The sequence below is a fragment of the Camelina sativa genome, chromosome 5 (assembly GCF_030686135.1).
Source record: "Camelina sativa cultivar CO46 ecotype springtype chromosome 5, ASM3068613v1".
NCBI lineage: Eukaryota > Viridiplantae > Streptophyta > Magnoliopsida > Brassicales > Brassicaceae > Camelina > Camelina sativa.
This window is the reverse complement of record NC_141884.1, coordinates 22,111,401-22,255,579: the sequence shown is the minus strand read 5'-3', so window position 1 is coordinate 22,255,579 and position 144,179 is coordinate 22,111,401. Positions and strand designations below refer to the sequence as shown.

The 144,179-nt window shown below is 36.8% G+C and overlaps 7 protein-coding genes, 1 long non-coding RNA gene, 2 other non-coding genes and 2 pseudogenes across 67 annotated transcripts; 7 read left to right on the top strand and 5 right to left on the bottom strand.

Moving 5' to 3' along the window:
- The first annotated feature begins 23,934 nt into the window (after positions 1–23,934).
- LOC104787179 (auxin response factor 1) lies at positions 23,935–29,230 on the top strand. Of its 7 annotated transcripts, none has more exons than XM_087450569.1 (16): positions 23,937–24,168; positions 24,312–24,358; positions 25,125–25,191; positions 25,420–25,535; positions 25,763–25,858; positions 25,965–26,021; positions 26,118–26,270; positions 26,359–26,443; positions 26,598–26,688; positions 26,767–26,931; positions 27,223–27,342; positions 27,437–27,512; positions 27,630–27,801; positions 27,875–28,344; positions 28,500–28,690; positions 28,806–29,230. In XM_087450569.1, the coding sequence occupies exons 3-16, from the start codon at positions 25,155–25,157 to the stop codon at positions 28,972–28,974; spliced, it is 1,998 nt and encodes a 665-aa protein (XP_087306695.1). In that variant the 5' UTR covers positions 23,937–24,168; positions 24,312–24,358; positions 25,125–25,154; the 3' UTR covers positions 28,975–29,230. The 7 variants fall into 7 exon arrangements, with proteins under 7 accessions (XP_087306696.1, XP_087306695.1, XP_087306699.1 ...); XM_087450572.1 differs by having other exon boundaries at positions 23,970–24,168; positions 27,884–28,344; XM_087450570.1 differs by lacking the exon at positions 24,312–24,358 and having other exon boundaries at positions 23,935–24,106.
- On the bottom strand, positions 29,197–35,267 carry LOC104787180 (DExH-box ATP-dependent RNA helicase DExH9). Its single transcript, XM_010512713.3, has 14 exons — positions 34,754–35,267; positions 34,370–34,570; positions 34,058–34,276; positions 33,453–33,782; positions 32,596–32,700; positions 32,063–32,173; positions 31,617–31,867; positions 31,375–31,498; positions 31,003–31,285; positions 30,744–30,895; positions 30,462–30,605; positions 30,143–30,375; positions 29,723–29,987; positions 29,197–29,621 (listed from the first exon to the last, which is right to left on the bottom strand). Exons 1-14 carry the CDS (start codon positions 35,009–35,011, stop codon positions 29,343–29,345), a joined length of 2,955 nt encoding a protein of 984 aa, XP_010511015.2. The 5' UTR covers positions 35,012–35,267; the 3' UTR covers positions 29,197–29,342.
- A 14,116-nt stretch (positions 35,268–49,383) lies between these two features.
- On the top strand, positions 49,384–51,433 carry LOC104787175 (putative cullin-like protein 2; annotated as a pseudogene).
- Positions 51,434–59,266: 7,833 nt separating this feature from the next.
- LOC147944180 (uncharacterized) lies at positions 59,267–62,534 on the top strand. Of its 50 annotated transcripts, none has more exons than XR_015557379.1 (13): positions 59,270–59,639; positions 59,929–59,969; positions 60,064–60,216; positions 60,301–60,389; positions 60,597–60,677; positions 60,840–60,889; positions 61,027–61,149; positions 61,248–61,283; positions 61,370–61,411; positions 61,590–61,664; positions 61,789–61,980; positions 62,062–62,139; positions 62,292–62,320. It is a non-coding gene; the product is annotated as an uncharacterized LOC147944180 (long non-coding RNA). The 50 variants fall into 50 exon arrangements; XR_015557372.1 differs by having other exon boundaries at positions 59,272–59,639; positions 60,064–60,211; positions 60,640–60,677; positions 61,357–61,411; positions 61,603–61,664; XR_015557364.1 differs by having other exon boundaries at positions 59,272–59,639; positions 60,064–60,211; positions 61,357–61,411.
- Positions 62,535–63,196: 662 nt separating this feature from the next.
- On the top strand, positions 63,197–73,617 carry LOC147944179 (uncharacterized). The gene is made up of 4 exons (XM_087450059.1): positions 63,197–63,369; positions 72,884–72,977; positions 73,042–73,212; positions 73,300–73,617. Exons 2-4 carry the CDS (start codon positions 72,903–72,905, stop codon positions 73,369–73,371), a joined length of 318 nt encoding a protein of 105 aa, XP_087306185.1. The 5' UTR covers positions 63,197–63,369; positions 72,884–72,902; the 3' UTR covers positions 73,372–73,617.
- Positions 73,618–78,494: 4,877 nt separating this feature from the next.
- LOC104787174 (glycine-rich RNA-binding protein 3, mitochondrial-like) lies at positions 78,495–80,297 on the bottom strand. 2 transcript variants are annotated; one of them, XM_087450567.1, is made up of 5 exons: positions 79,895–80,285; positions 79,648–79,695; positions 79,388–79,536; positions 79,210–79,278; positions 78,495–79,081 (listed from the first exon to the last, which is right to left on the bottom strand). In XM_087450567.1, the coding sequence occupies exons 3-5, from the start codon at positions 79,521–79,523 to the stop codon at positions 78,678–78,680; spliced, it is 609 nt and encodes a 202-aa protein (XP_087306693.1). In that variant the 5' UTR covers positions 79,524–79,536; positions 79,648–79,695; positions 79,895–80,285; the 3' UTR covers positions 78,495–78,677. The 2 variants fall into 2 exon arrangements, with proteins under 2 accessions (XP_087306693.1, XP_010511009.1); XM_010512707.3 differs by lacking the exon at positions 79,648–79,695 and having other exon boundaries at positions 79,895–80,297.
- A 7,734-nt stretch (positions 80,298–88,031) lies between these two features.
- On the bottom strand, positions 88,032–89,786 carry LOC147944178 (uncharacterized). The gene is made up of 4 exons (XM_087512486.1): positions 89,692–89,786; positions 89,485–89,541; positions 89,134–89,153; positions 88,032–88,909 (listed from the first exon to the last, which is right to left on the bottom strand). The coding sequence occupies exons 1-4, from the start codon at positions 89,784–89,786 to the stop codon at positions 88,032–88,034; spliced, it is 1,050 nt and encodes a 349-aa protein (XP_087368612.1).
- A 2,565-nt stretch (positions 89,787–92,351) lies between these two features.
- Positions 92,352–94,449, top strand: LOC104787173 (putative cullin-like protein 2). Of its 2 annotated transcripts, none has more exons than XM_087452765.1 (8): positions 92,352–92,495; positions 92,739–92,871; positions 92,968–93,064; positions 93,199–93,384; positions 93,475–93,522; positions 93,605–93,808; positions 93,893–93,970; positions 94,184–94,449. In XM_087452765.1, exons 2-8 carry the CDS (start codon positions 92,750–92,752, stop codon positions 94,217–94,219), a joined length of 771 nt encoding a protein of 256 aa, XP_087308891.1. In that variant the 5' UTR covers positions 92,352–92,495; positions 92,739–92,749; the 3' UTR covers positions 94,220–94,449. The 2 variants fall into 2 exon arrangements, with proteins under 2 accessions (XP_087308891.1, XP_087308892.1); XM_087452766.1 differs by having other exon boundaries at positions 92,364–92,495; positions 93,199–93,348.
- Positions 94,450–94,593: 144 nt separating this feature from the next.
- Positions 94,594–105,339, bottom strand: LOC104789365 (uncharacterized; annotated as a pseudogene).
- A 21,527-nt stretch (positions 105,340–126,866) lies between these two features.
- Positions 126,867–126,973, bottom strand: LOC147944177 (small nucleolar RNA R71). Its single transcript, XR_015558702.1, has one exon. It is a non-coding gene; the product is annotated as a small nucleolar RNA R71 (small nucleolar RNA).
- A 1,066-nt stretch (positions 126,974–128,039) lies between these two features.
- Positions 128,040–128,423, top strand: LOC104789364 (uncharacterized). The gene has a single exon (XM_010515075.2). The coding sequence runs from the start codon at positions 128,040–128,042 to the stop codon at positions 128,421–128,423; it is 384 nt and encodes a 127-aa protein (XP_010513377.2).
- A 9,425-nt stretch (positions 128,424–137,848) lies between these two features.
- On the top strand, positions 137,849–137,955 carry LOC147944176 (small nucleolar RNA R71). Its single transcript, XR_015558744.1, has one exon. It is a non-coding gene; the product is annotated as a small nucleolar RNA R71 (small nucleolar RNA).
- Positions 137,956–144,179: the final 6,224 nt, after the last annotated feature.

The following is a 144,179-nucleotide window of genomic DNA, read 5'->3' as shown; positions in this document are numbered from 1 at the left end:
CGTTTGGTGGTTCTTGGTAATCATCAAATTGAGGGACTCGACTATGACGAGACTTTTGCTCTGGTCTGTAAGATGGTTACTGTGAGATCATTTCTTGAGGTCTCGGTTTCTCGTAATTGGGAGGTTCATCAGATGGATGTCCATAATGCATTTTTGCATGGGGATTTGATGGAAGAGGTGTTTATTCGCTTACCTCCGGGTTTTCAGACGAATGACAAGACTCAAGTGTGTCGTTTACATAAGTCTCTCTACGGTCTTAAACAGGCTCCGCGCTGATGGTTTGCGAAGCTCTCGTGTGCTCTTCTTGAATACGGGTTCACGCAATCTATCAAGGATTATTCTTTGTTTACTGTGGTTGATGATACTGGTCTCATTCGTCTTCATGTGCTGGTGTATGTTGACGATTTGATTGTGTCTGGTAGTTCGGTGGCTCTTATCCAAGAATTCAAAGATTACATGAGTTCCTGTTTTCGTATGAAGGATCTCGGGATCTCGAAATATTTTTTGGGGATTGAAGTTGCTAGAAACGCCTCTGGCATGTACTTGTGTCAGCGCAATTATACACTTGACATAATCTCGGAGCTGGGTCTACTTGGAGCTAAGCCGGTTTCTCATCCACTCGAACAGAATCATAAGTTGCAACATGCGGTTGGTAATCTTCTCCCAAATCCTTCTCGTTATCGTTGTTTGGTTGGTCGGTTGATCTATCTTGGTGTCACACGTCCAGAACTTTCTTATGCGATACACATTCTATCCCAATTTATGAATGCACCACGTACGGAGCATTGGGATGCGGCGATACGAACGGTATGTTATCTTAAGGGTCGCCCGGGACAGGGTATTTTCTTGCGTGCGGACTCGGACCTATGTTTGGTTGCTTGGTGTGATGCGGATTATGCTAAGTGACCTCGTACTAGTCGTTCCCTCACGGCCTGGTTTATACAGTTAGGTGGCTCTCCTATCTCTTGGAAGACACGCAAACAGGATACAATATCCAGATCTTCAACTGAGGCGGAGTATCGTGCCATGGCGGATAGCCGGATACAATTAGTGAAGTTCTCTGGTTGCGTGAGTTGCTTAAGTCTCTTGGGGTTGATTGCTCGTATCCTATTCCTCTTCATTGTGACAACCAGTTTGCTATACATTTGAGTCGCAACCCGATTTTTCATGAACGGACGAAGCATGTTCAAAAGGATTGTCATTTTATCAAAGATGAGATAGTTCGTGGTGTTGTGGCTCCTCTGCATGTCCCGACGAAATTGCAGTTGGCGGATATTCTAACTACGGCTCTCGGTGGTACGGAGTTTGAAGCTTTTCTCCGCAAGTTGGGTATTTGTGATCTCCATACTCCAACTTAAAGGGGGGGGGGGGGTATTAAGTGGGATATGTCCTCTTGTGTAATTAGTCTATACTTATGTATTAGTTTGGTAATTACCTTATATGTATTTAGGTCAAGGATGTGTACATGTATATAAGGTTGTGGCCTTACCACGTTATGAATAAGAAAACCTTTACCCCAATACTAGGTTTTTGACAGTTTTAAACTTTAAAAAAAAAAAAGAACAAAATCCAATAGAAAATACCTGAAAATGTACCAAGGCATATTTATAGTAAACAATTAAACTATTTATTATGAAAAACACGTAAATATGAGACAAATAATTTATATAAATTTGCATATATAAAATACATCCGGATTAGATTTGGAAAATTTAATTAAATTCAAATGTTTGGATTTAAAAGTTCAGATTAGATTGGATCGGATTTGGATCACGGATACCCGGATATTATTATTATTTTTTTTTTTTGACGATACCCGGATATTATTATACTCAAGAAGATCAGTTATGTTTTTCTTTACATGACTATAGTTTTTAAAAGATTTCAGAACTAAAAATAAAATTTTCTTCTTATAAGAAAAATGAAAATAAAAAGATTGGTTAGAGACAAAGGAGACAGGTCCTTGCTTACCGAGAAGAGGACACGTCAAGCTGGTGATGGTACTGTCAAAGACAAAACAACTCAATTATTAAGCATACATTAATTATTACTGGTAGCCTAAATCTCTACTTTGTTACCTTAATTTAAAAAATCATTTAACTAATCCAAGTGGGTATTGCTTCTTTTTGTAGAGCGCATGAATCTTAATTGAGTGCCCACCACAGGGGACAAGCAGTGAGCTGTAAGGAACTCTGGTGGGTTTTGCATTATTTTCCATTTACCACATGTCTTGTACAAATAGTATAACTTTGGACCCTCTTTTAGAACTCGCCCGACACTATTTGGACGGTTGGGGTGGATCTAACGTCTAACAAGAAAATTAGAAATTAAACGGGGATTAATTTTAGAGTTATTTTATTAAATTAATAATAAAATAAAATATATAATTCTAAATATATATATATATATTTATATAATTTTATTTATGTTAAAAGAAAAACATCAAATAAAATATAAAACTATAGTATTGTCTCTAAAATATAGTAAACACATAAAAAACATAATTTTAAAATAAAAATTTATAATTTTTATTAAAAGTTTGTACAATAGTTATTGTAAAACATCACACACTCTTAATTTAAATGTCTAAATAACAAAAAAAATATTTAATTTATATTTAGCTTCAAAAATAATCAGTATACAAAAAAGTAAGTGGAAAGAAATTGGATTAGACAAATTAAAATCAAATTAGACAAGCATAATTACATAATCGATGTTAGGCGGGAATTAGTCATTAATTGAGGTGCAGAAGGTAGGCCTAGCGATTTTACGGGGTGTAATCGGTGCTAGATGGAGATTTTTAAAACATGGACTTTGAGTAATTGTATTACTTATCAACAGAATTAATTAATATGGTATTATTGTAGTGTACTGTACTTTTGAGTCCAAATTATTGGTTTTTTGCCCTAAATGAATGAGTAACAAATAGAAATGTCCCATTTCCGCTTTCGCCAATACTAATGCGAAAATTGGGGTAGATTTCGTGATTTGAGAGATCATAATAATATGGTTAACGTCCAAAATTTGAGTGAAAATGTTAGTTCTTCAATTTTTATTATTTTCCTTCCTCCAAATTTTACTAATGGGGATCGCTAGTGGTGTTGGTACAAAACAAAACTGTTGTGGTGACCCTAGTACTTTTTTTTATGAACTAGAAGAATCATCAATGCTAAAAAAATCAACATTAGTACCACATGAAATAAGAAAATATATTTTTTTTGAATGAATGTTAAATTTAGCAGACACCCCCTCAGCTTTCTGACCACATTAGCATACGTCTGTTGACCTAGAATGTTTGCATATGTAATGCCCGTGTCCCAAAGAAAAGTGAAAGAACCAATCAATTTATGTGAAATCATGAAATTATCCGGTTTGGTTTAAGTTAATCCAGTTTAGAGCCGGTTTTGGGAAACCCTAAGTGATGTATTTATAATGATATGGACGCTTCTTCTCTCTGTTTGGTCGTGGATGTTATTCAATACTTGTGTTGAGAGAAAAAAAGAGATAGAGAGAGAGGAGAGAGCCTGTTGTGGTGTGAAGGAGATTAAAGGAGAAGGAGCAGAATCGTTAGGGTTTGGGAAGAAACAGTTTCGATATATCAAATCATTGTCAAAGGTAACGAAATTTGGTCGATTTGTTCTCAAGTCTTTCATCGTCATTCCCTTTTTTACAGAAGTGGATTTAGATTAAAACTCGATGAGTTATTGGCAGTTTGTGAGACACGTTTTCTCATACACGAATTGGGACCATCGGGAATTGTAACTGAGATCGTGGTCTCGTATCGTTTCTGATCGGCACGAAATTTAGTGGAAAGCTTTGTGACGTCTCGGACTAGCTTTTCACCAGAGGGATTTGATAGTTAACGGTTGGTTTTTATTTTAGGGTTTCGTCTTTAAGATTGTTCTTTTCTGATGTTTATGTCCACTTTGCTTTAAAGTTGTTTTTGGTTGTGTTACTTGTTGTAGGACGTTTCTGGACTGTTTCAGACGCAAGGAGAATTTCTCCTGGTTGTATTTGTTGTTAGAATCAGCTTGATAAGGTGATGCGTGACCATGAGCTTATCTGGGTGATTGGGTTGTATGACTTGTTTCGTGTGATGATATGTAGGTGTGGTGAATGTATTATTGGGTGAATTGTGCAATGACTGGTTTGTTATGTTTTATTTGTGGTTTTACTCTCAATTTGCTTGTGTGTATAGCTTGTAGATGGGAGGATCGTCTCACTGGGTATTTCTGGTAATACTCACGTATCTCATTGTGTTTGTGGTATAGGTAATGTGTAGCGTGGAATCATGGCCATGAGGAGGAGGATGATTTAGGGTCTTGTTTGTGTGTTGTTGGTTATATTGTTTATGTTGGAACCTTGGATAGAGTTATGCTAGGTTGTTGGATAGGATGGTTAGGAGTGTTATTGTATTGATGTGTATTGGTTTTGTATTATTGGTATGTTTCCGCTGTGCCTAATGGTTATTGCTGGTTTAATGATGAGTTGTGGTTTGGGTTGGTTAATTAAGTAGTATGGAATGCTTAATTATGTATTGTATTTATTATAAAAAAAACGTGTCGGGTTGTTTCAGTTTGGTATCAGAGCCTTTACTGTTCTTGGATGGTTTAGAGTGGTTTAAGGATATTTAATTGGTTGAATTATTTTCCTATTGTTGGATGCATGATGTTGTGTGATGAAATTGATTATGAGTAGTTAGTCAATTTTCATGTGGTATGCAGTCCTAGTATCATCCTCTTCGAGCCTTCAATGAGATTCCACGGTAAGTTGTTTTATGTGTTGTTAGTTGTGTAGTGTTTTTAGCTTCTGTATGGGAGGTGCAGTTAGCTATTGACAAGTTGTTGGAAATTGGTGGATCACGCCGGTCTCAGGAAATACCGTTGGCAGTAATTTGTGAAAGTGGATGTGTTGGAAAGGGATTTCCGAGAAGTTAAGTTGGACACTTACTTTGTCCAAGGTGGCTGAAGTGCCACTGTTTAACAACATGACATGGTGTTCGGAGTACGAAATTTCCATGAAGCGGTGGTGTTGAGGATAGTTTCCTGAAATAGAACTTTCTATAAGTGGAAAGTTTCCATAAATGGATGGTTTCTAAAAATGGAAATTTTTTTGGGAAGTAGAACTTGTCCATTTTTTGGAAAGGCTGCGGGGGAACATCCAAAGTGGTTGAGATGTTTTGAGTGAGGCCTGGGGGTGGCCATGACTGTGATGATATTCTGGGAGAGATTATGGTGTTGGTAGGACATTGAGATGTTCTACGCGGATCACGGGGGTGGTCCCGGTTAGAGAAATGCTTATAGACGTTATGATCGTTTGCTAAAGGGACGGGGGGTCTTGAACAACTCATGAGGAGATGGGGGTTCTCCTGAGGGAATGGGGGGGGGGGGGGAATTCCCTAGATACCGATAGCTCGAAGGACTACGGTCCTGAGGGTGGTAGAGGAGATGGGGTTCTCCTGAGGAGATGGGGGTTCTCCTGGTACCGAGATCACGAGGGTGAGACCCGAGGGTGAGACAGTACTGCTTGAAGACGGGGGGTCTGAGAGTGAGATCGGTATGGCTTGAAGGTTGCGACCTAAGAGCAGATGAGTTGGGGGCAAAAGGGTCAAGGACGTGGGGATAAGCATTGTAATTGAATGTGGATTAAGGAGATTGATGGAGGTTCAATCTCAGATTTCCTATTGTAACTGGATGTGGATTTAGGAGATTGATGGGGGTTCAATCTCAGGTTTTCGGTTGAGACCGGATACGGATCTCAGGGTTGATGGGGGTTCAATCTCGGGGAAGGAGTTTATGTGTGTTGACTGGGAGGGTCAGGTTTATGTTGGTCAGGTAGGGGTCCGAGGGTGTGGCCGGAGTGCTTACTGGTGTTGCTGGAGGTCCAGCGGGTGCTGTGAGTGTGGCAACAGGTTTTGCTCAGACCGAGATGATCGTATTGCGGATTTACTAACAATGTTGTTGGAGAGGATTTAATAAGATGATTAGTTCTTATTGATTTTTGATGTGAAATGGATTAAGGGACTATGCAATTTTGGAAATGGAGAATTTCTAAAAATAGGAAGTTACTAAATATGGAAAGTGTTTCGGGAGTTAGAGCTTTGCTATTTATGGTAAGTGTCGTTGCAAAAGAAAAATAGAAAGTTCCAGAAAGGAAAGTTTCCTTAAATAGAAAGTTCCAGTAAAGGAAAGTTTCCATAAATAGAAGGTTCTATGAATAGTTAGGACTTATCTATTTTTGGAAAGGGGATGTGAAATGCCTGGAGTGGCGGGAATGTTCAGAGGTTGACCTGAAGAGTGGTCACAGATGAGATGATAAGTTCTCATGGATTTTTGATTGGTGGTGTTACGGTGCTATGAGATATGCGGGGTTTTAAAAATGGGAAGTTTTATGAATAGTTAAGGCTTACCTATTTAAGGAAAGTATGGTTGCAAACAATTAGAAAGTTCTATGAATAGTTAGAACTTGTCTATTTTTGGAAAGGGCGTGTGTAAACACCTGAATGGTTGAGATGTTTTAGAGTTGGCCTGAAGAGTGGTCATGGTGATGGTGATATTCCGGTGAGGGAATATGATGGTTGGTAGGACATTGTGATGTTTTACGTGAACCACGGGAGGTAGTTCCGGTCGAGAGATGCTTATAGACGTTCGGACTTGTTTGCTCATGAGGAGATGATTAGTTCTCCTCGGGAGATGATTAGTTCTCCTGAGGGGATGATTAGTCTCCTGGTGTACCGCGGGCTTGACGGGTTGCGACCCTGAGAGCGGCAGAGGAGATGATTAGTTCTCCTAGGGGATGATTAGTTCCCCGGAGGGGATGAGTAGTTCCCCTGGTACCGAGATCTCGAGGGTGACGATCCGAGAGTGAGACGGTATGGCTCAAGGACGACAGTCTGAGAGTGCAGGCGGTGCAGTTCGAAGGTTGCGACCTAAGAATGTATGAGTGAGAGAGCAAACAATGTCTAGAACGTGGTTATGAGCGTAATGACTGGATGTAGACCTCGGAGGTCGGGATTGATCTCGTGTTTTGGGTTGTCCTGACTAGTGAGGTCAGGGTTTTGTGGACCGTTGGGACATATGGATGTGCGGGGTGCTGCGACAGTTGCACGGAAAACCTTGACTAACGGTGTACAGTCCGGTCGGGGAATGTGCGGGCCGTAGTGACGGTTGCGCGGAGGTCCTTGGTGAAGGGACAGTGTTGTCAGATTCGAGGACGAATCTTTTGTTAGAGGAGGAGAATTGTAACGCCCGTGTCCCAAAGAAAAGTGGAAGAACCGATCAATTTATGTGAAATCATAAAATTGTCCGGTTTGGTTTAAGTTCACCCGGTTTAGAGCCGGTTTTGGGAAACCCTAAGTGATGTATTTATAATGATATGGACGCCTCTTCTCTCTGTTTGGTCGTCGATGTTATTCAATACTTGTGTTGAGAGGAAGAAAGAGATAGAGAGAGAGGAGAGAGCCTGTTGTGGTGTGAAGGAGATTAAAGGAGAAGGAGCAGAATCGTTAGGGTTTGGGAAGAAACAGTTTCGATATATCAAATCGTTATTAAAGGTAACAAAATTTGGTCGATTTATTCTCAAGTCTTTCATCGTCATTCTCCTTTTTACAGAAGTGGATTTGGATTTAAACTCGCTGAGTTATTGGCAATTTCGTGAGACACGTTTTCTCAGACGCGAATAGGGACCATCGGGAATTGTAACTGAGATCGTGGTCTCGTATCGTTTCTGATCGGCACGACATTTTGTGGAAAGCTTTGTGACGTCCCGGAATAGCTTTTCACCAGAGGGATTTGATAGTTAACGGTTGGTTTGTATTTTAGGGTTTCGTCTTTAAGATTGTTCTTTTCTGATGTTTCTGTCCAGTTTGCTTCAAGGTTGTTTTTGGTTGTGTTACTTGTTGTAGGACGTTTCTGGACTGTTTCAGATGCAAGGAGAATTTCTCCTGGTTGTATTTGTTGTTAGAATCAGCTTGATAAGGTGAGTGCGTGACCATGAGCTTATCTGGGCGATTGGGTTGTATGACTTGTTTTGTGTGATGATATGTAGGTGTGGTGAATGTATTATTGGGTGAATTGTGCAATGATTGGTTTGTTATGTTTTATTTTTGGTTGTACTCTCAATTTGCTTGTGTGTATAGCTTGTAGATGGGAGGATCGTCTCACTGGGTATTTCTGGTAATACTCACGCATCTCATTGTGTTTGTGGTGTAGGTAATGTGTAGTGTGAAATCATGGCGATGAGGAGGAGGATGATCTAGGGTCTTGTTTGGAACCTTGGATAGAGTTATGCTAGGTTGTTGGATATGATGGTTAGGAGTGTTATTGTATTAATGTGTATTGGTTTTGTATTATTGGTATGTTTCCGCTGTGCTTAATGGTTATTGCTGGTTTAATGATGAGTTGTGGTTTGGGTTGGCTAATTAAGTAGAATTGAATGCTTAATTATGTATTGTATTTATTATAAAAAAAAAAACGGGTTGGGTTGTTTCTGTTGATACCATATATGACAACCCGTCCCGCGGACCCCACTAGCCCCCGCTAGCTGCCCCAACGGACCGTCCGTGGACCATGCTAGCCCCCCGCTAGCCGTCCCAACGGAGCCCAAGCTGGCCCTGCAGAGCATTGATCCTAACCCCTCACCGTGGCAAATGGAACTATTCATCCAAATCCACAATAGGTTATTGGTGCGCCAGACGTTCCTCGAATCCTGGTCCCCACCCTTTAACAACCTTTCCACAGGACAAGTTGCCACAGGACAAGTTATTACAATTTATATCATGTAAAATAAATAAGAAATTAATAGTTTTGTTAGTGTTTTATATTGTATAATTGAAACAACCTGACCATTTTTTATATAAAATTAAATATACTATAAAATTTAATTAAACTGTCAAACAAACAACCAACATTTAATCGATAATAACCAACTCCAATTAACATAAACCAACAATAAACATTCACATCGGAAACATAACAAACCAACCTAACTCACCCATCAATCTAGCAAGCCTCTAACCATGTCCCAACAATAATAAAAAAAATCCAACAACACACAACCAAGACCCTATATCATCCTGCTCCTCAACGCCATGATTCCACGTTACACTTTACCTTGATATAAGGATAATTCTGACCAACCACGAACAAAAGCAACACCACATCAAGCTTATGAACTTATGTGTTGTAATTTGTTTGGGGATATATTGTAAACTTTAAACTTGGTTGTTGTATTTGTTTGTTAATTTAAAACATTGATATTTTTATTGACAGGAAAAACAATTTTTTTTTTTTTGATGAATTGTACACCCAATCGGGTGCCATATAAACCTTAACATGGACACACAAGATTTCTTGAACACTCAAGATTTCTTAGAGAAATCAGTAAAACATCTTTCGCAAAAACCATGTATACCCGAGGTTGATCCTACACAAAACGCGGGAAAGAATGACGAGGATGTTGTATTGGTTTTTGTATCCGATGATAGATGGAATGCTTTTGAAGCATGACAAAAGAAATTTGAGTAAGTCTTCTAATTGTTTCTGTCCAGTTATAACTGACACGACCACACCCAGATTCTCAATCCTTACACAGGAACCACGGGAAACGATCTCACTGGAACCCCATAATTCCGACAAGACAAGCGGCGTAGAAATCGCTCCTTACAAAAACTCCCACAAATACACCAAACCCCACCTCATCTAGTTACTGAAACGCACAACGAACCACCCCTAGCGACCGAGTAACAAGAGAGGTGGGCTAGAATATTTGATTTCTTCCAGCCACATATAACACTTCCCCACGAATTCTCTGATTCACTATAAACTCTTCCAGTGTCGATCGTCACCCAACAAACCACTTTCGATCCAACACACATGGTCGAACGACACTCTCCTAGTGTCGTTCAACAACGGCGCCCATGACATCATTTCCAGCGATCTCTCCTCATCCAAACCTAATTCCAGCCATTATCCTAAGACCCAAACACACAATAACATGCTGGTGTCCCTCCACACCACAACACTGCCACAATACGTCCATGGAAAATGTCTATGTTAACCTTCGGTTAATTCACAAACTAATCATTCATTCCATAAATTCACAGTTGGATATGAAACCTATAGCATCACGAAGCTCTCCACCAAATTTCAGCCAAATTGGACTTCGTTTCATCCTCCAAACGTTGCTCTAAAGTAACCAGCTTGAACCAGTCCGTGCAGTCCATCTATATGTGTTGGTGTTGACCAACACCACAATGGTCAAACGACACAAACCCATAAATCACGATCTGAGCCTCCCTTCAAGCTTCTTCTCGCTGCAAAACCCTAATCCGCCACAACCATCGATTCTCTAATCTATCTAAAACTAAAACAACACAGGTTACCTGGATAACAGCTAGGAGAGAGCCTGACTGACTCTTCCAATCCACCACCAAGTAATCAGATTATTCCCCACAAACATATAGATGATGCATCCATGCTGAACGACAAAGGAGAAGCTACCTTCCAGCCACTGCTTAATCTCTCCTTCCTTCCCACGCCAAGACCTCCTTCCTTTTCTCGTCCATCACAAACCATCCTCTTTTTCATCCCTTCCAATAGATAACCCACAACTCCCTCCTCTTCTTCTAAGGCATGAGACGGCTCGAGCAGGAATCCCTAAACAGAAAGAGGCGTCTTCCCTTTTATAGGGAACTTAATGGTTTCTCCAAAACCACTAAACCGCATAAAACCGAAGAACAAACCAAACCTACAATATGGTGTGGAGCGACACCCCCTCGGTGTTGTTCGACACCAACCTCCAAAATTAAAAGTCAGTTCACGGGCGTTACAATAACTTTATTGATTTCATAACTGTCCAGTTTTTTATTTTTTTTTAACTTACAAAACACAATTTGTTTCATATTCGAGAGATCCTTAAGTTGGGTCTATCTGTAATTGATGATGTACTACTAGATTGAATCATTACTCACACCAAGTGGCTGCACAATGAAGTAAGTATAAACTTTACTTTTGTCAATATTATGCATTACTTAATTTTTTTTTATCTTTGGTTAAATTTAATTTTAATTTTCACTTGTTTTCCAAGGACATGGATGCAATGATGGATTTATTTCTGGAAAAAAAAACATCTTTAGGCCAGATGAAGTCATACCGTGTGGGTTTTATGAATTGCATATTCACCGAGAGACTCAAAGTCGAATACTCTAAGTATATGAAAACAGCAAACAAGCGGAGCCACAAATTGGATAGTAAACTTCTAGCTTACGCTAACGGTGATTTTCCATCTCACGGAAAGACAAGTAAAAAATGGGGTACAAATTTTGACAGAATCTATGCTCCGATCTTCGTTAATGGCAATCACTAGATTTCTGTTTGTGTTAACTTAGTTTTAAGAACCGTTGAAGTCTTCGATTGTGCTGGACACAAGAATAGAAGGAATGTCGACTCATTCGCAACCAGCATCCCACGAATTTTGAGAGAAATTAATGCAAAGGTGAATGGAAAAGTACTTCTTTTGACACAATATGAAATTATTTACGTGAAGGTGCTATCTGACCTGAATAAGTCGAAGAGTAATTGGGGAGTCTATGCATTGAAGTACATCGAGTGTTATATGCAATCTCTAAGTTTGGATTTGATAACCGATGAGAACATCAAAGAAGCGCGTTTGAATATTGCAATCGATCTATGGGAAGCTGCAAATGATCCCCTCTTAATTGAGCGTACGAAGAATTATCGCCCTTTACAGTTGTCATCCGAAAGTATCGAAATTGACTGAAAATTTTTCATCTTTTTAGTAGGTCTTTGGTTTGAAACATTGTATGGCTTTTGTTTCATTTTTAACTTGATCTATTGTTTCATCTTTTTAGTAGTTTTTTATTTTGACACATTTAGTCCAAGTCCAGCAAAGTCCAAAGTTTGAATCCAATTCAAAACACACACAAGTCCAGCAAAGTCTAGCAAAGAGAATCAAACACACACAAGTCCAACAAAGTCTAGCAAACACACACAAGTCCAGCAAAGTCTAGAGAAGTCTAGCAAACACACACAAGTCCAGCAAAGTCTAGAGAAGTCTAGCAAAGTGTAGCAAAGTCTAGCAAAGTCCAGCAAACACCAAGCAAACCACAAATCATCAGAATTTTAAGAGTCAAAAGGCAAAAAAGAGAATCAAGTTCGACATAACAATACACAGAACAAGACACACTATAAATCAAGAAACGAAACGAAAAAACGAATATCAAGACACTTTGTCACATTGTATGCCATAATGCAAATCAAGAAAGGAAAAAAAAAACTCAAGACCAAACCGACTTTGGATTATTTTGGTTTAAAAGCTAAATCTGAAATAATATCTTAACCGAGTCTGAATCTTGCACCAAACCCGATATGTTATCATGAAACCCATAAATCCCCAAATAAAAAAAAACCTAAAATCATTTTCTAGGTTCCATTATCGAAATCTATTGTTTCTTCTTTATTCTTTGTTAGGTTTCATTAACGAATTTGATTGTGAAGATGAGCAATGTATCAACCAATTCGACCGGATCAACAAATTTCCGTGCAAGAGGAAGAGTGGTTGGTGTCGCAAAGAGATGTTGGTGCGGGAAGGAATTGTAGCACTTATATCCAAGTCTGATCCCAATCCTTAGTGGAGATACTATCGTTGTGGATTTGTTGTAGCAAATAAGGTAAATTATTATGTTTTATAGTTTTTTTTTTCTGGTTTCGATTATAACAGTGGGGGTTTTTATCACATGTTTAAATGGGTTGATGAGGCCTTGGTAAACGAGATAGATACATTAACTGCAAAGAATGCTGGATTTGAGAAGCATCTGAAAGAGTTCAGAACAGAGCGATTGGAGTTTGAGAAAATGGTTTACGAGAATATGGAAAAGGAGATATTTGAGAAGGTTGAAGATGCTTTGTCTGAAGCAAAAGCAAGCAACAAGAAGATGATGATTGTTTTAGTGATAGTGTGTATGATCATGATTGGATGCAGCAAACTAATAGGTTGACGAAGAGAATGATAGTGTTGTTGTTAGTTATCAAAACAAACACCTATTTTAGTATTTTATCATAACTTTTCCCTGGAATCCCTATTTAACTACATACTCGCGAGACTCCCAGACCTGGGAGTAAGTTAATTCACAACCTTACTATGTACAAATAATATTAATGATATCATTCAGTTTAGGCCTTTCCAATACACCCTCATAATTCTGCATAATGAGATGTCCAATTGTTTTTGCTGAAGGTGTCCTACATAATTTTTTTTTCTTTGAAGGAGCACATGTATGGTCCCCCACAAACTTGTTTATTTTGAAATACGTAAACCCCTCTAAAAACTCAGCACGAAAAATCCATTTGCAAACACCATATATGCAGCATATACACCACAATTTTGTATTAGATTTTGTAACGTTGTAGTCACAGTTATACCTCATCACATACAATTCCATAGTTGCCTGTAACACTTCTTTGCTTCTGAAATATTGACTCTTCCTTACACTAACAACTTTCAACGACGTTCCGACACCATCACCGACGTTTACATCGTTTGTTTTTTTGTTTCTTAAACATTCTTCTGTTTGACATCATCACTCACCACAAAGAAAGATAGTTTTTCATCCACTCTACCATCGTCATCTCCATCACTTGAATTCCCTAGTTCTTTATTCAAATCCAGTTTGACTTTGCTCCCACTATCCTCAACTCCACCTTTGAATGGCACATACAAATTTATTGTTTTCTTATTTTTATTGTACGAAAGAAAATTTTTAACCTGACTATTGTTCATCATAACGACTGGAGGATAATCAACAGTAACATCTGTGGGTAAAAAAACTTAGCTCCATATCAACCATACTCAGTTATATTCCATAGGCTTCTGAAACCATAATGTTCAATTCTTCATGTGTTGTACTCGATTCAAAAGTCAGTAATCTCCCACGATTTTCTTCATTAATAATAAATCTCCACTCCTGATTGTCATACAATCTCAACACACCACTCTTAACGTAGATGTGCATTGCCATCCAAAACAGTCGAAAACTAGTGAAAAGAAATCAGAGAAAACGGCTTTAGAGACCATATACTAGGGCACTAATCGATTAGGGTTTGTTTTTACACTTTTTAATTCTTTTCTAAAACAGTTAGACAATGTCTTCTAAAATACGTAGTACGCAATCCTAACAAACAAATACGATCTTAGATAAATATTTAGTTTATGTTTTTAAAGATTTACTTCCTATATTTAGTGAATTCTAAAATTTTCAGAGTATACATTATATACTTCTGTAGTATATATCTACTAATTTACTCAGAGATAGCATAAAAGGAATAAAACATATTCTAACGTTTTTAAAACATAGAATAAATCGTAGAAGGTATATACTAAAAAATTTAGAACATAGAGTAAATCGTAGAATACATACTCTGAATATCGTAGAATTTTGAATTTCGGACTACTAAACTATTTAGAACACACTTTTTTCCTGAAATTAGTATAACATTTACAAAATGTTAGAATACATAATCCGATATTTTTCAGAACAGTAGGAAACATTTTCTAAATATTTTATATAAAATTTTATCTATAAAAATATAACTTATTAACTTGTTTTTCAAATTATATTACCTCTATAATTGTATATCTACATATTCTCCTAGATTTCATTTCTTAAAACTTGTTAAATTCAGGCTATTAGTATGAGTATTTTAGCTAAAAATAACAATTTTGAAATAAAGATTTACATGAAATTTTTTTTTAGTAATCATTGTATTTCTAATTTTCCCTTTCTGTTTATATTATACCCACATAATGATATTATCAACATTCAAACTCCGATTGCAATATTTTTATTCGGTAAAATTAAAGAAATCATATTTTAATTTTAATTATTATCTAAGATATTTTTCCCCAAGATGGGATAGTAACAATCTTTAAGTATCATTTTTTTTTCAAAGTTGAACGATGCTTTGATGAACAATTTTGGATGAAATTATTTTTTTTATAATTTTAACAAAAAAAATAAAAAAGGTTTATAATGAAATTTTCATTGGATGAGTTAACCACACTAAAAATAGTAAAATAATGTTCCATATCTAATGTACCGTTGCTCACACAAAATTTTACGAGGAAAAATAAAGTAAAATCATATTAACTTCATTTATTGCTCTATTAATTTATTTTATTATTTATTATTTTGAATAAAACTATTAAAGTGAGATGTGCGACTATTTATTTTGAATAAAACTGTTTACGTGTGACTATTTGTATTCTCCAAAGTTTATATATATATATATATAAAGTTTGATGTCAAAGTTACTCATTAACAAGATTGTGACACGTGTTAATTGTAAATCTAAGATTTTTACAAGTGTCCAAATTACTACTTAACATGATCACTACATTTGTCAAATTAACGATCTTAGATTTTGATTCATATCTAAGTTAATTGCCAGAAAAAAAAAATTAAAAAAAAATTTACCAAATAAAAAAAACTAATCTAAAAGCAGAAAAGAAAAATTTACCTATCATCGTAAGGAAATTGAGCATATGCATTATTATATAAAGGTGCATATTAAGTAGTATCCCATATCAAATCAAAATCTTAAGTACGCTAGTAAATCATGAACACCAAAGAGACAATTCCAAATTATGAGAGATCGGAAAACCTTGCTAGCAAAAGAAAACAGGGTATCATGAGTGATGATCATATAGCTATGATCGAAAAGACACTTGCCGATGAACCTCATATAAGACTAGAAAAAAAAAGTTAAAAGAAATATTTACCAAACAAAAAAAAAAACTAATCCAAAAGCAAAAAAGAAAAATTTACCTATCACCGTAAGAAAATTGAGCATATGTCTTATTATATAAAGATGTATATAAAGTGGTATCCCATATCAAATAAAAACCTTAAGTACGCTAGCAAATCATGAACACCAAAGAAACAATTCCAAATCATGAGAGATCAGAAAACTTTACTAGTAAAAGAAAACGGGATATCATGAGTGATGATCAGATTGCTATGATCGAAAAGACACTTGCAGATGAACCTCATATAAGGCTGGATTTAACTACGCTTCATATATGGTTAGCCAAACTAAATCAATGTGTAAGTACAATAATTATATAATGCTATACATATATTTTCGACTGTTTCCACCTTTCTAACTATTTTCACATCTATAAATAATAGACATCGTATTATTTTAAATTTTATTTTATTTTCATTGTTTAACATTGTTTACCAAAATACAGGGTTCACAAATTACAAAGGAATTGAGCATATGTCTTATTATATAAAGATGTATATTAAGTGGTATCCCATATCAAATCAAAACTTTAAGTATGCTAGCAAATCATGAACACCAAAGAGACAATAACAAATCATGAGAGATCAAAAAACCTTGCTAGCAAAAGAAACGGGGTATCATGAGTGATGATCATATATTTATGATCGAAAAGCCACTTGTAGATGAACCTCATATAAGGTTGGATTTAACTATGCTTCATATATGGATAGCCAAACTAAATCAATGTATAAATACAATATTTATATAATGCTATACATATATTTTCGACTCTTTCCACCTCTCTAACTATTTTCACATCTATGAATAATAAACATCATATTATTTTTTATCTTTTCTTCATTGTTTAACAAAATATAGGGTTCAAAAACTACAACTTCGCAACTTAAACGATGGCAATGACTTTTATTATTATATAAAGCTTGGTTTCAAAATTACTCATTAACAAGATCGTGACACATGTTGTATCGATAAGATGTCGACAAGTGTCAATTCAATATATTAAAATATTAAATATAATATTTTTAAAAGTTTTAAATCTATCATAAAAAGGAATATATACATAAGTAACAATCCTAAACAACATTCTAAACAACAACCTAACAGAAGCCAGATAACAACCAATTGAGGATGCATGAGAATTTTATAAACATTCAGTGAGGCAATCCTCCCATCTACTGGGCTCTAACCATAAAAAAACAATCAACAAACAAACTAGGAACTGCATCGACCGACACCAACAGAGGTCGCATCGACCGACACAAGCTTGCATTGACCGATGCAAAACTAGCCTGCATCGACCGACACTAACATTGCATCGATCGACACATGCTCGACATTTCACGAAAACCTAGTTGCATCGACCGACACCTCCACATGGCATCGACCGATGCTCCTAGGTCAAATCGCGCCATCCTCGCATTTGCATCAACCGATACAAAAAGTGCCTCGATCGACACACATGCCGAGCATCGTTTTTCCCGAAGCTTCTCGCCGGATCACCGTTCCTACCATCAAAAACTCGATCCCAAGCCACAAGAAAAATTCACAAAGTCCCAAATATCATTCTAACTAGCTAAACAACACATAAACAAGCAGATAAGAGAAATCTCAAGCTTAGATAAGCCATGGTCATGCACTCACCTTTGCCAAAGAAGATTTTGACCCTAAAACGATAGATCCACGCTCTTACCAAGCTCCTACAACGATCCCAGCTATATATCTCGCAAGAACAGCTACCAAAATGCCAAGAGTCTCAAGAACACTCAAAAACCTCTTTCTCTCTTTCTTTTTCTCCAGAAACGGCCAAACTCGGCTAAACCCTCGAGTTTATGTTTTTATAAGCGATCCCAGGGTTTTCCTAACCCCAAAACGCAACGTTTAACTTAAGCTCGTCCGCGAAGACCAACCTTGCATCGACCGATGCACATAGTGCATCGATCGATACATCCCCTAAACCGGGATTCCGGTTTGCGGATGTTACAAGATTATTATGTTGTAGTAATTTTAGTTTCTATTTATATCTATGATTTATCTAAGTCTCATATGTCATTGTGCTTATAATTTTCAAATTTTTATCTTTATTATGTCAAATAGTTTTTTTTTTTCAATTTCTCAATTTTTATTGGGTTGGTTATAAACTAATTGCAATGGTGGAGATACTTTTTCTAGGTTTTCTTTTTGAGTAAAAAAATTTAATGGTTAAAGAAACTATGACATTAAACAATTTTAGTGGTTAAAGGAACTATGTCAAAGTAAAAGAAAATGAAGATAAAATTGGTTCAATTTGTTCATAAACACATTTTATAGGTGGTGATAAAGAGTATACTTTAACAATAAAATATTTTTTAGTGTGTGAACACATTCTTTGTGGTAGAAATTAGAGTTAAATTGTATGTGGATGTTGATAAGATGACGCTTTGACGAGTTGTTTACATGTAAAATATTCTAAAAATAAGTTGTGGAATGTTTTAAAAATTTGTTAATAATGATATTCGTAATGATGAATGTTTGGCAAGACTTTTGGTTGCTGATAATTTAATTTTAGATTATTTTAACAATGTATATAATAAATTTTAAATATCTTATTATATAAAGTATGGTTTCAAAAGTTACTAATTCATAAGATTGCGACATGTATCAAAATCTTATTATGTTATAGATTACTAATATAATAAGATTATTAAAATAATAATAAAATCTTATTATTATGTTGTAAAAGTTACTAATTCATAAGATCCTGACATGTGTCAAAATCATATATGTTGTAGATTATTAAAATAATAATGAAATCTTCTAATTATGTTGTAAATTATACAATTTTGTAATTCTAAAGAAAAAGGAATCGTCCAAACAAAAAAAATCCATAATTCAAAAACATAAAAGAAATTAATCATTATACAGATAATTATACTAATAAAAAGTAGGAGCTATAAGCTCCTAAGACTGTCCACCTAGGATTTAAAACCTCCAATTGTAAAAAGACATGTCACTCATTAGCATTTTTTAAAATTTCCAGAATTTTCTATATTAAAAATTATTTTAAAACAACCTATCAGGATTTGACATGTCATTCATTAACATTTTAAAAAATTTCCCGAATTTTTTAGAAAAAGGAAAATTTTAAAATTTATGGAAATAAAAGAACTATGCACAATATCCCACATCGGCTAGAAAAGTTTTAGACAATTGTTCAGAACCAGTATATATAAGATTAATATGCTTCAAACAACGAATGAGTAGGAAAGCTTGATTTATCAAGCGTCCAAGTTTAAAAATTATTAGTTTTGATCCAGTTTTTTATTTGATCAAATTAAAACTTTAAAAAGTTTCAAAAAAATATTACAATTTTTAAAATTCTTAAAAGTTTAAATATTATAAATATTGAAACTTTTAAAAGTTTTTAAAATTATAATTTTTAAATTTTAAAAGTTTAAAACATTATAAATATTGAAACTTTTTAAAAGGTTCAAATTTTATATTTTGAAACCTTTTAAAAGATTAAAATACTATAAATAGTGATGTAAAACATAAATTATCTTATTTATCTACGTTTGTGCTTTTTATTTCTTATGAGCTACAAAACATATTTTTGTGTATGATTTTATAGATGAGTTGATATTCTTTCATTAATTTTTTATTTTTGGGTCTAGGGAAGAAAGATTGACATCGCAAGACCTTGATTTGATGTTTGAGTCAAGTTTTGGAGTTTAAAGAAGAAAGATAGACAACAAACACACATGTTTTATTAGCTATACATAGACATGACCAGAATTGTCACGGTTATGGTTTATTAATCATCGGTTATGGTTGGAAATATTGTTTAGCCTTAACTATAAACGGTTAAACGGTTACGTTTAAATACGGTTCTAGTTCAAGTGGTTACGGTTATATTGCGGTTACGGTTATTTGAGAATATGATACAACTGATATTATTTGATGTTATAACATAATTGATATTATTTATTTATAATTAATATGTTCTTATAGTGTACTCATATTTCTATATATCATATGATTCATATTAAATAAATTATTATTAGTATATTTTATTATGTTTTTAAAATCTTATAATCCAAGAAAGGATTTTGGTTGGAGAAGATTCTAAATGTGTGGATTTAAAACAAAATAAATATACAGATAAATTACCAATAATTGGATGCATGCGTTAACTATGCTGCTCTTCATAAATTTCACAAATTTTATGAGAAAAGAAATAATTTTGTCCTTGGAGTTTGATGGGTTAACAAGTTGTGATGTAGTCTAAAAAAAAGTTTTTCAGTGGAAGAATGTGAAGAAGTTGATGAGTAAGAAGAAGAAAAAAAAAGTATAACGAAGAACAAGACGGTAAAAGTAACAATAAAAATTACCACAAATTTTGACAATAAAAATGATAATACTAATTTAATTTTTTAATAAAATAATATTTTGTTACCGTAATCAAACATATATAATTTCATCAAAATATAACTAATAAACCCACGCGTAGCGTGGGTTCAAAACCTAGTTTTATAAGAAAGATACATGTAGTTATCCTAAAAAAATCCTAAAAAATTCTACAATTATTAAACTTATACAAAAACAGTTCTACGTTATATTGAATTATTTGGCTTAATCTTATAAGAAAAAATAAATAAATATAAAGATATGTATTCTCTCATATCTTTATCATATATATAGACAGAGGAAGATGTCATTCTAATGTATCAAACTCAATTAGAATTTGAATCATGAGCACTACAGATGAAAACTAAAACTGTGAAAATAACAAAAAGTCAAGATCATACAAATTGTTTGGGATAGAAAAAGTTCCACCCGATACGTGGGTAAAATGAACATAATAGTATATGTTTAGTTATTTTAAAATACATTCAATAATAGTTAACATTAATATTGTAACTAAGATATATTAACTTTTTTTCAACAACTTAAATAGATTAGCTCAAAACAGCCAACTGATAGGAACACTGTTTACATAAGTGATATGAAGCGGTAGGAACTAAGATATATTAACTATAAACTAAAAATCTAATAGATTTTATGAATTATTATCTAAAACTAAATTTTTATATTTATAAAATAGATCAAAAGAAACAAAGTACAATATTGATACACAAAATAAGCATTCTGAACAACATTTACTAATTTCAAAACATGAACAAAAAGTAGAAACAAAAAGTAAAAAAGATACAAAAGACCTTGAGTGTCTTCTAAAAGTGAGAATGTGTTATGTGCCTTAGACCTTCTTCATCTAGCCTTTTTACATATGTTCCATAATTTTGACTCTACTTATTTGTTTCAAAACCTACAAAAGTCACATAAAAGAGAAAATGAAAAAAGACATTTTAGTTAAATAAAAATTGGTATTACTAAATTTAAAAATTTTTGTGAGAGGTAGAATATGATGTTTGATGAAGAGTTTATCTTGCTATTTATAGAGAAATTTGTGGTTGCGCACTAAAAAGACGTCAATTTCCTGTATGAGTTTGCTATGCAATGACTATCAATAAGAGCCAATGTCAAGGCTTTAAAAAAAGTTGGTGTTTAATTGCTAAGTCCAGTCTTTTCTCACGGACAATTATATGTAGCTCTCTTAGAGTCACTACAACTACATGACTTCAGATTCTTAAAAGAGATACAAACACTATGACAATAATGTTCTACAAAATATTGTCTACCAAGAAGTTTTCAACAACATATGATGATTTTCAGAGACAATTTCGACTTTGTTCTATTGCTTCTATTTACCATGATATTGCTTTCAACTTTGTTTTATTGCTGAAACTTTTTTAATGGGAAGGCAAATTTTCTTTATTTTTTTAAACCAAAATATACTCATACTTTCTCCTTTTTCAGTTTGGAATATGTAAGATTAATATGTTGACCCAAAAAATGGAAGATTAATATATGCATCTTCTTTTCCTCATACTGTATTTTAAAATTTATTGTAGTAGTTTTTAGATTGTTTTATTTAATTTATATTTTCATTTTTGAATTATTTGAGATTCATATATTACCGTGCTTATAGTTTTCTATTATTTCTTTAATTATGTTAAATTGTTTTTTTTCTAATTTCTCAACCTTGATTGGTTGGGCATATAATTTTTTTTTTTGTGCAAACATAATGGTTACCAATCGTTCAATCCCAAAAGGAGATAAAGAGGAGAAAGTCATCAACCTAATAGTTGGATAAAATAGGCTAATCAAACACAAGCTTACAACAAACATAGATAGATTGGAAAAACATAAATCGTTGTTGATAGATCCATAGGAGCTCGGATACAGAGGTTACATCATGGTGTGTCAAAGAAACTTCCACGAAGACATTGAGTAATTTAACATTAGTTACTATCAAAAGATTTTGTGACGTTGGAAAAAGGTCTTTAGTTTTATTAGTTGCTGAAGCAAGCCACTTTGAGATAGCTAAAAGACGTGAACATGTTCTCTCTACACATGAGGAGGGCAGAGCCGAGTTTCTCTCTATGGTGGAGGAGGTTGGACGCAAGGTTATCTCCACAAGGGAGGAAGGTGGGGAAGGTTGGACGCAAAGTTATCTCCCCATGGGAGAAAGATGGCGCCAAGGTTCTCTCTATAGTGGAGGAGGTTGGACGAAAGGTTCTCTCCATAAAGAAGGAGGACAGAACCGACGTTCTCTCCATGGTTGGTCATGCGCTATTGTGAAGTAATTTATTTTTTATTCGAAATGTTTTTTGAGCTAATAATTTTAGTGATTAAAGAAACTATGCAAAAGTGAAAGTAAAGAGACATATAATAGTTGGCTTAATTTGTTCCTACGAACATTTTATAGGTAGTGGTAAATAATATATTTGTAACATACAATATACTTAGGTGTAAAAAATATCTTTTTAATGGTAACATACATAAAAAAATTTGTATATGGATATAAATTAGTATATTATAGCAAAAAAAAAATTTATAAATAATGTACAATAAATTTTAATATAATTTTATTAAATTTAATTTTAATTACAAAATTTTAAACCCGCACATTGGGCGGATCCTTATCTAGTAAAAGTATAAATTAGTGTATTAATGTAAAAATGAAGAAAAAACAAATTTTATCTACAGGATTATGATTTTTGTCCTTAACTAAAACTATTTATATATATTTACTTCCAAAAAGTAGTTTGTATTTATAGCAAAATATTAATATATCATTTTATTTATTTATATTGATAATTTAAAACCCGCATATTATGCGTGTGACAACCCGTCCAACGGACCCCAAGTTGGGGTCAATTAGTGACAGCTTGTCCTGTAGGAAGGTTGTTAAAGAGTGGGGACCAGGGTTAGAGGAACGCCTGGCACACCAATAACCTATTGGTAGATTTGGATGTCTATAGTGAGGAGTTATGATCGATGCCCTGTAGGGGCAGCTTGGGATCCGTTGGGGCGGCTAGCGGTGGGCTAGTGGGGTACGCGGGACGGGTTGTTACAATAAAAATCTCCATAGACCCCAAGCTGGCCCTGCAGAGCATCGATCCTAACCCCTCATCGTAGAAAGGAACTATTCATCCAAATCCACCAGTAGGTTATTGGTGCGTCAAGCGTTCCTTGAACCCTGGTCCCCACCCTTTAACAACCTTCCCACATGACAAGCTGTCACCAATTGATCGATGCCCTGCAGGGTCAGCTTAGGGCCTATGAGGGCAAGCTAGCAGGAGACTAGTGGAGTCCACATGACAGATTGTTACAATACGGGTCCTAATATGGTATATATATATATATATATTTGATATTATATTAGAGAAGTAAAAAAATTACACCAATTTATGTAGTTTCTTAATATGGCTACTAAAGATTTATCAGTTATTTTAAAGTAGAGAGAGTACTTTTATATACATACTATGCAAAATTTCTAGAGCTAAATTAAAACAACTAATAATGAATTAATAAAAAACACATTTTCTATTTTATTTCCTATAAATTAAAGTTAAATTAAATTCAACAAATAATAACTAATGATCAAACATGAATATTATTAGGAGTGTAAGTGTTCGTAAAAAAACAAAATAAAACAAAATAAAAATCCGTTAATCATGGCTAGTTTTGGTGAAAATTTACACTTAAAAGAAAACGCACTTTATTATTCAATGTACAATATAGAGAGACGAGACTAGTAGAGAGACTAGAGAGCATGTCATTTGCTTCGTGGTTTGGAAAAAAAACCCAAAAGAGAAGAAAATAAAATAAAATAAAAGAGAAGAACAGAAAAAGAGGCAAGCCATAGCCAAAGGGTTCGTGTCGGCTTCAACCAAACACTGACGGTGTGTGTATACACCTTTACATACACGCCCCCTTTTATCTCTCTCTCTCTCTCACATCTTTGGTACAAATCAATCTACTGTTTCTTTCTTTCTTTCTTTGCAATTATTTTTTGATGGGTTTTTAACAGCAAATTCTCACTGCCTCCTCCTCTCTCTCCCTCCTAAATCAAACATCTCGTATTCTGGGTTTTTGTTTGAACCCTAGTTCTCTCGCTTTGGGTTGTTTGGATCCAGTTGTTTCTTTCAGTAAAGGTTCGATTTTTATTTCTGGGTTTTGCTTTCTTTTGCTTAGTAAATGTTGGAAAAGGAGAAGACTTTTGAGGATCTGTAGTCAGATTTGTGGTTTTTGTTTCTCGATTTTGATTTTTGGGGATAATCTAGATCAAATCGTTGTTTCGTTTCACATCCCAAATTTAAGTCTTTTTCTGGTTCCTGATCTTGTTTCTTTTTCAAGCTTTACCCCTTTTTTGCTTTCTAAATGGGTTTGCTCTTCTGTTGTTTTGGAATTTTTGTCTGTGGCTGTTGTGTGTATACTTGTATTCTTCTCATGGATTTGATTTTGTCACATAATTTTGAGGTTCTGAGTTGAGATCTGTAGACATGGTTGTAGTAATAGGTTTTTTTGTGTTGCACAGTGTGACTGAAATCTGTTCATTTTTGGTATGTTTGTGAGTAGGTTCTTGTCTTGCTTTTGCTTTTTTACCTCTTTGTTTTGAGGTGACTGTTGGATTACTCTTCAAATTGGGTAATAATATTTGAGAATCTGAGTCTTGTGGTGTGCTTTAGACAACAATGTAGAACAAAGCAGTTACATAAATGGCCCACATTTTTGTCAGTCAATTTATGAAAGGGTTTTTTTAAAAATGTTTTCTACATAATGACATCTATGAGAGTTTTTTTTGTTTGTCTAAATTAGAGTGAGGATAGGTCCATCTTCTTCTTCTTCTTCTTCTTCTTCTTCTTCATCAGGTGAAGGCATTTCAATCTTATCGTTTTCTCTTCTTTTGTTTTTGCTCAGGTGAAGTTATCGAAATTAAGTGGATTCCAAATGGCAGCTAGCAATCATTCATCTGAAAAACCTGGAGGTTCGTGGATCATTTTGTGTTTATACCATTCTGTCAAGTGTGTTTGCTGTTTTTTTTCTACTGGGAATTCGCTTTCTAAGCTTGTTTTGGGGATTCTGCATAACTTGGAATGGCTGATTAAAGAAGTGGATGAGGGATTTAAAGCTTTGGAGCAATTTTATTGCAACCATTGCTTTGTTTTTGAGATACAATGTTGCGTCCCATAACCATTTTTTTGTTTCTTTGTAGGGGTTTTAAGTGATGCTCTATGTAGGGAGCTCTGGCATGCCTGTGCTGGACCTCTTGTAACCTTACCTCGTGAAGGGGAACGAGTTTATTATTTCCCTGAAGGCCACATGGAGCAGGTATTCTGGTTATTGGGTTGAATCACTTAACATTGTGATAAAACCGTATCATGCTCATTTGCTAAACCCTTGTTGATGCTCTCGAGCTAAAAATAAAATCACAAAAACGTGTATTGTTGTATAGAGGAGATAAATGTGCTGTCTGTTTTTTTTCACATGATTAATCGTTTTTTTCCATCTGATTTGATTATCACATATATGCATTTAACTGGTCACTGCTTATGCAGCTCGAGGCATCAATGCACCAAGGTTTGGAGCAACAGATGCCTTCCTTCAATCTCCCATCTAAGATTCTCTGTAAAGTGATCAACATCCAGCGCAGGGTAGGCTAAAGACTGTGATGTTTGACAAAATTTCCCTACTTTTTCTTTATGAAATGTGTTGGCTAAATGATTTTATACCTTGTTGTGCTTCACTTTGCAAGCTCAGGCAGAGCCCGAGACTGACGAAGTATATGCACAAATAACCTTACTACCAGAACTGGATGTAAGCAAATTTGATGGTTTAGTGTTGTACAGAATACGGTTTTATGTTTTGTTTTCCTGTTCTTGATTTGGTGAAACTATTGTGTTTGGTTATCAGCAAAGCGAACCAATCAGCCCAGATGCCCCTGTTCAAGAACCTGAAAAGTGCACAGTACATTCATTCTGCAAGACACTAACAGCTTCAGACACAAGCACACATGGTGGATTCTCTGTGCTACGGAGACATGCAGATGATTGTCTTCCACCCTTGGTCAGACTTTCATCCGGTGTTCTTGTTACTTTTTGTGAACACCTCCAACTGTTTTTTTTTTTGTAATACTTTGCTTTCTCTTTTTTAGGATATGTCCCAACAACCACCGTGGCAAGAATTGGTTGCAACTGATTTGCACAATAATGAATGGCATTTTAGGCACATTTTCCGAGGTAATACACTTGGTATCTTATTATGAGGTGATCTTTAAACTGCGGTTCTGTAACCCCAATGCTACTGCTACTGGAAACTTTGTAAAGCTTTACATAATTCTGCAATAATTTTGCTGTTTCACGTTTGTTAAATATCACGAGTTTGTGATTACAGGGCAACCAAGGCGCCATTTGCTAACAACTGGATGGAGTGTTTTTGTTAGCTCGAAGAAACTAGTGGCGGGTGATGCGTTCATATTCTTGAGGCAAGTTCGTCATTTCATTTGTCTGGATATTATTTCTGCCATAAACGGCTGAGCATGTGACATAGTATTGTCTTTCAGAGGTGAGAATGAAGAGCTCCGAGTAGGTGTTAGGAGGCACATGAGACAACAGATGAATATCCCATCATCTGTTATCTCAAGTCATAGCATGCATATCGGGGTCCTTGCGACTGCAGCTCATGCCATTACAACAGGAACAATCTTTTCTGTCTTCTACAAGCCAAGGTCCGGTTATTCTTGCTGTAGTTTAATTGAGTCATTGACTGGGAATAAAATCCTAAAAGCAATTTAATGCCATCAAATGGTCCAGAACACATCAGTTCCTGCATCGGATTGTCAGCTTAATTTAGAAAACTTAACTTTTGCTATGTTAGATGTGTCTAACCAGTCAGGAAAGACACACCAGCTGGTCTTTTAACAAATATGCATCTTATGCATTTGAGTTACTGTTGCTTGCATATGCTTGATGATAATCATTTGGCTGCAAATCCAGGCTGACGTATCTTCTATTATCAGGACAAGTAGGTCAGAGTTTATTGTGAGCGTCAATAGGTATCTCGAAGCTAAAACACAGAAGCTGTCTGTAGGCATGCGTTTCAAGATGAGATTCGAGGGTGAAGAAGCTCCCGAGAAAAGGTATCACATCTAACTATCTTGATTTCTTTTTGCTAGTAAAGCTGAATGCAATATAATTTCTTGTCTTTATTTCTTTTCTGTTTTAACTATGCAGGTTCAGTGGCACGATAGTTGGCGTTCAGGAAAACAATTCTTCGGTTTGGCATGATTCTGAATGGAGATCGCTGAAGGTTAGAATATTCTACTGTTATACTTTGCAGTGGAGCAAGTTATAGATTTGTATTTCTAGTTGAATGAATAGAGTGATGCATCTTAATATGCTCGTTGGCAATCTGATAATGCTTTAGGTTCAATGGGACGAGCCCTCATCTGTATTTCGTCCTGAGAGAGTTTCACCATGGGAACTTGAGCCCCTAGTTGCAAATAATACCCCTTCCTCACAACCTCAGCCTCCACAAAGGAACAAACGACCGAGACCTCCTGGTTTGCCTACACCAATTCCCGGTCCATCTGCTCCAGGTATTCTGTGTTCCTTTCTCTTTTGAAATGGTCGTTGTGGCACTCTGGCTCTATTTATTTATGCTCTCTTCAGTTACTCCAGATGGTGTGTGGAAATCCCCGGCAGATACTCCTTCCTCGGTGCCATTATTCTCTCCTCCTGCCAAAGCTGCTATGTTTAGTCATGGTGGGAACAAATCATTTGGAGTATCCCTTGGATCAGCCTTTTGGCCCATCCATGCATATAGTGCTGCTGAATCCTTTGCTTCAGCGTTTAACAATGAATCTACTGAAAAGAAACAAACCAATGGAAATGTCTGCAGGCTCTTTGGGTTTGAGCTAGTTGAAAATGTTAACGTGGATGAATGTTTTTCTGCTGCTTCTGTGTCTGGTGCTGTCGCTGTAGATCAACCTGTACCATCCAATGAGTTTGACTCTGGTCAGCAATCTGAGCCGTTAAACATCAACCAATCTGATATTCCGTCAGGAAGTGGTGACCCTGAGAAATCCTCTTTGAGGTCTCCTCAAGAATCACAAAGTAGACAGATACGTAGCTGCACAAAGGTGATTATTACCCTCTTGGATCATTCACTCTATCAAAATCTTGTTTTGTTTTTGTTTTAGGTCACGACTCCAATATTTTCAGGATTATCAGAATCTTGACAGTGACTGCGTCTTACTTTGGACTAAAAGAATGTTTTCTTGGCAATTTGATTTAGGTGCACATGCAAGGCAGTGCAGTAGGGAGAGCTGTTGATCTGACAAGGTCAGAGTGCTACGAAGATCTGTTTAAGAAACTGGAAGAGATGTTCGATATCAAGGGTGAACTCTTAGAATCTACCAGAAAATGGCAGGTTGTTTACACCGATGATGAAGATGACATGATGATGGTTGGTGATGATCCATGGAAGTAAGTGCTGGTCTCAAGAAACACAGCAGCGTTTAAACTGTTGAGCATCATCTACTGTAATGTGTCCTTTTTCTTTTCTGTTGATGATCATTTTGGTATTCTTTTTGTGATGCAGTGAGTTCTGTGGAATGGTGAGAAAGATATTCATCTACACACCTGAGGAAGTGAAGAAACTTTCACCCAAGAACAAACTCACAGTCAATGCAAGGACGCAGCCAAAAAATGATGTAGATGAAAATGGGAACATAGAGGGCAGGTCATCGTCTATGGCTGGATCAAGATGAGTATATCACTGTTATGCTCTAAATGCACTTGCCACGTAGGAAAGATGAACGCAGAAGCAAAAGATCGCTAGAAAATTTGATAATTGAGATGTTTGTGTATAGCAATGAAGTTTTATGTCTTCAGATCTTATGAATTCACTTAGAAGTAAACGTTTTGAGGAGTTGTGTAGCTGAAAATGTGGAATTAAGATTCACGTCTAGATCTACGTGAAACAATGGTCATGGTCAAAAATAAAATTATGAAAAATTAACTTTCCTCTTGCTTTTATAGTTAGTACAAATTATGAGGCTTTAAGCATAAATGAAGGTACAAACAAAATTCTTTGCTTTTGGGTCAATCTTGTTGTCAGGATGAAATAAGCACGACATCACAAGTAGAGAGATGCTGCAAATACAATGTCTCTTTTGATCTTAGAAACAGCTTCTTCTAATTTAGCTTCAAGCTGTGTTTCTCCTATAGATTTTGCAGCTACTATGAGCTGTTGCAAAACTTCCTCCATTCTCCTTATCGCTCTGATCAAGCTCCCTTCGAAAACACGAACAATCTTCATGACCTCATAGAATTTAGACCCTTTTGCCCAAGCATACACCGCCTCCATTATATCCGGTCTGAACGATTGCACAAAACTCTCCACATCAATTTCAACCTGTTCACATTGCCATAAAAGACAGAAGGTTATGGACCAAAGCTTCTTCATTGGTCGAGTTTTCTTGGATGAACGCAGGGAGAGAATGTGTTAGTGAATACCTTGCAGTCAAGCTGAAGTTCAGCAACACGCCTGGCTGTGTCTTGTAACTGTATGAAGAGCAAGTCGAGTTCTTCTCTGGGTTTAGCAGCGTCAGGGAGTCTCTCTCGCCACACAAAGCAAGAGAGGAGAGAAACCAACTCCTCCACCTTTGCATCCTTGAAGACACCACTGAACATTAGCTCCGTTAATGTCAATTCTTCTGCACTACTGATTTCACATGCAACCTTCCCCTTCAACTCCACGACATTATCACTATTGGTGTATCTGCATTTCAATGGCAATAATAATAACAATATAAATAAAGCTAATAGAGTTATCAATGGAGTATTACACTTCTGTGACTTTAAAGAGGGCAGAAGAGATTGAGTTGGTTTCATAAGAATATTTCGAAAGTGAATGGTATAATAGTGAATATTTACCCTAGCCTTCGTAAAACACGCTTTCTGGCCTTGAGTTCATCTTTAAACGCCAATGTTGTTGATGATCGGACAGTTTTCTTAAGTGACTTGATCTTGGCTGTTAGCTCTTCCTTCATGTGTAGAACTTTCAGCTTTTCTGTTATGAGCGGAGATTTCGCAATTTTGTGTTTTTCAAATAGGTTTTCCAGAGCCTCCAGGCGACGAACTGTCTTTTTGTAAGAGCTGCTCTTAATCTAATGAAATAAAAGTTGTATTCATATCTTGTGAGAAGTGAAAGATAGCAGAAGCAAAAAAGCATCGGGGGGGGGAAACAAACTACCTTCATATCAACTTCAGGATCTAGGGGTATTCCATCGGGATGTCTAGAGAGTAACTCAGAAACCTTCTTCAGAGCATTCTCTCGAGCTTCCAGTGGTACAAGGTCTTTTGGTATATTCATGATTGCACTGCTTAAACTCTTAATCTGTCCATGATGAAGAAAAACAATACAATAAGATCATCAATCGCAAAATCAAGGAGAATGAGCTGCACAAGAATGTATATAACATTATATAGGACTACGAAGACAAGAAAAGAAAATTAAACAGAGCAGCCATGATACCTGAGATAAAGGAACAGTGACCACAACAGGCTCACCACGTTCCTTAATTGGCACAGCCTTAACTTTCTTTTTGCCAACGCCATCTTTACTAACCATACATCTAGTTAATACATCTACGGTGTAGTTTGCATCCTCTGGTCTTTTATTATCATCTGGATAATTTGGTCATGTCAAGACGGAATCATTACACTGTTTGAAGGGATTCCAAAATAACATTAAACCGGATAAGACGGATAAAATTATTTCTCAGAATTCTAACCTTCAGATACGCTTTTGACTTTGTTGAATTTCATTATTACTCCCCAGGTATCCTGATCTTCAATGCTGAATGATTGTGGCTCTTCATCATCATTTGTGCAATCGAGACAAACAGCTCTGTTTGGCAGCAAAAAGGGTAAGCAGTACTTTGGGGTGAACACAATTTCACATATATCCTTCTTCAGACTCTTATGTTGCAAAATGAGGTTATAGTAGTTTTTTAAACTTTCTTCTTCTTCAATCACCATAGAGTCTCTCTCTTTTCCCAGGGATTTTATTTGCTTCTGCATAAATCAGAGCACAATCAGATCATTTGCATAAAGGGGACATTATTTAACCAAGAAATCTAACATTTAGCATTATGCAACTGCACCTCGAGATCAGGTATAGCACGGTCAGCTTGAAACTGAAAGAACGAATTGCGGAGAAGATTCTCAGGATCACCTTCTTCACATCGCAACTGATTTAGAAGCATGTTATAGCTCAAATGGAAGGCACTGATTAAAAAAAATGAAACAAAACCGTCTAGATCAATAATTATGTCAATAATTATATCAATCAGGTTAATCATTTTCTACCCGGTGGATTTAATATATCTAATACTTAACAATGTACCTGTTCAAAGAATCAGCACTTCCTTTGAGCATTGATTTGGCAACAGCGGGTTCCATCTTCTCATCAACCATGAGGATACAGATACCTCGTTTGTCAATACCTCGACGTCCAGCACGACCACTCATCTGTATATATTCTCCACTTGATAACCACCGGAACTTGTCTCCATCAAACTTACGTACATTTGTAAAAACAACTGTCTTTGCCGGCATGTTCAAACCAATACTAAATGTCTCTGTAGCAAACAAACACTAAAAGAAAATACTTCAAACTTAAGTAGTAATGACAAAGTGAGAAAGAGTAAACACAATTCAAAAGAGGAAAACTTAAGTTAATGATGTATGCCAAACAGAGTTAAAACATCATAAAATTATTTACGGGTAACCAGATCAAGAAGGTAGCAAAAATTGAGACTATGGAAATTTTAACTCTACTGCTTCACCTACCTTAATAAGACCTTCTTGAAACAATATCTCAATTACTTCTTTCAAAATTGGAAGCAGTCCCGAGTGATGAACGCCTATACCTCGTTTTAAGATGGGTAAAATATTTGACACCTGCAGTACATGAAGACACAAAATTATGTCACTTTCCCCACAGAGAAAAATACATTCAACAAGTCAAATCGCATCTGAAACTAGATCAACTAACAATCACCAAAAATGACTATTAGTTCAAGATCAGGAGTATAAGGAATATATGCTTTTACATTGTTAGTAACAAGGCATACAAAATATTAAATAAAAATTGAGATAAAAGAAGCGAGGTCGGTGGGTAATCCACAACTAGTAGCCAACAAAACTAGCCATCACCTACAGAGATGTGCACAGGAACATCCTAGTACACAGAGAACCTCACAGCATTTAAACATAACAATATGTTTCACGAAATTGTGGAAAGTATTCACAAAGGTTATATAGGTTAAGGTGCATTATACAAACTCTCAGGCATCTTAGAAAGAGCTTTAATGAATGCTTGCCTGAGGTAGCTTCTTATCATCATCTGAAAGCATATCAATTGCGCTAGTAAAGATTGTCTCCACAGCGTCTTTGTCATCATCGCTGTTTAAATCCATCTTAGACATCTGTGGAACAAACATATAGGCATTATAATCACGTTATAACAGTAGGTCAGAGCCACATCACGCAGACAATGACTACACATAAAACAAGACAGGCTACAGAGTCACTGCAAGGTTTCAGGTAAACACATTATAATATCATAAAAACAAGCTTTGAACAGTCTATACAAAAGAAATATATGAATAGAGCGTTGTAGCAATGTAATAACAGACTGTCAAGATTATGATTGTAGAAACTTTTTTTAATTTGGTGGACGGTGGTGGGAACAGTATACTATAGACAAGTCTTGTAACAAGTGAGGACTTCTTATGCGAACCAACTCCTATAACTGATCCCAAGATACCCGGAAAATTCACCTTTTCTGTTACGAACTAACTCTAACCTCTATCAGGACTAACAGACTCCAGCAAGAGAGTTTTTCTGAGCTAGCTAAGACAAATACCTTAGTAGTCAACAGACATAACTAGTTTCTGAAAGAATAAAAAAAACACATGGATAAGATTGATCCCAAGAAAAAAGAAGAAAACGAACAAAAGGAACACCTAAGTTTTTGGACAAATTTTCTTATTTTTAGCAGACTCAAATCAGATACCTGTTTTGCCAATAGTTACAAACAAAAGACCATACCCCAAAATGAGATGAAATTCTCATATGACCGGGTTATTCAGGGATTTCGAAAGAGGTCAAATAAAAATATTAGTTGGTAAATGATATATTTACTTGCACCATAAAAACAAAAGAGGAGGAAACTAACCTGCGTAGCAAGTGTCTCACATTCCTTTTTACTGAAACTGAACAAAATCACGGGATCATATTGCCGCTGAATTATCATTTTCACCAGTTTGAAAATGTCACTTTCTTCACCAAATTTTCCAATCACTAATCCCTTATGAGACTTTCCATTCTTGTCACCCTCATTAGTCGGAACCAGTGCGTTCAGAGATTTCTGGAAGCTATCCTCATGAAATTTAGCCTTTTCGTCCACAACCAAGTAAAGTCCATTACCTCCAGCAGGAAAGACATAGTGCTGAAGTGGAGTTGGTCGATAATCAGTGTAAACAATGTGGCATGGTTGTTGGTGAACCTGAAATACCAATTCTATAATCACATCTCCAGAGCAACCACAATAAATAAAAATAAAAACAAAAGTTTCTTTTGAATAGGCTTATACTATGTCTACTCAAAGAAACATCATATTTATATATGAAACCTACATTACATTTCGCCAAGACGTGTTTCTATTTCCTCCAACATAAGTAAACGATATGTACAAGGTGATACGAGAATGTGCATAAAGGGTATATATTGTACTAATCCATTCACACAAGAGAGGTAGCAGGGCTAGAAAGAGTGATATACCTTAGCAACCCAATCCGCAAACTCCTTGGCATTGGGAACAGTTGCAGAAAGAAACACAAAACGAGAATTCTTCGGAGCCATTACAATACTTTCTTCCCAAACCACACCTCTTTCACTATCTCGCATGTAATGCACCTCATCAAAAATAATCCAGGCAACCTCCCGCATAATCTCTGACCCTTTGTACTGCATGCTACGCAAAATCTCCGTGGTCATGACCTAAAACAAAATACAAAAAAAAAAAAAAACTAAGAACCGATAGCAAATAAAACAATCTCTGAGACAGCACAAAAAAACAGTAAAGATACTTACAAGGCAAGAGGCATTAGGATCAATTGTAACATCCCCAGTCATCAAACCAACATCAGCAAACTCTTCTTTAAAATCTCTGTACTTCTGATTACTAAGTGCCTTTATAGGAGAAGTGTAGATAACCCTCTGGTTTTCCTTCAAAGACATGGCAATAGCATATGATGCCACAACAGTTTTACCAGCAGATGTATGAGCTGAAACCTGCACATCAAACCATACACTTAAGTTTTCTTATTTTCTTCTACATTCAATTGAACTACACTATATACCTAGAAAAGTTCATAACTTCTGATTCTAATAATAGAAATCATTGTAAAGTTCACAGCTTGAACCAAAAGATTGAAACTTTACAGCTTGGAGCTTTGAAAACAGATGAAAGCATACCATGACTGACTCGCCATTATCGAGACACTTGATAGCTTCAGATTGGAAGGAGTCAAGGGTAAAGGGGAACTCTTTAGCCGGTGGTTTATTGTCAACGGAGGGAGCAAGAGGAACATAATTTTCAGGGAAGGAAACATCGTGAACGCAACCAACAAGCTCTTCGTTGATGATTTGGGTTGAATCGTCTTCTCTTTGAACCTTCTGCGGCGGAGCACAATCAGAGGATTCCTCCGCTGATTTTCTCTTAACCGAACCCATGGAGAATGGTGTGTGTGAGTTCTCCGCCGCCGAGTAACGTTGCCGGGTGGTTTGCACAAAACGAAGAAGATGAATACTTTCTCTCTCTCTCTCTTTCCACGTGTGTTTTAGGGTTTCCCTCTTAGCCCAGTTAGCCCTTTGTTAGGCCCAATTGTTTTTCGACGTTGGTTCATTTTTTTTGTTTTTTTTTTTCAAATCAGTTGTTTTTTTTTTTAGAACATCATGATTAGGAATGTCAAAATGGGTAAAAACCCATGAGTTTATCCTGTTTGTCTATTATTTTAACGGCTATGGGTTAAATTTTTATATCCATATAAATAAATGGATTTTGATGGGTTCGTCCAGTGGGTTTGTGGATTTATCGGAGTAAACCCATTAGAGTTATGGGTTACCAATGGGTTGATGGAAAAAAACAAAAATAATATATATATATATATATGCATATAATATAATATAGATATATATTAATATGTAAAATATTTTCTTTTTATAACTAATTTATGTAAAATATCTAAAATAAATATTAAGTTTTTCTACTTTGCTAAAAACAAAAAAAGTAAACAATAATATATATGTCAATGATCTAAAATGAATGTGAAATTTTTCTATAATATCTAGAAATTAATTTTTAAGCTTGAAAACTTTGGTTGGTTTTTTAATTCTATTTTATATAAATATATTATGGATTTAATATCAATTATTTTATTTATTTTATTTTTATGTGGATAATCCATATAACCCATTTAGTCATTGGGTTTTATATAGGCTGCAAATGGTTGAATGGTTGAAGAGATTGAACATGTTGAAAAAAATTATTCAACTAATTTTCACTATTTGCATTGTAAAGGTTGAAGAGGTTGGAAAAAACTATTCAGCCCGTTCAACCCAAAAAGTTGAAAAAATAAACTAATCCTACAGCAAAAATCTTCAACTTGTTCAACCACTATTTTGGAGATGAATGAGCTGAATATTATTCAGCTCAATTTTGTTCAATCCATTTTTTCAATTTTGTGCATCCATTTGCAGCCATAATTGGGTTTGAGTATATAAATTCAACCCATTATAATAAATGGGTCGGATTGAACCCGCCCACAAAAGTCTCTAATCTATGTGAGTATGGGTCGGGTCGGGTCGGGTTATCCATTTTGACACCCCTAGATTCAGTTATGTTTTAATCATTCAGTTTACTTATTAATAGACTATATATTCACCCGCGAGACTATTTTTTAAAATATAATTTCTATATATAAAATTAATGTTTAATTTGTATTTTTAAAAATGTACAATCTTACAAATATAGATATATTAAAAGTTTCATTTCAAAAATGGCATTTCTCATAAAATTCCCTATAGCTAATGGTATGCTTGTAAATAGGTTCCAACTCTAAAATTTATTTGCTAAATGTCTCCAAAGTGTATATATAGATCTTTTGGTGAATATAAGAATACAAATTTTTAAAATAAAAAAATAATCAAATCACTAAAACTATATGATGTTTGTTATTCTTCTTATATTTTAATCATGATTCCAATCTTTTATTAATAAATCTTTTTTTGTCAGATATACTTTAAATCTTGGGGCAATTTGCCTAATAACCAAAATCATAAATCAAATTAAGTAAATAGCATATAATTTTTAAAAATCAAGAAATACGTATAAGGGAAAGACAAAATTACTATTTTAATGTTTTGGGGGTAAAGGTGGTAGTGGAGGGTGGAGGTGGTCCGGCGAGCGATGGCGGTAGACCGGCGACCGTTGAAAGTAGTCTGGCGACCGGTGGCAGTGGTCCGGTGACCGCTGGCGGTGGTCTGGCTACCGGTGGCGGTGATCCGACTACCGGTGGCTGTGGTCCGGCGACCAGTGGCGATGTTCCGGTGACCAGCGAGGTGGTGTCGGTGGCCAGAAATCCATCATCTCGACGGCCAGAGGTAGTGGTAAGGAGGTGCGATGGTGGTGGTAAGAAGGTGAGAGTGATAGTGGTGGTATATGGTTTGTATAGTTAGATAATTAATTTTTGTTTTTTTCTTGGTTAGTTTTCCCAAATACTCTTAAATCTTTTATATTTTGGAGGAAATCATGAAATCATTTTGGCGAGAAAACACATTATTTATTAGCGGACAGTATCATAGTAAAGAATAGTCAGATTTTTAACAGGAACTTAGAATCACATCTTTCAAGGCAGCCTCCACAAGGTACAGCTAACATATCTAAAATCCCAACTCATCACTTTTATCGCATGATGAAGCTCAAACCTTGTTAAGATCATCCTTTAAACCGGCTTGATTTGTTTTTTTTTTTATATATTGTTTGAGTTTTTACTCGCACAGTAACTAAAGGCGGATTCACATTGGTTGAGAGTGGTGAAACTGTACCAGATGAAATATAAAGTAGCTTGATTTTGTATTAAAATTGTTGATACAAGTGGTTCAGTGGTAATGAATGTACTACTTAATCCAATAGGGAAAGGGTTCAAGTCCCCTTTAAAACAATTTTTTGCTCTTTTTGCACCTGGGCAAAACAGTCGCTCAAAAGTCAAACATGAAAAACAAGTTAAGCCCTATTGGATTAGTTACTTGGTTTAGTAAGCCTTAATATAAACTAGTCCCTATTTTAGTTTAAGACGGAACTGCTCAAATAGAACCAAAAAAAAAAAAAAACATAACCAACAACTTCTCTTTTTGTACCTGTTTTGTGTGTTTATATAACATCCGCGAACCAAAACTGTGCATTTTGGAGATGGGTGTCGATCGACACCACGAATAGTGTCAATCGACACCATTATTTTCTGGTTCGACCAGATTGACTTAGTTGTCGATTTGGTTTGGTTTGGTTTAAGGAAAACCATTGAACCAAGATATTTGAGGATTTGTAGACAGAAGGGTTTTAGCAAGTTTTGTTTGTCGCCGTTTCATCATTTTGAGAGAAAAAGAGAGAAAATAAGCGTTATTGAGTTTTTGGGAGGATTGGTGAGATTACTTGGTTGTTCTTGAGAGATCTGAAGCTAGGAAGGTGCTAGAAGCTTGCTAGGAGGGTTGGATTCGTTGATGTTGGTCAGAATCTTCCTACAAATAGGTGAGTGAATGACCATGGCTTATCTAAGCTAAGATCTCTACTTTTTCTGTGATTTGGTGCTTATGTGATTGTTTCCTTTTAGTTCTCTATGGTTTATCGTGGCTGGGTTTTGCTTCTGAGGATGCATGGAGCGGATTGGAGAAGCTTGGAGGCGAGATTCGGAGTTCCTGATCGAAGGAAAGGTGTCGATCAACACCAACGCGAGGATGGCTCGATAAATTTGGCGAGTGTCGATCAACACCATGTGGAGGTGTCGGTCGACATAAACTAGGGTTTTGGGAATGTCGAGTATGGTGTCGGTCGACACCCTTCTTCAGTTACGATGGAACGATGCGATGCTTTGTATATTGCCTGGTTTGTTTATTTGTTTGTTGTTTGTGGCATGTAGAGATCTTATTGCTTGTGTGTATAGCCCAGTAAATGGGAGGATTACCTCACTGAGTGTTTATAAAATACTCATGCATCTCAATTTGTGTTTGTGGTGCAAGTAAAGGCAAAGTGTGATCGTGGAATCAAGGCAATGAAGATGAGGATGTTCTAGGGACTCGATTGGTTGTTGTCTGACATTGCTAGGGTAATAGAGTTGGGTAATTAGAACATTGTTAGGTTGCTGGTTATGTGTTTCATGTTGTTTGAGTATTGGATATTTGTTATGTTTCACATATTGGTTATTTATTATTAGATATTTATTGGATAATGTATGGTTTATTTTCCGCTGTTTGGTTTGGTTGTGATTAGGTGGCTAGTGGATATGGGACCACTAGTTTAGAGTATTTATTATTTATTAAAAAAAATGGATCTGGTCGTTTTAGTTTGGTATCAGAGCCCTTACGGGTCTAGGTTTGGGTTCACTAGGCTTGGTGATGTAGATGTTTGGGATTTGCATGCTTTGATTATTTATTACAAAAAAACGGGTCGGGTCGTCTCAGTTTACAATATGGAAAAGGAGATCAGAGCATGGGTGTCGAGTATAGGTCGCTGGAAGGCTTGGATCTTACTGTTTTTCGTCAGTTACAACCAAAACAAGAGATGAGTGCGCGACCATGACTTACCTAAGCGATTAGATGTGTGTTTTATGTGATTGATTGCTTGTGTGCTTGTTTGTGAGTGATTGTCTTGATGGTTGCAGTTTTGGGCGTCACGTACGTTGTGGTGACGGTTGGAGCCGAGAGAGATTGTGTTTGGCAATGTTTGGCGCGACTGTATCGATTGACGCCAGGAGGGCATCGATCGATGCAACGATGATTTTGGTGGATATGTGAGGGAGCATCGATCGATGCTAGGAGGGCATTGATCGACACAAGGGTTCAGCGTCGATCGTGACGACGAGGGGTGTCGGTCGACATATGTGTTCAGAGTTGTCTAGTTTGCTTGTTTTGTGTGTTGTTTGTGTTTGTCTTTTCGCTTGTGTGTATAGCCCAGTAGATGGGAGGATCACATCATTGAGTATTTCTGGTAATACTCACGCATCCCATTGTTTTTGTGGTGCAGGTAAAGCGAAAGTGACTGTGGAATCAAGTCGATGATGAGGAGAATGTTTTAGTGGCTCGTTGATGTGTTGTGTGGTTTCCATTAGGTTACTAGAGTGGGTTATTAGAATGACGTTAGGTTGCTGATTTATTGCTTCTTGATATTATTGAATTAATGGTTGTTAGTATTGTTTATTTGTGCATTCGTTTATTGGTTACTGGATTAATGAGTTTGGTTTAAGTTATATGTTGTTGTTTAATTGGGGTTATGATGTTAGTGAATATATTATCATTGGTTTAATATTATATTAAAACAAAAAAATGGATCCGGTCTTTTCGAAAAGATAATTTAAATAAGGATTTACAAAATTTTGGTGGTAAAAGATAATAACAAAACTACAAAAGAAAACTCTTGATAGATGGAAAAGAAACTCAGGAAACGGAAAAAAAGGAAGTGTTTTCTGGCTTTATAAGAGACTAGTATATGACTTGTGCATACGCACAGTATTATTATTTGTAATAATATAAAGTAACAGAATTATTATTTGTAATAAAATAATATATAGCTAATTATTAATTTAGAATAAAGTAATATAATTTTAAGTAATTTGACAATATAATTTGGTTGAATGTTAGCAAATTTTGATGTTACTGTACTAAAAGGAAATTAATGTGGAAAAAGTAAGATATTTTAAATATTTTACATTATAATTTGGTTGAATATTTGCAATTTTTTATGTTACTATTAAAAGTAAATGTACAAATTAAAGACTAAAATTTGTGTAACTTATTTGCAACACCACATAAGCTCATATAAATTTAATTTCTGAAAGTAGATATTTAAACTGTTATTAATATAAAATCTAATATATATATATATATATATATATATATATATATATATATATATTTTCACAAACCACAAAACGTTTCCTTTTACTCTTAAGAAATAAAAGAAAGGAGATGAGATAAACCCTCTCTGCTCAGTCGGAGATATACTTCGCCGCCGAGTTTCGATGTGCTCCAACGTCGTCCATGCATTCCTCTTTCTCTCACCACCGTTCTTTCATCGTCCTCTTTCTTCTTTATCGAATACATGCTGAACATGTATTCGCCAAACCCTTCATCTCTTCTTCACCACCAAATGAGCCCCAAAACAGATTATTTTAATTGTTGAGGAATAACAGGCTCATGTTCTCTCTGCGACTCTCCTGCACAAACATAACAACACACAACAATTAAAAGATAAACTACACAGTCTACACCTATGCAGAGAAAGAAACAATCTTCAAATAAAACATATGTTAACTGACCATGGCTCAAGCCCGTTTGCTTTGCTAGCATGAGCATATCAGAGTCCTTTGGGTAACTATTCATGTTTACAAAAACAAATCAGCATTTTTTTATGAAGAATGTGCGTGTAGAGAAAGATACATAAGAGACTTACACGGGTGTAGAAAATGCTCATAGAGCCAAGTACGGAGAATTAAAACAGAGGAGGCTGTGGTTGTTCGAACCGAGGGTATGGATCTGGTGGCTTGCCGTGAATACGATGGTGGTGACTGGTAAAGTGGTAATCAAAGATAAAAGTTGTTTTGTCGTGCTATGATTTTTTGTGTTTCAAATTTTGGTTTTTAGAGAAAGTTGAAGAGAGAATAAATTAAAATTGGATTTATATAGAAGATGGATTTGTTGTAAACCACCATGAACACCACGTTAGTGGGAGTAAAATTAGGGATGGTTTAAACTGTTGTGTTTGTCGCAATGGAGAAAACGCTAAAGAACGTGAACAAATAAGCGGTGGGGTTTTCAAGCTTCTAGGTTCACAAAAGGTTGGGCTTATAATACACATACAGCAAATCAAAACCATTAATAAGTCCAGAGGTTTGTTACAGTTTCGTACATGAGATTGGTTAAGTGGTTTTCTGAAAAAATATTCCTATTTTTTTTACACGATCTGGTGTACATTTGTTCTTGTTTTTTTTTTCAAAATAAAAAAGAACACAAAATCTGATGTGGCTTTATTTGATTGGACGTGTGATTTGTGGTTTATAAGATAAAGGATTTAGAATTAGGAAAACAAACAAAAACAAATATGTGAGAGATAAAACTGTAATTCATAGTTGCAAAAAGGAGATAGAGATCATGGGTGAACAGCTAGAGGAAAGTAGGACCGTAAATAAAAATAAATGTTTTGTAATTTTTTTTTTCTCGAATAATAGGTGTAAGAAAGTATAAGGTTTTGGACAGTTTGTTTCTTTGGCATGATTTCAATATATTTTCAATATATTTTTATGAATTATAAATATTAATCTATATACCCAATTGACCAGAAAATTAAATCTGTACCATGCTTTATTTCATAATTAGTTCTCTCTCCTCTCTATATTCTTTTTACCACATTTCTCCTTCTTTTTTTTATGCTAACTACAAAAATGCCATTAAACATTTAAAACATTTAAAAAATATTTAAACTTTAGAATATCAGTGTTAATGTTCATAAACCAATGTTATTGATCGTAATAATGTTCATGTAATCGACATACACTGTTCACTATACAAGATGGTAAAACATTTTGCATTTTAGTGTATACTTATTTGTTTATCATGCTAAATAAAATGATATCGCGATAAATTACTTATTGATATCAATATAAACATCAGAATTTAAATCAAATTTTGATGATATTTGTTTAGGTAAAAACATAATATGAGTTTGATGATTATTTATTGGACTAACACGTTCACAAAAAAATATGTATCAATAAATTTATGAATATATATTTTTAAATTATATTATATCGTAATAAAGTTATGATTTAGGTGATAAATTTATATTTATCATGCTAACTTAATTATTATATCAAAAATATAAAACTACCGGTGAGGTTTTCGATTGTTATTTGAGATAGTTAACTATTTTATTAGCATGATATATACTAATATAGTTTTTAGTAACATGATAGAACATTAACAATGCAAAATATTGTATGTTTAACGACGAAAACACTGTTTATAACTGATGTAAGAACAGGAGCTGAATTACCGGCTGTAGCAGTAGCTGAAGTATTACATGACAGACTTTTTGATGTACAACCTGAAGAACTTCCCGATAAACTGCCTGAAGTACTTTTTGGAGAGAACCAGCTTGTACCAGTTGAGGAGAACTACGATATCCTTCCGATATGTGCAAGAATCAGAAACAAACATACTTTGGAGCTGACCACTGGAACTAGAAGTGATGCGGACCTTCAACGGGCTGAAAGATCATATCGTTGGAATGGAACCGTTGCACTCTTTTTCTCTTATCTAGGGTTTTTCCCAATGGGTTTACCTAGAAAGGTTTTTAATGAGGCAACATACTTCCACATATCTTCCTACACACATTCCAATGTGGAAGATCAAAGAAAGTCACCCTTGTTTTGAGCTAGTTCAAGGCATGGTTCAGGGAGCCCTTCCGCAAGTCAATCATCACTCAAAATGGACCTTTCCATAAATGGCTCAAACCAAAGCATCCCTTGGCGTCCTGGAGAGCTTCTATATCATTTGGAGACTTCACCACACATCTTAGGATGCACCCCACCTCACTTGACAAAGCCAAAGTGCAACTTTCCTTATTTGGATCTGTTTGTCTTTATGACACAGTGGCTTTTTCCTTATTCAGTGTTGCGCCTTTGTGAGACTTTCAAGACCATCCAGAAGCTTCCTAGAATGTATCTAGACGTCCCAAGAAGCCACAACTTCGGCCCCAAGTTACCAAGACTCAAGGTGCATCACAACTTTCCAGATTTGGCCGATATTCTCATTCAATTTTCAACGACCATAATTATCATTAATTGTGGAGATTTCTTTCTTTATTTCAGCATATAGATGTTGTAATTGAGCCTCTATATAAGCTCTATCACGTTTTACCTTTGAAGACACGTTTTTGAATAATAAGAAATTCCAGTTTGCTTCAACACTTTGTGTTTTGAATCAAATCCTTGTTCATGCGAGTTCTAGGTAGTTTGTGGAATCAAACAACTTAGGTTTCGTGTAGAGTCTCTGATCCTTGCGAGGAATAGCCCTTGGATCATATTCTCTAGCCCTCGGTGTTGTGGAATCAGCATCAAACCGGTTACTTTCCACCATATCGCTTCCGCCAAGCTTCTAAGTCTTTGAGTCCGTGAGTCTTGTCTTGGTGGATTCTGAGGCTTGTATCATTGGTATCAGAGCTTAAACGCTCCTATCTTACTAGGTTATTTTGTTTTTGTTTTTTATTTTAATTCAGTTTTAAAATTTCATACAAAAACCATAAAAAAAAAGTCTGTTTTCATTTGTATTATTGCTTGAATTTTATAAAATAAAAAAAATAATCATAAAAATTATTTTCCTTCTGTTTTAGCTTATATAAAGTCTTAAAAAACCCATAAAAAAAATTTGTTGTTAATTTTAAAATTCGTTTGCTATTTCTGATTTGAATTCTGTTCCGATCTGTCTCAGTTTTTGCTGTTTGGCTTAGTTCAGATATCTATTGATCTCTCTTGTTTATCTTTGAATTTTGCAAGGAACTATGGGAGACGAAAATCCTATCACACTAGAGACCATCATGACTGCGCTCACTACTATGAACGTCAACATGACAACCATGTCAACACGGCTCATCCAACTGGAGCAAATGAATCAGAATGCACCACCACTCATCCAAGGAAGGAACCTGCAGCCTGAAGCTCAAGGAGGCAACTATGATCCTCATCAAGAAGAGGAACCACCAGACTTACAACCTCAACAGCAGCACGTGGCCTTTGATCAACCCAATCGAAGAGCTCAAGGAGACCGAAACCGTGTTCGTGAAGATGAGAGAAACCTACCACCTGAAGTGAAGCTCACTGCACCTACCTTTGCGGGAAAAATTGATCCTTCAGCTTACTTGGAATGGGAAAAGAGGATGGAGCACCTCTTTGAGTATTATCACTACACAGAGCCAAAGAAGATAGCCCTAGCTGTTGCAAGTCTCACGGATCATGCACTAGCTTGGTGGGACAGAGAAGTAGCTGAGAAGAGGAGGCTTAGATACCAACAAATCACACGCTGGCCTGACATGAAGTTTGAGCTTCGCAAAAGGTATGTACCACCTCATTATTACCGCGATTTACTAAAACAATTTCGTGCTTTGTTTCAGGGATCTAAGAGTGTAGAAGAGTATTATGAGGAATTTGAACTCATAAGAAGCCGTCTCGAGCTTGAGGAGACCGAGGAGTCTCTCATGTCCCAGTTTGTAGATGGCCTCCAAGATCGTATACAACGCAAAGTGGAGGCGCAGCCCTACCACTCCTTACAGGAAGTTCTACATCTCGCCATGCAACGTGAGCAACAAATAAAAAAAAAGACAAATCCCCGGACTAAAGCCAAAGACACCTCGTGGAGCCAGCCACAACCCACAACGGTTCAAGCACCACCACCGCAAACTATAGACAAAGGAAAATCCATTGTTGTTGATTCTCGTTTCAAATCAAATGTTCACCATGCCGAGCAAGGTAAGTCCTCTAACCCTCAAAGATCACATGAAATAATTTGTTATAAATGCCAAGGCAGGGGACATGTGGCGAAAGAGTGCCCCAACAAGGGAGTCATGGTGATCACCACCGACGGTTATGACTCACAAGATGAAGTCGATCCAGTGCAAGCCGATGCAACCACCATCTATGCCGATGAAGGCGAGCTGCTAGTCATACAAAGAGTACTCTCAGCCCAACAAACAACGAATGAGCCTGAACAAAGAGAAAACTTGTTTCATTCTCGTTGCACCATCAAGGATAAGGTATGTCACTTAATTGTGGATAGTGGTTCCTGCACTAATATTGCTAGTGTTACTCTTATTGAGAAGCTAGGACTCAACACCACTAATCACCCGAGGCCGTATAAGCTCAAATGGCTTAATGACAAAGAGGAGATAAAGGTGTCAAAACAAGTCGAAGTGCCATTCTCTATCGGAAAATACCAAGATCAAGTCTTGTGTGATGTTGCACCCATGCAAGCTGGGCATGTTCTACTTGGTAGACCTTGGCAATATGATCGTGATGTCCAACATAATGGGCGTACCAATCACTATTCGTTTAGCCTCAACAACAGCAAGTTTACTCTTGCTCCATTAGACCAAAAAGAAGTTCGTGCAATGCAAGCAAAATCAAAGGTATGTGCTAATACACGGTTTAGTTGCTATGTTGATAAGTCCTATTTTCCTCCAATCACGGATATGACGCACTTGTCTTTGCCAAAAGACCCACTTTCAGATTTTGGAGCTAAAAAGGAGCAACTTATAACACCCCATGGTGTATCTATCACGGTGAACCACACACCTACACTAGAGTTGAATGCCGTAAAAGGAGTCTACCACTCAATGCTGCTCCAAGATGAACCACCTGATGCACCAATCCGCCATCAAGCAAAGCAATACCACGGTAAGACTTTAGAGTCCCAAAACCGCATGAAAGCTAACTTGCTTTCTCTTGATCCAGATAAAATAGTTTCGAGGTCGAAACTCATTCAAGGGGGAGGGGATGATGTAAGAACGGGAGCTGAATTACTGGCTGTAGCAGTAGCTGAAGTACTACATGACAAACTTCTTGATGTACAACCTGAAGAACTTCCCGATAAACTGCCTGAAGTACTTTTTGGAGAGAACCAGCTTATACCAGTTGAGGAGAACTACGATATCCTTCCGATATGTGCAAGAATCAGAAACAAACATACTTTGGAGCTGATCACTGGAACTAGAAGTGATGCGGACCTTCAACGGGCTGAAAGATCATATCGTTGGAATGGAACCGTTGCACTCTTTTTCCCTTATCTAGGGTTTTTCCCAATGGGTTTACCTAGAAAGGTTTTTAATGAGGCAACCTACTTTCACATATCTTCCTACACATATTCCAATGTGGAAGATCAAAGAAAGTCACCTTTGTTTCGAGCTAGTTCAAGGCATGGTTCAGGGAGCCCTTCCGCAAGTCAATCATCACTCAAAATGGACCTTTCCATAAATGGCTCAAACCAAAGCATCCCTTGGCGTCCTGGAGAGCTTCTATATCATTTGGAGACTTCACCACACATCTTAGGATGCACCCCACCTCACTTGACAAAGCCAAAGTGCAACTTTCCTTATTTGGATCTGTTTGTCTTTATGACACAGCGGCCTTTTTCTTATTCAGTGTTGCGCCTTTGTGAGACTTTCAAGACCATCCAGAAGCTTCCTAAAATGTATCTAGACGTCCCAAGAAGCCACAACTTCGGCCCCAAGTTATCAAGACTCAAGGTGGATCACAACTTTCCAGATTTGGCCGATATTCTCATTCAATTTTCAACGACCATAATTAGCATTAATTGTGGAGATTTCTTTCTTTATTTCAGCATATAGATGTTGTAATTGAGCCTCTATATAAGCTCTATCACGTTTTACCTTTGAAGACACGTTTTTTGAATAATAAGAAATTTCAGTTTGCTTCAACACTTTGTGTTTTGAATCAAATCCTTGTTCATGCGAGTTCTAGGTAGTTTGTGGAATCAAACAACTTAGGTTTCGTGTAGAGTCTCTGATCCTTGCGAGGAATAGCTCTTGGATCATATTCTCTAGCCCTCGGTGTTGTGGAATCAGCATCAAACCGGTTACTTTCCACCATATCGCTTCCGCCAAGCTTCTAAGTCTTTGAGTACGTGAGTCTTGTCTTGGTGGATTCTGAGGCTTGTATCAATAACTAGTAACAAGAAAAACACTTTGTTCAGTTGTGGTTATTTACTTACTTATCATTGTAAATCACATTTTACTGCGATAAGTTTATAAATAATTTGGTAAAAATATATTTATCACGCTAAATTATTTATTATATGATAGTATCTGTTTGTATACTTTTATAACGTAGTTATTGCCTTATTTTATATATTATGATATATTTATTTACAAGATACTTTAATTGTTAGATTAAATTTATATGCTAACATTTTATATATGTTGTTAATTAATTTGTTATCTACACATCAAAACTGAACTCACAAAAATGTGACAATAGTAGCCATCGACGATTCATCTTTTTTGATCGATTAACAGCACTAAAACCTTATTTCACGGCACCTCTGCCGTTTCCATCTCCGTTTCAGCCCACCGATTCGTTTGATCTAAGTTCACAACACTACCTATTTCTCAGCTGTAACTACCGCAACGGAGAGAATCACCACCACCGAGAGAATCACCACCACCACCATCAAACACTCACAACTAATTTTGTCAATAAAACTTAACCATCGCTTTGCCAGAAAACTTAAACATATATTATCATCTTCATCGTCGTCGCATCCGTGTACGACTCTGTTTTGATTTTGTGTTGTTGAAACCTCACTCTGTTTTAATTTTGTCACGATGAAACTTTTGGCCAAAGGGATAAGGCCTTTAAAAAATAAAATAATATAGAAATGCATTTAAGGTTTTTGACCAAAACAAAAAAGAGAGAGAGAGAAAAAAAGTATTTAAGGCTATTATTGTCTCATGCCTCTATACGTATATGTCAAACAGGGTGTAGGAGAGAGAACTAATTATCAAGTCTTCTGTGGGTACAGATTGATAATACTCATTATAAATTATAAAAAAAACGAAAAATACTTAGGTTCACCCCTAGGGGTGAACCTCTCCATTCATCCCTTTTTCTCTCAGCCAATCAGAATCTTCCATCTAATATTTCATTTAAAAAATAAATCAAAATTAAATTAAAAAGCAAATCAAATTAAGGAAACAAATTCTGTATACTTTTAATTAAGAAAATTTAAATATTAGCTTGGTTTAGATTTTTAAAATTAGAATAAAATTATATGTCGGTTTGGGTTTACAAATGAATTGGTTAGGGTTTAGATTTTACAACTAAAACGAAATTATATGTCGGTTTGGTTTTACAAATGAGGTGGTTAGGGTTTAGATTTTACAATTAGAATGAAATTATATGTCGGTTTGGGTATAAATGAGATGGTTAAGGTTTAGATTTTACAAGTAGAACAAAATTATATGTCGGTTTGGATTCACAAATGAGATGTTAGGGTTTAGATTTCACGATTAGAACAAAATTATATGTCGGTTTGGGTTCACAAATGAGATGGTTAGGGTTTAGATTTTACAAGTAGAACGAAATTATATATCGGTTTGGGTTCACAAATGAGATGGTTAGGGTTTAGATTTTATATATGTTGGTTTGGGTTTATTAAAGAGCGGTTTAAATTTTTTTAATTTTATAATAATATATACAGATTTTATTTCCTTATCTTATAAGGGGGTGAATGGAGAGGTTCACCCTAGGGTGAACCCAAGTATTGTTCAAAAAAACCTATGTGGCATATTATAAAATATATTCTTTTTCCTACTGTTAACGAAAAAAGGTTAAAATAGTTCTCTTCCTTAGCTCTATACCTACGTTTCTCTACTACGACGCGCACTTCACAATCAACTGTTCACGATTCTTATAGTTAATCGTGGTGAAATCGGATTCGATACTCCTAAATCTTCAGAATCTTCAGGTACGTGACGTCTTAGTTTTTACCTCCGCTTTTATGTGTTTAAATAATTTTTTTTTTTTTTTTTTGAAAAAATGTCTTTAAATTATAACTCTTGATTAGTTTTAGTTTATGGTTCGCGGTAAGGTTAGTGTCGAACGTTAAGGTGGTTTCTAAAGTACCGATAATGATTATCTTTCAAGAGCTAAACTCTATTGCAGTTATCTTAATTATGTCTATTACTTTATTAAAAAATTTGATTACTCAAGATTGCTTGAAAGAACTTATCAAAAAAGAAAAGATAGCTTGAAACAGATTCAAGAAGGATGGTCCTTAACTTTCAGGAAGGATGGTCTTACATACAGAAAGGTATTACCAAGCTAATAAAAATTATAGAAGGAGAGCCTGAACCACCATTTGAAGTTACGCATTATATGAAATTATACACGTACGTAAGCCTTCATATGTAATGTTTGTTTGTGAACAGCTCTATATATACGTACGGGTACCTACAACAGGAGCTTCTTATGTATGTAACAGGACTATCTACAGTATGTGCATTCAGAGTACCGATGATGATTACTCACAACAGCTTTATGATAAGTTTCGCCAAGTAATTGAAGATTATACTATATATCCAAACAGTGAGTACCAAAGTTTTATGTCTTGGCTTGATTCTTGGATATTGTGCAAATAAGACATGTTAAAAAAATCCCTAATCCAGCAGTTTAATATTTCTTTTATGTGTTGTTTAGGTGTTGCCTTCTTTAAGGGAGAAGCATGATGAATATATGTTAGAAGAGCTTGTAACGAGGTGGAATAAACATAATGTTTTTGTTAGATGGTTAGCCAGATTCTTTAATTATATTGACCGTGACTTCGTTTGTCGGAGAGGCGGCGCCATTCTAACACTGAGAGAAGTTGGTTTGACATGCTTCCACGACCTGGTTTGTCATGAAAATTCCTATATGTTCTAATTTCTCACTGCCTGTGAACCTTTTTTGTAAGCTTCGATATGCAATTATTTACCTCAGGTTTATCGTGAGCTGCACTCCACTGCCAAAGAAGCTGTATTAACACTTGTAAGAATTTGGTATCAGTAATGAAAAAATGTCTGGTTCAGCCTATAATTGTTGTTTCTATCTAACACAAATGGTATTTGCCAGATTCATAAAGAACGGGAGGGCGAAGATATTGATAGGGAACTAGTGAAAAGCTTAGTAGATGTCTATGTGAAGAATGGGATGGGAACTTTGGAAACATATGAAGATGATTTTGAAATATTCTTGCTTCAAGATACTGCTTCTTACTATTCTTCCAAGGCATCAAAGTGGATAGAGGATGATTTTTGTCCTGATTACATGCTAAAGGCATGTCTCCTCCAGTTACCATTCTTGGGACTGTGTTTTTCCTTCGGTTATATTTATTAACGTCAGTAATTTTATAACAGGTTGAGGAGTATCTGACAAGGGAGAGGGAGAGAGTCACTCATTACCTTCATTCAACCACTGAACCCAAAATAGTTGAGGTTGGTTGTAACACATATTCTCTGAATTATAATTGATTAGATGTATATATGCAAAACACTTATAGTGTTTGTTTTGTTTCTGAATGCAGAAAGTACAAAATGAATTGTTGGTAGTGGTTGCAAAACAGCTTCTAGAAAATGAGCACTCAGGATGCCGTGCTTTGCTAAGAGATTACAAGGTATACCACTTTTTATTATTATTATTATTTTATATTCTTAAGCAAATTATCATCTTCAATTAACTCTTAATTTCTATATTACTTTTAGATGGATGATCTCTCTAGGATGTACAGGCTTTATCATCCAATCCCTCAAGGGTTGGAACCTATTGCATACTTATTCAAGCAGGTTTTGTTTTTATATTAAACTCACCTGTAATTTGTTTCCAAATATTGATCTTTAATTGATTCATGACAATATTGGCTTTAATTGAAGATTTATATATATAGCATATCATTGAAGAAGGGACTTCCCTTGTAAAAAAAAACCGACGAGGTATCTACTAATCAGGTTCATATTATTTGTGCTCTGTACGTGGAGTCGAAAATTTTATAATTAGATGTTAGTTTACTCCCTTAGTCCCTTTCTGATTGCTAAGAATTTTCTATTCCCTTTCATGGCTTCAGGTAGTAAATGAGCTACAAGACAAGTACATGGTCTATGTCATTAAGTGTTTTCAGAACCACACCCTCTTCCATAAGGTGTGAATGTTAACCTCTATCTTAATTTTTTTTCCACAGTATCATATAATATTGAATGACCATAATTTCATTTAATGCATTTTGTAGGCATCAAAAGAGGCATTTGAAACCTTAAGAAGAGAGGGAGGAATTGAGAAGCTAGAGTAATTTAGAAAGAATATTTATATTCTTCTTCATATTTTCAAATGTCAATGTATTCAACTCTGTTTGTTAAAATAAATCATTTTGTAATATAACCAAATTTATATTTTATTACTTGCTATATACTACTCAAAATAAACAAACAAAATTAGATATGCATTATATTATTAAACATGGTAAATCATTAATGCCTACTAGATGTAACATCCCAGTTTCAAAAATTATCGTAGGACATGTAGAAAAGTTTAAAATAATTGATTTGGTTACTAAAGTGCACTTATTTTTTAGTAAACCATCCGAGATAATTCCATAGTTAAGGGTGTTCGAACTAGAAAAATTTCACAACGGGTGAAATACTAGAAAATGATTGTTGGTACCGTGTGATTGTGAGGACAAAGCACGGAAAATACATTTGGTGATTTGTAGCACCGGTACACAAGTTTTAAAACTTTCTGGATGTAATATATACCATCCGTCGGATAAAGTTTTGGACTCACATGACGAGAAAGAACGTGTAAGTGTAACCTGTTGGAATAAGCTTGAAGAAGCCTTGAGTGAGAAGATAAGTCCTAATCCTAGAATAATTGTGTTTACTAAGAGATAAGGTCTAATGTACTTAGGAGTTATCTAAGTACTAGTAGGATTAGGAATAAGAAAAGGTTATATAAGGATATGTTGAGATGTGACATAACTTATAAGGTTTTGTGAGAAGAGAGATTGAGAGCTTAAGTTTTGAGAGAGTTTCTTAAGCTAAATAAAAGTGAGTTGTGCTTTTAATTCTTGTGTTCATTACAAAACCTTTGTGTTCTAGATTTGGTATCAGAGCTTGAGTTTTTTACCAAGAAAACATGGCCGAGCTTACCGTAGCAACATCACGACCTAAGGAAGGAGGAGGATCTCCTTCTATTGTTTGTCCTATGCTAACATCGACTAATTACACCGTGTGGGCGATGAAGATGAGAATTGCTCTTCGAGTACACAAAGTCTGGGATGCCATCGAACCTGAGACCGAGCAGATTAATCCAGATCATAATGATATAGCTATGGCGTTATTATTCCAATCAATACCGGAAAGTCTAACGCTTCAAGTTGGAGAACTTGATACGGCTAAGAAAGTGTGAGATTCAATTCGATCTAGGAACGTTGGAGCTGAAAGAGTTCGAGAAGCAAGACTTCAAACTTTGATGGCAGAGTTTGAAAGACTGAAGATGAAAGAATCTGAAACCATTGATGATTTTTCAGGAAAGTTATCCACGATATCTTCACAATCAGCTGCTCTAGGAGCTAACATAGAAGAGTCGAAGATAGTCAAGAAATTTCTGAGCAGCCTTCCTCGAAAAAAATTCATCCAGATAGTTGCTTCTCTAGAACAAGTTCTAGATTTAAACACCATCAGCTTTGTAGACATTGTTGGCAGATTGAAAGCTTATGAGGAACGTATTCGTGAAGAAGAGGAAGTTCAAGAGGAACTAGGAAAACTGATGTACACGGAATCACAACCTAATCAACAATACCGAGATTCACAAACTAATCAGCCATACAGAGATTACAGTAATGAATCCGGAGGGTTTAGAGGACGAGGTCGAGGTGGAAGATCGTTCTATAGAGGACGAGGAAGAGGACGCTACGGTGGAAGAAATATGTCACAAGTTACATGTTTTCGATGTGATCAAACTGGCCACTTTGCTTCACACTGTCCAGATCGTTTGCTCAAGTTACAGGAAACAGAAGAGAGTAACAACAAAGATAAAGATACAGAGGATGCAGATGAATTGTTGATGCACGAAGTTGTCTACCTTAATGAGAAAGACTGTATACCAAGCAAATACGAGAAGGATCGCATATCAAGTAAGGTTGAGACGATTGCAGGCAGTGATAATATATGGTATCTCGACAACGGAGCCAGCAACCATATGACTGGGGATAGAAGGTATTTCAACAAACTTGACAGCTCTATAACTGGTAAAGTCCGCTTCGGTGATGACTCTAGGATTGACATTCGAGGAAAAGGAACAATTGCTTTTGTTGATCAGAATGGAAAATCAAGGACTATGACAGACGTGTATTACATTCCTGATCTCAAGAGCAATATTATAAGCCTAGGTCAGGCCACCGAAGCAGGGTGTGATATTCGACTGAGAGGAAACTACTTGACTATGAGAGATGATGAAGGGAACTTACTTGTAAAAACAGAGAAATCTAAAAACAGATTATACAAAGTCCAGATGAGACTTCAAGACAATACCAGTTTGTTTCTTGTGGATGTTAGTGAGCCAAGTAAGTGGCATGCGAGGTTAGGCCACATCAATTATGCAACCTTAACTTCAATGCTAGCGAAGGAACTTGTTTTGGGAGCACCAAAGGTTTCTGCTGGAAAAGAAATCTGTAGATCGTGTCTTCTTGGGAAACAAACAAGGCAGGTATTCCCTCAGGCAACTATGTTTCGAGCTAAACAAAGATTAGAACTTTTACACGGAGATCTATGTGGTCGTATTACCCCAAGTACGCCTGCAGGGAACAGATATATCTTCGTGATCATTGATGACTTCTCCCGTTACATGTGGACAATGCTACTAAAAGAAAAAGGAGAAGCTTTTCACAAATTTCATAAGTTCAAGGCTATGGTTGAGAAGGATGTTGTTGAGAAGATTCAAACCTTTAGAACGGATAGAGGGGGAGAGTTTGTGTCTACAGAGTTTAATTCGTTTTGTGAAAATGCAGGCATTAAGAGACATTTAACATCACCCTACACTCCACAACAGAATGGTGTTGTGGAGAGACGAAACCGGACCCTGATGGAGATGACTAGAAGCATCTTAAAGCATATGAGTATGCCTAACTATCTTTGGGGAGAAGCTCTTAGACACTCGACCTACTTATTGAACAGAGTATCAACACGAGCATTGAAGGACATGACACCTTATGAACTCTTCCGTGACAAAAGGCCTTCAGTCGAACACATTAGAATCTTTGGGTGTATTGCTTATGCCAAAGTAGAGAAACCGAACCTAAAAAAGTTGGATGATCGAACAAGAGAGTTAGTTCACCTGGGAACCGAACCTGGCTCTAAGGCATATCGCTTGCTAGAGCCACAGACAAGACGTATCGTAGTGAGTCGAGATGTTGTGTTCGACAAAACAAGAGGTTGGAATTGGGTTAAAAATATGGCACATGAAGAAACAGATGAGAGCTTCAGAATCAATTTTGGCATATTTGGGAATCATGGACTCCAAGATATCAGAAAAAATGAGACTGTAGTTGTGAACATTGATAAAGATACTGGGAGCGAGACCGATAGTGTTGAAATTCTTGATGACAAAGGAAAAGGGACACACAGAAAGAAAACAGAGGAAACAGAGCAACAAATCCACGAGACTGCAACATTACCTGCAGATATTTCGACAGAACCTATATTGCGAAAGTCAACACGACCAAGTGTTAAACCAAAATATTTAGAAGACTATGTCTTACTTGCAGAGGAAGAGGGTGAGTTTCTGTTATTAACACTTAATAATGAACCCATGAACTTTGAAGAAGCTATGGTATCTAAGGAGTGGACACGAGCGTGTGAGGAAGAGATAGCTTTGATAGAGAAGCTTAGAACATGGGAACTGGTCGATTTACCCTTTGGAGCAAAACCAATAGGTTTAAAGTGGGTGTTCAAGTTAAAAAGGAATTGTGATGGTAGTATCAACAAGTATAAAGCAAGACTTGTTGCCAAAGGTTATGTGCAAAAGTATGGTGTAGATTTTGAAGAAGTGTTTGCTCCAGTTGCTAGAATTGAAACCATCAGACTGCTTATTGATCTTGCTGCATCACATGGTTGGGAGATACATCATCTTGATGTCAAGACAGCTTTCCTTCATGGTGAGATTAAGGAAACAGTGTATGTATCACAACCAGAGGGGTTTGAGAAAAGAGGTAGTGAAGGGAAGGTCTACAAGCTCCATAAAGCTCTATATGGACTAAGACAGGCACCTAGAGCCTGGAACAATAAGCTAAATCAGATTTTAATGGAGCTGCAGTTCGTAAAATGCTCAAAGGAACCTTCGGTGTATCGGAAGAACATTGGCTCTAACTTACTTATCATTGGTGTCTATGTAGATGATTTATTTGTAACAGGAACAAGTCTGGTTGTGGTTAACAAATTTAAGGAGGAGATGGCTTCTAAATTTGAAATGAGTGACCTTGGAAGACTAACATACTACCTCGGGATGCAAGTTAACCAACATCAAGATGGAATCACGTTGAGTCAAGCTCGCTATGCTCAAAGGATCTTGGAGGAATCCGGAATGGCACAATGCAATTCTGTGCTCATACCAATGGAACCAGAGTTGAAGATGTCTAAAGCAGAGAAGGAAAAGGAGATCGATGCAACGACATATAGGAAAAATGTTGGTTGTCTAAGGTATCTTTTGCACACTAGACCGGACCTGTCGTACTGCATAGGGATTCTCAGTCGTTATATGCAAAGTCCGCGGGTGTCGCATGGTGCAGCTATGAAGCAGTGCTTGAGGTATCTTAGGGGAACCACTACTCTTGGACTATCGTATGGACGGAAGAAGGTGCCTCGGCTAATAGGCTACAGTGATAGTAGTCATAATGTTGATGAAGATGATGGAAGAAGCACCTCGGGACATATCTTTTACCTTGGTGATAGTCCGATAACATGGTGCTCACAGAAGCAGGATGTGGTGACATTGTCCTCTTGCGAAGCGGAATTCATGGCTGGAACAGAGGCGGCTAAGCAAGCTGTTTGGTTACAAGATTTACTGGTTGAGATCACTGGAGCTGCAGAAGAGAAGGTAATCATACGAATTGATAATCAATCAGCGATTGCTCTTACAAAGAACCCTGTCTTTCATGGTAAGAGCAAGCACATACACATGCGTTATCATTTTATAAGAGAAAGAGTTGAGAATGGCCAGATTGAGGTAGAACATGTTCCAGGAAATGAGCAAAGAGCCGACATTCTTACTAAAGCTTTAGACAAGACAAAGTTCAGAGAGATGAGGAGTCTCATGGGAGTGCATGACCTGACAAAGACAGTCTCCAAGCTTAAGGAGGAGATTGTTGGGATAAGCTTGAAGAAGCCTTGAGTGAGAAGATAAGTCCTAATCCTAGAATAATTGTGTTTACTAAGAGATAAGGTCTAATGTACTTAGGAGTTATCTAAGTACTAGTAGGATTAGGAATAAGAAAAGGTTATATAAGGATATATTGAGATGTGACATAACTTATAAGATTTTGTGAGAAGAGAGATTGAGAGCTTAAGTTTTGAGAGAGTTTTTTAAACTAAATAAAAGTGAGTTGTGCTTTTAATTTTTGTGTTCATTACGAAACCTTTGTGTTCTAGATAACCCACCAAAAAGGCTGTTTGAACGTCACATATATCATCTAAGACTGCAAATAATGTTATATGACATTTATATAATTCAATAAATTTCAGTTTTAACTATATTCTTCACTGCTCAGTTGACCGCACCGCCAAAATTTTGAATATTTTCTTGGCCAAGTACACGTATTTCTACTTGTCTTCGTGTCTTCCCGTGTCTTCGTTAATTTCTTTAATTTCTTCCTTAGCCTCCCGCGTCTTCGTTTATTTCTACGCAACTCTTCGTCACTATCAAAGATTGGTACAGTGGCGGAGCACGTTGACCGTTGGTGTGACACGTGCCCCACTCTATTTTTTGTTTTCCTTGAATAAATAGTGTAATAAGTAATAAATAGTCTCATTAGTTCTGGTGTTTGTGATTGACGATAAGTATATAAGATTAGTTTTAATTTTTGAATATCAATACAATTTTGATGCATATGTATAAATAACTAGATTAGGACCCATCCGAAGTGCGGGTTTAGATTTTTTAAAATAAAACTAAATTTAACAAAAAATATAAAATAAATATTTTTAGTAAGTAACAACTATCTATAAAAGTCAATAGATACCTGGACTCATCTGCAATAGCATGAGCCGGAATCCCATTATTCAGTCGCTCAAATCCTGTCTCCCGTCTTCATTAGTTGTTAATCTGGAACCGGAAGCTCAGGATGATTCTTTGATTCTTACCTCTGGAAGATTGGAGATGCGGCTCCCTCTAACTCTTTCTCTACAGCTGATACCTGGACTCATCTACATCCTCCTGGAATTAAGGTTGACTGGTTTGAGTCGGTGTGGTTTAAGGGTAGAATTCCCAAACATGCCTTCATAGCTTGGTCAAACTCTCGGCACATGCTGCTTACTCGAGATATGTTGGTAAAATGGGGTTTTGCGGTCCCATCTACTTGTCTTCTCTGCAACTTTATAGATGAAACTCGTCAGCACTTATTCTTTGATTGCTCATATACGAAGGAGGTCTGGCATCATTTTACTGGTAAAGTCCATCTTTCTCTTCCTTCTACCTTTGAAGATGGGGTCAGATGGTTGAAGAATCCATGTAGGGATAAAACATTACTTGGATACTTCGATTACTTTACCAAGCATCAGTGTACTCCATCTGGAAAGAACACAACTCCCGAGTTCATTCATCTATCTCCCGTCCAGCCTCGGCATTGATTCAGGAGATCAAGAACATCATTCGAGCTCACCTTGGTCTTCTAACTCTAAAACAAAGGCTCTCCAATCCCGGCGCTTCTAATTGATGGTTCTTTGAAAGCAACCAATGTGCATTCAGGATTGGACTGGTGGTGTTGCGTTGGTGAGGAGTGAACCTTGTTGTTGGGGGCCAAGTCTAAGATGGAGCCCCTCCCCCTACATTCGGAGTTAGAAGCGTTGTATTAGGCATGGAGCGGATACGTGCTGCAGGGATCGCTTGTCAACATTTCGAGACTGATTGTGCTGAGTTACTCACTATGGTCCAGTCCCCTAAAGATTGGCCGTCCTTCTCCAACGTGCTCGATGAGTCCTTCCAACTATTCTCCATCTCTTGGATCCCGCGTGCGTCAAATACGAAGGTGAATTGTCTTGTCCGTTCTTCGCGTTCTCTTATCTCTGAAGTTTCTTTTGTAAACCCCTTCCCTCCGTTCTCTTGTCCGTTCTTGGGCAACTAACCAAGGAATTTTCTTTAATTTATTGTTTGCATGAAAAAAAATAATAAACACTTTTAGTTAAGAAAATTGTTGTAGATGAATTCAAATTTATTAAAATTAAATTAAATTTAACAAAGAATATATATTTATTTAATTCTTTTCGTAAGTAAACACAATGTATAAAAGTAAAGAGATAAACTTTTAGTTATAGAAAATAGTTATTTTTTTTTGCTATAATACACTAATGTATATCAATTTACAAATCTACTATCTGCATTACCAATTGAAGTGTATTTGTACACAAAAATATATTTTACAGTTAAAATATACTCATTATTCTTTACTACTACCAACAAATAGTCTTCATGAACATATTAAATAATCTATTATATGTCTCTTCACTTTAACATTTTTATAATTACAAAAACACATACGTTAATCTTACATACTCCTATCTTATATGTTACAACAGCAGTCGTTTTAAATAAATTATTTGATTGGTAAAAAAAATATGAAACGATCTATTTTTATTTTAAATCTTTTACTTCAACAATCTATTTCTTTATGTAAAGGTGAGTGTTTACATTTTTCTAGAAACAGTAGTTAGTTGTATAATTTTCACAATCATATTTTTTATCTTATATAAAAGTAATCATTTTTCTTGTAAAATTAACAACTTAAAATTGAAATAAGTAAACAATATTACAATTTTGAATTTTTGATATATCTATATATATAAAGTTAACTTTTACTCACTCCTGGAGCAACTTCTTCTTTTTATTTTGAATTTTCGGATTGGACTTAGCCCAAAGTTTTCCAGAGATAATTCAGGCCCACACGTTTTTCTATCTTATGGATTAAACCTATTAATCTCTCTTCCGCGCTGTCAAGGACGCTCCATCTCCACCGGTTGATCTTCTCCTTAGCTCACGATCCATGCCGTTTCACCATTTGATGTGAATTGAAGTCTTCCATCGGATCTGCTGATTCTGGCGACGTTCTTGTCGTTCGTTACAGCGGAAACGGGATGAGGTTGCCCACTGAGACTGGTGAAGACGATGATACGGTCTACGACAAGTGTATTGTTCCTTGCACGTGAATTTAGAGGAGAATCGAGAAACAACCCAACACTAATCGATGGTCAATGATTCAATCTCTCTTTCGATGTTCCAATCTCTTTCTATTGGTACGATTTTTTTTTATAACGGCAAACGGCTTAAGCTGCATCTCCATGAATCAATTAGGTTTAGTTCAATTAGTTTAGCATAGTTTAATTACGGTTAGATTCACAAGATCGGTTCATGCTGCTTGACAATACTATGGTTTTAAGTCTGGTATAACTGTATTGGGTCTGGTTTGGAATGGGAATTATTTAAGATTATTGTAAGATGCAATTGATAGATTATGTCATTTTGTATTTGAAAACATTATTTAAAAGCTTTATTAACTCTGGAGCCTTGTGGATTTTGTTGCAGATGGTTTCCGACAATAAATCCCCAGAAAAATTCTTATTTAGGTGAGTGTCCTTTAGCCAAAACTGGTTCAAAGTTGACTCTTGCATTTTTTGGTCTATTCTTCTTTTCTTATTAGATGTTCAATTGTTGGTGCAGATGATTTTGTACTTGTGGACAAAATTTGCCTCAAGGATTACAAGTTTGTGTGTGGTGATGTTGTAGTGTTCAGTTATGTTCCTTATGCCAAACCACATTTGAGTCATCCTTTGACAAGAACTATATAATGAGTTTTAGTTGATTACATGTAATGTTAGTCTCCACTCTCCTGTTAATGTCTTATCCTTGATGGTTACAGTATTCTTAATCACATATTAACATAGATTTTGAATGTAGATGATGAATATGATGATGTGGTATGGCCTCCAAAAGAGTTAGCAATATTGGTCGTAAAGCTAATTGAGAAGAAGAAGGAGAATGACATGGTATGTTTCTTCCTTTTACAAAAGAATCTCCCTTCTTCATGTTACATCTATATTTTAATCTCAAATCAGAATTAGTCATCACGTCTCAATGATAACAAACCGTGAACACATTCTTGTATTGGAACAATGGTTTTAGCTCATATAGTAATTTTTAGCCTCATTGTGGCTCCGGTTTGCTTGCTGGCTCCGATTTTATGTTTATTTAAGGTGTGGCAAACGACTTCTCTTTACCATTTGGTTCACACTGCAGCTCTTTTTTCTGCACCTAGCACCAAATATCCCAACCTTGTAAGCTTTCTCTTGTGTGTCATGTTTCTTGCTTGAAGTTCAAGCTGCTTCTTCTTCCTTTTTTAAAGCAAGTTTTAAAAAAAAAATTAAGAACTTTACCATTGGAGGTATATTTGTCAGTTGTATCTTAATGGTTCATTTCCTTTGTCAAATCTGTTGCAGGATTTAGAACAGTTGAAGCTAACCAGACATATGAGAGAACCATATACTAGGTTAGTTACTTCTGTTTTTGCAAGTCCGCTTAATTGTCTTGCTTATTGGAGAGTAGAAAATTATACTTTTTTGTAAATGGAAGAGAGCTGTTGATTTGGATTACTATTTGATTACTATGTATGGTGAGCTGTTGCAGCAGCAAATTGATAACATTTCTACAAAGAGAACCTACATCAGGTGGAGATTGAGCTTCGAGCCCAATGATTACAATGGAATCAAGATAAGGACAGAGAGCTTCATGCGATTAAACTACAAAGAGGTCTGCTGGCTGGTTTATATTTATAAGTGTGTTTGCTATCAGCAACTAACTTGTGTTTCTTAATATAAGTCATTCATATAAGTTTTGAATGTGTTCAGGGCATTGTTGGATTCGACGTTGGGTTAGCATCAATGGTGAGTGAGTTCTTGCTTGTGTTATTCTTCTGTTCATATTGTAAACAGAGTTATGAATGTTTAATTCTGATAGGGAAATCGAGCAGGAGGAACCTATGAGCTGTAAGTGTATCGAGGCATGTAAGAAGGTGAGGATGGAGATTTGAATGTATCTTTTTTACATAAAAAGCTATTTTCTGTATTTATTTGAGTATTTGACTATGATATGTTGTGTTCTATATAATATTGAGAATCGATTGTTGCAGTAAACAATCTGATTTATAGTTTTTACTTTTCTTTTTGTTCCTTTTACTGTTTTTGGGATAGTGCTGCTTTGTAGGGTGAATCTGGAAGCTACTGTTTTTGGGATAGTGCCGCTTACTTTAAGTTACAGATATTGAGGTTAGTGAGTCTTGTTTCTATAAATTGATCCGGTTTAGTATATGGTTTATTCAGTTAAGGTGAGTGATCTCTTGATACAGTTATTAACCATCCTTAACTCTTCAAACTGTTTACTTTTATGCAGAACCAGTGGTGAGTGAGCAAGAACCCAAAAGAGAGAGCTGAAGAGATTAGAGAGAAGAGGAGTGTTTTGTCTAAGACAGAGTAGTTGATGTTTTTGTATATAAGATTTGGTTTGGATTAGTTTTTTTTGTAAAACATATGTTTTAAATGTATTTTTATGAAATAATATATATATATATATTACATGCTAAAGGTGTGCCTAGCTCCGACTATGTTAGCAGTCAATATCAGGAAAGGAAATATATATTAACGTCACTAATCTTATATATTGCAGTCTGAGGAGTGTCTAGAAAAGGAGAGGGAGAGAGTCACTCGCTATCTCCACTCAAGCACTGAACCCAGACTAGTTGAGGTAGGTTATGATCTAATTATTCGGAATTAATCATATGTTTACAAGTGGAGACTTTAGCGTTTGAACTTTAACTAATTATTGACTTTCTTATTTACTTTTTTTTTTCCATAGTATTCTGTTAACTGACCACTGTTTCTTTTAATGCATTGTAGGCAGTGAAAGAGGCATTTGAAATCTTAAAGAGGGATGGAGGAAGTGAGATGCTTAATTGATGAAGTAAACAGATCTATGGATGCTCGGTTTTAGTATGAACTTATACTTCACCGCAGTTAGTGAAAATTCGAGTGTGATAAAATTTTAAAATTAAAATAATCCAGTAGTGTTCAGTATTTACAGTGTATTAAAACACTTTAGCCCTCTTTATTAATTGACCAAATTAAGTTAAAGATTAAAAATGCACCAATAGGCTAGAAAGGGTAAGCTCAAAAAGTATAATATGCAATATATCATTCAAGATGAACTTTTTTACATTAACTTGTTTTTTTTTGGCTACATTTTTAAAAATTTAAATTTGTATTAATGATTAAAATTCAAAATGTATTAGAATCTGTAAAATTATATCTATATATATATATATATATATATATATATATATATATATTGGAATATAATACATTATCCATATAAATGAGAACATGAATTATCTACAACTATGTGATTTGAGTGTTAATTCTCAAAATCTTAGAATAAAACTCTAAGAATGATATCCCAAACCACAGAAAAATAGTTTACAAAAAAAATTGCAGAGAGTTGCAATCTGGACGATCGACCGAGACAATCCGCCTTCAGATTTGACGAGCATGAAATATTTGACAAGAAGAACAAGGGAAAAGAAGCCCGAAGTGGGTGGAAATCATCTAGAAGAATAGAGAACGCATGCCAGTCTTCAGGAGCTTATGTAATATCCGTGTTCTGAGATTATATTTTGGGTTTTGTCGATTAAACCAAATGAATGGATTTTTAATTAATTTCAGTTTAATTAAATCTTGGTTTAATCTAATTAAACCAAAAGCCCTAGTAGTCTTTCTAAAAGTGACGCCTCCTTCTCCTTTTTGTCGATTGTCGACACTAGAGTCTCAGAGAAAGAGAGAAAGAGGGAGCCTTGGTCGATTTGGTGTAAAGGAGAAGGAGAAAGAGATCAACAAAGCTTTATCTTAGAGAGAAGGAGAAGGAGCAGAATCGTTAGGGTTTGGGAGGAAACAATTTCGACATATCAAATCGTTGTCAAAGGTAACAAATTTGGTAGAGTTATTTCCAAGTCTTTCATTGTCATTCTCCTTTTTACAGAAGTGGATTTGGAGTTGAACTCAATGAGTTATTGGCTGTTTTTGTGAGATACGTTTTTGTTAGAAGCAAAAGCTTCTCTCTCACAAAAAAGAAACAAGCGTACTTGTTGCTCTGTTTTATAGAAGATAAAACAGAGTATTAAAGAAACTTGTGATTTTATTAATAAACTGGAAAAACTGAGTTTTACAATGACGAGACTATGTGTTTAAATACTTAGACACAACAAGCAAAAGAGTTGTGTCTTTCTAAATCAAACGTTGTAACTGCTACAAACGTCAAGATGCTTAGAAGCATGATTATGAGTATAAACCCAATTTCCTTCACCAGCCGTTGCAGCCAAATGGCTTGATTTACTGCTGAACATAAGGCAATATACTCTGCTAATGCCGTGGATTGTGCGCTACTGTTTTCTGCTTGCTTGATTGCCAACTAAACATTGCTGATCCTAGAGTGAATACATAACCAGATGTACTCTTTTTATCTTCAACTGATCCAGCCCAATCACTATATGAGTATCCATGAAGTTCCGGTTATGCTACACTTTCAAATTGAACTCCAAACTTGGTTGTTCCTTTGATGTACCTAAGAACACGCTTTGCTTCTTGATAATGTTTGTTCAATGGTGAATACATGTACCTTGATAAGTATGAGCTTGCATACATGAGATCTGGTCTCGAGGCACATAAGTGTAAAAACCCTCCAACCATACTTCTATACTTAGTTTCATCCGCAAACTTCTCGTCTTCTTCTTCTTCATGTTTTCCATGTGGTACTAGCGGAGTCTTTACACTCTTGCATTCTTTCATATTGAACTTCTCTAGGAGGTTGTTTGCATATTTCTCTTGAGTGAGACACAGTTCTTTTTCATCTTGGATGATCTCCATTCCAAGAAAGTAGTTCAGTTCCCCGAGATCGGTCATTTCAAACTCTCGTTTCATATCTTCCTTGAACTTGTTGATTAAGTTCAAATCACTTCCTGTGATAATGATATCGTCTACGTATAGACTCACTAACAAGACTTCCTCTTGTGTCTTCAACAGATACAATGCTGCATCATTGACACTTCTTTGAAAACCATTAGCCAAGAAATAAGTGTCAATCCTTCCATACCAGGTTCTAGGCGCTTGTTTTAAACCATACAAAGCCTTGTTCAACCTAAGAACTTTGTCTTCTTCTCCATCTTTTATGAATCCAGGCGGCTGTGAAATGTAGACCTCCTCTTTCAATTAGCCATTTAGGAATGCTGATTTTACATCCATTTGATAGAGTCTCCACTTCTTTTGAGCAGCAACAGCCAATATGGTTCTTATAGTATCATGTCTTGAAACAGGAGCAAACTTTTCGAGATAGTCAACTCCATACTCTTGAGTAAAACCTCTGGCCACTAACCTTGCTTTATGCTTTATGGGCTCTCCTTGTGCATTTGTCTTTAAGCGGTAAATCCATTTGACGCTTATGACATTCTTGTCTTTTGGTTTGGTGACTAACTTCCATGTATTATGCTTTTCAATCATTTGAATCTCCTCCTTTATGGCTTCTCCCCACTCTTTTCTCTTTACAGCTTCCTCAAATAATCGAGGTTCTTTATTCATTGTTTGACAAACTTCATGTGCTTGAGCCATCTCCTCTGTTTGTTGCATCATCTCATTTAGAGATCGGAATTTTCGTGGCCTATTGAGAGAGTCTTCTTCAATTTCATCTTCAGGTTGAGTATCTATGAGAACTCTTGATCCTTCACCGTGATTATCCTCTTGAAACTTGGTTTCAATTGGTGGAATAAGAACCTTCTTTACTTCTTTCTTTTCCCAATCCCATCTCTTTTCTTCATCAAATATCACATCTCGTGATATTTCTACCTTCTCTTCATCCAATGAGAGCACTCTATACCCTTTAGACTCGCTACTATAGCCAATAAACACACCACGTTTGGCCTTGACATCAAGTTTCTTCCTTTTCTCTTCAGGTATATGCACATAACATAAACTACCAAACACTTTCAAGTGTTTTACACTTGGTTTGCTTCCACTCCATTTCTCCATTGGTGTTACGTCTTCTTCAAGGGACTTAGTGGATAGATGATTTTGAATGTAGTTTTATGTAGCCACTGCCTCAGCCCATAATTTGTTTGGTAGACCTTGGTCCACAAGCATTGATCATGCCATCTCAACCAGTGTTCGATTCTTTCTTTCGGAGACACCGTTTTGTTAAGGAGAGTAAGGTGTTGTGACTTGTCTTTGGATTCCTGCCTCTTGACACAACTTGATAAATTCTTTGGATATGAATTCACCCCCTCCATATGTCCTTAGTTGCTTCATTCTTTTACCGGATTGATTTTCGACCAACGACTTGAAAATCTTGAACATTGAGAGAACCTCGCTCTTGTTTTTGATGGAGTACACCAAACTCATACGTGTATAGTCATCAATAAACAACACAAAATACTTGCTCCCACTTATTTATTCGGTGTGCATAGGACCACATACATCCGAGTGTATCAACTCCAACGCTTCAATTGTCTTTGTTTAGGACTTCTTAGGAAATTTTCTCCTTGATTGCTTTCCCACCTCACATGGGTCACAAATCTCGTTTATGACTTCAAATTTGGGAAGATTCTCCACCGTGTCCCAACCTTCGATGTCAGAGACTTAGTTTGTTGACAGTTTCTTTACTGGTGAGTAATGCGTTTGCCTCCGATTTATTCCATCTAAATGGAAAACTCTTGTGCTTCATCTTGATATTCAATATACTTCTTCCTTGAGGATCATTAATGGAACAGTGATTGTCTTTAAACAAAACTCCATATCTATTTGATATCATTTGTGAAACACTTGGCAGATTCCTTGCTAAGTCCGGCACTAGAAACACCTCTTTGATGATCTTCTCTCCTTGGCTTGTCATCACTTGGATATTCCCTTTCCTTGCCGTGATTACCCATTGACCATTCCCCACTTTGACTGGAATGTTGATACTTTTATCAAGAGTGATGAAGTATGAAACCTCCTTGGTCATGTGGTTAGTACACCCGCTGTCAACTAACCATATTTTATCATCTACTCTTGATGATGTTTCTTCTTTGACTGCACTAAACAGCATGTGACCTTCATCTTTTGAATCATCTTCTTTTTGTTAAATACTTAGATCCGCACTCTCGGTTCTTCTAAGTCTACAGTTCTTTGCTAGATGTCCCGGTTTGTTACACACGAAACACTTTCTCTCATTGGTTACAACCTTTTGTGAAAAGACACCTTGGCTCTTCTTTTCTTCAGCCAACATTCACTTTCATTGTGACTGTTGCGTTTGCAAACACCACACCATTTATCAGACTTCTTGTAAGGTCTATCTTCACGTTTGTTTTTTTTTTTGAAACAACCTTTTCTCCATAGAATGCTCCTTCCGTGAATCGTTCATCTCGCATCTCTACACTCTTCTCATGTGCTTTCAACGTGCCTATTAACTCTGTAACTGATAGTACAGTGAGATCTTTAGTTTGTTCAAGCACTGCCACGATGCTATCAAATCTCTCAGGAAGTGAAATGAAAACTTTTTGCACTATCTGATAATCTGACTTTTCTTCTCCATGAACTCTAAGTTGATTTCCCAACTCAATCAACTTTTTCGTAAAAGTGTTGATGTAATCACTCTCATTCATCTTCAAATTTTCATACTCCCTTCTAAGAGATTGAAGCTTTATCATCCTGACTTGTGGTGATCCTTGGAACTCCAATTCCAAAGTGCTCCAGGCTTCTTTGGCACTTGATGCAGGGGCAATTCTTGGGAATATTGAGCCCGAGACTGAATTTTGATGAATTTGCAAAGCAGTTAGATCCTTTACGGACGCTTCATCAACCTGAGTTTTGGTTGCACTGCTTCAGGACTATGATCGCCGTGTGTGGGTGGTTTTGGAACTCCTTCGTCAACAATTTCCTACAGTTTCTTTGTCTGAAAAATTGTTTTCATCTTGATACGCCAAAATCCATAATTCTCTCCATTGAAGATCGAAGTCACAATATGTGACACCATCTCCATAACTCTCTGTGTTTATTGAACTCTTAACTTGAAAATTTTGGCCCTTAAATCAGTAGGGCTCTGATACCATGTTAGAAGCAAAAGCTTCTCTCTCACACAAAAAAACAAGCGTACTTGTTGTTCTATTTTATAGAAGATAAAACAGAGTATTAGAGAAACTTGTGATTTTATTAATAAACTGGAAAAACTAAGTTTTACAATGAGGAGACTATGTGTTTAAATACTTAGACACAACAAGAGAAAGAGTTACGTCTTTCTAAATTAAACGTTGTAATTGCTACAAACGTCACGATGCTTAGAAGCATCGTTTAAGACAAACACAACCTCTAACATAATAATTAAGATAATTAAACTCAATTAAATCCAACAGTTTTCTCATACGCGAGTTGGGACGATCGGGTATTGTAACTGAGATCGTGATCTCGTCTGGTTTCTAATCGGCACGAGATTTTGTGGGATGCTTCGTGACGTTTCGTTCTAGCTTTTACCGAAGGGATTTGATAGTTAACTGATGTGTGTAGAATTTCACTCCAAATCTTTTACCTGAAAAGACTACACGACGACTCAAAGTGCACAGTTAATCAATTGTAGTATTTTAGGATCGATCTCACAGAGAGTAATAGCAAACACAAATTGAATTAAAAGAGAAAGAACTATGGCTAAGACTAAACAAGAGATTGGGGTTTTGGTTTTCCTAATAACTATTGCAAGAAAATAAAAAGGGTTTAAAACTATAAGACTAAGGCGTTGGGCGTTTTGGTAGTCATCTTAGGGTTTTCATGGTTCTAAGCAATATTAAGTGTAAGATCTAACAAGTAAATACTAATTTTTAGTCTAGGTTCTCAACTACGAAACACTAATGAACTAACAAGCTATTCTCATAGAATGAAAGTCTAAAGTCTTCACACTTCGTTACTCAACTTTCGCAGGCAACATCGCATGTCAACCAGCTAGCTAAACAAGTTCGATACATTCACCAAACTTCGCAAATCAACTTATGCAGGTTACGAGCAAGGCTTCGGTATAACACTAGTTCGGAGAAGTAGGATAACACGGTTAGCGCTCCCGTTCTCTAGATCAGTGCTTGGTGATCAATCCAAGCATAAGCATTAAGATAAAGATGTCCCAAAAGAACTCTAATATAAAACCGAAAATAAGATCTAACAACCTAATAGAAGCGAACCTATGAATTCCCCTTGAATCACCTAATAGAACCCAACAAAGTAAACTACTCGCTCATGATGTAAAGAAACAACATTGATATTATAAAGTATAGCATCAAAAGTGAATCAATAAACAAAAGGGGTTTCAAAGTAAACTTCTCTATTTGTCACAAAAGTAACTTGATCCCAAAGCAAAGATAGTATGAAGTAACTAGAAAGAGTAGAAAGAGAGATTTGGTGTCTTCGGTGATGGCTTCTAAGAGGAGGTGAGAGAGGACGAGCTTTGACGGGTGTAGAGGAGTCTCTGGTCGTCTCTAGGTCGGCTACTGGTGGCGTGAATGAAGATCTTAGAGGCAGCTTAACATTCTCTACCCTTAAAGCTTTGATTCTATCAAGCCTAATCTTTTCCTCCTCATCATCCTTAGATTCAGGTTGAAGGATATTGTTCTCAGCCATAATCTTGGCTGTCATATCACATATACTTCTGTCAGCAGCGTCGACACCAGCGTTTGCACCAGCCTCGGATACTCCCTCATTCAAATCAGGTTCTACATATTCCAATTGAATGACTTCATTAGGCTTAGTAGTCTTTCTACATCTTCTCTTTGGCGGATTATTTCCATCCTTCTTTTCCGCCAACTCTTTGACCTTCTTTGCAGCCGCCGCCTCATCTTTTGCCTTCTTTTCCGCCAACTCTTTGACCTTCTTCGCAGCCGCCGCCTTATCTTTAGCCTTCTTTGCAGCTGCCGCCTCATCTTTGGCCTTCTTTGCCGCCAACTCTTTGGTCTTCTTCGCAGCGGCCGCCTCAACTTTGGCCTTCTTTGCATCTAATTCTTCGTCCTTCTTTCCATCATTGGCATTTTTCCTCGTGTTAGTCCGTTGAATTGGTTTCGTAGCAGCTGGAGACTTCTCAATGAAATTAAGAGGATGATCTTTATCAAACTCATCTTTATCAAACTCTTTATTTAGATTCCTACTGACCCCAGCCAAACCACTGCCAACTACATGTATAACATAGGAAGACAATTAAAGATAATGATAACTCAACCTAAACAATCTAGAAACTCAGCCATAAGATTAACATAATTCAGACATTACCGGAGGACTGTTGACAGAGTAGTTTTGGTGCATTTTTCCTGGAACTGCTGGTACTGGTGGACTTTTTGGTGACAACAGTTCATCCCTAAGGTTCTTTATTTTGAAAATTTTACAAGTGTTTTGTGATAACAGTTCATCCCGAAGGTCTTCAACATTGTTTTGGCCAGTTTGCCCAACACCCAAGGAAAGCACGTGCTCTTTCATCTGCTTGAGATCACTCTCAACAGAACGAAACCTGGTTTCAAACCTTTCATTCATCCTCTCTTCTATTCTATCTCCAATGTTTTTTCCAAGGTGTCAAACCTTGAGGTTAAGTTAGACACCAACTCAATGAGAGTTCCAACCGGTCCACCACCCTGACTGTTGGAAACTACCACCTTCTGTTCAGCTCCTTCACCAGATCCACCACCCTGACTGTTGGAAACTACCACCTTCTTGACTTTCTGCTTCTTTGCGGGAGGAGAGTCAGAATCAACTTTCTGCTTCTTTGCGGGAGGAGAGTCAGAATCAACATCCCAAAAACCTTTAACAAACTTATCCTCATGTATGTCTTGGATAAGGCGATCAACTGCTGGATTGTCGTCTTTTTGATCTGGCCACATATGAAATAGCTCGCGTACATCATCCTTCATAACCATTTTAGTCACACGCAGCTGTAACATAAGAGAATATGAGACCCATCAGTGAATAATAACTCAGCCAACACTAAAGCATAAATCAGCCATTACTAAAACATAACTCAGCCGTTACTAAACCATAAATCAGCAATAACTAAACCATAACTCATCCATTACTAAACAATCACTCAACCAGATATAAACCTTACCTCACCAAGCGCTTTGATCTCTTCAGCAATTACCGATACCATCATAGAACGTGTACGGTTTCCACCCCATTGAAGCATCGGTATGCCACCATCATTAGCTGATGCATTCCCAAACCGTTCTCCAAAGCATTTGATGGACTCATACGCCCAAGCCTGTAACACGGGTGTAAACCCACTGAGGGTGTACGACTTTCCTGTAGGGTTCAACATCTTTATGGAATCAACAAGAGCTTCAAATGCTGACCGACTCCACGGATACATCTTTATTGTTTCATCATCAAAAACTCTTTTGGCACTTTCATATGGAATTCTAGAGTTATTATGCAAACCATAAAGTCCAATGGGTTGAAGAAGCAACAGCCCCAACCATTTACGATGATCAAGGTTAACCCATCCCCGGCACACTTTTAATGCTTCCCTAAGTTCAAGTAGCATTGGACCTGCCCCACCAGGCACTTCCAAAAGTCTGAAGAAATCTTTGTGTTTCCTCTTCAAGTTCAAACCGTTCAGTAGGCATTGGGTCTATGTTTAACCCCGTCAGATAATGAATTTCATTCAACCCAAACCTGATAGGTTGACCACCGACCACAAACCAAAGCTCCTTCTTATGTACCCTTAACTGATTACATAGTAGGAAATGAACAACCTTACCAGACCAGACGAATTGACTAACAACTAGCTTAGAGATTATTCCAATTGGTACTTTCTTCGTTTCATCCCACGCATCCAGTCCTATTGATTCCCTAATCTGAGGTAATTCTAACATCGTGAAATTGGTGTTAATTTGTTTAGTATGTATAATAGACTTCATTTCTGGCCAAAGTCTTGGTGGGTAATCCCTTGCTTGTTCTTCAGAAATTTCCTTAGCCATCTGATAGTAAAGCATAAAATAAATCAGCTATAATATAAGGCAAACGCAATGCATACAATAACTCCGCCATAAATACATAACTCAGTCGTAAAGCATAAGATAACTCAGTCCAAACTCAGCCATCAAAGACGGCGAAAATCACCCGTAACTCAAAAATAAATAGGAAGACACATACCGAAACTCGAAGACGAGACGGCTTAGACGGAAACAAACAAGACAGCGACGACGAAGAGAAGAAAGAGCTAATGAGGTTATCGAGCGAGGACGGCGAGAGATGACGGCGGGAGAATAGAAAAAGACAGATTATCGCCGGCGGAATTAGGGTTAGATTTCGCCGACGATAGGGACAGAGAGTTTTTTTTTTCGCGGTTTAAAAACCGTTCACTTTCCCTCTCATTGTAACTGTCGATTCTGGAAACATAACTCAGCAGTCATAAACGGTATCTCAGCCAACCCTCAAATTAGAATGATTAAATAATTGACTAAACCGAACCGAACCGAAAAAATAATTTTTCCCAATTTGGTATTTTTGTATTGGTATGTTTGCCTAGTTTTCTTATATTCGGCTTATTTCGGTTATATTATGCTAATCTACTTAATTACAATATATTTTGGGTTATTTATGGTTATATATTCATGTAACCGACCCATAACCGGAAATAACCAAAAATTAATTTCAAAATTTTTAAAATTTATTTTAAAAATTAATTTCAAAATAGTACTCATATTAGTATATCGATATTACCACCTTAATCCAAACAAATTATATCCAAAACCAAACTGTTATATTAAAAACAAATAATGTTACCTCATCTAAACCCTAAACCCTAAACCCTAACCCTAACCCTAACCCCTAAACAACAGGTTTTGGTATGTTTGACACATTTTGATCAGAATGTTTAAAAATCACTCTTTTTGTCTATAAATATTATTTTTATTGGTTATAATAATAATTATTATTTTTATTGGTTATAATAATAATTATTATTTTTATTGGTTATAATAACCTTATTTTACAAATATCTCATAACTTAGCCGTTTAAGTCAATAACCCAGCCACTACTTAGTAAAATTACTGGCCCCTTTTATAATAATAAATAAAAATACATGAAAAATTTGAATTCAAATTTTTGAATTTATTTTTAATAATAAATCGTTTAAAATATTTTTATTAAGCATATGGATGATAACAAGAAACATAATTATTGTTTGCGTCTCCCCAACAACCCTTTTTGCATTCCCGAGCGGGTATATAATAAATCAATAGGGTGGCCGTCGGATAACTCAGCCGTAACACCATTATTATGGCTGTTGCATAAGTCAGCCATAACAAAGTTGTTAATTTAACTGACTATCCTAAGTCAGTCATGTAAAGAACACAACTCAGCCTTCAAGTATATTACTGTCAAACGACGTCGTTCGATATATTGTTTTAGTATAAATTAAGGGATTTGTTGTGATTTATTGCTTCAGTAATCGAGATCGAGTCAAGATGATGGCAAATATAGATATCTATGGCGGCAACTCCAGGGCTGATGAGAAAACTGCTTCTGAAGCACTAGCTGAGGTAGATCTCTGGACTATCTGAAATCTCAAAGCATTATCTTAATATTGTGTTTGTGGAACTGTAGGAGCTGAATCGTAATGAAATAAATATGAAAATGAGGTACGGCGAAATCCGGAGGCGAGACAAGGGCGTTCCAATCGGGTGTAATTGCGGTGCGGTGCTTCTCGTTGCCACTTCTAATGATCCTACCACGAGAGGAGAACGTTATTTCAGTTGTTCGTATGACATCACAGATGTAAAGATTTTTGTACTCTTATTTTTGAGTTCTGTGTTCTGTTTCTGACTTTTTTTAGTCTAATATGAATTATGTACTATTTGTAAGGGTCCCGGTCAAGGCTGCGGTTTCAGGAAGTGGTGGACTGATGCAGTGCGTGAAGAGTTTAGGATTATTTAGGAGGAGAAGAATGAGATGAAGCAGGACTTGGATGCATCCAAGAAGCGCATCGAGATTCAAGAAGAAATGATCTTGTATTTGGAAAAGAAATATGACGCGCTGGAGAAGAAGTTTGATAGCTTGAACAAGTATCTGTGAGATTAGTCAAGCTCCGTTGTTTTTTTTTTTTTTTTTTGGAATTGATATGAACTTTCTATGTTGTGGTGTTTTATCAATCTATTTTAATAACTCAGTCATGATTAATTATAACTCAGCCGTCATAAACGATATCTCAGCCAACCCTCAAATTAGAATGACTAAATAACCGACTAAACCGAACCGACCGATAAAATAAATTTTCCAATTTGATATTTTGAATTGGTATGTTTGGTTAATTTCGGATATATTCGGCTTAATTTCGGTTATATTAGGCTAATCTACTTAATTACAATATATTTTGGGTTATTTATTAGAATGACTAAATAACCGACTAAACCGAACCGACCGATAAAATAAATTTTCCAATTTGATATTTTTGAATTCGTATGTTTAATTAATTTTGGATATATTCGGCTTAATTTCGGTTATATAGGCCAATCTACTTAATTATAATATATTTTGGTTTATTTATTGTTAGATATTAATATAACCGACCCATAACCGGAAATAACCAAATTTTTTTTTGATTTTTTGATTTTTTTAAAAAATATTCAAATGGTAATAATATTATTATATCCATATTACCACCTTAAACCATACACATTAAAACACATTAGAACCAAATCCAAAAATCAAATAATCTGAACCCTACAAATTACAACACATCTCAAACCCTAAACCCCAACCCTAACCCTAACCCTAAGCCCTAAACGTCATGTGTTGTATGTTTTACACATCCATGGTGAGAATGTGTAAAAATCAATATTTCTCTATAATTATTACTTTTTATTGTTATAATAATTGTAATATTCATAATTCGATTGTACATTTAGATGTTGAGTTATAATAATGTAAATTTATGAATATTTTATAAGTCAGCCGTGTAAGTCAATAACTCAGCCATCACTTAGTCACTTTGTCAGGATTTTAAGATTTTTTAATCGAATTTTGAGTTCAATTTTTTAATTATTTTGTATAATATATTGTAAAAAAGCTAACTTTATAAATTGATTACGCGTATGGATCTGAGCAGGCACAGAATTATTGTTTGGGCTTCCCCAACAACACTTTTAGTAATATCGAGGCACGACACGAAAGACTAAACGAAGCCGTACCAAGTACATAACTCAGCCATAACTCACTCATCCGTACGAAGTAGATAACTCAGCCGTTCGAAAAATATAACTCAGCCATAACATATATGTTCATTTAATATTTAATTATAACTCAGCCGTGTGAAGTACATAACTCAGCCGTAACATTGAAAAGATACTAAACAAAGGACTTTCTTATCCAAGTACAATTCCTACCAAAAGAAATCCAAATTTTTCCAATATCTAAGTACAATTCCTACCAAAAGAAATCCAAATGTTTTTTTACATATCCAAGTACAATTCCTACCAAAAGAAATCCAAATGTTTTTTTACATATCCAAGTGCAAGTCCTACCTACCAAAAGAAATACAAATGTTTTTTACGTGAACTGATTCATAAAATCAGGTGACTCATCGTAGATTTCTGCTGCCATTTTAACACGTATACCCTGGATGTTTTGATCACAGATTCCATCGAAAGACACACCAAGCGCTAGACATTCTATAAATTTTAAAGCGTACACGCCACAGTCACCAATCTGTACGTTTTGCGGGACCTTGGAGATTGTCCTCCTCTTGAAGGTAAACTGTTTGAAAGTAGGTGTAAGAATTTCGTGAGGAACGTTCGCGTTCATCATTGCTGGAATCATCCGCGTAAACGCCCTACAAGCATTCAGCATTCTAAGCTCACTGTCATTGGTTACTTGTCCCACGATGCTATCATAGCAATCAATATGCCTTCTGTTGAGATCCACGTGCAGCGCCACCCAGTGATCGCCTCCAGTTTGTGGAGCAATATACAGGTGATCCACATCTTCTATCCACTTCAAATTAGTTTGTTCATCTGATGGAATCAAACCTTTAACTAATTCTTCATAACCATTGCCAGTCATTGTAAAAAACTTGGGACTCATCAAGAACATCGGATAATGACGATGAACCATTTCATTGGTGAACCACGGGTCTATAAACGCAATGCGTTTGTTGTGGAATGGAAAGGGATCTCGTCTGTACCTACACCTAAGGACTCTCATAAACGCGCCCAAGTGCTGTACAACAGAAAACTGAGTAGTAAACAACAACATAGCCATAATGTAATATAAGTCAGACAACGACAACAATAACTAAGACATTAAGATAAACTTACTTCATCAGTAAGCCACCCATATCTACCAGATTTTTCTGGCCTCACTGGCCAGTCCTTTCGTTCGGTGATTAGCACCCTATAGAATTCAATTTCGATTCCGCCTTTGCCTAACAGAATATTCCTAACAAACAAATAAACACAAGTTAATATAATGTTAACAAGCTGTTATTAACTTGTTAAGCAAAAGGGTCATACTCGGCTTTCTTTAGGTACTCCAAAAGTTTCTGCAACTTGACCGGATCAACAGGTGCCAGAGGATCATATATTCCAGGTCCAGGTGAACAGTTCTTCCTCATGCACGTCAGTCCGTTGTCTCCAATATTAGGGAAAATCTAGCTTGGATGATCTTGTTGTGTATTCAATGCACTCCCATCCGCTGACAGCTTAACACTCTCCAGCCTTAAAGCTTTACTTCTATCAAGCCTAATCTTTTCCTCCTCATCATCCTCAGATTCAGGTTCAAGTGAGTTGGCTTCAGCAATAAACTCGTCTGTAATATCTTCTGCACCATCTTCTGCACCAGCTTCTCCAGGTAGTACAAATTTCAACGGCTTAACACCAGCAGCAACAACAGCAGCAGTAGGATTTTTAGGCGCCCTACCTCTACCTCTACCTCTACCTCTACCTCTACCTCTACCTCTACCTCTACCTCTACCTCTACCTCTACCTCTACCTCTACCTCCACCTCTACCTCCAGCCGCAGCTACTTCTTTGGCCTGCTTTGCCGCAGCTACTTCTTTGGCCTTCTCTGCCGCCTCTAACTCTTTGGCCTTCTCTGCCGCCTCTAACTCTTTAACATTTCTCCTCGTGGAAGGCCGTGTTTTCGTATAAGCTGGTCTCTTAGTAGCTGGATACTTCTTAGCATCTGGAGAAGTCAAATAGTTCTTTTCCTGTATATTATAATTATAATAACTCAGCCTAAACATTCTGGAAAATCAGCCATAAAACAAAGATAAATCAGACATTATGATAACTCAGCGTAAACATTCTAAAAAATCAGCCATAAAACAAAGATAAATAAGACATTACCTTCTCTGCCGTCTCTAACTCTTTGGCCTTCTCTAACGCCTCTAACTCTTTGGCATTTCTCCTCGTGGAAGGGCCTGTTTTCGTATCAGCTGGTTTCTTAGCAGCTGGAGACTTCTTAGCATCTGGAGAAGTCAAATAGTTTTTTGCCTGTATATCATAGCGAAGACAATTAAAATTATAATAACTCAGCCTAAACATTCTGAAAAACCAGCCATAAAACAAAGATAAATCAGACATTACCGGAACTTTTGGTGGACCTTTTGATGTCTGAAGTTCCTGTCCATGTCCCAGGTTATTTAGTTCCTGTCCCAAAATTAAAGTCTGGTCAGTCGTGCTCTTTGAAAGCACGAGCTCTTTCATCTGTATGAGGTCCGTCTCAAAAGATCCAAGCCTCGTTTCAATCCTTTCATCCATCTTCTTCTCCAGATTCACCGATACATTTTCAATGTTCCTATCAACGGTGTCAAACCTTGTGTATAACTTAGAGATCAATTCGTAGATAGTACTAACCGACTCATCTTCGATAGTTCTAACCGACCCATCTTTCCCAACATCTTTCTCCTCACTTATCTTTTTTCCTTTCTTCTTCCTCTCCTGTGCAACTCCTTCACTAGTTTCCAACTCCTGACTGTTGGAAACTTTCATCTTCTGGACTTTCCGCTTCTTTGCGGGAGGAGATTCAGACTCAACAACTGCTTCAGCTTTCTTTTTCTTTTTCTTCTTATCACTCCTCTTAACATCCCAAAAACCTTTAACAAACGTATTCATATGTATGTCTTCGATCAGGCGATCGATTGCTGGGTGGTCTTCTTGTTCTGGCCACGAATGAAATAGCTCGCAGCCATTTTCCTTCATAACCATATTAATCACACGCAGCTGTAACATAAGAGATTATGAAACCCATCAGTAAGTTTTAACTCAGCCAACACTAAATCATAAATCAGTCAACACTAAAGCATAAATCAGCCATTACTAAAACATAACTCAGCCGTTACTAAACAATAACTCAGCCATAACTAAATCATAACTCGTCCATTACTAAACAATCACTCAACCAGATATAAACCTTACCTCACCAAGCCTTTGATCTCTTCAGCAATTGCGGTTTCTAGCGATGAACGTGTACGGTTTCCACCCCATTGAAGCATCGGTATGCCACCATCTTCAGCTGATGCATTCCCAAACCATTCTCCAAAGCATTTGATGGACTCATACGCCCAAACCTGTAACACGGGTGTAAACACACTAAGGGCATGTTTATAGGGGGATCAGGTAAGGGTGTTCTTAGGGGAGAAATATTGTAAAAATAATGTAAGATCAGTAGTTAAGAACTTTTGTTAAGAAGTAAGTTATTGGGAGAACATGTATAAGATCTTAAGATTTAATAATATAATATTCTTATAGAGATTTTAAAATGTTTGATAAATACATAGATTAATGTTTAATAAATAATGTAAGAATGTTTAAAACTATTTAATAATATAATGTTTATTAATATTCTTAAACATATTACAATTATAAAAATTTATAAAATAACATTTTAATTGCAAACTTATGAAACTTTTACTAAAATTCAAAAAAAAACAAACATATTACTTAATTAATTAAACAATACAAACATTTTATTTAATTAATACATAGATTAATGACCAAATTTATTCTAAATATTCCAAATATACATAGATTAATACATAGATTAATGAAACAAAGCTCACATTTTTGTTTAAAATTCAATAAATACCTTCAGAAACAATCTCAAACTACAACTTATTTTCAAGATTGAAATAGCAGATTGTTACTAGATAAAGTGTTTTCCTCAGGAAAATTCAGATAACTATTACTAATCATAAAAATTAATATGAAAACACCAAGTATTGAAAACATCTTTTGCTACTTGCTTCAAGCTCTTTTGGCAACATCAGTGTCATCTTCGAAATCTCCTTCCACTGGTCCATTCTCCATCTTAATTTCACTTTTCTCCATGCTTCCAAATTGATCTTCACCGCCAAATTGGCTACCGGCAGCAAATTGAGTATTGTCACCACCAAACTGCGAGCTGTTGGCAACAGGGTTTCCTCCAAACTGGCTATCTCCAGCGAACCCACCATTGTTGCTACCGTAAGTATTGGCACTACCATAACCACTACTTCCATTATAGTCACCAACAGCCCCTGCAGTTGCACTTGGAACCTCACCGTAAGTGTTGCCGCTAGATCCATATCCACCGCTTGCACCATAACCACCAGCAGCTCCGTGACCAGTAGCATCGCCTCCATAGCCACCCGCACCACTGCCGCCATAGCCTCCAGCATTGTAATTACACAGAGGCTGAGTTAGCATAAGGCAACTAACGAAACAAACAAGTGTCTAATTTTTTCACTAACACACTACAATAACATTCACAAGAACAGTAAACAGATCAGTTATTTACTTTCAACGACTTCACCATATTTAGTGAAAGCTTCTCTTAAGTTATCCTTATCCATGCTATAAGCCATACCTTACAACAGAAAAGAAAACAAAATTCACAAACTTGGTAACGAAATAACAAAAAGTAAGTAACCAATTCTTCATTTTCCACACAGTTTCTAAAGCTAGACTAGACTCACCTCCAATGAAGAGCTTAGAAGATGACATACACCTTATAGCCTGAAAAAGCGAAGGGCTTGATAGAGAAACCTGACCATTGAGTTGCTTGTTCGTTGTCTGCTTCAATATGTTCCCGAATTTACTCAAAAAAGCCATCTCTTTTAGATAACTAAGATGGAAAAAGACAAATACTTTAGTCACCGGAAACTCAAATTAAAAAGTAAGGATCATATCATTTCCTCTTTTTCTACTCATATACATAGTCAAGTGTTATACTTACTAAATCAAAGGCTTTTTAAATACGAACTCTTCGTTTTGCCTAATCAAACTTTACAAGGAACCAAAACGTGAATTCAGAATCAGTACACAAAGCAGATATGTTATCATTAGCAAAGATCGGAACTAAAAGTCGATGAAAATGACAGAGATCATTCAAAATCAGAGAAGAGATAACCTTATACAAGAGCTAAAGCTGAGAACAAACTAGGGTTTATGAGAAAGAAATGAGCTTGAAGAGTGAAAAGTACCTCAATACTCAATACTCAATACTTCGCTTTCCTCTGTGAGATTTCTCGATTTTGTTAAAACCCTACTTGACCGAGGTTTATGTAGCGAAGTTTCACGATCTATTAGGTATACCTTGTCTATAACCTATTGTCGGAGCTTACCTTGTCTATAAAGTCGGAGGAGACAGATGAGACAGAGGAGACAGAGAAGACGAGGAGACGAAGAGATCGGTTGACTTGGCGAGACAAAGGAGACAGTGGAGAGGACGAGATCGGTGGACACGAGGAGACGAGGAGACGAGGAGAAGAAGAGATCACCGGAAGTGGTCGGAACACACCGGAATCGGAGACGAAGAAATCTCTCGGCGTTTCGCCGTTTCGCCTCTTCGGAGAGAACAAGAAAAAAAATCGCGAAAACCCGAACGAAGAGAAAGAAAATGATACAAAGAGAAAAGAATTTCCAACCAATCTCGTTCAGACACGTGCCCTTAGATCACCCGAAGAACTGATCTAAAATAAGATCAGAAGGCCTGATCTTATTTACACTGTTCATTATTTCTCATTATAAAAAAGCCCAAGATCAGCCATATGTTTTGCCGATAAATATGGCCTAAGGCTGTACGACTTTCCCGTAGGGTTCAACATCTTTATGGAATCAACAAGAGCTTCAAATGCTGACCGACCCCACGGATACGTCTTCATTGCTTCATCATCAAAAACTCTTTTGGCACTTTCATATGGAATTCTAGAGTTATGATGCAAACCATAAAGTCCAATGTGTTGAATAAGCAACAGCCCCAACGATTTACGATGATCAAGGTTAACCCATCCCCGGAACACTTTTAATGCTTTCCTGAGTTCAAGTAGCGTTGGACCTGCCCCACCAGGCACTTTCAAAAGTCTGAAGAAATCTTTGTGTTCCTCTTCAAGTTCAAACCGTTCAGTAGGCATTGGGTCTATGTTTAACCCCGTCAGATAATGAAATTCATTCAACCCAAACCTGATAGGTTGACCGCCAGCCACAAACCAAAGCTCCTTCTTATGTACCCTTAACTGGTTACATAGTAGGAAATGAACAACCTTACCAGACCAGATGAATTGGCTATCAACTAGCTTAGAGATTATTCCAATAGGTACTTTCTTCGTTTCATCCCACGCATCCAGTCCTATTGATTCCCTAATCTGAGGGAATTCTTTTATCCTGAAATTTGTGTTTATATCTCTAGACTCTATTTTAGCGTATAGTCTTGGGGGGTAATCCCTTGCTTGTTCTTCAGAAATAATCACCATCGACATCTGTTATAGTTCATAAGTAAATAATAACATAAATCAGCCATAACATAAAACAAACTCAGCCATACAATAAAACAAACTCATACACAAAGCATAACATAACTCAGCCACAAACACATAACTCAGATCTAAAGCACAAAATATATCAGTCACAACTCAGCCGTAACTCAGTCGCAAAATAAAACAAACAGTAAATCAGCCATCGAATCGAATAAATCTAACAAATCAGCCGTAAACCCTAAAATAACTGAGCCGCAACATAAAACAAAAAGTAAATCAGCCATCGAATCGAATAAATCTAACAAATCAGCCAGCCGTCATTAACAACGGCGACAATCAGCCGTAAATCATCGAAAAAACCCACATTCAGCTGGAAAACTCGAAATTAAACAGTCGACACATACCAGATAGACGAAGACAAAGAAGACGAAGAAGACGAAGAGAGAGAGAGAGCCAATTGAAGAAAGAGAGTGCGACGATGAAGAAATTCGGCGAGAGATGACGGCGAGAGATGACGGCGGGAGATTGACGGCAAGAGAGTGGACAATGACAGTATCGCCGGCGACGAGAGACGAGAGTTTCGTTAAAACTATTCACTTTCCCTCTCTTTGATATAAACGAGAGAAAACAAAACTGTGGATCTAAAAAAACTGCTTAATGACGTGTTAAATCATATCTGATGTGTATTTTAATTTGTTGATGTGTTTTTTTTAAAAAAATTTTTACTCCAATTCGAAAAACAAAACCCAAGGGGTAAATTGTAATTACACCAAGAGCACTAAACATTCTAGTAATTTTCAAAAGATTTATAGATTTGAGTAATAAACCAACTTTTGGATAACATTTGAATAATTTTTTCTATATTTTTTAGTTAAACCTAACAACATACTCTAAACCCCTCCTCCCTTATATATACCGATCAAGTCCCCAACAAACTCTAAACTTCATCATCATAAACCAACCCATTGTTTTTTCTTCCATTCCATAACAAAATAAAAAATGATTCTGCAAAAACATAATGATCTTTGTTGTTGTAGGGATGTGAAACATGGTTTCATTAGGTTTTCTATTCTATGGAAATATTCAGTTTTATTGGCTTGAGATAGATTTGGCGTTGTGATCAAAACTGTTGTAAGAGACCGTTTTGTTTGTTTTGGTTTAGTTTTTTTTTTTTTTTGACAACGGTTTAGTTTATTCTATAAATTCTAAATTTATGTTATATTTATGTGGAAATCATAATAATTCTTTTTATTATATTTTTTTATCTTTGATTCCCTATCACTCTAGAAAAATCATCAGTTCCTAAAACAAGTTTTAATTCAGTTAATTACTCCAATGAGATGGAATGAAATAAATTGAAGTCAAATGACAAGAAGATTAATTTTTTCCATCGTTTTTAGTTCTCTAATTGTTGTAGCCATATTTCATTTAGTTTATTTGATATCCTATTTATCTTTAATTTAATATTTTTGATGAAACTTATATAATTAGTAGCTAAGATTTTCTACTATTTGTAATTCTATAACTTAGAAAATAACTATTTTTAATAATGTTTTTTATTCAAAGAGCGTAGGTTAAATATTTTTTTTAAAACATATCTTTCTAATCAAATATTGATAAATTTATCTAATTTTATCTAACCTGCATATAATCTGTTTAAAATTGTTTAAACTTCAAGATTACTGCACAAATCTTTCTAAGAAAATCTTTAAAAAACTATCTAACCTATCTAACAAAAAAAATTCTAACTATTCATCTATCTTAACATTTTTGGAATACATTTATGTGCTTTTTTTTTTTTTTCTTTGTATCCAAATAAGTCTCAACTAAATTCTCTACAATCCTTACAATCAAACACAATCATTTTCTTATTTGATAATATTAATTCTAAATTTCCTAAAATCTATCTACCTAATTTAAAGCAATATCTTAGATTAAAATATAATTCTCCTTTCACTTTTATTTAATCTTATATTTAATTATTTGAATTACTATTTAATACATAAAGTTAATAAAATTTTAGTTTTTTTTCAGCATATGATGTGATTTGAATTTTTATAAACGGATATATATTTTAAATTTAACCCCGTTCGGATGTGAGATGTCACTGTGCATTATTTCGATAGTTCTTATATATTCTTTAAATAATTAATAGTATTAGTTATGAATAAAAAGAATAAAATAGATTTTAATATTTTTGGAGTATATTTTTGGTGTAATCCTAATTGTCGGGTAGGTTTTAATTCAAAAAAAGTGATTGCACTAATCCAATCTTCATTCATTATTATCTTAGTCGAAATCGAAAACTTATCTATTATTCGATAACATATATTCGCTTTTAATGAAATCTATTTATTAGTATTAAATACAGATTTTATGTATTTATTATAGTTAAAAATAGAGTAACTAATTTATTGATTTGAAATTATAATGACATATTTGAATTAATAATGAAATATTCAAACTAATTTCTTCAGAAGGCACAGGGTTACTGATTTATAAAACAAAAAAAAAAAATTAAGAAATGGATATGTGGTATACCACGGGGTAAATCCTAGTATTAAAAGTAATTTAAAACACAAATCCCTCATTCGAAAAATCCCTATTTTTTCTCTTCCAAAACTACCACGATTATTGAAACCGTTCCAGCTACCTCTATCATAAAAGCTCAAATGGAACGGTAACTCACTCATCTTTACTTCTCTTATTTTTCTCCCTTGCATCTTTTGCATCACTTTATTTTGGATTGATCGATATTGGTTTAGATTTTTTTGTTTTTGTTTTTTAAGTCTCAATCCCATCGGCTCTATATACCTTTCCACCTAAAATAGATGCGATCCTCTTTGCTGTAAACAAAATGAAAATGTCATCGGATTCTACTCAAGTTCCTAACTGAGTTATCGAAAAAGGAATGGAAGATGAAGATCTCTAGAATCCCGAAGTTGCAAAAGTCATGTCAAAGTCTCGAAGATAAGCCTAGAATAACTCTCGGCACTTGAGTTATTATCGTGGATGAAAAGGTACTAAATATTTGCTTGGTTACACTGATTGGTTTAGAAGCACACTCATGATCATATGTGTGTAGATCTTATACAAATACAAAAATATATGCATTTTTTTTTTTTTTGCTCAACATCAACTTTCCATTAACCAAATCAAAGACACATTACATTCGCCCCAATAAACTTGGACCACAAAACAAATGCAATGGTTGATCAAGTACAACCCTGGAACACTAAGCGGATCCAACACTACCTAATCGAGAACCATTACATTTTTTAACCACAACGAGACAGATAACACACCACGACTCGAAGTGATATAATTTCTTAAACCACCTAAATTAACCTAATGACACGAAAACAAGTACTAACACAGAGAAGGCCAAAAAAGTACTACTGAAAACAATCAAATCCCAGCTATGAGAATCTCTGGATCGACATGAAGAACTTGTCCCAGTAGCTTCAACACCCAAAGGCGCATCATCAGAAGAGCTTGGTCTCTCCAGTTTTCACTGTTCCAGTCCTAAACCTAAAACGGACAATACATCTGACTGAACCGACCAAGAGACACGAAACACCACCAGCAAGTGCTAAAACTTTTCCAAACTAATCACACAAAAAACCCGAATGCTAATCTTCTTAAGATCTATAATTGAAGCACAGATTAGCATATCATCACCTCAAGGTGCATAATTGGAAAGGCCACATCGCAAATGCCTTGTTGTCTCGCTTCTTAGCCGGAATAACACCAGAAATTGAGGAAGCTCTCGAGAAAGCGTCGGCTATGAGGATGTCCGCAAATCTTGGCCATCGGCACACCTGAAGCCTCCCCAACAATCAGTAGACTCTAAACAACCCGACTCAACCATACACCTCCGATCTACTAGCATCTCCGGCGGAAGGGTGGAGGAGACAGGAGGTCGCGATCCAAAACTCAGATCCAACTCCCCTAACCTGCAAGGAAGGTTGCCCGGAGCAGCTTCGAACCACCACCAGTCTTCGGAGAGGAAGGCGAGCCGAGATCTCGTCGTCCGCCACACCGTCACGACGCAACGGTTGGACTGCTCAGTACGCCGGGGAGGAAGAGAGCGGGTCACTACTGGAATGACTCGACTGGGACAACAAGCTAAAGAAGAAAACAGAGCCCTCTCACACCGCCGGCGAAAGCCTTGGGCGGCGGAGAGGCAAACGAAACCAACGGCGGCTAGGGTTTGGAGGAGACTCGGGAGAGAGAAAACACAGGGTTTTTTAAAAAAAAAAATTTTTTTTAAATATATGCATTTCATAAATTCTTTTTACTTGAAACGATAGATGATTCTAAATTCATGAAATAATCTACAGGAAGGAGAGTGTTATACACACATATCATGCTGATGAAATTGCTGCAGTGAAATTATGGAGGTAACTTTTTCAGACCATCCGTCAAAACTGTTGGATATTCAACTTATTTCAGGTGTTATTGAAGCAAGGTTATTTAGATAATGGCATTACATGTTGCGTTGATCAAATTTTCATCACTTGGTTATAATTTTTAGATAAATGGCATTACATGTTTGGATCTCTAAGTAAGCTTAACTATTTACCAAAAAAATAGTTGTGCTTTGTTTGTAGTCTAAAGCAACGTTGTAACTTGATATGTAGGCGAATCTATTTTTGTTAATATTGACTACATCCTACTATATTAATTGAGAAGTACAAATATGAAACTAACCTTAAAATATGTAAAAAATTACATTCAATTACCATTAGAAAAAATTAATTAAGCTTAATTAACTAATTTAAATAAATATAATTAAATTAAAAATAAAAAACACTCACATATCAAATATTAAAAAATCTAAAAAAATATTTTCTCTCTCTAATAAGTTATGGACAAAATTACTAATTATTTTTAAAAAAATATATATATAAACCAATCAGAATTTTAAAAACTAAGATTTTATATCCAAGTATACAATATAATTATTTTTAATAACTAAATTCAAAGATTTTGTTAAGATTTCAAATTATGATTCTCCTATCATCTTTATTTTATTTTATTTACAAATTGTTTAGAACTTTCATATAATACTTATAATTAATAAAATGCATTTTTTTTCTGCATATGTTGTGATTTGAATTTTTTAAAACGAAGATATATTACTCAATGTATGAAAATATGTGTTTTAATTTCCACATTGGCGGTTGGTAAAACTGAATTTATATTAATGATAAATTAATAATTTTTATTTACTCACAGTTATAATATTAAAATTACTATTTTATATTTCACAAAATATGATGTAAATACAACAAATAAACAATATAAACTGTAATAATACGTCAAAAATAAAATACTATAATATTCTAAAATAATTAGTATTCAAATAGACTAATAGATTTACATATTGATTAAAAATAAATATTATCTCAAACAAAATAATTTAAAAAATAAAATAAAAAAATAATTTTATTATTATATTATAAATTTTTTAGAAAATGTTGACCGTGCTTTAAGCACGGGATATATCCTAGTTGCTTTTAATTATACTGGAAACTAGAAGATATCCCGTGATTAAAGCACAGATCAATATTTTTTTTAAAATTTAATAATATAATAATAAAGTTATTGTTATATTTTTTAAAAAATTTATTTTGTTCGAGATAATATTTTTTTTTAATTGTTTTGTAAATCTATTAGTCTATTGGAATACTAATTATTTTAGAATATTATAGTAATTTATTTTTGACATCTTATTACAGTTTTATATTGTTTGTTTGTTGTATTTGCATCATTATTTTGTGAAATATAAAATAGTAATTTTAATATTATAATTGTGAGCAAATAAAAATTATGAATTTATCATCTATCTAAATTTTAGTTTTGCCAACCCGCCAATATGGAAATTAAAACACACATTTTTCATAGATTGAGAAATATATCTTTGTTTATAAAAATTCAAATCACAATATATGCAGAAAAAATTCTGCATTTTTAATTAATCATAAGTATTATATGAAATTTCCAAACAATTTGTAAATAAAAGAAAATAAAGATGATAGGAGAACCATAATTTGAAATCTTAACAAAATCTTCAAATTTAGTTATTAAAAATAATTATATTGTATATTTGGGATATAAAATCTTAGTTTTTAAAATTCTGATTGGTTTATATTTTTTTTAAAAAATATTTACTAATTTTGTCCATAATTTATTAGAGAGAGAAAAATGTTTTTATTATTTTTTTCAGATTTTTTAATATTTGATCTGTGAGTATTTTTTATTTTTTTAATTAATTCTATTTTTTAAAATTAATTAATTAAGCTTAATTGAAATTTTCTTATGGCAATTGAATGTAATTTTTTACACATTTTAAGGTTAGTTTCATATTTGTACTTCCCAATTAATATAGTAGGATAAGTGTTTGTCACTTTTGTTCTCGGGGTCTCGGGTCAAAATAATTTTATGTCTCAAAGTTTAGGTATTGTGACATAACATCCTGTCTGAGCATTCAAACCAAAAGAAGACTCAAGGAGCAATTGAGAAAAAAGGAGACAAGTGAAATAAGTAAAAGAACCAAAAAAGAAGCACGAGGTGATCTAGGAGCTCTTAATAAATAGAATATACTTTTTATTCATAAGTCATAACAAAAAGTTACATGTATAAACAACTCAAGACTTTGACCCCCCAACAAAAAAAGTTTTTTAAAGGCTTAAAAAGAAAAGTATGCATATAACAACACACTATCATTGATTAACCACAAACGCATAAAACCTTATAAGCTAGATAAAGAAAAGAGAAGAATGTACATTGATCTGTATTATTGTTGTGTAATAACTGAAAGGTTCGTTTTTTTTTTTTGACAACAAGAGAACAGATTAGCTCAAAAGAGCCAATGGGAAGGGACATTGTTTACATAGGTAGATGTATGCGAAACTGAACGAACACGTCGTGCCAGATTGTCAGCTTTACCATTTTGAGCGCGGGGGACTAAGGCTAATGAGAAAGAGCGGAACTCCTCCCTATCAACTTGTATCTCCTCTAAGTAAAGCTTGAAGCCTGGCCACTCGGAAGACGAAGAAACCATCTTCACCAGGTCAGAGCAGTCGGTAAGAAAGACAACGTCTTGATTATCTGCACCAATCATACATCGCATCGCCCAGATAAACGCTTCCATTTCTGCATGAAGAGGTGTGAGACTACGCAGGAGGTTAGCGGCCCCCATAGTGGGAGCTTCCTCCCTAGAGGAGGTGCAATAGCAGCCACAACCAGCATATTTGTCTGTGGCTTTCCAAGATCCATCTACAAAACAAAGGTAACCCGAAACAGGCCTAGCGACCGCCAAGCTTAATCTGTCACTGTGCGTGACATGCTGAGCACCGACCGGCCCATCAACCGTTTCATCCAGCTGGGCACGGAACCAGGCGTGAGATTCCTCTTCTGCTATTCGCAAAATTGCCAGCGGATTGGAATCCAGATTGGTGAAAACTTTATCATTCCGAGCTTTCCAAATATAGCACAATATCCAGGGATAAACATCCGGGGTGGGGGACTGCTGAGCCCGCCAAAATAAGAAATCCATATTTGCAAAAATAGAAGCAAATGGAAAACTATCCAGCACTGTTGGGAAAAATGACAAAGCCCAAACTTGCCGTGCCGGGGAACACTCAAAAAGAACATGATTAATTGTCTCAACCGGAAAACCACAGAAAGCGCACATTGTATCACAACTCAAACCTCGTTTACGAAGATTTGAAGTGACTGCGACACACCATGTTAGGTTAGGTTAAAGATTTGAAGGCTCGTTGAAATAATAAATATAGAGTACAAATATTATATTTTCACAAAAATAGCGTACAGCTATTAGGTTAAAGCTTTCATATTCTTTATGTCTTGCTCTTCATGTATTTCTTCTGATTTTTTTTTTTTTTTTGGTCAAAGTATTTCTTCTGATTCTTAAGAAGATCTATGAGCAATTTATTTACGATCTCCATCTGCAAACAATCTTACAAATCCATTTAAAACCATAAAAGTAAAAAATCAGCATATAACACAGAAACATGTGAAGGCAAATCAACAGTTATAAATTACAACGTAACAATGAAAACAATAATTAAGGGATCAAATTTATTTTACTCATTAGTTTGGCAATAGCCAATAGGTAATCTTTACTACTTTAACGTTTGCTATACCTTTTAAATGTAAACGACATAAATGGAAAGCTAGACACGACTAAACTATTAATTTCAAATGTCACAGGTTGATTTGAAAGCATAGTTAAGCCACACACATTAATTTGAAGAATACACGAAGAGCAAAAAAAAAGTGTAGCATACTTTTCCAACCAGTATTGAGAGCTAAAATTTTCAGACTTTTCCAACCAGTATTGAGAGCTAAAATTTTCAGACTTTTCCAACCAGTATTGAGAGCTAAAATATCCTTTGGTGAGAAAGAAACTTTGGAAAAGTTATGTACTACATAAACTGGGATAGTTATTTAGCGAGAAAACTGAAAACTTTGATTTAGTCATGGATCCAAAATACCTCTCGTAATTCTGTCTCTTTGATTTAGTCATGGATTCAAAATACCTCTCGTAATTCTGTCTAAGAATTTTGATTATATCATCTTCAATATCCATGTTTCTCTTGCTCCTACAAACATACCTAGACCAATTATTCTTGTTATTGAAAATCTAAATATTGAAATTATATATTGAGAAAAGTGGCAAAGTACTCAATGTAATTATGATTTTGAACCGAGGAAGAAGATGATCATACTTTTTGGGATCGATTGAAAAAAATTATGATGTTTGTGTATCGAATCTATGAAATATGGGGTATAAAAAGGCAGAAATCATGGAGATCGTGGATTGTGGGTTGGTCGGTTTTAAGAAACTGTCAGTCAGATTTTTTTATTTTTTATTATTCTTAGCATTATGTCGTTAAAATAGGAAATTTTTAGTAATTTAAAAAACTGTTTATAAAATCTATGTGGCCAATTTTTATTAGTCATGTGACTTGTGATTTACTAGTGTTAGATCCGTACTTCGTACGGAAAAAAATAGTTTTAAGATCAAGATCGTACATAGAATACTCTTTATACTTCAAAAATGCCTTCAATTATGAACCTCTAAAGTCTAAAGTAAGATATATGTAAGAATGAAAAATTCAAAAAAAATAATAGTAATAGTTAGATACATTCGTCTCGGTCTTCCCTTTGATCTTATGAATCAATTTATTCACATTGTTATATATGAAGCAAATTAACACACTCATTTTTCCGAGCAAAATACAATACTAACGTTTGGAGGATAAAATTTGAATTTTGTTTCCTCCTCTTGTAATATTTTGATGCTGTTGTTCTCGTTTTGCTACACCTTAGCTAGGAAATTATTTCTCCATCCGCATTGTTGTAATGGCTGAAAACTAATAATCAACACCTGCAAGAAAGAAACTTATAGACAGATGGGTGAGATGAGAGAGATAGGTTATAGAAATGAGAAACAAAGTATCTGAAAGTCAGAGCCATATCTAGAAGTAGGTAGATTACGCAAATACTGAATGAAGAACAAATAAAATCACAATCAAGTAATTTACTAATTTAAAGATATTAAAAAGTTAGCACATGGACTCTACTGATCCTTGAAATCTTCATTATAAGTCACCTAGTAATTATTTTAGGGAAACATATCAGTTTTGAAATAGAAAACTACACACATTATGAATATATATCTTTCAATCAGCAAATATTCTACATGATCTAATATTCAAATAAGCAAGCATTTGAATAACACACAAAAAATTGAGACTGGAAGTACTAAGAGCTTTCATCACGTTCACCAACCCTCTTTACTTTTCATTCATGTATGTATTTCTCGTTACCGGCCGATGCATCATGGTAGTACTCATACCTGTCACAAATAAATCAAACAATGCTTAGATTTGTCCACTTGAATAAGATCTAACACTACAAGAAAACATGCATTTTGGGACTCCAAGTTGTGACTCTTTCTTGTAGTGTAAACTGAAGAAACAATATGTGCTTCTAAATTACACAAGTGTGTAAATACACAAATATCATATTTCTAGTTGCAGAATTCAAAGATTCACAAACCATCAATTATTATCAGCATTTTTAACCAGACTCATGTAAAACCAGAGAGAATAAATATGCGTTACCGAGAGAAAATAAATTTGAATTAAGACTAGTGAAAAACCTGAATGGACTTGTTTGATAGATTTGTCAAATATATATAACTGTAGTTTATATGGCAACCAGAAGAAGAAGAAAAATCGATGTAGATGAGAGGAATATAAAGAAAGACTGTAAAGAACCCGAATTTGGATTTAAATAGGAGATGGATCGGTTGTAAATCACTCTGAAAGTGAAAGTGTTAGTGGAAGTAAAATTAGGGATAAGTTATTTACAGCTTTTGTTAATGAAATTAACTGGTTTTTCTAGGGTTTTACACACAAAGTTATGGGCTTGGGCTTTACCATTGCCATTTTTTTTTAATACAGAAAACAAATATAAAGCCTATCAATATGCCAATATTTTGTTCAGTTTCGTAAAACATGGAAATTGGGTCAGTTCTTTTTTGTTTTTTCCTCTTTTCACACGATCAATAGTAATTGTTTTTATTTGATTTTTTTTTGCTTAAAATGAATGTAAACTAATAATATCTGATGTGGCAAACATTTATTGGCTAAGTGACTTGTGATTTATAAGATAAAGGATATGATAAAGGATTTAGAGAAAATCAATAGAGTCAATATTTGAGAGACATGTCAGCAAAAAACAGATGTCAAAAGAAGAAGGTTACAGTTTCTTGTGAATTTATTTGTGACTTATTAGATAAAGATTTGATTTTTTTTTGCTTAAAATAAATGTAAACTAATATCTGATGTGGCAAACATTTATTGACTAAGTGACTTGTGCTTTATAAGATAAAGAATATGATAAAGGATTAAGTTAGAGAAAATCAATAGAATCAATATTTGGGAGACATGTTAGCAAAAAACAGATGTCAAAAGAAGAAGGTTGCAGTTTCTTGTGAATTTACTTGTGACTTATTAGATAAAGATTGTCAAAAAAACATATAAACCATGTAACAAATAAATTTTTTCTTCTTGGATAGGGAATTTTTGTTTTTGTTTTTTAGATAGAGATATGTAATTTAATATATCTTAATATGTTTTTCTTTGTTGAAAGAAAAGTTAAAACCGCCATCTCATCCATCGTCGGATCTATATATATATCTTTCGTTTTCTTCGAGGACGTGTACGTTCTTCACGATTCTCATAGTTAATTTTGGTGATTCAGATTGGATACTCTTCAGAAACTTTTGGTTAGTAACGTCTTTGGTTTTAGCCTTTATCTACACGGTTTTGATCGAGTTTCAGGGTTACCTCGCTTCTATGTGTTTAATAATCTTTGATTACTTTCAATCTAATTAGTTTTAGTTTACGGTTTGTGATAATATTAGCGTTGAGTATCGTTTAAAAGTACCGATAATGATAATTAACCTCACAAGAGCTAATCTCTGTCTATTACTTTATTTGAGAATTTGACTCAAGAGAGCTTGAAACAGATTCGAGAAGGATGGTCCTTAACTTTGAGGAAGGGTGGTCCTCCTTGCAGAAAGGTATTACCGAGCTGATAAGGAATATAGAAGGAGAGCGTGAACCAGCAGTTAACTCTACGCAACATGTGAATCTTTACACGTACGTAGGTCTTCTTATGTAATGTTTGTTTGTTAACAGCTCTATATATACGTACAGGTAGCTACTATTTACAGTAATTTCTTATGTGATTCACAGAACTATCTACACTATGTGTACCCAGAAACACACTAATTACTCACAACAGCTTTACGAAAATTATCGTCAAGTATTTGAAGATTATACTATCCAAACAGTAAGTACCAAAGTTTTGGGTTTGGGCTTTGATTCTTGGATATTGTGAAAAAAAGACATATTCTTCTTTTCATTTTTTTTATAACTTAAATCTCCTTTGCTTTAATTTTTAATGTTTTTTTTGTGTGTTTTTAGGTGTTGCCATCCTTAAGGGAGAAGCCTGGTGAAGATGTGCTAAGAGAGCTTGTTAGGAGGTGGAAGATCCATAAAATTCTGGTCAAATTGTTAGGCAATATCTTCCATTATATCGACAATTACTATGTTTTTCATAGATCCTTGCCAAAAGTGAGAGAAGTTGGATTGACATGTTTTCGCCGCCTGGTTTTTCACGCATTCCTATAGCTCCTAAATTTTCACTGCCTCAAATGTTTGTGCAAGTTTGTCAATGTCCTTGCAAATATTATACCACAGGTTTATCGTGAGATGCACTCCACTGCCAAAGAAGCTGTATTAGCGCTTGTAAGTATTGGTACCTATAATGAGAAAGCTAAGGTTTAGCCTATAAGTTTTGTTTCTATCTAACGAAATTTGTATTTGCCAGGTTCATAAAGAACGTGAGGGCAAACAGATTGATAGGGAACTAGTGGAAAACGTGTTAGAAGTCTATGTGGAGAATGGGATGGGTACTATGGAGAAATATGAAGAGGATTTTGAAAGATTCATGCTTCAAGATACTGTATCTTACTATTCTCGCAAAGGATCAATGTGGATCAAGGAGTGTTCTAGCTCTGATTATTTGCTAAAGGCATGTCGCGGACTATGTTTTCATTCGATTTCATGAAAGTAAATAAATATATATATTATTAATATCAATAGTTCTATATTGCAGTGTGACGAGTGTCTTAAAAGGGAGAAGGAGAGAGTTAGTCACTACCTTTATTCAAGCACTGAGCCCAAACTAGTTGAGGTTTGTTATGAAACTATTATTCATTAATATTGGAATTAATCATATTTTGACGAGGGAGGTTTTTTAGTGATTAAACTTAGTTATATGCTTATTTTCTGAAAGTTTTTTTGGCTTGTTTGTTTATTTTGTTCACTTAGCTTGTCTCTTGTTCTACACAAAATATATTTTTAAATATATGGAAAGACCATAATTTATTTTTTAATGTATTTGTAGGCATTGCAAGAGGCCTTTAACATCTTTTACGTCTAATAGAAAAATGGCAGGGTGACTTGGAAGTTGCAACAGTTTGCGATGATCAGATGCTCTTAACTTCTTAATAATAAAATTAAAACTTATGACTGCTTGGATGATTACTAAGGCAACTATGATAGTGTTTTTCAGTTTTTTATTTTCTGGCTGCGTTGATACTTCATACTAAACAACACCAAATAATGGCAAATACTGTTGCGTAAATTAACTATATTATTCGTTGCGCTTAATTTGATTGATCTCTGTTGAAACGATGACAATGATGTCTAAAATTCCTAGTGACTTTGGTGGAGTGGAGGGTTCAAGTGAAAATCTGTACATGAGAGCAGGGCGATCTTACTTGCAAAAAGTCGAACGTACACTTTATCCATACATCAAAACTTTATAACAAAGTTTCTCAAGCAAGTTGCCAAAGAATTTATCATAGCCAAAGAATTTAACATTTCTTGTGACATAGTTGATCTAAGGTAAGAATTTATCAGCTTCAACTTTGAAAAACTTCTTTCTGCAGAGGCAACAGAGACTGGAACCGTTAACAATATCCGATAAGCGATCCAAGAATTAGGATAACAACCTTCCATTGTTTTCAGAAAATCTAACACTTCGATAGGTCACTTGTAGTCTTTTGGTAAAACCTCTTTTAGAACTTTCAGTTCATAAAATAAATCATTCCCATCAACAACTGAATGATTGCCATGAAGCTTGAAGATTGATACAAGATGCCATCAAGCTATCATCACTTGTCGTTTGCAGTTTCCTCAAATCAAACAAAAATCCAAATGTTTGTTCATACTTCTGAAATTGTTCAAATCTCTCCTCAAGAGAACATAGAGCTTGATCCATGACTTTGATAAGTAAGAAATTCTAAAGCTTTCTTCTGGTGAGAAATCCAGAGAACCATCAACTTTCTCGAGATCTTCATCAAAATGTTTTTTTCTTCGTATGACACGTTTTGCTTTAGTGGGGAAAACAGCTTCAATCTCCATAGCTTCAGCCACTTCTCTAGCTTCAGATTTTGCTTCTTCAAAGCCTGTATCTCTATACTTTTGGAAATAAGAGACTAGTCCTTTTAGTGGAAAAACGGCTTTTTCATACCCCGACAATAGCCCTGTGTTGAATTCATACATTTGACTATTGATCTGGCCTAAACATACATTATGTTTATGAATATTTGAATTCCATACCCCAACTTTGAAATCAATACCCCAAGTATAATTGTTGTGCCATAACATACAAAAACGTGTTTATCGACTAACTCTGTTAAGCTTCCGTTTAACCGTTCTGACGTGGATTCCACGTGTGCGCAGCGATCCAAACGACGTCGTTTTGGCTAAACAGAGAAACTAAAATTTTGACCAAAAAGACGTCGTTTTTTATTTCTCTCACAAAATCTCTCTTCCTCTCCCGAAACTCTCTCTCGCAGGTAGGAACCCTAGAATTTCGGCATTTTTAATTTTTGAGTCTGATCTGAAGTAGTTTAGGCAGCCCAAAATAGGTATTTAGGCAGCTCTTTCAGATCGACTCGAAATTGAAAACGCTCAAATTCTAGGGTTCCTCTGCCGTGAGATAGTTTCGGGATAGAGGAAGAGAGATTTTGTGAGAGAAATTGACCAAAACGACGTCGTTTTGGTCGAAATTTTAGTTTCTCTGTTTAGCCAAAACGACTTCGTTTGAATCGCTGCGCACACGTGGAATCCACGTCAGAACGGTTAAACGGAAGCTTAACAGAGTTAGTCGATAAACACGTTTTTGTATGTTATGGCACAACAATTATACTTGGGGTATTGATTTCAAAGTTGGGGTACGGAATTCAAATATTCATAAACATAATGTATGTTTAGGCCAGATCAATAGTCAAATGTATGAATTCAACACAGGGCTATTGTCGGGGTATGAAAAAGCCGTTTTTCCTCCTTTTAGTTGAGCAATAGCAGAATCAATATCCATGTCTTCAGACTGTAAATTTTTGCTTACTGTGTTAACAGCAACTAAAAGATTGTACCAAATAACCATGGACAACAAGAATTCATAACTTCCGATCCCATGTGTTTCACTTGTGGCAAGAGACTCAGCATCACTTTGTGCTTCTGGATCATCACTAGTTTCTGCTATATAAAGTAAGGCATCCCTTATTTTTGGAGCTTGAAATCTTACTGCCTTGACGCATGCAACATGACTCTCCCAACGAGTTTGAGATTAAGCTTTAACTGTCAGCCCTCCCACCATATCTTCAAGTATTTTCCATCACTTAGTTGAAGAAGAAAACAAATGATAAATAGCTGAATTATCCCAATAAAAGATACCGCTTTTGTAGAAGTCTTTGCCATATCACATAATGCAAGATTAAGACTATGGCATCCACAAGGTGTATAAAACGCACGTGGATTGACATCAAGAAACCTTTTTTGCACTCCTTTATGCCTCTTTTCATATTTGATCCATTATCATATCCTTGCCCTCTGACATCGTCTATATTTAAATCAAGAGCAACTAACACATCTTGAATCTCATGAAAAAGCCCTTCTCTTAATGTGTCATCCATATATACATTTTTGGAGACATTTATAAAATAAATTCTCAAGTTCAAACCTATTTACAAGTATGCCATTGACATTTATATTTTGTTTATAAAATTTAAATAAAAATATTAAAATTGATTTACCAATTATGGAAAATCGGAACTGATATTATATACATTAATTACTGTTACAAATCTAATATTAAACACAATTTTCCATAAAACTCGGATCCTAATTTATTCACTCTATAATTTTGGAAACAAATTGATTACATAATTATTATACTTTTAAAAAGAGAAATATTCACACCGTAATAATTCTGTTATACATAACTATAGTAAGAGACTAAAATAGTTTTGGAAACATAATAATTAATGTAGTTATTTTCTAAGAAAATATTTCAAAAAATTGAATTCTTCTTACATAGTTACCTAACATATAACATTTAATTAAGTTTCTAAATAATAAAATATCTTAATTATGACTTTTAAAATACGAAAATAATAAAAAGTTACACAACAAATAATTGTGAATTTTCATAAGGATGATTTTCATTGATACTAAGCTGTTAAGATTACTGCACAAATATTTCTAAGATTCTCTTTAAAAAACTATCTAACTTATCTAACAAGAAATAATTCTAATTATTCATAAAGTTACATTAATTATACTGTAATGTTTCATTTTTAACTATTTGGTTTTCTAAATATTATTTCTGGAAGTTTGACATAATAATAAAGAAGAGAGGAAGGAAAGAAAAAAACTCTCTCGAAAGGCGACGGCGATGGCGAGAAGACTCTAGGGTTTCGACCCAACAATGAGATGGTTTACGGGATTTTCTGGGATGCGATTCTGGATAGTTCTTTATGGTGGAGATAGGGTTCTTGTGGATTGGATTGCGGTGTTATTGTGGGAGATTGGGCGAATCTCGGTTTTTGGAGAGATATGGGTCGATATGATCTCGGATGATGTCGGATCTGGGATTAATTTTTGTTCGGATTTGTTGGATTTCAGTTTATTAGCAAGATTATGTCTCGATTTGGTGGTCACTGGTTTGATGTGGGCCGATGGAGCTTTGTTTTTGGTAAGCGGGATTCGATCTTGTTCGATTTCTTCAATGGAGCGCGAATGTGTAGGCGGATTGCGAGATTTGGTATCACGAGATCAGCCTTGCTTTCATGGGAAGGATTTGATCATCAGGTCAACGTATCGGATTTCTGAGCTGGATTTGTTGCGATTGGATATCAGTACATCGATGTGTTTGCGATCAGGTGTTAATTGGTTTGATTTGTCTGGATTTTTGAAGGGGTATTTAACAAGGGGCCGGATAGGAGAGTTTGTTCATCAGCAAGTGTTTTGCTTTTTTCATCACTACTGCATTTTGGTGTTTTTTGGCTTCTCTTGGTCTCTCGTCTTTTTCTCTGTCCTGTCCACTATGTCGCAGAGTAGTTTGATTTCCAAGGGGAAGCAGATCACGGAGATGCCTCTCAAACGAAAAATCAAGGTCCCTCTTTTTGATAACTCCGCTTTGATTGAAGGGTACTCGAAGACTGTTATTGGTCGTTGCTTCAATCCTCGGGTGCAAGATATGAAGGCTCTGCTTCTGCTCTTTCCTCGTATTTGGCAGATCGAGGGTAAGGTGGTTGGTGCGGATCTGGGGCTTGGGAAGTTCCAGTTTGATTTCGATAATGAGGAGGATATTGTCGAGGTCCTCAAGATGGAGCCGTTTCATTTCGATCACTGGATGGTGGCTCTAGTTCGTTGGAAGCCGTCGGTGGATTCTTCGTATCCATCTGCTCTTACTTTCTGGGTCCATGATTTGGGGGTTCCTCTACAGTTCTGGGCTGATCCCACGTTCAGAAGCATCGGTGAAGATCTTGGTGAGGTCCAGGAAGTGGATATTGATGGAGGTTGGGTTAAGGTGGTGATCAATGGTTTCAAGCCTATGTGTTTCGAGTCTAAGATCGAGTTTGGCAATGGTGATCAAACCGTTATTTCCTTGGCTATTGTCGTCGGTGTTTCAGTTTGTGCCATCATGAAGATTTCTGTGGGGAAGGAGCTGGAAGGGGTGTGGGGTCTTCTGTTTCTTCTCTTCCTCCAGCGGAAGGTGATGGTGAGGGTCGTTTTCAGAGTTACAGAGGAGCGGTTCCTGGCGGGAGAGCCAGGCAGGGGGATCAGGAGGATACACGCCATGGCGGGAGTCGTACTCGGGTTAATGGGGAATCATCAAGGCAGGAGAACAGGCAGCATCCGGGAGGACAGAGGGATCGCTCTCGGTCCTCACAGGGAGATTCTCATCAACCTCGCCGTGGTGCTGAGAACTCACGGGTTTTTGAACATAAAGAAGTTGCACCGGTTATCTCTCCTCCAAGAGAGCGTACTGTGGAAGTCGCGGAAGCTGTGGTCAGGGAATCCTCCCCAGGATTCATTGTGGTGGAGCAGGTTCAGAAGAAGGTTAGGAAAGCACTCTTTCAGGAGGAGACCACGGAACAGGCCGGGCTGCGGTTTTGGTGGAGCAGATATCTGCACAGGGTGATACTCAGGTCCTGAGTGAGGGTGGGGATACTAGGATGGGGGAGGCTGCCGTGTCTATCCCGGGGAATTCTTCTCCTGGTTCGAGGGTGGTGGAGGAAACAGTGGCTGTGATAACGCAGGAGGTCGAAGTTGAAGATGTGGGGTCAGCTGAGGATTTGGAGGAGGGTTTGGAGTCGGATGTGATGATGGAGGAGGACGCCAATGCGACTGATGAGGCGATATCAAACCCGGATGAGATTTCGATTGTGACGGATGCAAGTTTGCCAGGACCTGGTGCGGCAGAGTTCACTTTGGAGGAGGTCTCGGTTGAGGCTGGCTCTGTTTCGGTAATTACTGCGGTTATTTCTCCAGGTGCGGATGCGCAAATGGAGGTTAAGGACGGCATTGAAGCGAAAGGTGAGAAGGAGGTAAAGGTAAAGGGGGGTCTGTTAAAGGGGGGAGGCTCCAAGAAGTTGAATGTTTACCTCCGTACTCCGCGGAGGAAACCCGTAGCCAAGATTTCGGATCAAGGGGGCGATGGACACAACCCGAAGAACCAGGACAAGGGGAAGGGTGCGGCGGGTGGCGGCAAACCACCAAAACCGATTGGTTGATAGATGAAGATTCTCAGCTGGAATTGCCAAGGCCTGGGTAACAAGGCAACTATTGGACATCTTAGGGATCTTTGGTTTCAGCATCGTCCGGATTTTATGTTTCTTGCTGAAACAAAGCAGTCTTTTTCTTTTATGGAACCTTTTGTAGGCCATTTTGGCTATTTAAATTTAATAACTCTTGATCCTCTTGGTTGTAGTGGTGGATTGGCACTCTTTTATAATAAAGATGATTTTGATGTTTCTATTCTTTTTAAGTCTGATCGATTGATCGATATTGAGGCAGTTTACAAAGGCAATCTATTTAATCTAACTTTTGTTTATGGGGATCCAATACCAAAAAATAGGGACTTAGTCTGGGAACGGTTAACAAGAATGGGGACATCCCGAAGCTCCCCATGGTTTGTAATTGGGGATTTTAATTAGTTGACTGGTAATCAAGAGAAACGGGGGGAGGGGGGGGGGGGGAACTCCGTCCCACGGCATCTTTCCGGTCTTTTAACTGTATGATCCAGGATTGTGGTTTCTTGGAGTTTCCGTATTTGGGGGATTGCTTGTCTTGGCGGTGTTGGAGGGATAAAAAGCCTATCCGATGTAGGTTGGATAGAGCTCTAGGTAACGAGGACTGGCATGCCCTTTTCCTAGATACCGTGATAGAATATTTGCCGATGGTGGCGTCTGACCACAAGCCCATTTTAGCGTATATAGGAGCCAAGCAACCAAAAGGGAAGAGGCGATTTGTATTTGATAGACGGTGGATTGGTAAGGACGGATTGATGAGTACTATTTCTTCGGGATGGGTAGCGGATGGGCGGCATGGGCAGGGGCTGTTTGTGGACAAAGTGGTGAACTGTCGGCAGTCTATCTCGCGGTGGCGGAAGACACATGTTCCGGTTGGGCGGGATGCAATTGATCTTATTACACGCCAGCTAACGGAGGCCCAGGCAGATGATGCAACACCCCCGGAAACAAGTACAGATTTGACAAATCAATTGAGGGAGGCTTATCAAGATGAAGAAATTTATTGGTATCAAAAGAGTCGGAACCGATGGATGCGGGTAGGGGACAGGAACTCCAAGTACTTTCATGCTCAAACGAAGCAGCGTAGGGCACGAAACAGGATTGTTGGGCTTTTTGATAAAAACAATGTGTGGTCTACGGATGATGAGGTGATTTGTAACACGGCAGTGTCATATTTTCAGGATTTATTTTTAACAATTGGCCCGGCTAATTGTGATGAGATTTTAGGGGAAATTGCTACGGTGATTACAGAAGAGGATAATGCTCTCTTAACCGATCCAGCTACGGAAAAAGAGGTAAGAGCGGCCTTATTTATGATGTATCCGGATAAAGCTCCTGGCCCGGATGGGATGACGGCTTTATTTTTTCAAAAGGCATGGCATGTCGTGAAGACGAATTTACTCAATCTGGTAAATTCCTTCTTTGAGCAGGGTTTTTTTGACAAGCGGCTGAATTCCACGCACATTTGTCTAATCCCGAAGGTGCCGAAACCAACCTGTATGGTCGAGTTACGGCCGATCAGTTTGTGTAATATGGGATATAAGATCATATCAAAAATTTTATGTCAACGGTTAAAACGGGTGTTACCAACACTTATCTCAAAAACTCAGTCTGCTTTTGTTCCAGGACGTTTGATTTCAGATAAAATATTAATAGCCCAGGAAATGTTCGATGGGCTTCGGACGAACAATTCTTGCAAATCAAAATTCATGGCCATAAAATCGGATATGAGTAAGGCATATGATCGGGTCGAATGGAGGTTTGTGGAGCAAGTTCTCAGGAAAATGGGGTTCTCCGATCGCTTGATATCCTGGATTATGTACTGTGTGTCATCGGTGGAATATAAGGTTTTACTGAATGGACAGCCGCATGGTTTCATTCAGCCGGAAAGGGGCTTAAGACAGGGGGATCCTTTATCTCCTTATTTGTTTATCCTATGCATGGAGGTGCTTATAGCAAATGTTCGCAAGGCAGAGAGGGAAAAATTGATCACAGGTATGAAGGTGGCAAATCAATGGCCACCTATTACCCATCTTCTTTTTGCGGATGATAGTTTATTTTTCTGTAAAGCTACTAAGGAAGAATATGAGGCTATTTTATCGGTTCTGAGGTCATATGAAGCGGTTTCTGGTCAATTGATAAATTTGGATAAATCCTCAATTCAATTTGGTCATAAGGTTCCAGCGGATACAAAAGCGGAGATGCAGTCAATTCTTGGTATTACTACAATAGGTGGCATGGGATCCTATCTGGGAATCCCTGAGAGTTTGGGCGGTTCAAAGACGAAGGTTTTCTCCTTTGTTCGGGACAAGTTACAGGGTCGCACTACTGGTTGGTCGGCCAAACTGCTCTCGAAGGGGGGGGGGGGGGGGGGGAAAGAAGTGATGATAAAGTCTGTGGCCACGGCTGTCCCGACGTTTGTGATGTCCTGTTTTCGCATCCCGAAAACTATAACGTCAAAACTTACGAGTGCTATTGCAAATTTTTGGTGGAGTTCAAATGGACAGTCTGGGGGTATGCATTGGTTAGCTTGGGAAAAGCTTTGTGCAAGCAAGCAATTTGGCGGCCTGGGCTTCTGGAATATTGATGATTTTAACTCCGCCCTTTTGGCTAAGCAGCTATGGAGACTGATAGAAGTCCCTGATTTGCTTTTTGCAAGGGTGTTTAAGAGCAGGTATTATCGGAACTCGCATCCTATGGATCCTATTAAATCTTACTCTCCATCATATGGGTGGAGAAGTATTGTTTCCGCTCGCTCTCTGGTAAGCAAAGGGATAATTAAACGGGTTGGTTCTGGAGATACTGTGTCTATATGGACAGATCCCTGGGTTCCAGCTCAATTCCCGAGACCAGCGTTAAGCAAGGATTCTTTTAAGGATCCTTCGATCCAGATAATTGATCTTATTGATCGGAGTTCTAATACTTGGAGGATGGATCGGTTAGCGGACCATTTTGATCCTGCAGATGTGTCGTTAATTGGTGCGATTCCTCTGAGTCTCACTCCTCAGAGTGACTCTCTTGGTTGGCATTTTACAAAATCGGGCAAGTACACGGTTAAGTCTGGTTATCATACGGCTCGATTGCCTCCACCACACGGTACTGTGCCGGTAGTATGTGGTCCTGATTGTGCCTCTTTAAAGGCAAGTGTTTGGAAAGTTAAGTGCCCTCCAAAAATTCAGCATTTTATGTGGCAAGTTCTTTCTGGCTGCATTTCAGTCACGGCTAATTTAGGACGTCGGGGAGTATCTTGTGATTTAGAGTGTATGCGTTGTGGTTCTCCTCTGGAAACGATTAACCATGCCTTGTTCGAGTGCCCTCCCGCACGACAGGTCTGGGCTTTGTCCAATGTCCCAACAGGTACAATTGGTTTCCCTACAGCATCGGTTTTCTCAAATATGGATCATTTTCTAGGATCACAAAACCCAGGGGCTCAGGTAGTAGCCTTCCCATGGATCTTGTGGTATATTTGGAAAGCACAAAATGCGAAAATTTTCGAGAATGTGGCAGAAAACCGGACGAGATTGCACAGTTGGCGGCAACTGAGGCATTAGCCTGGTCCACGGGCCAGGCTGAGGACGAGGAAGGTTTCACTGTTCCAACAGCACCAAATTTGCGGGTGGTGCGGGGGGTTTCCTCTTTTCCTGCTGCATATAATGGTTTCCGTTTTTTGTTGATGGTTCCTGGAAGGACATGGATAAGTTTGCGGGTGCAGGCTGGGTGTGTACGTCACATAACAATTCCACTCCGCTTATGGGTGCCTCAAATTTTAGGCGGAGTCTTTCACCACTTCATGCTGAGGTTGAAGCTTTTGTGTGGGCTTTACGTTGTATGATTGGACATGACTTCAAAGAGGTGGCTTTTCTCACAGACTGCTCAGATTTGGTGAAGATGGTGTCCTCGCAAGCTGATTGGCCGGCTTTCTCTGCCTATCTGGAGGACATCAAGGTGGACATGGACGAGTTCACAAGCGTCTCGTTAACTTTGATATCTAGGAATGCAAATGTACTAGTGGATCAATTAACACGACAAGTTCGTACTCAACCGCATGTGGTTACATCAATTAGCTGTTCTTTTCCCAATTTGCTTGTTTGAGTCAGTTCTTTTGTTGTTAAAAAAAAAAAAAAAAATTCTGGATTTCAAAATAGTACACTTAATAATATCACTCCGCATATATAAGAAATTATATATATATATATATATATATATAAATAAGTACAACTCAATTTTTCAATATTTTAATTTTAAAAAATAAGCCCGTGGTGTACCGCGGGTTAAAATCTAGTCTACTTAAAAAAAAATCAAAAAAGATTCTTCTACCTTGGTTGAATTTGCTGAAATATCAACATGTGGAATGATGAGAGTCATTTGTTCATGGTGATGAGAAGTATTTTGCCAATTTAATCGTCTTGATGATCATACCTTTGATCTCATCACCTAACATTGACATCACCTCATTTTGAATGCTGTTACTGAGATAATGATAACGAGATTCACCATCTTTATAACGCCGAAGATGTTCTCTCATAACTGGATCCCAATCAGCAATCATCCCAATAAAACTTAAAAGTTTTCTACTGCCGTCTTCTCCTATCTTTTCATTACTTCCACGAAACACTAAATTTTGCTTAGCCAGAGTTTTTACTAATGAAAAGATTCTCAGCAACACATCTTTCCAGTGACCCATCTCTTTACGAATCTCATCTTGCATATGTTTATCAACATTTTGCTTTTTCTGAAACCTTAAATCTAGCTCCACCCACTGACTCATGCACGACACATGACTATGACTAGTTTCATGCGTTTTAAGTCTTTCCAAAATGTGTTTCCAATTCTTTAATCCTGTAGAGGCCAATTGAGTAGGGAAGCTTTCTTTAATGAATAACTTGCAACAAAAACAAAAAAATTTTGTTTAATGTTTTTTAATACACAAGCCAACGTTTATCTTGTTTCTCTCCGTTACTGAGCTCTCTTGTATAACATGAATGAGAAAAATGTCTACTCCCAGTCTCTTCTCTAGGAAAGTGGTAGTGAATTTACTGTCTTGGTCCAGGTCATTTTTTCACCATAATATCTACCCATTGCTGATCAATTTTTCCACAATTAGCTGGATCAAAAATATCAGGAATTCCATGAGATTCCTCAAAATCACCTCCTACATCTATGTTCTCATCCTCTTGTGCTTTCGTATCCACATTCTCATCTTGTTGCTCAGTCAAATTCTCATCTTCCACCTCGTTCAAATTCTCACTATCCACTGATCAGCCATATCATCAGACCCACCATCCACAGAAGTATTAACATGCTCGTTTACACCAGATTTATCACCAACAGTTTTAGTTCTTTTCACAAACTTTAGCATAGAATTCTGTTGAGTCTTTATGAACTCATCCTCTTTTCTTTTCTTTATTGTTTTGTCCCATCCTGGGGTGTGTTTTCTTGTTGGTACCGGAGGCATCTTCTTAAATTTATAATAAAACATAGTTAGATGTCCAACGAAATCAGACTTGAAAAAAAGAGTTGAAAAATTTTTTTTAAGTCAAACATACTTGCGAAAGTCTGAAAGACAACGCCAACAAGAACTGAAGAACACAAAAACTCTTATGAAAGTGAAGCAAAAAAATTTTATAAGACGAGTAGACAACACGGATACGGTGAATTGAGCAAAATAGGTTATCAATTGTTCACAATTCTTAAACTCTATAACCTTTATTCTTAATTAGGTTTTGAACCCACGCTACGCGTGGGTTTATTCGATTTTTTTTTTGATAAAAATTATATATGATTGATGATGGTAATAAAATATTATTTTACATAAAACTTTAAATTACTATTAAGGAAAAATTAAATTTCATATACACAATTTTTAAAAATATAAAAATTAATTGTGTTTTAAATTCAAATCTGAAAAAAATCATGAATCTAACTCGACGTCCAGGCGAGACGGATCAAACTGGTGACACATATCTTAAACTATTTCTTTGGTCACCCAGAAAACGAAAAAATTTTATAATCATGAATTTATCTCCTTTTTCATATTTAATTGATCGCTATCACCTATGTTTTCGTGTTTTTTATTTAATGTTTTCTTATTCTTCATATTATTTCTTGTCATTTTCATTGTCAAATTTTATGGTAATTATCATTGTTACTTTTACCATCCAGTTCTTTGTTATACTCTTCTTCTTGTGCTTTCTCGTCAACTTTTTCACATTCTTTCACTGAAAAAACCTTTTTTTTAGACTACCACACAACTTATTAACGCATCAAACTCCAAGACCAAAATTATATTTTCTTATAAAAATTGTGCAATTCATGAAAACCAGCATAGTCAACATATGCACCCAATTATTGATAATTTCATCCATATATTTCTCAAACCAAAATCCTTACTTGTAGAGAAAGTAATATAAACTCATGTATAGTAAAAACAATATTTGTGCTTTTCGTCGATCCTTCTTCTTTAAACTCAAATAATATCAAATCAAGGTCTTGCGACGTCAATCCTTCTTTCTTAGACTTAAAAATAAATTTTTTACTGCAAAAGTATCAAATCATCTATAAAGTCATATACAAAAACATGTTTTACAGCTCATAAGAGATATAAAGCACAAACGGAGATAAGTAAGATATTTTCAAGATATTAAAAAATTTAATATATAATATTTAGTAATTCTTAAACTTTAAAAATTTTAAAAGAGATTAAATATTTAAAATATTTCAAACTTTTGATGTAGTTTAATTATCTGTAGCATTTTTTTTAGACTTAAATATTAATGACACTTTTACTTTTTATAGAGTTTAAATAGTTATAATATTTTAACATTTTTATGGAGGTATTTATAATATTTCTAAACATTCTATAAAAAATATTTAAACCTTTAAAAAATTTAATTTGCTAAAATAAATCAAATAACTTTTAAATTTGGAAACCTGATAAGTAAGCATAAATCAAGCAAATAAAAATATTTTGAAACCTTTTTAAAGCTAAAACTTTTAGAAGTTTCAATATGTATAATATTTTAAACTTTTAAAAGGTTCGGATAATATTTGAACCTTTTAAAAAGTTTCAATATTTATAATATTTTAAACTATTAAAATTTTAAAATATAATTATTTTAAAACTTTTTAAAAGCTAAGAGCTTTTAAAATTTTCAATATTTATAATATTTAAAATTTTTTAAAAATAATTTTTATAATATTTTTTTGAAACTTTTTAAAGTTTTAGTTTGATCAAATAAAAAACAGGATCAAACCGAATAAAACTTTTTAACTTGGATGCCTGATAAATCAAGCTTTCATGCTCATTTGTTGTTGGAAGCATATTAATCTCTTATACTGGTTTGAACCATTGTCTAAAAATTTTCTAGCCAATGTAAGATATTGTACATAATTTTTTAATTTCCATAAAGTTAAAATTTTCCATTTTCTAAAAAAAATCTGGAAATTTAGAAAATGTTAATGAATGACATGTCAAATCCTGATAGGTTGTTTAAAATAATTCTTAATATATAAAATTATGTAAATTTCTAAAAATGTTAATTAGTGACATGTTGAATCCCTATTGGTCGTTTTAAAGCTTAGGTTTTAAAAACCTTTTAAATGTTAAGAAATTTTTAAAATTTAAAAATTATAGTATTTTGAAACCTTTTTAAAGCTAAAACTTTTAGAAGTTTCAATATTTATAATATTTTAAACTTTTAAAAGGTTCGAATATAATATTTGAACCTTTTAAAAAGTTTCAATATTTATAATATTTTAAAGAATTAAAATTTTAAAATTATAATATTTTAAAACTTTTTAAAAGCTATGAGCTTTTAAAATTTTCAATATTTATAATATTTAAAAAATTTAAATATTATAATATTTTTTGAAACTTTTTAAAGTTTTAGTTTGATCAAATAAAAAACTGGATCAAACCGAATAAAACTTTTAAACTTGAACGCCTAATAAATCAAGCTTTCCTACTCATTCGTTGTTGGAAGCATATTAATCTTATTTATACTGGTTTTCTTTTTCTAAAAAATTCTGAAAATTTAGAAAATGTTAATGAATGATATGTCCAATCCTGATAGGTTGTTTAAAATAATTCTTAATATATAAAATTCTGCAAATTTTTTAAAATGTTAATTAGTGACATGTTTAATTCCTATTGGTTGTATTAAAGCTTAGGTGGTCAGCCTTAGAAGCTTATAGCTCATACTTTTATTTAGTATATAATTATCTTTCATTAATATTATTATTATATTAGATTTAGAGTATAAAACATGTGTAGAAATTTCCTTATATATTAGATTTAATATTCTCATGGGCTTCTCAGTTCTCACAAAAAAAACCCACTTTACATACACATGTATCGTACGAATTTAAATACATAAGCTTAGATAGAAAAAAAATGTGACCTAACAAATTTTTATTTTTTTGGTGGCTGAGGGCAAATGCCCTTTCTTCTTGCCTGCTGTAAGCACGGCACTGCAAGCAACAACAAGACATATCCCACGGTTAAAACGGTATACAAAACAATCGTACATTCTAAAATAGAAATAAAACAATTATTACATGTGTTTGGGCTTAGTGTTTTGGTATCCTAAAAAATAGTTCTCACATAATTACAAATAGTTTAAAAAAATTTATAATTAAAAATCATACTGAATACAAAAAAAAAATATCATACTGAATTTAATTAATAACCAATTAATCTTACGTCATGCGTAGGCCTGTCAATATAGGTAACACAACTCAACTCCAATCACAATCCAATGAATTTATAAGTTGACTCACACATTTAACAATTAAGTTGAGTTAACCCATGAGCTCATTTAATCAGTGGCGGATCCATAACAAAATTTAGTATGGGATATTTTTAAAATTAATGATTAAATTAGAGATGTTTCAATAAATTTTATATTATTTACGATCAACAACAACATTTAGCATGAGACATTATTAAAACAAATGAAAAAATTAGAAGCATTTAAATAAATTTTATACTAGTTTTTTAATAAAGTTAAAAAAATAGTGTGCGCCAATTGCCACACCCCATGCATTTCTGTGTCCGCCCCTGCATTTAATTAAATGAGTTAGATGATAATTGGGTTGACTTACTAAAATATTACTTCGTTATTAATCAACATAAAAACAATTAAAATAAATCTTCATCATTTTCACCATCATTATCATTATCATTATCACCATCACATACTTTGAGATTTTGGCGGGAAAATTATGAGTTTGCGTTTTTGCAGGAAAATTAGTTATTTACGTTTTTGACAGAAAATTTCCGATTTACGTTTTGGTGGGAAAAATTATGAGTTTGCATTTTCGCGTGAAATTATGTATTTGCATGAGTTATGCACCTGACTTAATTCATTTCTTTAACGAAAAATACTTAGGTTCACCTCGAGGGGTGAATTCTTATATTCACCTCCTCCCTTTTCATTTTTCAACCAATCAGAATCTTTCCTATAATATTTCGTTTCAAAATTAATCAAAATTAAATTAAAAAGCAAAACAAATTAAGGAAACAAATTATGTATACTTTTAATTAAACGAGGTTTAGAATTTAAAATTAAACGAAGTTATATATCAGTTTGGGTTTATAAATGAGAATTAGGATTTAGATTTTATAATTAGAACAAAATTATGTTTCGGTTTGAGTTTACAAATGAGATGGTTAGGGTTTAGATTTTACAATTAAAACAAAATTATCTGTCGGTTTTCTTTATAAAAGAGCGATTTGAGTTTTATATTTTACAATGATGTATACATATTTTGTTTTCTTATTTTATAAAGAGGTGAATAAAGAGGTTTACCCCTCGGGGTAAATCCAAATGTTGTCCGAATAGAGATTTTATTTCCTTATTTTATAAGGAGGTGAATGGAGAGGTTCACTCCTAACCCAAGTATTATTCTTGATAATCTTTATTTCCTTATTTTATAAGGAGGTGAATGGAGAGGTTCACTCATAACCCAAGTATTCATTCATTATTTTTTCTTTTTCTTTTTAGATTTTGAAATTTGTTCCTTTTGTTAAATGTAGTTTTTCCAAGTTTATGTTCAAGAACAAAAACAAAAATTACTCTACATATTTAAAATGTAATAAAAGTTTCTCTATATATATACTAAAGTGTATACTCTACATACTATAAATTATGAAAATATGTAGTCTTGACGTAATTTTCCTGTAAACATTCCTTATATGCACCGTGATTGATGTGTGCACCTGATGAATTTTAACGCGAGGATTATCCATACCGCCATACGTAACAAGAACCGAGAAAGATGAGCCATAACCATTTTTGCATGTTTCTTATGGAACCATAACAATATATTTATTGATTTAAGAATGATTTAAGAGTAATTTAATATTTATGTTAGTAATAATCGGATTCTAAAACAAATTTTCTAAAATAATCTAATTTATTAATTTAATAATTCAAATTAAGCTATTTATTTTTTTTGAGTTGATTAATTTGTTAATAGATTTTATAAATGACTGAATATTACAAAAAAACCATTAAGAACTCTTCACCAGCCGTGGGTACCAAACTTTGAGAACTCTTTAGTTCTTTTATGTCTGTCTTAAGAATCAGTAAACCGTAATTCATGTCTTATGGTTTTTACCAGCCGAGGGTACCACACTTTGAGAACTCTTTGGTAATTTATTCATGTCTTAAAGTTTTTACCAACCGAGGGTAGCAAACTTTGAGAACACTTTGGTTCTTTCTTCATGTCTTATGGTTTTTACTAGTCGAGGGTACCAAACTTTAAGAACTCTTTGGTTCCTTATTCACGTCTTATGGTATTTACCAGCCGAGGGTACCAAACTTTAAGAACTCTTTGGTTCTTTATGTCATTCATGTCTTATGGTTTTTACCAACCGAGGGTACCAAATTTGAAAACTCTTTGGTTCTATGTCTTTTGTCTTAAGACTGATTTAGCCGTTGGATAATCCAACAAAATGCAACCTCTTTTCCAATTCCCCACATGCATGCACTACCAAGCCAACAGTTCAAGATTTTGCTCAAGACAATGTCTTATGGTTTTTACCAGCCGAGGGTACAAAACTTTGAGAAATCTTTGGTTCTTTCTTCATGTCTTATGGTTTTTACCAGCCGTGGATATCAAACATTGAGAACTCTTTGGTTCTTTATTCCTGTTTTATGGTTTTTACCAGCCGAGGGTACCAAACTTTGAGAACTCTTTGGTTCTTTCTTCATGTCTTATGGATTTTCCCAGCCGTGGGTACCAAGCATTGAGAACTCTTTGGTTCTTTTATGCCTGTCTTAAGAATAAGTAAGCCGTCATTCATGTCTTATGGTTTTTACCAGCCGTGGGTACCAAACTTTGAGTACTCTTTGGTTCTTGTATGTCTGTTTTAAGAATCAGTAAGCCGTCATTCATGTCTTATGGTTTTTACCAGCCGTGGGTACAGAACTTTGAGAACTCTTTGGTGCTTTTATGTCTGTCTTAAGAATCAGTAAGCCGTCATTCATGTCTTATGGTTTTTACCAGCCGTGGGTACCAAACTTTGAGAACTCTTTGGTTCTTTATTCATGTTTTATGGTTTTTACCAGCCGAGGGTACCAAACTTTGAGAACTCTTTGGTTCTTTCTTCATGTCTTATGGTTTTTACCAGCCGTGGGCACCAAACTATGAGAACTCTTTGGTTCTTTCTTCATGTCTTATGGTTTTTACCAGCCGTGGGTACCAAACTTTGAGAACTCTTAGGTTCTTTTATGTCTGTCTTAAAAATCAGTAAGCCATCATTCATGTCTTATGGTTTTTACCAGCCGTGGGTACCAAACTTTGAGAACTCTTTGGTTCTTTTATATCTGACTTAAGAATCAGTAAGCCGTCATTCATGTCTTATGGTTTTTACCAGCCGTGGGTACCAAACTTTGAGAAATCTTTGGTTCTTTTATGTATGTCTTAAGAATCAGTAAGCCGTCATTCATATCTTATGATTTTTACCAGCCGAGGGTACCAAACTTTGAGAACTCTATGGTTCTTTCTTCATGTCTTATGGTTTTTAGCAACCGTAGGTACCAAACTTTGAGAACTCTTTGGTTCTTTAATGTCTGTCTTAATAATCAGTAAGCCGTCATTCATGTCTTATGGTTTTAACCAGCCGAGGGTACCAAACTTTGAGAACTCTTTGGTTCTTTCTTCATGTCATATGGTTTTTACCAGCCGTGGGTACCAATCTTTGAGAACTCTTTGGTTCTTTTATGTCCGTCTCAAGAATCAGTAAGTCGTCATTCATGTCTTATGGTTTTTACCAGCCAAGGGTACCAAACTTTGAGAACTCTTTGGTTCTTTCTTCATGTCTTATGGTTTTTACCTGCCATGGGTACCTAACTTTGAGAACTCTTTGGTTCTTTTATGTCTATCTTAAGAATGAGTAAGCCGTCATTCATGTCATATGGTTTTGACCAGCCGTGGGTACCAAACTTTGAGAACTTTTTGGTTCTTTTATGTCTGTCTTAAGATTCAGTAAGCTGTCATTCATGTCTTATGGTTTATTCAAGCCGAGGGTACCAAACTTTGAGAACTCTTTGGTTATTCATTCATGTCTTATGGTTTTTACCAGCCGAGGGTAGCAAACTTTGAGAACTCTTTGGCTCTTTCATCATGTCTTATGGTTTTTACAAGCCGAGCGTACCCAACTTTAAGTACTCTTTGGTTGCTTATTCACGTCTTATGGTTTTTACCAGCCGAGGGTACCAAACTTTAAGAACTCTTTGGTTCTTTATGTCCTTTATGTCGTATGGTTTTTCCCAGCCGAGGGTACCAAATTTGAAAACTCTTTGGTTCTATGTCTTTTGTCTTAAGACTTATTTAGCCGTTGGATAATCAAACAAAATGCAACCTGTTTTCCAATTCCCCACATGAATGCACTACCAAGCCAACAGTTCACGATTTTGCTCGGGACAATGTCATATGGTTTTTACCACCCGAGGGTACTAACCTTTGAGAAATCTTTGGTTCTTTCTTCATGTCTTATGGTTTTTACCAGCCGTGGGTACCAAACTTTGAGAACTCTTTGGTTCTTTTATGTCTGACTTAAGAATCAGTAAGCCGTCATTCATGTCTTATGGTGTTTACCAGCCGTGGATACCAAACTTTGAGAACTCTTTGGTTCTTTTATGTCTTTCTTAAGAATCATTAAGCCATCATTCATTACTTATGGTTTTTACCAGCCGATGGTACCAAACTTTGAGAACTCTTTGGTTCTTTCTTCATGTCATATGGTTTTTACCAGCCGTGGGTACCAATCTTTGAGAACTCTTTCGTTCTTTTATGTCCGTCTCAAGAATCAGTAAGCCGTCATTCATGTCTTATGGTTTTTACCAGCCAAGGGTACCAAACTTTGTGAACTCTTTGGTTCTTTCTTCATGTCTTATGGTTTTTACCAGCCATGGGTACATAACTTTGAGAACTCTTTGGTTCTTTTATGTCTATCTTAAGAATGAGAAAGCCGTCATTCATGTCATATGGTTTTGACCAGCCGTGGGTACCAAACTTTGAGAACTCTTTGGTTCTTTTATGTCTGTCTTAAGAATCAGTAAGCTGTCATTCATGTCTTATGGTTTATTCAAGCCGAGGGTACCAAACTTTGAGAACTCTTTGGTTATTTATTCATGTCTTATGGTTTTTACCAGCCGAGGGTAGCAAACTTTGAGAACTCTTTGGTTCTTTCTTCATGTCTTATGGTTTTTACCAGCCGAGGTTACCCAATTTTAAGTACTCTTTGGTTGCTTATTCACGTCTTATGGTTTTTACCAGCCGAGGGTACCAAACTTTAAGAACTCTTTGGTTCTTTATGTCCTTTATGTCGTATGGTTTTTCCCAGCCGAGGACCAAATTTGAAAACTCTTTGGTTCTATGTCTTTTGTCTTAAGACTTATTTAGCCGTTGGATAATCAAACAAAATGCAACCTCTTTTCAAATTCCCCACATGAATGCACTACCAAGCCAACAGTTCACGATTTTGCTCGGGACAATGTCATATGGTTTTTACCAGCCGAGGGTACTAACCTTTGAGAAATCTTTGGTTCTTTCTTCATGTCTTATGGTTTTTCCCAGCCGTGGGTACCAAGCATTGAGAACTCTTTGGTTCTTTTATGCATGTCTTAAGAATCAGTAAGCCGTCATTCATGTCTTATGGTTTTTACCAGCCGTGGGTACCAAACTTTGAGAACTCTTTGGTTCTTTTATCTCTGACTTAAGAATCAGTAAACCTTAATTCATGTCTTATGGTTTTTACCAGCCGTGGGTACCAAACTTTGAGAACTCTTTGGTACTTTTATGTCTGGCTTAATAATCTGTAAGCCGTCATTCATATCTTATGGTTTTTACCAGCCGAGGGTACCAAACTTTGAGAACTCTTTGGCTCTTTCTTCATGTATTATGGTTTTTAGCAGCTGTGGGTACCAAACATTGATAACTCTTTGGTTCTTTTATGTCCGTCTTAAGAATCCGTAAGCCGTCATTCATGTCTTATGGTTTTTACCAGCCGAGGGTACCAAACTTTGAGAACTCTTTGGTTCTTTCTTCATGTCTTATGGTTTTTACCAGCCGTGGGTACCAAACTTTGAGAACTCTTTGGTTCTTTTATGTCTGACTTAAGAATCAGTAAGCCGTCATTCATGTCTTATGGTGTTTCCCAGCCGTGGATACCAAACTTTGAGAACTCTTTGGTTCTTTTATGTCTTTCTTAAGAATCATTGAGCCATCATTCATAACTTATGGTTTTTACCAGCCGATGGTACCAAACTTTGAGAACTCTTTGGTTCTTTCTTCATGTCTTATGGTTTTTAGCAGCCGTGGGTGTCAAACATTGAGACCTCTTTGGTTCTTTTATGTCCCTCTTAAGAATCAGTAAGCCGTCATTCATGACTTATGGTTTTTACCAGCCGAGGGTACCAAACTTTGAGAACTCTTTCGTTCTTTCTTCATGTCTTATGGTTTTTACCAGCCGTGGGTACCGAACTTTGATAACTCTTTGGTTCTTTTATGTCTTTCTTAAGAATCAGTAAGCCGTCATTCATATCTTATGGTTTTTACCAGCCGAGGGTACCAAACTTTGAGAACTCTTTGGTTCTTTCTTCATGTCTTATGGTTTTTACCAGCCGTGGGTACCAAAGTTTGAGAACCCTTTGGTTCTTTTATGTCCGTCTTAGAAACTAGTAAGCCGTCATTCATGTCTTATGGTTTTTACCAGCAGAGGGTACCAAACTTTGAGAACACTTTGGTTCTTTCTTCATGTCTTATGGTTTTTACCAGCCGTGGGTACCAAACTTTGAGAACTCTTTGGTTCTTTTATGTCTATCTTAAGAATGAGTAAGCTGTCAGTCATGTCTTATGGTTTTTACCAGCCGTGGGTACCAAAATTTGAGAACTCTTTAGTTCTTTTATGTCTGTCTTAAGAATCAGTAAGTTTTCATTCATTGTCTTAAGAATCAGTAAGTTGTCATTCATGTCTTATGGTTTTTACCAGCCGTGGGTACCAAACTTTGAGAACTCTTTGGTTCTTTTATGTCTATCTTAAGAATGAGTAAGCCGTCATTCATGTCATATGGTTTTTACCAGCCGTGGGTACCAAACTTTGAGAACTCTTTGGTTCTTTTATGTCTGTCTGAATAATCAGTAAGCCGTCATTCATATCTTATGGTTTTTACCATCCGAGGGTACCAAACTTTGAGAACTCTTTGGCTCTTTCTTCATGTATTATGGTTTTTAGCAGCTGTGGGTACCAAACATTGATAACTCTTTGGTTCTTTTATGTCCGTCCTAAGAATCCGTAAGCCGTCATTCATGTCTTATGGTTTTTACCAGCCGAGGGTACCAAACTTTGAGAACTCTTTGGTTCTTTCTTCATGTCTTATGGTTTTTACCAGCCGTGGGTACCAAACTTTGAGAACTCTTTGGTTCTTTTATGTCTGACTTAAGAATCAGTAAGCCGTCATTCATGTCTTATGGTGTTTACCAGCCGTGGATACCAAACTTTGAGAACTCTTTGGTTTTTTATGTCTTTCTTAAGAATCATTGAGCCATCATTCATAACTTATGGTTTTTACCAGCCGGTGGTACCAAACTTTGAGAACTCTTTGGTTCTTTCTTCATGTCTTATGGTTTTTAGTAGCCGTGGGTGTCAAACATTGAGACCTCTTTGGTTCTTTTATGTCCGTCTTAAGAATTAGTAAGCCGTCATTCATGACTTATGGTTTTTACCAGCCAAGGGTACCAAACTTTGAGAACTCTTTGGTTCTTTCTTCATGTCTTATGGTTTTTACCAGCCGTGGGTACCAAACTTTGAGAACTCTTTGGTTCTTTTATGTCTGTCTTAAGAATCAGTAAGCCGTCATTCATATCTTATGGTTTTTACCAGCTGAGGGTACCAAACTTTGAGAACTCTTTGGTTCTTTTATGTCCGTCTTAAGAAATAGTAAGCCGTCATTCATGTCTTATGGTTTTTACCAGCAGAGGGTACCAAACTTTGAAAACACTTTGGTTCTTTCTTCATGTCTTATGGTTTTTACCAGCCGTGGGTACCAAACTTTGAGAACTCTTTGGTTCTTTTATGTCTATCTTAAGAATGAGTAAGCCGTCAGTCATGTCTTATGGTTTTTACAAGCCGTGGGTACCAAAATTTGAGAACTCTTTAGTTCTTTTATGTCTGTATTAAGAATCAGTAAGCTGTCATTCATGTCTTATGGTTTTTACAAGCCGAGGGTACCAAACTTTGAGAACTCTTTGGTTATTTATTCATGTCTTATAGTTTTTACCAGCCGAGGGTAGCAAACTTTGACAACTCTTTGGTTCTTTCTTCATGTCTTATGGTTTTTACTAGCCGAGCGTACCCAACTTTACGTACTCTTTGGTTCCTTATTCACGTCCTATGGTTTGTCTTAAGACTTATTTAGCCGTTGGATAATCAAACAAAATGCAACCTCTTTTCCAATTCCCCACATGAATGCACTACCAAGCCAACAGTTCACGATTTTGCTCGGGACAATGTCATATGGTTTTTACCAGCCGAGGGTACTAACCTTTGAGAAATCTTTGGTTCTTTCTTCATGTCTTATGGTTTTTACCAGCCGTGGGTACCAAGCATTGAGAACTCTTTGGTTCTTTTATGCCTGTCTTAAGAATCAGTAAGCCGTCATTCATGTCTTATGGTTTTTACCAGCCGTGGGTACCAAACTTTGAGAACTTTTTGGTTCTTTTATGTATGACTTAAGAATCAGTAAGCCGTCATTCATGTCTTATGGTTTTTACCAGCCGTGGGTACCAAACTTTGAGAACTCTTTGGTTCTTTTATGTATGTCTTAATAATCAGTAAGCCGTCATTCATATCTTATGGTTTTTACCAGCCGAGAGTACCAAACTTTGAGAACTCTTTGGCTCTTTCTTCATGTCTTATGGTTTTTACCAGCCGTGGGTACCAAACTTTGAGAACTCTTTGGTTCTTTTATGTCCGTCTTAAGAATCAGTAAGCCGTCATTCATGTCTTATGATTTTTACCAGCCGAGGGTACCAAACTTTGAGAACTCTTTGGTTCTTTCTTCATGTCTTATGGTTTTTATCAGTCGTGGGTACCAAACTTTGAGAACTCTGTGGTTCTTTTATGTCTGACTTAAGAATCAGTAAGCCGTCATTCATGTCTTATGGTGTTTACCAGCCGTGGGTACCAAACTTTGAGAACTCTTTGGTTCTTTTATGTCTTTCTTAAGAATCATTAAGCCATCATTCATATCTTATGGTTTTTACCTGCCGATGGTACCAAACTTTGAGAACACTTTGGTTCTTTCTTCATGTCTTATGGTTTTTAGCAACCATGGGTACCAAACATTGAGACCTCTTTGGTTCTTCTATGTCCGTCTTAAGAATCAGTAAGCCGTCATTCATGTCTTATGGTTTTTACCAGCCGAGGGTACCAAACTTTGAGAACTCTTTGGTTCTTTCTTCATGTCATATGGTTTTTCCCAACCGTGGGTACCAATCTTTGTGAACTCTTTGGTTCTTTTATGTCCGTCTTAAAAATCAGTAAGCCGTCATTCATGTCTTGTGGTTTTTACCAGCCAAGGGTACCAAACTTTGAGAACTCTTTGGTTCTTTCTTCATGTCTTATGGTTTTTACCAGCCATGGGTACCTAACTTTGAGAACTCTTTGGTTCTTTTATGTCTATCTTAAGAATGAGTAAGCCGTCATTCATGTCATATGGTTTTTACCAGCCGTGGGTACCAAACTTTGAGAACTCTTTGGTTCTTTTATGTCTGTCTTAAGAATCAGTAAGCTGTCATTCATGTCTTATGGTTTATACAAGCCGAGGGTACCAAACTTTGAGAACTCTTTGGTTATTTAGTCATGACTTATGGTTTTTACCAGCGGAGGGTAGCAAACTTTGAGAACTCTTTGGTTCTTTCTTCATGTCTTATGGTTTTTACCAGCCGAGCGTACCCAACTTTAAGAACTCTTTGGTTCTTTATGTCCTTTATGTTGTATGGTTTTTCCCAGCCGAGGGTACCAAATTTGAAAACTTTTTGGTTCTATGTCTTTTGTCTTAAGACTTATTTAGCCGTTGGATAATCAAACAAAATGCAACCTCTTTTCCAATTCCCCACATGAATGCACTACCAAGCCAACAGTTCACGATTTTGCTCAGGACAATGTCATATGGTTTTTACCAGCCGTGGGTACCAAGCATTGAGAACTCTTTGGTTCTTTTATGCCTGTCTTAAGAATCAGTAAGCCGTCATTCATGTCTTATGGTTTTTACCAGCCGTGGGTACCAAACTTTGAGAACTCTTTGGTTCTTTTATGTCTGACTTAAGAATCAGTAAGCCGTCATTCATGTCTTATGGTTTTTACCAGCCGTGGGTACCAAATTTTGAGAACTCTTTGGTTCATTCTTCATGTCTAATGGTTTTTACCAGCCGTGGTTACCAAACTTTGAGAACTCTTTGGTTCTTTTATGTCAGTCTTAAGAATCAGTAAGCCATCATTCATGTCTTATGGTTTTTACCAGGCGAGGGTACCAAACTTTGAGAACTCTTTGGTTCTTTCTGCATGTGTTATGGTTTTTACCAGCCGAGGGTATCAAACTTTGAGAACTCTTTGGTTCTTTCATCATGGCTTATGGTTTTTACCAGCCGTGGGTACCAAATATTGAGAACTCTTTGGTTCTTTTATGTCCGCCTTAAAAATCAGGCATGGGTACCTAACTTTGATAACTCTTTGGTTCTTTTATGTCTATCTTAAGAATGAGTAAGCCATCATTCATGTCTTATGGTTTTTACCAGCCGTGGGTACCAAACTTTGAGAACTCTTTGGTTCTTTTATGTATGTCTTAAAAATCAGTAAGCTGTCATTCATGTCTTATGGTTTATACAAGCCGAGGGTACCAAACTTTGAGAACTCTTTGGTTATTTATTCATGTCTTATGGTTTTTACCAGCCGCGGGTAGCAAACTTTGAGAACTCTTTGGTTCTTTCTTCATGTCTTATGGTTTTTACCAGCTGAGCGTACCAAACTTTAAGTACTCTTTGGTTCCTTATTCACGTCTTATGGTTTTTACCAGCCGAGGGTACCAAACTTTAAGAACTCTTTGGTTCTTTATGTCATTCATGTCGTATGGTTATTCCCAGCCGAGGGTACCAAATTTGAAAACTCTTTGGTTCTATGTCTTTTGTCTTAAGACTTATTTAGCCGTTGGATAATCCAACAAAACGCAACCTCTTTTCCAATTCCCCACATGCTTGCACTACCAAGCCAACAGTTCACGATTTTGCTCGAGATAATGTCATATGGTTTTTACCAGCTGAGGGTACTAAACTTTGAGAACTCTTTGGTTCTTTCTTCATGTCTTATGGTTTTTACCAGCCGTGGGTACCAAACTTTGAGAACTCTTTGGTTCTTTTATGTCTGCTTTAAAAATAAGTAAGCCATCATTCATGTCTTATGGTTTTTACCAGCCATGGGTACCAAAATTTGAGAACTATTTGGTTCTTTTATGTCTGTCTTAAGAATCAGTAAGTCGTCATTCATATCTTATGGTTTTTACAAGCCAAGGGTACCAAACTTTGAGAACTCTTTGGTTCTTTCTTTATGTCTTATGGTTTTTAGCAGCCGTGGGTACCAAGCATTGAGAACTCTTGGGTTCTTTTATGTCCGTCTTAAGAATCAGTAAGCCGTCATTCATGTCTTATGGTTTTTACCGGCCGAGGGTACCAAACTTTGAGAACTCATTGGTTCTTTCTTCATGTCTTATGGTTTTTACTAGCCATGGGAACCAAACTTTGAGAACTCTTTGGTTTTTTTATATCCGTCTTACGAATCAGTAAGCCGTCATTCATGTCTTATGGTTTTTACCAGCCGAGGGTACCAAACTTTGAGAACTCTTTGGTTCTTTCTTCATGTCGTATGGTTTTTACCAGCCGTGGGTACCAAACTTTGAGTATTCTTTGGTTCTTTTATGTCTATCTTAAGAATGAGTAAGCCGTCAGTCATGTCTTATGGTTTTTACCAGCCACGGGTACCAAAATTTTAGAACTCTTCGGTTCTTTTATGTCTTTCTTAAGAATCAGTAAACCATCATTCATGTCTTATGGTTTTTACTAGCCCATGTTACCAAACATTGAGAACTCTTTGGTTCTTTCTTCATGTCTTATGGTTTTTACCAGCCGTGGGTACCAAACTTTGAGAACTCTTTGGTACTTTTATGTCTGTCTTAAGAATCAGTAAGCCGTCATTCATGTCTTATGGTATTTACCAGCCGAGGGTACCAAACTTTGGAACTCTTTGGTTCTTTATTCATGTTTTATAGTTTTTACCAGCCGAGGGTACCAAACTTTGAGAACTCTTTGGTTCTTTCGTCATGCATTATGGTTTTTACCAGCCGTGGGTACCAAATATTGAGAACTCTTTGGTTCTTTTATTTCCGTCTTAAGAATCAGTAAGCCGTCCTTCATGTCTTATGGTTTTTACCAGCCGAGGGTACCAAACTTTGAGAACTCTTTGGTTCTTTCTTCATGTCGTATGGTTTTTACCAGCCGTGGGTACCAAACTTTGAGAATTCTTTGGTTCTTTTATGTCTATCTTAAGAATGAGTAAGCCGTCAGTCATGTCTTATGGTTTTTACCAGCCACGGGTACCAAAATTTTAGAACTCTTTGGTTCTTTTATGTCTTTCTTAAGAATCAGTAAACCATCATTCATGTCTTATGGTTTTTACCAGCCCATGGTACCAAACATTGAGAACTCTTTGGTTCTTTCTTCATGTCTTATGGTTTTTACCAGCCGTGGGTACCAAACTTTGAGAACTCTTTGGTACTTTTATGTCTGTCTTAAGAATCAGTAAGCCGTCATTCATGTCTTATGGTATTTACCAGCCGAGGGTACCAAACTTTGGAACTCTTTGGTTCTTTATTCATGTTTTATAGTTTTTACCAGCCGAGGGTACCAAACTTTGAGAACTCTTTGGTTCTTTCGTCATGCCTTATGGTTTTTACCAGCCGTGGGTACCAAATATTGAGAACTCTTTGGTTCTTTTATTTCCGTCTTAAGAATCAGTAAGCCGTCCTTCATGTCTTATGGTTTTTACCAGCCGAGGGTACCAAACTTTGAGAACTCTTTGGTTCTTTCTTCATGTCTTATGGTTTTTACCAGCCGTGGGTACCAAACTTTGAGAACTCTTTAGTTCTTTTATGTCTGTCTTCAGAATCAGTAAGCCTTCATTCATGTCTTATGGTATTTACCAGCCGAGGGTACCAAACTTTGGAACTCTTTGGTTCATTCTTCATGTCTAATGGTTTTTACCAGCCGTGGGTACCAAACTTTGAGAACTCTTTGGTTCTTTTATGTCTGTCTTAAGAATCTTTAAACCATCATTCATGTCTTATGGTTTTTACCAGGCGAGGGTACCAAACTTTGAGAACTCTTTGGTTCTTTATGCATGTGTTATGGTTTTTACCAGCCGAGGGTATCAAACTTTGAGAACTCTTTGGTTCTTTCGTCATGGCTTATGGTTTTTACCAGCCGTGGGTACCAAATATTGAGAACTCTTTGGTTCTTTTATGTCCGCCTTAAGAATCAGGCATGGGTACCTAACTTTGATAACTCTTTGGTTCTTTTATGTCTATCTTAAGAATGAGTAAGCCATCATTCATGTCTTATGGTTTTTACCAGCCGTGGGTACCAAACTTTGAGAACTCTTTGGTTCTTTTATGTATGTCTTAAAAATCAGTAAGCTGTCATTCATGTCTTACGGTTTATACAAGCCGAGGGTACCAAACTTTGAGAACTCTTTGGTTATTTATTCATGTCTTATGGTTTTTACCAGCCGCGGGTAGCAAACTTTGAGAACTCTTTGGTTCTTTCTTCATGTCTTATGGTTTTTACCAGCTGAGTGTACTAAACTTTAAGTACTCTTTGGTTCCTTATTCACGTCTTATGGTTTTTACCAGCCGAGGGTACCAAACTTTAAGAACTCTTTGGTTCTTTATGTCATTCATGTCGTATGGTTTTTCCCAGCCGAGGGTACCTAATTTGAAAACTCTTTGGTTCTATGTCTTTTGTCTTAAGACTTATTTAGCCGTTGGATAATCCAACAAAACGCAACCTCTTTTCCAATTCCCCACATGCTTGCACTACCAAGCCAACAGTTCACGATTTTGCTCGGGATAATGTCATATGGTTTTTACCAGCTGAGGGTACTAAACTTTGAGAACTCTTTGGTTCTTTCTTCATGTCTTATGGTTTTTACCAGCCGTGGGTACCAAACTTTGAGAACACTTTGGTTCTTTTATGTCTGCTTTAAAAATAAGTAAGCCATCATTCATGTCTTATGGTTTTTACCAGCCATGGGTACCACACTTTGAGAACTCTTTGGTTCTTTTATGTCTGACTTAAGAATCAGTAAGCCGTCATTCATGTCTTATGGTTTTTACCAGCCGTGGGTACCAAACTTTGAGAACTATTTGGTTCTTTTATGTCTGTCTTAAGAATAAGTAAGTCGTTATTCATATCTTATGGTTTTTACAAGCCAAGGGTACCAAACTTTGAGAACTCTTTGGTTCTTTCTTTATGTCTTATGGTTTTTAGCAGCCGTGGGTACCAAACATTGAGAACTCTTGGGTTCTTTTATGTCCGTCTTAAGAATCAGTAAGTCGTCATTCATGTCTTATGGTTTTTACCGGCCGAGGGTACCAAACTTTGAGAACTCATTGGTTTTTCTTCATGTCTTATGGTTTTTACTAGCCGTGGGTACCAAACTTTGAGAACTCTTTGGTTTTTTTATGTCCGTCTTAGGAATCAGTAAGCCGTCATTCATGTCTTATGGTTTTTACCAGCCGAGGGTACCAAACTTTGAGAACTCTTTGGTTCTTTCTTCATGTCGTATGGTTTTTACCAGCGGTGGGTACCAAAATTTGAGAACTCTTTGGTTCTTTTATGTCTATCTTAAGAATGAGTAAGCCGTCAGTCATGTCTTATGGTTTTTACAAGCCACGGGTACCAAAATTTTAGAACTCTTTGGTTCTTTTATGTCTTTCTTAAGAATCAGTAAACCATCATTCATGTCTTATGGTTTTTACTAGCCCAGGGTACCAAACATTGAGAGCTCTTTGGTTCTTTCTTCATGTCTTATGGTTTTTAGCAGCCGTGGGTACCAAACTTTGAGAACTCTTTGGTACTTTTATGTCTATCTTAAGAATCAGTAAGCCGTCATTCATGTCTTATGGTATTTACCAGCCGAGGGTACCAAACTTTGGAACTCTTTGGTTCTTTATTCATGTTTTATGGTTTTTACCAGCCGAGGGTACCAAACTTTGAGAACTCTTTGGTTCTTTCGTCATGCCTTATGGTTTTTACCAGCCGTGGGTACCAAATATTGAGAACTCTTTGGTTCTTTTATTTCCATCTTAAGAATCAGTAAGCCGTCCTTCATGTCTTATGGTTTTTACCAGCCGAGGGTACCAAACTTTGAGAACTCTTTGGTTCTTTCTTCATGTCTTATGGTTTTTACCAGCCGTGGGTACCAAAATTTGAGAACTCTTTAGTTCTTTTATGTCTGTCTTCAGAATCAGTAAGCCGTCATTCATGTCTTATGGTATTTACCAGCCGAGGGTACCAAACTTTGGAACTCTTTGGTTCATTCTTCATGTCTAATGGTTTTTACCAGCCTTGGGTACCAAACTTTGAGAACTCTTTGGTTCTTTTATGTCTGTCTTAAGAATCAGTAAGCCATCATTCATGTCTTATTGTTTTTACCAGGCGAGGGTACCAAACTTTGAGAACTCTTTGGTTCTTTATGCATGTGTTATGGTTTTTACCAGCCGAGGGTATCAAACTTTGAGAACTCTTTGGTTCTTTCGTCATGGCTTATGGTTTTTACCAGCCGTCGGTACCAAATATTGAGAACTCTTTGGTTCTTTTATGTCCGTCTTAAGAATCAGTAAGCCGTCATTCATGTCTTATGGTTTTTACCATCCGAGGGTACCAAAATTTGATAACTCTTTGGTTCTTTCTTCATGTCTTATGGTTTTTACCAGCCGTGGGTACCAAACTTTGGGAACTCTTTGGTTCTTTTATGTCTATCTTAAGAATCAGTAAGCCGTCATTCATGTCTTATAGTTTTTACCAGCCGTGGGTACCAAACTTTGAGAACTCTTTGGTTCTTTATGTCTGTCTGAAGAATTAGTAAGCCGTCATTCATGTCTTATGGTTTTTACCAGCCGAGGATACCAAACTTTGAGAACTCTTTGGTTCTTTCTTCATGTCTGATAACTCTCTAATTTACATGTTTTAAGCATCCTTTTTTGTCCATATTTTGCATTATTTATACCCTTACCTTAGCATTTTTAGGTCATTATCTGTAGGAATTCACATTTATGCCATTTATGGTATTGCATTCTTGCATTTGCATACTATGGATTAAAACAGGTGCTTTAGAGCCTAAAATGGGGAGAAACAAGGTCAAATCCGAGCATGTACCCGAAGGAGCTATTGAGCAGGAAGAACAGTCCGAACCCTAACCCGATCGAGGGGGATCTAAGAGAAGGAAGAACAACCCGAAGACCTACCCGAGGAGTAACCCGACCTCATCCTCGTGCACCCCATTGAGCTGACCCTCGGGCAGGACTGGGAAGCTAGGTCAAAGGGGTTTCCATATATAAACCCCCCCCCCCTCTTCTTCCTCTCGCCCTAGCATGCCGCAGACACTCAAACCAGAGAGCGAGAGCTTCTGAGAGAGATCTTGAGCGACTCAAACACTTTTTCTCGACTTTGTTAGGATTTATTTTACATCTATTTGCTATCCTTTTAGATTTCTACTATGTACTCTTCACTTCTATTTTATTTTTCAACACAATGCAACTTTCGTTTTTCTATGCTTTTATGTTTTCTGCAATGAAATCTGAGTAGTGAAACAAAGTTTCTAGGTATGGGATAAACAATTAGGTGTTCTTGATCGGTTAGGATGTCTTAGCTTGGTTGTTTATGTTTTATAAATTTCTTTCTAGATTGGTGTTCTTAATGCTATCAAAAGACCGAGAGGTTGAGATTCGATCTAGGGTATTTTACCATCGAGAGATGTAGATGAAATGCTCGAATCAATCAATGCTAGAGATTTACTCACTTAGCCTAAGAGATTAGATGTATAAGGAGTTTTATTGACAATAATGAATCGGTTTGTATTGCCTGTTTGGTCATGTTTCTCCAACGAGAGTTGGGTAGGGAAGTTATCAAGGTTGATTGTTTCTATCACGAGAGTGTTTTAACAAGATTTTAGAGATTCGTTGTCTAAAGAATATTTGCTTGAGGCCTGTAGGACATCCAAGCCGGTCAGGAACACTTAGGAGTCGATTACCCCATCTCTAGGAGCTTTCGCATTTTGATTGTTTGCATTTTTATTCATAATTCGATCCCTTACCCAAACGGGTACTCGATCACCAGCTTCGTGTAACCCTTCGAGCTGTTCATATTCATCTTACTTACTCGATCACCCCACCCGATCATGTACTCGAATGCTTGCATTGAGTGCTTAGGTCGTGTGGTCCTTGTTCATTTGATTTCTTTTATTTATTTTAGGATTGTTAGGTCAAAACCATTTCTTGCTTGGCTTGACTTGCATAGTTCTGATCATATCTCATCTACTAGCATAACAACCATTTGGATTGATAACCCTTTGTACTACAACTGCATAGGAAATTGACACCCTGGGTGAAAATCCTGTTATCAATTTGGCGCCGTTGCCATTTGGTTGAATTTAATTTGCTACGTTTAAGATTTCAGCACATGCTAGATCAAGTTCTATTATATACTTTGGTTCGGAACTGACTTGTTTCCTTTCGTGTTTGTTTGTTTTGCATTTCGAGTACAACCCGAGTATCCACCCGACCCGTCACTCGATCACCTGGATCGGGTGGACTTTCGTGTACTCACTCGGTCACCTGCTTGTTCATGCAAACACGATCCAAGGGTAGTCAACACTTGAGTCTTTTCATCGATAACATTGACAGACCAAGGCTACTTCATCAACAACAAGTTCAGCAACCGCAAACACCAACAATTGAGGAGTTCATGAATAATCAGAATGGTCCACCAGCTCCTCAAGCAAGGACCAACATAGGAGCAGGACATGCTCCATCTACTCATACTCAAAGAAATGACATTGTGCCACCAGCTGTTCAGAAAAACAACTTTGAGATAAAGAGTAGTCTCATCCAAATGATACAAAGCAACAAGTTTCATGGATTGCCAATAGAGGACACATTGGACCATTTGGATGAGTTTGATAGGCTCTGTAGCCTAACCAAGATCAATGGAGTTAGTGAAGATGGATTCAAACTCCGGCTTTTCTCATTTTCTTTGGTAGACAAAGCGCACCTCTGGGAGAAATCACTCCCTAAGGAGTCCATCACCACCTGGGAAGCATGCAAGAAGGCGTTTATGGCCAAATTCTTCTCCAACTCTAGAACCGCAAGGCTGCGAAATGATATCTCCGGCTTTGTTCAGAAGAGCAATGAAATGTTTAGTGAGGCTTGGGAACGTTTCAAGGGATACACTACCAGATGTCCTCATCATGGATTAAGCAATGCTTCCTTGCTGAGCACACTATACTGAGGAGTGGTCCCTAAGATACGGATGTTGCTGGACACTGCAAGCAATGGTAACTTCGTCAACAAAGATGTTGATGAAGTTTGGGATCTAGTGGAGAACTTGGCTCAATATGATGGCCATTACAATGAGGAGTATGATTGTACTGTGCGATCTACTGGTGAGGATGATGCCAGGTACAAGAGGGACATGAAAGCCCTCAATGACAAGTTGGATAAACTAGTCAACCAGCAGCAGCATGTCCATGCAATCTCACAGGAAGAGCAGTTTCTGCAACAAGATGGAGAGAACGCTCCACTAGAGGACATGAACTACACCAATAATCACAGCAGTCACACCACAAGGCACATAACCTACATCCCCAATCCCTAGCCTATCCGCCTAAAACCTTCACACAATTCCACATCCCTCGATCTGCTATCAATGATGCACCAAGTCCTGTCCACTCAGAAGGCCGATGCCATACAACTTACTACAAATTTTGATGATCTCGCCTGCCGCCTATCAGCCAATTATCAGCAACTACACAACAAGTTTGATGCCTTGAGCTCTCGAATTCAGGTGATTACCGATAAATCAGCTTCCACTTCAAAAAGTAAAGAGTCTGCGCTCGCAATAGCCCTAAGGAGTGGACGCCAACTACCCCCTAGGACGGCACCACCACACATTCCTGAGGACAGCAATGATTTAGATGGGGAGGATCTTTGTGAACCGCCCACTCCTGCTCAACCACCAAACCATTCTACAGAGCAACCCGACCCTTTACCCGATCATACTACCCGGGTAGATGATCAGGTTGACACTCCGGTCAGTCCACCTCCTATAGACAAACCAGGAGGAGAGAAACAGAAAGAAAGACGATTCATCCCTCCACCTTACAAGCCTCCCTTGCCATTTCCTGGTCGATTTCGCAAGGAACTTCTTGAGAAGTACAAGGCGTTGTTCGAAAAACAGATGTATGAACTCGAGCTTCCCATGCCTCTAATGGACGCTTTCACCCTGGTACCCCCTTACTAGAAACTCCTGAAAGATGCGGTGATGGAACAGATCAAACAAGTTCAAGGAATGGTCATACTCAATCACGAGTGCAGTGCTATAATCCAGAGGACTACTACACCTAAGAAACTGAGCGACCCGGGGTCGTTCACTTTACCTTGCTCAATTGGACCATTGACGTTCGGAAGATGTCTCTGCACCTTGGGGGCATCAGTCAGCTTAATGCCTTTAACTGTAGCCAAACGTCTTGGATTCGAGAAATTCAAACCCACCGACATCCAACTTGTTTTGGCAGATCGAACTACAAGGTTGCCAAGTGAAGTATTGGAAGACTTACCGGTCAAGGTGGGATCAGTAGATGTACCAACCGACTTCGTGGTTTTGGAAATGGATGTAGAGCCAAGGGATCTGCTTATCTTAGGATGACCATTTTTAGCCACCGCAGGAGCAATGATAGATGTGAGGAACGGGAAGATCGATCTGAAGCTCGGGAAAGACCTTACTATACAGTTTGATATTCGGGAACCATGAAAAAGCCCACAATCGATGGGCAAACCTTCTGGATAGAGGAGTTAGAGAAACTGCGTGAGGAGGTGATAAGCGGATTTTCACCCAGGGTATCAATTCTCTATGCAGTTATAGTACAAAGGGTTATCAATCCAAATGGTTGTTTATGCTAGCAGGAAGGAGGCAATCAGAACAATGCAAGTCAAGCCTAGCAATTAAGGTTTTTGTTCTAACATTCCTAAAATAATAAAAGAAAGGAATATAAACAAAGAACCACACGACCTAAGCACTCGATGCAAGCATTCAAGTACATGATCGGGTGGGGTGATCGAGTAAGCAAATGAAGTTTGAACAACTTGAGGGGTTACTCGAAGCAGGTGATCGTGTACCTGTTCGGGTAAGGGATCGAGTGATGAATGAAAATGCAAGCAATTAAGATAAGAAAGCTTCTAAGGATGGGGTAATCGAATCCTAAGTATTCCTGACCAGTACTGATGTCTTACATGCCTCACGCAAATATTTCCTAGACAATGAATCTCTAAAATCTTATTAAAACACTCTCGTGATAGAAACAATCAACCTTGATCACTCCCCTACCCAACTCTCCTTGGAGAAACATGACCAAGCAGGTCTTTTTAAGATCCGATTCATTATTGTCAGTAAACCCCTTACTCATCTAATCTCTTAGGCTAAGTGAGTAAACCTCTAGCATTGGTTGATTCAAGAATCTCATCTACACCTCTCGGTGGTAAAACACCTTAGATCTAATCTCACCCTTTCGGTTTGTTGACATCATTAAGAACACCAATCTAAAAGGAAATCTATTAACACATACAATCAAACTAAGACATCCGAACCGATCAAGAACACAAAATCATCTATCCGATCCCTAGAAAGTTTACTACACTACTCGGAAATCATAGCAAGAAACACAAAAGCATATATAAACAAAACTTGCATTGTATTAAACGATAGAGTAGAGGAATAAGAGTACAAGATAGAAATCTAAAGAAATGATAAAAAGTTATGAAATAAAATCTAACAAAAGGTGAAAAGTGTTTTGAGTCACTCAGTTCTCTCACAGAAGCTCTCGCTCTCTGGTTTGAGGGTCTGCGGCGTGCTCGTTTGCGAGGAAGGAGAGGAGGGGTTTATCTATGGAAACCCCTTTGACCTAGCTTCCCAGTCCTGCCCGAGGGTCTACTCGATGGGGTACACGAGGATAAGGTCGAGTTACTCCTCGGGTAGATCTTCGGGTTGTTCTTCCTGCTATCGGATCCTCCTTTATCGTGTTGGGGTTCGGACTGTTCTTGCAGCTCGATGGCTCCTTCGGGTACATGCTCGGGTTTGTCCTTGTTTTCCCCCATTTTAGGCTCTTAAGCACCTGTTTTCATCCAAAATATGCAAATGCAAAAATGCAACACCCTAAATGGCCTAAAAGTGAATTCCTACAGTTAATGACCTAAAAATGCTAAGTTAAGGGTATGAAAAATGCAAAATAGGGACAAAAAAGGATGCTAAAAACGTGTAAATTAGAGAGTTATCAGACCCCCAAACATAAATCTTGCTAGTCCTCTAGCAAGGAAGTAGGAGGGTGCGGTTTAAAAACGGGGACTCATAACCTTTATATGCTAAGCGAAGGATTCAAGCTATAGTCCTTAAAGATAGTTTAATGGTGCTAAAATTAATCAACATACTTACAAATATTTTTCTATGCTTATTACCATGCATCGATCTAGTTCAACCTCCAACTAAAAGTAAGGAACATCTCTTTCACATTCAATTAAGTATTTGGCAAATTCTTGCAAATGGAAGGTGAATCAAGCTCAATCGTTTCAAGGGTAAGACTCTTTGGTAAGGTGGTTTCAAACAAATTATTTGGATGGTTTTCTCTCTAAAGAAGGAATGCTAGACAGTTGTGAAAATTATCTAAGATTTTGAACAATTTGGGCATACAAAGCTTAACTCTTGATGATCTACCCTTTTCTCATTCACTTTTTTATTTTTTTTATTTAAACCCCCTTTGAATTAAACTACCCACAACCTTGATTTTAACTTTTTTTTTTTTGTAATCCCTAAGGTTTAAACTTTAAACATCTAGCTCTCTTTTTTTTTTTTTTTTGCTAAACTCCTAATATGTATATTTTTTTTTTTTTTCTTTCTAGGAGACTATAGCAAGATTTTTTTTTTACTTAGAGACTTAGAGCTAATTGATTCTAACCTTAGGGACTTCTTTTTCAAATTTTTTATTCCTCAACCCAATCCCAATTAAACATGCTAACCACCTATCTTTCAAAACAGAATCTATCATCTAGTTCAAATTCTAACTTAGCTAAATCAAGAGGCAGTTCTTTGTCGTTCTCAATACTCTCAAGGTTTCACAACCTATAGCACAATGAAAAAGGCCTCACTCAACAATTCACAACAAGGTTTGAAAGAAAGGTTTGGGTTCATTGGTAGGACAAACAAATCGGGTTAAACGAAAAGGTTGGTAAACATGGAGTGCTAACCCGAGTTTAGAGTTACCATGAGCAAGTATTCAAATTCCATAAGCAAGAAAATTTAAGTTCAAATTAAGTCCAATAATATAGAGATGTTCCAATGTTCAAGCAAATGGAGGAAGCATTCAAAAGACACAAGTTTCTAAGCAAAGATTTTTCATTTTTTTCCAAAGATTGATCTAGCAACAATGAACTGTGATTAAGGGCTATAGCTTCAATCCTAAGGTTTGATTTTAAACAAGGAAGTTTTAATAATTGTCCCCTAAAATGCATATGCAACAGTCCTATATGAAACAAACTAGACTCAATCCTAATATGTAAATGCAACTACAGGAACACTCTTTTTTTTATTTTGTAAATTTTCAAATTTTTTTGGGTTTTTTCAATGCGCATAGATGCAGACTCAAATGAATAAAACTAGCATGCAAAAATTTGAAATAAGAAAATAAGAAAATAAAATACAATGTTAAATACAATGTTGAATACATTCTAGGACCCTCCCCCAAACTTAAATTACGCAGTCTCTGTGTAAATAAAAGTTGGAAAAAGAATCCAAGAATCACACAAAATGAAATAAAACTAAATGCAATGTTATTTACAAAGATTGGATGAAAGTGGTACCTCATGGTTTGGTGAAGAAGGAGGTTGTGGCAGCCTCCATACTCGCCAACGTGTAGCCAGGTTCATCACCGGCTTCAGTAGATGCCGAGGTTTGCTCGTCAGAGAGCTCGGTGATATGCACGGACGACTTACTCGGACTAGCATCCGAGGAGTTGATCGTGGGGGGCATCGCGTAGCTCATCGGGTAGGGCATCGGGTAATACGATGGGTATGGTGGAAAAGGTCCAGAGTGACCACCCGTATAGCCACTCGCAGGGTGCATCGTATACGGCATCGTGTATGATATCTGGTAAGGCGGAGGGAAGAGTCCTGAATAATCACCCAATTGTGTGCTCGATGCGTGCATCGGGTAAGGCATCGAGTATCCCATCGGGTAAGGCATCAAGTATCCCATCGGGTTAGGCATCGGATTGGTGTCTGAAAGGCTTCTCCGCGATACTTTAGGTCTTGTGACATTCTCCTCGGCTTGGGGCTCGTAGGAAGATGTCCTGTGAGGTTCTGGAGGTGTCAGTCCTCGAATTCCTCCTAGCGGTCCACTTCTCCCCATTCATGTTGGTGCGTATGCCGAGGTAGGGGCTGAGGCACAGCTTGCCTTGTCTTGTAGCTCCTTGATCTGACCTCCCATAGTTTTCACCGAACCGGTAAGATCCTTCACCTTTCTCACCAAAAACTTGTTCATCCTCTTCAGCCATCCGATCCTCTTGTCGGCTTCTCTCACTCTAACGGGTTGCTTTTGAGAGCAAACATACTCCTCAAAGTCAAAATCTTCTGAGCTATCTCCCTGTCTTTGCCCAGTTGCCTCTCTCTTCTCAGCTTCGGATTCCTCCTCCGGATTGTACAGCTCTTCCATAGGCGGTGCAAAGTCGATGTTGTCTCCCAGCCGGACCTTGGTGCACACTACATAGGGTAGGATCATTTGGGCGGCTCCGGCGGTTGGATGGACAGACTTGAATAACATCATGTCGTTTGGCCTCTCATAGGCCAAAAATCTCGCCAGCATCTCGGGTCATGAACCACTCCTTTCAAAGGCACATCGCACGCCACCAAAATCGGTTTAACCAGTCCTCCAATGGAGATCTCTCCACCCCCTCCTCTTCTCTTCTTAGCACATTGATAACTCTCTAATTTACATGTTTTAAGCACCCTTTTTTCCATATTTTGCATTGTATATACCCTAACCTTAGCATTTTTAGGTCATTATCTGTAAGAATTTGCATTTAGGCCATTTAGGGTGTTGCATTCTTGCATTTGTGCATTTTGGATGAAAACATGTTCTTTAGAGCCTAAAAAGAGCAAAAAGAAGGGTTAACAAGTTGCAGCTTTCACAAGGAAGGAACTGGTTACATTTACAGGGTTTACACAGAAGCATCAAGAAGGAAAAAGGAGGCACCCGACCATACCACCGATAATTGCCACATAGCACCTGTCGAGTTCATGACGAGACCTTCAAATATCGACTCGAATGAAGATTTTACTTTGGGATTCAGCTTCTGAGTTCTTCAACAAAGTTATTGGAAATAGAGTTCTATTTCCAATGGTGGTGATTTGATGCCAATCGGATGTGCGGTTCAAGAGTTATTTCTGTTTTAGTGAGCGTATGTACATCCAGATCGAAGAATGGAACCATCCGATCACCTATCCGATGATGCACCCGAAGTAAGGCTCGAGTTCCACCTCGTGTAGCATGGTCGGATACCTGCTGATATGGCTAGGTCAACCTGTTTCCTTATAAATACCCCCTCTTAACCCTATTTTCAACCGACAAGAGGCGAGAGCCGCTTCTACTCTTTTCTTAGCATTTCTTTTCTTGTTTTTGTTCTTCTTTCAACTTAAATTCTGTTTACATTTTGCTATTGTTTCTTTTTAATAAAGCATTTATCTCTTTCTCATCTTTATGATTATGCAATTTTTATTTATTTCTGGGTTTATGTTCTTTGCCATGAGATCTGAGTAGTGAATCAAAGTTTCTAGGGATGGGATAGGCAATTTTGTGTTCTTGATCGGTAGGATGTCTTAGCTTGGTTGTTTATGTTTTATAAATTCCTTTCTAGATTGGTGTTCTTAATGCTATCAACAAACTGAGAGGGTGAGATTAGATCTAGGGTGTTTTACCATCGAGAGATGTAGATGAAATGCTTGAATAAATCAATGCTAGAGATTTACTCACTTAGCCTAAGAGATTAGATGTGTAAGGAGTTTACTGACAATAATGAATCGGTTTGTATTGTCTGCTTGGTCATGTTTCTCCAACAAGAGTTGGGTAGGAAAGTGATCAAGGTTGATTGTTTCTATCACGAGTGTTTTAACAAGATTTTAGAGATTCATTGTCTAAGGAATATTTGCTTGAGGCATGTAGGACATCCATATTGGTCAGGAACACTTAGGAGTCAATTACCCCATCCTTAGGAGCTTTCGCATATTGATTGTTTACTGTTTTTATATCACCTACATCGTGTGGTACTTCGAGTTGTTCTTGATTTTTGTTCTTTCTGTTTTCTTATTTTTGTTCACATTAGGTTGATAGATAAACCCCCCCCCCCCCCCCATTATTACTTGGCTTGACTTGCTTGTTTCTGATTGCATCCTATCTGCTAGCATAACAACTATTTGGATTGATAACCCTTTGTACTACAACTGCATAGGGAATTGATACCCTCGGTGAAAAACCTGTTTATCACCCATGACTTAAGGTAGAGGAACTGATCGAGCAGCACAAAGACCATGCTAGTATCCGCAACATCTCCAACTAGCGGTGTACCATCCCTAGCATTGTCCAAAACTCCGAACAATGCAATGTCTAGCAGCTGGAGCTCATGATCATTCACATTCCCAGTCTCCTTTCTAGCAAAAAGAGTGCATGCGAGGGACTTGTGAAAATACCTCAAGACAGGGCTCCTTATTTGAGCGGATTTGGAGCTTGTGGACTTGTAGGGGAGTTTATCTCCTATTGTCAACCATAGGGACCTCATTTCCTCCTTGCTAATCTCCATTCCTTCTCCACTCCCAGTTTTGAAAACATACAACTTCTCCATCTCCTTGAAAGTGAGCTGGTACTCCTTGTTTCTCACGGAGAAGGTGATAAACCCAATCCCCCCGTCTGGTAGTAGGGTCGGGTGGTCCTCAAAGTAGTGCAGTCGAAGTGTGGAGAGAAAGTGGACCGTCTCCTCCTCATAAGCTTCAAGGTGAGCTTGCATCATATGGCCCAGGTGGCACATGTCGAACAGGAACTCGATATCTCTAGCGATGCCCAACTGCTTCATCGTCTCTCGGTGAGGGTAACGGGTACCAACGAAGCTCATCTTTCGGAAAACATTGAAGAGCTTTGCCGGAGTCTCCACTTCTTTCTGCTTCAGCCTCCGCGAGGCTTGGCGTGTTCTTTCTCTCTGCTCCTCCTCTCGCTCACGGTTCTCCTCCTCCGTATCGTGATCCTCTTCCTCAGCTGCTCTCTCAGCTACCTTCTCAGCCTTCTCAGAAGCTGGTCTCTTTCCTCTTGCAACCGCAGCTCTGCTCCTTAGCCGCGACGTTTGGATCTCCTCTGGCTCTTCTCCACCAGCATCAGAATCGACCTCTATGGGGTCGGTAACAGTTCTCTCGGACGTAGACAGGTCCCTACATCGAGGAGATCGGCGAACAACACTCGCCATTGGACTTGGTAAGCGAACTCGATGGTCTACACGATCAGTTGCTCGAGCACTGGATCGGGTGGCGGATCGGGTTGATCATTGGGTTGGGGAAGCAAAACGTCCATCCAGCGGTTGGGAATGTGGAACGTTTCCTCTTCCTTGGGATTCTCGAGGTTCGACGGGATCACCTCCGGTTGTAGCAGCGGCGGAGGTTGATCTTCTTCCCTTCCATTGGTAGGTTTTCGTGTGTGGTTCCATTATCGAATCCTTGAGAAGAAAAAAAGCTAAACTTCGAGATTAATAGGGTTAGTTCCCAAAGAAATTCAAAGATCACTCGAGTTTGAGAGAGAATAGAAAGTAGGAAAACAAAAAGTTTTTTAGGATAGAGAGACTTATCGGTTTGTGCTTCTGAGGGAGAAGGATTCGAAACCTTTAAATAGGGTAGGGTTAGCATCTTGGGCTTCACCGAGAGTGGGCTTGGCTTGTGGAATTCGGACTCCACTCGCCACCCGAGTAGAGACACGATCGGGCGCGTCGAGTACGGTGTCGGGTTGAGCCTCGGGTTCCCCAAATTTTCCTTTTTTCACTTTTCTCCTTTTTTTAATATAAATGCAAATATGTGAAAACAAAAAATAAGATTTAAAATAAATAAGAATTAAAATAAAATAAAAGATACCTTTAGGACTTCCTCCCAAGTGAGCTTGTTTAAAGTCACTAAGCTTGACTCTTCATGCTCCTTAAACATAGAGTCTAGGAGGGAGAGGTTTTGGAATCTTCTCCACTATAGCAAGCTGGTTCAATTGATTCTCCAGGTCTTGTTCAGGTTCTAAAACAAATGTGGTGTTGACTTCTTCAAGATGTTTGACTTTTCTCTGCTTTGTCTTAGTGGAAAAAGCTTGACCATCAATGGTTGGCCTCTTAATTCCCTTCTTCACATCATACTCCATCTTGAAGTTCTCCCCATGCTCAATGCTGATCTTGCCTTGCTTCACCTCAATCACAGCACCTACTGTTGCCAAGAATGGTCTTCCTAGGATCAGTGGATCGTCTGGTTCCTTATCCATATCAAGGATCATAAAATCAGTAGGGACTTCCATCCTTCCAATCCTGAGAGGCAAATTTTCCAGGATCCCAATTGGATGTCTGATTGTTCTATCAGCTAGAACCAAATACAGACTACTCGGTTTAAAATTGCTGAAACCCAACTTGTTGGCAATTGACAGTGGCATAATGCTAACTGAAGTTCCAAGGTCGCACAAGCAATTCTTGAAAATCTGAAGTCCTACCGAGCATGGCAAAGTAAAAGAGCCAGGATCCTCCAATTTTTCCTCGATTCACAGCTCAGGATCTAAGCACACTCCACTCCTGAGAATATCAAACCCAATCTCCTTGACAGCTTCCTTGACCTCATTCTCCAGCCGAGCTGCCTCCTTGGCAGATACCTCTTGAAATTTGTGTGGTGGCAAAAGCTTAGGAGGTGGAGCTTTACGCTTGGCCATACGCTCTGCAAGCGCCTCCAATTGGATGTCAAGTGCAGCATTGAACCTTTCCTCTATTTCCCCTTCTGCTACTACAGGTAGTTGAGGCTGATCTCTCATTTCAACATCTACTCGATGTATCATCCGATCACCATCATCGGGTGAGTCATTGGGTTCCGCCTCGGGTTGTTATTCAATTTGTGATTCTAGAACCAGTGCTCGATCATCAACTCGATCAGTCTCCTCGGATGAAGGCTCGGGTTCATACTCGGATATGTAGTACTTGGCCTCATTTATCTTTGAGTGATCCATATCCTTGGTTGTTGATGTAGTTCACATCCTCTATCTAAACATTCTCTCCATCTTGTTGTAAAAACTGCTATTCCTCTGATATTGCATGAACATGCTGCTGCTGGCTTAGTAGTTTATCGAGCTTGTCATTGAGGGCTTTCATGTCCCTCTTGTACTTGGCATCTTCCTCTCCAGTAGATCGCACATTGCGATCATACTCCTCATTGTAATTGCCATCAGATTAAGCCAAGTTCTCCACTAGGTCCCAACCTTCATCAACATCCTTGTTGAGAAAGTTACCATTGCTTGTGGTGTCCAGCAACATCCGTATCTTGGGGACCACTCCTCTGTAAAGTGTACTCAGCAACACTGGCGGATCTACGCTGAAATGAAGAGGGTCAACTGACCCCCCTTAAATATAGATATTTGATATTTTGGTTAGCATCTCTAATGTATTGTTGGCTGATTTGGTAGAGAGCTTTGTTTTTGACCCCCCAAATCCTGGATCGAGGCAATCGTTTGTCTCATTTTATTAATGTTTTTATTTTTTGCCACAAGGAGAGCTTACCTATTTAACATAGTTGATCATCCATTTTTCCTTTTTCTTTTGATATTCACTAAATTTTATATCTTTAAAGAAGGAAATAAACTTATAATCTCAAAATAATTACAAAAATAGTTGCAAAAACAATTAAAATTATTCAGACAAAATTTATTTATATACATATACTTTGTAGAGAAGACTATAATAGAAAAAAAATTGTAACTAATATAATTGACCCCGGTAAAAAAAATTCTTTGATCCGCCACTGCTCAGCAATGAAGCATTGCTGAAGCCATGGTGAGGACATCTGGTAGTGTATCCCTTGAAATATTCCCAAACTTCACTGAACGTCTCATTGTTCTTCTGAACAAAGTTGGAAATGTCATTTTGCAGCCTTGTGGTTCTGGAGTTATAGAAGAATTTGGTCAGGAATGCCTTCTTGCACTCTTTCCAAGTGGTGATGGACTCTTTGGGGAGTGATTTCTCCCAGATATGTGCTTTGTCTCCCAAAGAGAATGGGAAAAGCCGGAGTTTGAATCCATCCTCACTAACTCCATTTATCTTGGTGAGGCTACTGAGCCTATCAAATTCATCCAGATGATCCAACGGGTCCTCTATTGGCAATCCATGAAACTTGTTGCTCTGTATCATCTCGATGAGACTACTCTTGATCTCAAAATTGTTGTTCTGGACAGCAGGTGGTACAATGCCATTCTTTTGAGTGTGAGTAGATGGAGCATCTCCTGCTCATATGTTGGTCCTTCCTTGAAGAGCTGTGGACCGTTCTGATTGTTCATTGTCTCCTCAATGATTGCTGGTTGCGGTTGTTGAACTTGTTTTTGTCTGAGTAGCCTTGGTCTGTCGATGTTGTCGATGAAGGGACTCAAGTTTTGGCTACCTCTGGATCGTGTTTGCATGCACAGGTAGGTGACCGAGTGTGTACACGAGGGTCAACCCAATCCAGGTGATCGAGTGACGGGTCGGGTGGGTGCTCGGGTTGTACCTGAGATTCAAAACAAACAAAAACGAAAGCAAACAAGTCAGATTCCGAACCAATATAAAGAAAAGAACTTGATCTAGCAAGTGCTTAAATCCTAAACGTAGCAAAATAAAATTCAACCAAATGGCAACGACAACAAATTGATAAGCGGATTTTCACCCAGGGTATCAATTCCCTATGCAGTTGTAGTACAAAGGGTTATCAATCCAAATGGTTGTTTATGCTAGCATGAAGGATGCAATCAGAACAATGCAAGTCAAACCAAACAATTAAGGGTTTTGTTCTAACAATCCTAAAATAATAAAAGAAAGAAATATAAACAAAGAACCACACGACCTAAGCACTCGATGCAAGCATTCGAGTACAGGATCGGGTGGGGTGATCGAGTAAGCAAATGAAGTATGAACAACTCGAGGGGTTACTCGAAGCAGGTGATCGTGTACTTGTTCGGGTAAGGGATCGAGTGATGAATGAGAATACAAGCAATTAAGATAAGAAAGCTTCTAAGGATGGGGTAATCGAATCCTAAGTATTCCTGACCAGTACAGATGTCTGACATGCCTCAAGCAAATATTTCCTAGACAATGAATCTCTAAAATCTTGTTAAAACACTCTCGTGATAGAAACAATCAACCTTGATCACTCCCCTACCCAACTCTTGTTAGAGAAACATGACCAAGCAGGCATTAAGATCTGATTCATTATTGTCAGTAAACCCCTTACTCATCTAATCTCTTAGGCTAAGTGAGTAAACCTCTAGCATTGGTTGATTCAAGCATCTCATCTACACCTCTCGGTGGTAAAACACCTTAGATCTAATCTCACCCTCTCGGTTTGTTGACAGCATTAAGAACACCACTCTATAAGGAAATCTATTAACACATATAATCAAACTAAGACATCCTAACCAATCAAGAACACAAAATCATCTATCCCATCCCTAGAAACTTTACTACACTACTCGGAAATCATAGCAAGAACCTCAAAACCATATATGAATGAAAATTGCATTATATTAAACGATAGAGTAGAGGAATAAGAGTACAAGATAGAAATATAAAGAAATGATAAAAAGTTATGAAATAAAATCTAACAAAAGGTGAAAAGTGTTTTAAGTTGCTCAGTTCTCTCACAAAAGCTCTCGCTCTCTGGTTTGACGGTCTGTGGTGTGCTCGTTTGCGAGGAAGGAGAGGAGGGGATTATATATGGAAAATTCTTTGACCTAGCTTCCCAGTCCTGCCCGAGGGTCTACTCGATGGGGTACACGAGGATAAGGTCGAGTTACTCCTCGGGTAGATCTTCGGGTTGTTCTTCCTGCTCCCGGATCCTCCTCGATCGTGTTGGGGTTCGGACTATTCTTGCAGCTCGATGGCTCCTTCGGGTACATGCTCGGGTTTGTCCTTGTTTTTCCCCATTTTAGGCTCTTAAGCACATGTTTTCATCCAAAATATGCAAATGCAAAAATGCAACACCCTAAATGGCCTAAAAGTGAATTCCTACAGTTAATGACCTAAAAATGCTAAGTTAAGGGTATGAACAATGCAAAATATGGACAAAAAAAGATGCTAAAAACGTGTAAATTAGAGAGTTATCAGGAGGCGTTTGAGGAGATAACAATCGGGGATTGCCTACAAACAGCGCTAACAAATGATAGTAAGGAGGGAGTACACCAAGAAACGGAGCTCTACAAAGAGCTGCTTGATACTTATCGGGAAGTCATCGAACCGGAGTTAAGTGAAGACATGTGGGAAGCTGAAAAGGAGGGGATGATGCTCAACAACCGAAGCTTGAACAAGTCAGTAGTCACCTCCTGCATCATGTCGTGCAGTTGCTCAGCACGAGGCCACCCGATCACCAACCCGGTCACTAACATGACCGGTCCACCGAGCAGGGTAATCGAGCACCACCTCGAGACGCAACTCCAAACCACTGATGATTGGTCCGAGTCAAATGCACCTAAAGTAGAACTAAAACCTCTTCGTTCTTTAATGTACGCTCTCTTGGGACCTAATTCAGCTTATCCAGTTATCGTCAATTCTAGCCTTCCCGAAAAAGAGTTGAAATTGCTTTGCACTCAGTTAAAAAACTATAGAAGAGCAATAGGCTACACTCTAGATGACATCAAGGGTATATCCCCTGATCTCTGCACACACCAGATAAACCTGGAGGATGAATCGTATTCTAGTGTGGAACCTCAGTGTCGGCTAATCCCGAACCTGAAGGAAGTGGTGAAAAAGGAAATTCTGAAGTTGCTCAATGATGGAGTTACGTCCCCATCTCTGATAGTACTTGGGTGTCCCCGGTGCACTGCGTTCAGAAGAAAGGAGGAATCCCCATTGTCAGAAACGAGAAAGATGAGCTAATTCCCACAAGGACGATAACAGGTGATCGAATGTGTATTGACTATAGGAAGCTCAATGCAGCCTCTAGGAAGGATTACTTCCACCTGCCTTTCATCGACTAGATGCTGGAACGGCTCGCTAACCACCCCTACTACTGCCGACCAGGAGAAAACGACATTCACCTGCCCACATCTCGTCTTTCTACTTGACAACCACTTACATTTAGTTGGAGGTTGAACTAGATCGATGCATGGTAATAAGCATAGAAAAATATTTGTGAAACGACCCGACCAGTTTTTTTTTAATAAATAATAAATAAACTACAACTAGTGGTTCCCTACCCACTAGTCACCTAACCACAATCACATCAACAGCGGAATAACAATACAAATATCCAATAATTATCCAATAAATATAAATAACCATTATTCAAATAACCAATCATCAGAAAACATGGAACCAGCAACCTAGCAATGTTTCTAATAACCCAACTCTAGCAACCTAGCAATGCCAGACAACATCCAATCGAGTCCCTAGAACATCCTCCTCTTCATTGCCTTGATTCCACGATCACACTTTGCCTTTACCTTCACCACAAACACAAATTGCAATGCATGAGTATTTTATAAACACTCAGTAAGGCAATCCTCCCATCTACTGGGCTATACACACAAGCAATAGAGACATCTCTAACCATCAAACAACAATCAACAATAACCAATAACGAACCAGGACTCAGCATCGACCGACACCAACATGCATCGACCAACACCAGTTGGAGTTTGCGTCGACCGACGCAAGATCTGCATCGACCGATGCAAGGTTAACTTACATCGACCGATGCTCCCATTGCATCGACCGATGCATGCTCGACATAGCATGAAAACCCTAGAGTTTACGCGCCGTCCTCGCATCTGCATCGACTGACACACCAAGTGCATCGACCGATGCAATGCCGAGCATCGTTTTCCTCCGAAGCTTCTCGCCGGATCTTCGTTCCTACACATATAACTCGATCCCAAGCCACAACAAAGCTTCCTAACGTTCCAAATATCAATCTAACAAGCCTAACAACACATAACAAGCAAATCAGAGAGATCTCTAGCTTAGATAAGCCGTGGTCATGCACTTACCTTCGGCATGAAGACTCTGAACCTTAAATAAGCAAAACAACGCTCCTAGGAAGCTCCGACAACAATCCCAGCTCGACCGATGCATTATATGCATCGATCGATGCAATCCCCTAAACCGGGATTTCGGTTCACGGATGTTACAATTCTCCCCCACCAATCTAGATTTGTCCTCGAATCTCGAACAACCATCAATCAAGGACTCTCGTGCTACCGTCTCCACGGCCCGCACTCCTCCGACTGAGCTACGGAAGGTCACCTCTAGGCGATAGACTCACGCTCTAGACGTTATTTGCTCTCGACTTTTGGACTTTCCTTTACTCATAGGCCTAAACCTTGAGTTTTTATTGGCTCCTCATCAGACCTAAGTCTGCATGCCATAATGTTGGCTCCTCGTCAGGCCTAAGCCCGCATGCCATAATATATAAGGAAAATCCAATACTCGTCTCTCGGGTTGCCACCCTACAGCGCACCCCCGGATCGTCATCCGAAGTCGATATACCAACCACACTCCAAAGCCACAAAGTCTCAAAATATGGCAGTACTAGGAGAAACTAAGTCCCCCAAGAGTCGCGAGCAAACAATTTTGAACACGTCTGAGTCCTATCCCTATCCAGGTTTCCCTTCCCGTGGCTCGCGTAAAACATCTCAATGTCCTACCAACCACGTATCCCCTCACTGGAATACCTCATGACCACACAAGGATCATATACATGCCACAAGGGCCAAACAAATGTCCTAAACAGGACCGCCACAAGGCCAAACAATCTGTCCTAAACAGGACCGTCACAAAGACCAAACAATCTGTCCTAAACAGGACCGTCACAAAGACCAAACAATCTGTCCTAAACAGGACCATCACAAAGACCAAGCAATCTGTCCTAAACAGGACTGTCACAAAGACCATCTATCCCGAAGGACCGTCACAAAGACCATCTGTCCCGAAGGACCGTCACAAAGACCATATGTCCCGAAGGACCGTCACAAAGACCATTTGTCCCGAAGGACCGTCACAAAGACCATATGTCCCAAAGGACCGTCACAAAGACCATCAGTCCCGAAGGACCGTCACAAAGACCATCTGTCTTGAAGGACCGCCTAAACAGGCACTCTGGCTAAACAGCCCGCCACAAAGGCCACACATCTGGCTCAACAGTCTGCAACAAAGGCCACACATCTGGCTAAACAGCCCGCCACAAAGGCCACACAATGTCTCAAAAGACTGCCACACACGGGCACAATGACTCAAAAGTCCGCCACTAAGGCCACACAATGTCTCAAAAGACCGCCACACACGGGCACAATAACTTAAAAGTCCGCCACTAAGGCCACACAATCTCTCAAAAGACTGCCACACACGGCACAATGACTTTAAAATCCGCCACTAAGGCCACACAAGCCCCTTCAAGGCTCTCTACCACTAAAATGACAAATTCTAAATCACATAGAACTTTCCATTTTTAGCACTTTCCACTTTTGGAAACTTTTCTCATTTGGAAACTTCTATTACAGGAAACTTTCCTCCAAAACCACCACAGTCCCAAACGACTCTCATCAAAGGAATCTTCTTCTTCCGAAGTTCCTCGATCCTCCTCCCGAGAACCCTCACTGGTCTTATGGTTTTTACCAGCCGAGGGTACCAAACTTTAAGAACTCTTTGGTTCTTTCTTCATTTCTTATGGTCTTTACCTGCCGTGGGTACCAAACTTTGAGAACTCTTTGGTTCTTTTATGTCTGTCTTAAGAATCAGTAAGCCGTCATTCATGTCTTATGGTTTTTACCAGCCGAGGGTACCAAACTTTGAGAACTTGTTGGTTCTTTATTCATGTCTTATGGTTTTTACCAGCCGAGGGTACCAAACTTTGAGAACTCTTGGGTTCTTTCTTCATGTCTTATGGCCGTGGGTACCAAACATTGAGAATTCTTTGGTTCTTTAATGTCTCTCTTAAGAATCAGCCAGCCGTCACTCATGTCTTATGGTTTTTACCAGCCGAGGGTACCTTCTTTCTTCATGTCTTATGGTTTTTACCAGCCGAGGGTACCAAACTTTGAGAACTCTTTGGTTCTTTTATGTCCGCCTTAAGAATCAGTAGGCCGTCATTCATGTCTTATGGTTTTTACCAGCCGAGGTTACCAAACTTTGAGAAC

Bases quoted from the DNA above. Each gene is read 5' to 3' on its own strand.
- LOC147944178 (XM_087512486.1), bottom strand. From the start codon at position 89,786: ATGGATATTGAAGATGATATAATCAAAATTCTTAGACAGAATTACGAG. The intron at 89,542-89,691 runs GTATTTTGGATC...TGAAAATTTTAG, and splicing joins AAGAGACAGAATTACGAGAG to CTCTCAATACTGGTTGGAAA. The intron at 88,910-89,133 runs GTAAATAAATTG...GGTGTGTCGCAG, and splicing joins ATTGTTTGCAGATGGAGATC to TCACTTCAAATCTTCGTAAA.
- LOC104787180 (XM_010512713.3), bottom strand. From the start codon at position 35,011: ATGGGTTCGGTTAAGAGAAAATCAGCGGAGGAATCCTCTGATTGTGCT. The intron at 32,701-33,452 runs GTTAGTTTCCTC...TTTGTTCCACAG, and splicing joins GTGAGACACTTGCTACGCAG to ATGTCTAAGATGGATTTAAA. The intron at 31,499-31,616 runs GTACATTGTTAA...TTTTTTAATCAG, and splicing joins AGTGCTGATTCTTTGAACAG to TGCCTTCCATTTGAGCTATA.
- LOC104787179 (XM_087450570.1), top strand. From the start codon at position 25,155: ATGGCAGCTAGCAATCATTCATCTGAAAAACCTGGAG. The intron at 26,022-26,117 runs GTAAGCAAATTT...TTTGGTTATCAG, and splicing joins CCTTACTACCAGAACTGGAT to CAAAGCGAACCAATCAGCCC. The intron at 27,343-27,436 runs GTATCACATCTA...TTAACTATGCAG, and splicing joins GAAGAAGCTCCCGAGAAAAG to GTTCAGTGGCACGATAGTTG.
- LOC104789364 (XM_010515075.2), top strand. From the start codon at position 128,040: ATGGAACAGATCAAACAAGTTCAAGGAATGGTCATACTCAATCACGAG.
- LOC147944179 (XM_087450059.1), top strand. From the start codon at position 72,903: ATGATGGCAAATATAGATATCTATGGCGGCAACTCCAGGGCTGATGAG. The intron at 72,978-73,041 runs GTAGATCTCTGG...GTGGAACTGTAG, and splicing joins CTTCTGAAGCACTAGCTGAG to GAGCTGAATCGTAATGAAAT. The intron at 73,213-73,299 runs GTAAAGATTTTT...ACTATTTGTAAG, and splicing joins GTTCGTATGACATCACAGAT to GGTCCCGGTCAAGGCTGCGG.
- LOC104787173 (XM_087452765.1), top strand. From the start codon at position 92,750: ATGGTCCTTAACTTTGAGGAAGGGTGGTCCTCCTTGCAGAAAGGTATT. The intron at 92,872-92,967 runs GTACGTAGGTCT...TGTGATTCACAG, and splicing joins CAACATGTGAATCTTTACAC to AACTATCTACACTATGTGTA. The intron at 93,971-94,183 runs GTTTGTTATGAA...ATGTATTTGTAG, and splicing joins CTGAGCCCAAACTAGTTGAG to GCATTGCAAGAGGCCTTTAA.
- LOC104787174 (XM_010512707.3), bottom strand. From the start codon at position 79,523: ATGGCTTTTTTGAGTAAATTCGGGAACATATTGAAGCAGACAACGAAC. The intron at 79,279-79,387 runs GTGAGTCTAGTC...TTCTGTTGTAAG, and splicing joins TTCTAAGCTCTTCATTGGAG to GTATGGCTTATAGCATGGAT. The intron at 79,082-79,209 runs GTAAATAACTGA...ACAATGCTGGAG, and splicing joins ATATGGTGAAGTCGTTGAAA to GCTATGGCGGCAGTGGTGCG.